Below are 102,967 nucleotides of genomic sequence, written 5' to 3'. Positions count from 1 at the left end.
TAAACCCAATAATCAGAATGACAAGATTGTAATTAGGTACGAGTTCAATTTGTTATGACTTAAGATAAACATTAAGATTAAACTGACAAACAACGTCAAACTCATAGCGGAAAAAATAATCGCCCAAGTAACCAGCCAGTATTAATACCCCTAAATACTGAAAAAGGTAAACAACCTCTAGGAATGCGATATACACAATGTTGTATTACGAATACAATAGAATAGGCACATAAAAAATAACTAATCATACTAATTTAAATAAAAATATTACCCCCATCAAGATATAGCTCAATCGATTCTACTCTCGATTCTGAACAAACGGTTTTCAGGTTTTTAGTGTTAAGTGAAACACGGTGTATATGGTAAGAGTGTTCAGTGGATACATGTAGAACTCAACATCATAGTGTAATAATGGGAAAAATGGACTAGTTACGATTGCACCCCAGTCGAGATTTGGCTCATTGTACCTTATAACATTATACACTGGGAATACATCCTTTTTCTTGAATTGTTCTGGCTCTAAAGTCAAAAGAGCATTTTGAACTTTTCATCTATTTTTATGAATTTAATAATTTAGAGCTATGTTTAACAACTATCTTAACCTCGTAAGGCCCAATGTACATTACAATGTACATGTTGATGCAATCTAATGTGAACCTTTTATGAACTGAATAAAGTAGAATTTCCATTGTTACATTGATTTTTGAAACAAACAAAAATCTTACCAATTTATTTATAGAATAAAGTTCAAATTCAAAATGGGAACTAGCTATGGTGGGCCTTACGAGGTTAACTGCGTTGATAAATTATTTTAAAACTTGTCTTATAGCTTTAATCAATTTAATGGTGCTCCCACACGCCATCGCGCTGTCCCTGTGTGTTATAAAACATAACAGCCCAGTGTGGAAGCACCATAATGATAATGACAAAAGTATCGTGATTCAGCATGTTATGCGATTTTTAGTGTTTATTTATCTAAAAAGTCAGCTTTAGATATATCGACACTCAAATATGAATTGTCAAAATGACAAGCAATTAGCTATTTTTTTTTCAAATGGCCTAAAAATCTTTTAATATCAGTCCCATTATTCCCATAATATCCGATAGCGATTACAAAACATTAATATGAATGTAAACACATACACACTTCTTCTTTTTGTTCAATCAGTTAGGTTAATTAAACATTGTCATGTATTGCATCTACATAATTTGGAATGCTGTATTTCGATAACCCGATATCATTATTTGACTATCACTTACCATGAGACTTACAACTGGCATTTTGACACTTTATAAGATTTAAAATTCATTCCTCATTTCAGAACTTCATTGCCGGCCACACAAAACCAGTATTACCGTAGCAACTCAAGGAAAACACTATAGCACTTAAATACCTATATGATTGCGCTCTAGGCCTGTTAGCATGTGTTGCGTTCCCGTGCGCGCGTCCATACCTAAAGTCGTACTGGTCAAGTCCGAATAAAAATATAGCCTTAAAAACCTCTATAACCTCGCAAGGCACAATGTACACAGTTGTTGCAAACGAATTTGAATCTTTCATGAACCAAATAAAAAAAGAATTTCCCTTGTTACATTGCTTTTTGAAACAAACGAAAATCTTACCAATTTACTTATAACAAGGTTCAAATTCAAAATGGGAAATCTAACTACGGTGAGCCTTATGAGGATAAAGTCGCTAACCGTGAGTCCAGGCAACTACTAGACGGAGCAATCAATCCAACTCAAAGTCGTCACATATGATTTCCCGAAGTAATTTAATACGGTAACGCAAACGTAGTAAACGCAAAATAAAACTATACCATGAGACACTGACATATTAAACATGTAATATCGGGTAACTCATGTAAAATTGTCGATTGCTTGACATGTTTCGCTCCGTAACGAGGAGCATTTTCAATGAGCACGCGCGATGCCGATGGTATCCCGACGCAGACATGTCGAGCGACCTTCGACAATTTTACACGAGTTACCCGATTTTAAATGTTTAATATAGCACTCGTATAATTTAAGAACATTCTTAAAAAGTGTTTTAATGTTGAACTTGGGCTGTTATACTATACAATGGTGTAAGATACTCAATAGCGCTGCTCAAATCGTGGTACTTATATCACCAGTAAATTCTGTCATATGTCTGGTGTCAGTCTATGACGGATCTGTAGTGTAATGATACTTCACGGAAGCTCTTAGGCAGCCCGTTCAGTATTTTAACAAGTTATACACTACTTCGATCAATAACAGTAAAGTCAGTGGTACGTTCGACTCATTGCTACGTAGCATTTTTTAGGGTTGGTACAACTTGACGTACCTTTAACGATACCGCATTATGAAATGATTTTTAACAACCCTAAATAATCGAAAGATTAAATGCACCTAATGCATTCGACCATGAACTACTGTAATACTTTTTAGCATGAAGTTCTGTTCTGTTCTATAGTATTATTTAAATAGTTATTCTGTAGTAAAGTTAATCGCTAACCGTGTCAAACTGTGGTAGTTCAGACGGGCAGTCGTCAATCGATGGGCGGCGGTTGAGCGGTGATGCTGGAGGGCGGAGCAGTTAGATAGCCCGCTGAGGTAGGCGCCGCTGTAAACAAATGTCAAACTGTAAAACACTAATTCATAACAGGGGGCAAACTGTGGACATCGAAATGTTTGCTTCTCTATCGCTTTCATCGATTGTAATAGGCTAGTTTCCTAGTAGTCAAATCAGCATCTTTTTAAGAACTGTCAAAACGATTTGCTATTATGGAATTACTATGAAATACTGAGGAGTGACGTCACGGTCAATTCATTTACTTTATATCTTTCTTTTTGGCTTATTAAATAGAAATTATGTTTATACATAACTATTGTCCATATTTTTCTTCTAATTATGTGGTGCTTTATTTCGTGCACTGCATAAAATATTTTATTTTAAGTATAGGAAACTAGCCTATTATGGCTTCTCAGACCATCTTACCCTCCTGAGGCCCAGCCTTACAAATAAAAAAAAGAATAATTGCAGGGTATAGACTTTATTTTATTTTAAGTACTACAGGTAGGACCTTGCGCCTTAGGAGGTTATGATCTTGAAACTATGGTTAAGGATATTACTTGTAAAATGTATGTTTATATTTACCAATTTAAGTCTGTATATCTGGTGAATTGACGATGCTATGTCTTAATTCTTTAAGCAAGACACCGTCTCATTTCATTCAGCGTTTTGTACAGTCGAGTTCATAAATATGTGTACATTTTTCACCTTATTGCATAGAGTTAAGGTGAAGAAATGTACACATATTTATGATCTCGACTGTACTCACGGCTTGTGGGTTGAGTAGGTACTCGCTGTAGCGTATGTTGTAAGGGCGCAGTGATGAAAAAATCATGCTGATGTTGTGCGTACTACCACAGAATATATAAAAGTACAAGTACAGAAGGCTCACTCGCAATAACCTGTCAACGAACTGCATGCGACATTGAGTTCTATTGCGCAAAGTGAAGGTTGTCAAACTGTATTGGCCGCGAGCTCGCGGCCGTCGTAATGTACTAGAGTGAGCCGCCTCTGGTACTACTCTCTGTGCTACGATCGCTACGGAATAGCGATGTGTAAGTTGCGGAAACTTTCTAAAAAAAATCTTAAATTTCTTGAAAAATTCACGAAGCTTTAACGAAAAATAAAGAGAATTTAAATTTATGAAATGGAAAGTTTCCATGCATACAATTGTCCGTACAAAATATGGAAAGTTTCCGAAGTTTTCCTATGTGAACATTTCAGAATATTGGAAACTTTCCGTCGGCACAATGTACTACGGAAACCGTAACGCACTAAGAAGAAAACCGACCGCGTTGTGCTACTGGTGCTACGCCGCGCTAGAAGAAGTGCTACAAGTGCTACGAAAGTAGAAAATACTGACGCGAGCTACTAGTGCTACGCCGCGCTAAAGGCAGCGCTACGAAAGTAGGAGGGCCTACAGGTGTCTGCTACAGTAGCTCACCTTCTAGCGTATGTTGTGAGGGCGCAGTGATGAAAAAATCATGCTGATGTTGTGCGTACTACTCTGTGCTACGATCGCTACGGCAACCGTAACGCACTAAGAAAGTAACCGGCCGCGTTGTGCTACTAATGCTACGCCGCACTATAAAGCCTCCGCCACACGGGCGCGTTTCGAGAGCGTCGGCGTCGCGTCAGCGGAGCGACACGCCGGCGTGACGCCCGCAGGCGGCCGGCGTGACGCCGGCAGGCGGCCGGCGTGTCGCCCACCGGACGCTGGCGGGAAGCGCGCGATGCGCGCGCAATCCGCTCATGATCTGAGCGATAGGGATAGCGATAGGGATAGCGATAGCGATAGCGACAGCGACAGCGACAGCGACAGCGATAGCGATTGCGATGCTATCGCTATCGCAATCGCTATCGCAATCGCAATCGCAGTCGAATTATATGTAGAGTCGAATTATATGTAGAGTCGAATTATATGTAGAGTCGAATTATATGTAGAGTCGAATTATATGTAGAGTCGAATTATATGTAGAGCCGAATTATATGTAGAGCCGAATTTATGTAGAGCCGAATTTATGTAGAGCCGAATTTATGTAGAGCCGAATTTTATGTAGAGCCGAATTTTATGGAGTTACTCGTGAGTAGAGGATATGCCCTTGTTCAAGTGCTAGAGACACTATTCTAAGACAGTCTGTCATAAGTTTCAGATGGAAGACGACCCAGAGGTGCCGCTATCGCTATCGCTATCACTATCGCTATCGCTATCCCTATCGCTATCCCTATCTCTCTTTTTCAACCCCTTCATCCCTTTTTTTCGAAATAAAAATTAGCCTATGTTCTGTCTCAGGGTCTAAAGATTGTCTGTTCCAAATTTCATCAAAATCGGTAGCGTGGTTTAAGCGGGAAAGTGTAACAGACAGACAGACAGAGAGACAGACAGACAGACAGACAGACAGACAGACAGACAGAGTTACTTTCGCATTTATCTTTCTACGTTCGAATTCATGATGCCGCAAATCCGTCCGATCGCAACGCGCGCTGTGTTATGTGTGACTGCACAAGCGTTCCGAGGGCGGACCGCTCGCGATGCGCCGGCGCGACGCCGGCGGAGCGCTCTGCCAACGCGCAGAAACAGCGCGCGTTCAGCTCGCGTGCCGCTAAGCTGACGCAACGCTCTCGAAACGCGCCCGTGTGGCGGAGGCTTTTGAATTAGTAAAAGTGTGGCCAATGGCCTTGAGAGTGTGCTACTAGTGCTACGTTGCGCTAGAAGAAGTGCTACAAGTGCTACGAAAGTAGAAAGTACTGGCTACGTAGCTATGACAGTGACTCACCTTGTAACGCGTGCTGGGAGGGCGCAGTGATGAACAGATCGTGTCGCTGCTGCGCGTACTGTTCCCACACTCTGCTCTTGGCGAGCACGGCGCGCACGCGCTCGCCGTGCGCGGGCGAGCGCGCCATGGCCTTGAGCGCGTTGACGAGCTGCGCGGCCGCCTGTCCGTCTAGTCGCGTCTCGAGGAGGGATAGCAGTTCGTCTATTAAACCCGTGTCTAGTGCCTGCGGATAAAAATAAATCATTTACGCCATGACACCAAACAACGGACCGCATGTCCGGATTAGGACCGCAACCCATCCAATGCGGACCATGTTTAGTTATGCTGCCGTCCAGAACAAAGATTGTCACCTAATATTTAAAACCCGGATCCTTGAAGGACCAGGAAGGAACCCTGAATACCCTGACTTACTGTTAGGTCTTCAGAATAGTAATTGCTGAGGAAGACTAGCACAAATGGTATGAACGAAAACTCAATTTGTGACACTTGTATCGGTATTCAGCCGAAACTATCAAGAGCCGCCAATTTATCGATTTATGTGATACACACAAAGATATTGTATCATTCCATCCATGTTAGGTGTTATAAAATAACCAAGAAGTCTTGGTAACTTTACAGGCCAACGGAAAATGACGCAACGCTAAAGTGTTACCTGTAAAACGAGGCGGTCTGTGTTCACAGAGCTGTTGAATATGGAAGCAAGCGCTTCGCACGCGCTGCCGATGATCTCCCGACATGACTTCACGGCGGTCTTCAGGCCGGACATCACCTCGGTTTGGTTCATCGCCATTACGCACGACTGTAAACAAAGTGTTTTAAATAGCTACGATAAAGAAAACAGTCTATTCAGTAGCAAAAAACTCGTAAAGATTTGTACCCTGAATCCTCAAAGGCAGAGGCGGTTACTGCCCATTACCAACTTCCGTGCTTTCAGTCACCCCAAGTATGGCCACTCCCGCTCCTCGCTGAAAGTGCCGCTCACCCGCTCTAGGTTACCTTAGAGTTACCGCCTGTCAAAAACGCATGTACCATACAAGCATGATGCGCGTTCACTACACGAGCTTAGATTGTGTGCGTAGGATTGTAGGTTGATTGTATGAAACTTTCCTTTTTTGTTACCGAAAATGTATAGAAATCTGGTAACAAAAAAGGAAGGTTTCATACAAACTACATAGGACATTTTGGGAAACCTAGTGGATCTTGCTGAGCATCATGGACTCTATCAGCCTACCAATTTTTATCAAAATCGGAGACGTAATCCAAATGTACAAACTTAACGGGAATTGCACAGGAAGGCGTCTCTTTCATATATTTGATCGTCATTGTCCGAGGTGTGCCCCAAGCTTGGGCGATAGGCATAGCGTTCAAGCTAACATCGCGAAAGATAGTTTAGCGAGAGTGTACCGATTTTCATAGATATTCCTGTGAGAAATTCTCATACCTGTGTGCGAGCTAACGCCGCGACAATGGGTACGGCGTGTAGCGGACACTGGGGTAGCAGTCTCATCAGTCGAGGCAGTTCGCCCAGCTGCGCACACACTTCGCCCAACGCTGGACGAGTGGACACCAGCACGGCTAACGCTTTGGCACAGGTGTCACCTCTGCTGCCCTAAAAAAAAACAAAGGTTTTTATAAAAATACTACGAGATAATTCATCATCCTCCTTGCGTTATCTCGGCATTTGCCACGGCTCATGGGAGCCTGGGGTCCGCTTTGACAACTAATCCCAAGATTTGGCGTAGGCACTAGTTTTTACGAAAGCTACTGCCATCTGACCTTCCAACCCAATACAATACCCACCCAACCCAATACAACACGAGATAATTAATTCTTAGAACAAATTAAATTATCCTCATAGAAAATAATTTAATTTGTATTTTTAGTAGACACACTACTATTTTAACTACATATAAACTGAAATAAATGTCATATACAAAGAAAGCTTTGGACACTTGGAGGTCTTGGTCATTTTTTCTTTGTATATGACATTTATTTCAGTTTACGAGATAATTAATCAATATTTTTTTATTTATTGCACAAAAGGAAAACTTAATGTACAAAAGGCGAACTTAATGCCATGGGGCATTATCTACCACCATCATCTTTGGGCAAATCAGATTTAGGAACATCAATGCAGGACAGAAGCTTTTTGGCATATATAGCTAGAATACACTCAACAGAACAGAATAGCTTGAGGTGATGCCGCCAATTACACCGCACGTAGCGTTATGATGCACTAGATGCGCTACGAAAACCGTAGCGCACGAAAAGACAAGTGAGTGTGCGTAGCACTCCTTAGTTTCTACACGCCGGGCACGTTGTGCTACTAGTGCTACGCCGCGCTAAGAGAATAGCTACAAGTGCTACGAAAGTGAAAGGGCGTTTGTCACATACCTCGCTAGAGTCCTTGCCGAGAGCAGCGACGCACTCTGTATGCAGTTCCTGTAGGAATCTCTTAGGGCTGCGCAGACTCCAGTGCGGGCTCTGCAGATACAGCGTGAGGTAGGCGCCGCCCAACACCACGCTCGTAGCTTTATGTACTATAAGTGCTACAAAATCTGTAGCGCACTAAAAGGCAGGGTGCATTGCGCTACTAGAGCTAAGGCACAGTAAAAAAAGTGCTACGAAAGTGGAAGGTCCCTCAGGTGTCTCTACTAGGAGTTGCGGTGATGATCATACCTCGCTAGCGTCCTTGCCGAGAGCAGCGACGCACTCTGTAAGCAGTTCCTGTAGGAATCGCTTAGGGCTGCGCAGACTCCAGTGCGGGCTCTGCAGGTACAGCTTGAGGTAGACGCCGCCGACCACCACCTCGCCTGGCGGCGCCCAGGTGTCCTCGCCAGTGGCTCGTTCGAGGGTCTCGCGGTCTTCGAACGTGGAGTTGGGGTCGCGGAGCTGGTTGCATTGATGTCTGGGGAAGAGAGTAATGGTTATTTTATTGAATAAAAAACTGTTTACTATAAATAACCTAGTAGCACTCAGTGCTACATCTTCAGGATGTTCAGATGTTCATGCTTCGAGTCAAACATGTGGGAAGCTCTGGCTGGTCCACTCTCGCGCATGTCTTCACACACTGTGCCACGACTGCTACGTGTGCTAAGATACATGGAGGGCGTAGCATTGTGTTGATGAGCTACGCATTTAGAATAGAATAGAATAGAAAAACGTTTATTGCAGAAACCATCATACAGCACCACATACATTTGAAAGAAGAAAAAAGAGATCTTATGAACTAAATAAATAAATAAAATAAATAAATAAATATTGGGGACACCTTAAACAGATCAACTTAGCCCCAAACTAAGCAAAGCTTTTACTATGGGTGCTAAGCGACGATATACATACATAAATAGATAAATACATACTTATATACATAGAAAATATCCATGACTCAGGAACAAATATCTGTGCTCATCACACAAATAAATGCCCTTACCGGGATTCGAACCCAGGACCGCGGCTTAGCAGGCAGGGTCACTACCGACTGCGCCAGACCGGTCGTCAAAATACTAAAAACTAGATACTTAAAACTATATTGCTTATTATTAGCATGCAACAAAAGGTGCTGATGCTGCAGATAGAGGCCACAAAAGTACTCCACTCAGCATATGCTCCAGCATATAATGCTACAGCGCTGGTCTTCCGTGAAGCCCAGGAACTAAGAAGATAGCTCAGAAAACTAAAGGCAGTGTCAATATAAGGAACAAAAAAGTGATTTGATAAAAATAAGGAAGTGGATAGGAATTATTTCAATAATGTATAAACAGGTCTGTGAATGTATTAAATATGATATAAAGTGAAATATATAAATATTACGTAGTAGACAAGTAGAAAAAAAGTAATCACATTTCAAACAACTAGATACTCGTAGTTATCCTTGTAACGCCGTTGTGACACAAAGAAAGAAAAGAAAATAATTCAAGTAGGTATTAGGTAGGTACGCACAGAGTTACGGCTAATTGCTACTTGAATCCTAAATATGATGTACGGAACGCGAAGAACACGGCAGTTGCAAGCTAAAAAGATATTGCTTGAATTTAAGTTTGAAGGAGAATGATGTTTTGCAGTTGCGTATGGGCACTTGAATCCTAAATATGATGTACGGAACGCGAAGGACACGGCACTTGCTAGCTAAAAAGATTTATTATTATTATTAGCCCACATTGTCCCACTGCTGGGCAAAGGCCTCCCTCTTACTCTTCCACGTATCCCTATCCTCGGAAGTCTCCCACCAGTGTGTCTCAAAGGCCTCGAGTTCGTCCCGCCATCTTTGACGTGGTCTACCCCTTGGCCTTGTAATTTGTGGCAACCAACGGGTGGCTGTTTTTGCCCACAGGTCATCCGGCATCCGGCAAACGTGTCCTGCCCAATTCCATTTGAGCTTGGCGGCAGTGTTAGCTACGTCTGTAATCCCAGTTTTGGAGCGTAGTATTGTATTTTTAATGCGATCGATTAACTTCACGTTCAGAATGCTAAAAAGATATTGCTTGAATTTAAGTTTGAAGGAGAATGATGTTTTGCAGTTGCGTATGGGCATTTGTAACAGATGTGCTGTGTACTACGAAACTCGTACTTATTTATTAGTCCGCTCAGCTAGTGTGCTACACAACCTTGCGCGCGCCTCGTCCGTCCATACAAGCTCGGGGTGTTCATGTCTCGAATCGAACATGTGTGTAGCACGGAAACACATTTATATTTGGCCCGACGTTTCGAACATCACATAAATCACATTATGAGTGCAAATCGTGTTAGTTTAAACCAATATACCTATGTGTAGCACGGGCTACGCAGTCGTAATAGATGCGCTATGTGTGCTACGAAATCTGCTTACACTTCTGCCGCGTAGCACTATGCAAATGCGCTACGCCGCTGCAACAATCTATTACTTGTGCTACGACACTTTTACTTACTTGTCAGCTCGCTCAGCTAGTGTAGTACAGACTCACGCACGCGCCTCATCCGTCCACACAAGCTCTGGATGTTCATGCCGTGAATCGAACACACACATATGTGTAGCACTCGCTGGTCCATTTTCGCGCATCGCTTCACACACAGTGCTACAAGTGCTACGCGGTCGTAATAGTGCGCTATGTATGAAATCAATACAGATGCGCTACGCTATTTTAACAATCTTCTACGTGCTACGAAACTCGTACTTACTTGTCAGCTCGCTCAGCTAGTGTGCTACAGACTCGCGCACGCGCCTCATCCGTCCATACAAGCTCTGGGTGTTCATGCCGCGAGTCGAACATGTGCGTCGCACTGGCGGGTCCACTCTCGCGCATGGCTTCGCAGAATACGCCTGGTACGTAGCGAGACATTGTTAGCCGTACCTGTAGAACAGTGTAATGTACATTAAAGATTTGTCCTACAAAATTAGCGATTTATTTTGATGATTGTTTAACAACAAATTTACCATACACCAACTCAAAAGCCTTTCGGCCGCGTTTACGTAGAAACGCCAGTTCGTAACCAGTTCCGACAGATGATAATTTTATATGAAGCCAGTTACAGTTTTTATCCGTTGCAGGAAACTTGTTACATGCAAGCGGGCAAAGGGCTCAAAAAAATTAAATGGAATTTCAGCGAACTCCATAAATGCTCATTTTTAGGGTTCCGTAGTCAACTAGGAACCCTTATAGTTTCGCCATGTCTGTCTGTCCGTCCGTCCGTCCGTCCGTCCGCGGATAATCTCAGTGACCGTTAGCACTAGAAAGCTGAAATTTGGTACCAATATGTATATCAATCACGCCGACAAAGTGGTAAACTAAAAAGTGAAAAAAAAATGTTTTGTTAGGGTACCCCCCTACATGTAAAGTGGGGACTGTTTTTTTTTTCATTCCAACCCCAACGTGTGATATATTGTTGGATAGGTATTTAAAAATGAATAAGGGTTTACTAAAATCGTTTTTTGATAATATTAATATTTTTGGAAATAATCGCTCCTAAAGGAAAAAAAAGTGTCCCCCCCCCCTCTAACTTTTGAACCATATGTTTAAAAAATATGAAAAAAAATCACAAAAGTAGAACTTTATAAAGACTTTCTAGGAAAATTGTTTTCAACTTGATAGGTTTAGTAGTTTTTGAGAAAAATACGGAAAACTACGGAACCCTACACTGAGCGTGGCCCGACATGCTCTTGGCCGGTTTTTAACAAATAAATGACAATATAAACATTGTGTGTGAACATTACCATATACATACTGTTTTAAATTACCTTAGGCCCATGTAATTTGTCCGCCATCATTCGGGCTAGCAACTCGACCGCGGACTCTCTCATCTCGGGAACCTTACTGTTCGCGAACAAGTCTAACAGGTATATCACAGCTCCTGTAAAATAGAACAAACCTGTGTAAGCCAGCAATACGCGTCGCATGGCTAGTTTCAATGCCGAGAATACAGGTTGGAACCCCTCGCTTCATACCAACGACGGTTTAGTACGTTATGTACGACATAACAATAGAGATTTTGAAGTGATAAGAACATGTACAAAAAGTTGTAGTGAAGACTGACCACCACCATGCACACAAGAGTCTATCCATCAAGGATAGTATGCGTACCTTTGGCTAGCGCCTCCTTCACGAGCGCCGTGTTGGCGAGCAGCGCCGCCAGCGCGGCCACGGCGTCGGGCCGCGGCGGCCGCGCGCCCAGCAGGGCGAGCAGGTGACCTGCCGACATACTATTATTAATGGACGAACGACTCTGCTCCGCTTACGATGTCTGCTCCGAGACCACGGGGACAATGCCGTCCTTGAAACGTCGAAGGTAAGTGTTTGAAACAAAGTAATACGCGATAAAATCCCGTTTGCAATTTTAAATATGTGTAAAAATCGAGAAAGTTTAAAACATGTGTACCTGTCTGGTTATCGTTTCGATAGTGTTTAATAACTACTGTGCCTCTAATTTTTAACAACATTACCATGAGGTGATGCCGAAATTTACGCCGATTGAGTCTCTCCGATATAACACTGACCCGTCGATTTTATACACTCAAAGCCATTTTTTTTTTTTGTGGATCCACAGGCATCCTGACTATTCTACCTAGTACTTTAGACTTACATTGCCCTGGATACTGCTGCAGTTTTCCGTGATCATGATGCTTGCAACTGCGTAGAAATATCGGGAGTTCGACAAAAATCAAAAAGGTAATCAAGGTCTATATCCCGGTCAATATAAGTCTAATGAAAATAACCGTGAATCATTCAAAACTCTGACCTAGTACTTGACTAGCAGCGACATCTTCGACACACTCGCGACTACCGGCGGCGGCGAGGACGCTCCGAAGTGCCGCGTCCTGTAGTGCCGGGTGAGCTCTCGCTGACAGCATGCCGAAGATAAGACCGAATTGGCCTATGCACTGGATCTCGGACCCTGAAACGGATTATAGATTGCAGTATTTTCTTAACAGAAAGTTCTTTGAGTAACGTGTGTAGAAAACCTCCAAAATATCGTACCTGGGTTTTTGATGATGACATTGGCGAGAGCAGACAATGCCATCGTGATATGTTCTACGCGTTCCGGCGTCATGTCTTCTTTGGTCTGTTCCAGGATGAACTTCAGGAGATCCAGGATGAATTGTTGAGGGTTCTGCAGAAAAATAATTGTGTTTCGATTTACTGATTAACACACTCTGCCAGTCAAAACCTGCCGCATTGCTCCAGAAACCGATCATTATCTTGTATAGTACAACCCGCCTAGCGGGCTGACCGGCATCTTAGCGCCCACCAGGCGGTGATCCGGACATTTAGGAGGCTTACCGCAAAGCCAAAGTGAACACATCACAGGTGTTATATTGCATAGCATCGGGTACCTATAGTACAGCCATACTCAAAGTGTGCTCCGCGGAGCCCTAGGGCTCCGCAAAAGCTCTCTGGGGGCTCCGTGTGAATTTTGGTTGACTGATATGCGATTTTAACTCTCTTCCATAAAACCTTGCTATAAACTATTTTTTTTTATTTATTTAATTTAGGGTTTCCGTCAGATATTTTACTTTCCAAAAGGGTTCCATGAGAAAATAAGTTTGATAACCGCTGCTATAGTACAATACCGCCTAAATAACAAAATTGATAAAATTCTAACAATATCACAAAAATCTTTCGAACTTGTGCGACTCTAAAGTCTGAAAAGGCACAATTTTTGTATTTAATATTGACTCACCGGTATAGTAAACGACTGGTCGTTATACATATATGGCCACATCACATACACTTCACCGACGACCAAGCTCTCATGAGCAGAGTACTTAAATGGAGGTAACAATGGACCATCTGGCTCCATTTTGGCACGGAATATGCCTGCAGCTCGGCTCTTGTGCTATTATTCTAGACTAGCGGGGTGTCAGTTAACAATGTAATGAATATGACAACTTACCGGTATAGGGTACTCTGGCTGGTCGTTATATATGGCCACATACACGCCACCGACAACCAACAAGCCCTCGTGCGCAGAGTACTTAAATGGTGGGATAAGCGGACCATCTGGCTCCATTTTAGCTCGCAGTATGTCGCGTAGTTCGGCTCTTGTACTGTTGTCCCAAACGAGTAAGGGTGTCCGCCAGTTGGAGGTTAGAGTTTTCAGTAGCTGAAACAAAAAAAAATAGAAATACAGATTATCATTCCGCATTAGAGATTGTGTTTGCTTATCTTTCAATTTCATTCTATATATATCATTCATTCATTTATAGCGATATATTTTTCATTCTATTTATAGTGTTTGTTTGACAAAGCCTGTTGCGGATTACTTCGTTTGTATGTAGTAGTAGTAGTAGTAACTCTTTATTGTACAAAAACACATTAAAAATAACATATATGCGAAGTACAAAGGCGAACTTATCCCATAGAGGGATTTCTTCCAGTTAACCTTGTATGTAGGTGACAAAGCCTGTAGCTGATTTGTTTTATGTCCACTTGACGAAGCCTGCGCTGCTGATCACGAACTATTTTTGTTGGTATGGTTTTTGGGTTTGGTTATGACTTTGACTTTTTTTTGTATTTTTTTTAACCCTGAACAAATGACTTTTTCATTTCATTCTGAATTCGCCACAAGATATAACTAACTAAATAGTATGACTCTGCGATCCAAAGAGGATCTTGGCTTCCAAAACGAGAGCACGCCACTTATCCCGATCCTGCGCAGCTTCCTGCCAATTATTGGCTTGTACCTAATACAGATCCGCCACCACATATATGTTAGGACAGGTAGGTAGGTTATATCTTTTACGTAAAAAAAAGCAGAGGTATTGACGCTCGCAAAGATGCCAGATTTACGTGAGACTGAGTGCGACACATTGCTTCTAGAATTTAGGGCGATTGGGTAAAGAGCTTTCTTATAACGACCATAATTTGTGAGCGAAAATGACTTAAAAACAGCACGTCGATCTACATATCGTCACTACTTTGAAAAAATTTCGTATCTCATGCTTCTCCTCAAAGTTAAAACGCAGTAAGTCTATATGCATTCCATACATAGTTACTACAATTTTCTTTTCATTGACAGACGAAGATACAAGTTTTTTTAGGGTTCCGTAGTCAACTAAGAACCCTTATAGTTTCGCCATGTCTGTCTGTCCGTCCGTCCGTCCGTCCGTCCGTCCGAGGATAATCTCAGTGACCGTTAGCACTAGAAAGCTGAAATTTGGTACCAACATGTATATCAATCACGCCGACAAAGTGGTAAAATAAAAAGTAGAAAAAAATGTTTTGCTAGGGTACCCCCCCTACATGTAAAGTGGGGACTGATTTTTTTTTCATTCCAACCCCAACGTGTGATATATTGTTGGATAGGTATTTAAAAATTAATAAGGGTTTGCTAAGATCGGTTTTTGATAATATTAATATTTTCGGAAATAATCGCTCCTAAAGGAAAAAAAGTGCGTCCCCCCCCCCCCTCTAACTTTTGAACCATATGTTTAAAAAAATATGAAAAAAAATCACAAAAGTAGAACTCTATAAAGACTTTCTAGGAAAATTGTTTTCAACTTGATAGCTTTAGTAGTTTTTGAGAAAAATACGGAAAACTACGGAACCCTACACTGAGCGTGGCCCGACACGCTCTTGGCCGGTTTTTTTAAAGTAGTGACGATATATCGCAAAAAGCCGTTAATAAAAACAAAGTACGACCCGGTCTTATAAATGTCAATGGGAATCATGAAGGCGACATACGACTATTAGTAGATGTCAAGAAAATCAAATCAACGCTATTAAAAAACATTTTTATTAATAAGCCTACCTCATGTCGGTCTTCGTCCGCTAACCGCAAGCATAGATAAGGTGTCAGCGTGGCTTGAAGCGCCTCCCGTATTTTGTCGTCTAGCGGCCTGGGCTCCATATTCCCCAAACTTATGCTTCTAGTACCACACATAACACTCATAATAGCAGTACAATCTGTCACGACTATATATCTATAGCAACATAAAGGCTCACTACAAAGGCTGTGCATAAGATACACAGAGAGCGACGGAGCGCACCATGCTCGGCATTAACCTTCAAGATCGAGTGACGAATATCGAGATCCGACGCCGCACCAAGGTGCGGGACGTGGGTGACATCATTTCCAAACTCAAATGGAATTGGGCGGGGCATGTTGCCAGGCACAGTGATGGCAGGTCGACCAAAATGTTGACCGAATGGTGGCCGCTATCGGATGTAAGAAACGCCTGGCATCCGTTGGCTCGTTGGGTGGACGACATTCGACAAACTGCAGGGCACTTCTGGATAAGATTAGCCCAGGACCGGGATAAGTGGCGTACACGAAGGGAGGCCTATGGGCGATTAATGGCTGAAATGATGATGATGATAGGAACATAGTGAACTAACCTCATGTCTGTCTTCATCAGCTAACCGCGAGCACAGATAAGGTGTCAGCGTGGCTTGAAGCGCCTCCCGTATTTTGTCGTCTAGCGGCCCGGGCTCCGGGTGAGGCCCGTACATAGCGGCTAGGGCTGCTACGCATAGTTGAGCTAGCTGGTTCGCCACCTCCTGTTTAAAAAAATTAGTCAAACAGATATCGTCACTACTTTGAAAAAATCTCGTATCTCACGCTGTTCCTCAAAGTTAAAACGCAATAAGTCTATATGCATTCCATACATACTTACAAATTTCTTTTCATTGACAGACGAAGATACAAGTTTTTTTCAAAGTAGTGACGATATATTATCAATGTAGAATATATATCTGCAACCATCATATATGTACACCTATGTTCGACGAATAAATAATTTGTATTGTATCAATATACATATATAGAGCGTTACGAAGCTGAGTTGACGGAGATTTTGACAGTCCCATTGTTATTTTAAACGTGAAACTTCTATAAAATTATGGCGTTTAGGTACTGAACCGTTGCACAGACAAGGCTATCCAATTCGTTGCCAACTTAGCTTGGTCTGTTCCTAGTCTATGCAGGCAGCAACCATGTGTGATCACGGGTTAATAATTTCACCACCGTCCTTTTTCCTTCGGTGAATGTCGAAGATTCTTTCAACCCCAAGCCAAGAGTGGCATTGAAACTTAAACAGTTTCATGTGCTCTGCCTCGTTTGCTTGTATTCCAAGCGTGCGTGTATGTACAGCCAACGAATCTGAATCCTAGGCCACTGTAGAACCCTACCACAGTAAAAGTCAATCTGACTTCTATAGCAAATAAAGCACGGTGTGAATACGACAGGGTTCTAGAGGGGCCTAGGATTTTAATTGGTTGACTGTATGTATGTGTGTACCTGTTTGTTGGCCTGCGCGTCAGTTTCCACGCCAGACTCTTTGAGCGTGTAGTCGTATTGCAGCACGTTAGGCAGCAACGCTTGAAGGGCCCCGGCTAGAGCGAGTTGTTCGCGTATGGTCGGTTCCGCTGCCAGCGCCGCTACCGCTTCCGCTCCTGCGCACGCTGTGTCCCCGAGGTGCTGCGAAAGATAAAATGTTTAAGTAAAGCACAAAAATAATAGTTATTTGTTATGCAAGGGGGCAAAATTGTATTTTAACGCCGAGTGTGGAATAACACACGAGAAGTAAAATACATTTGCACCCGAGTGTAACACAAAACTTTTCCCCTCACTATAGCGAGGAAACTACAACTCAAAAAATGCGTTTATCACTGTTTTCAGTAGTTCCACAGGTGGTAAATCATCTTTATTAATAGATTCACCTACTTTTATCAATTTTAAAGCAGTTAATTTGACTTTATTCAAGGTCAAATTACTTTACCCACTAGTGGATAAAATGCAATAGGACAAAACACGTGTTTCCGAGCTAGTGAGAGGAAAAGTTACATATTACCCCTATGCATGTGCTTCGAGTATATTTAGATTTAGATCAGTAACTGTGCTAAAGTAACACATACTATGTACTAGTGGCATTCTACACCTAAAAGGTACTTATGCTTAATATACAATAAAGACTTTTTTATAGAATAACTGTTGGAATTTCAGTAGAAAAATAAAAATAACTGTCAACTTTCTGGACTACTGAGGCCCGGAAGCAATATGTATTGTGTGTAATGTGGCCGCTAATGCGACAGTGTAGTGTGTTACCGGTCTCCTCAGCAGCGGGACCACGTCGCCGCTGAGCGCCGGCAGCGTGGCGACAGGTCGCGACACGCTAGCGACATCTCCGTCACTATAAACTATATGTATTGTGTGTAGTGTGGCCGCTAATGTGAACAGTAATGTGTTACCGGTCTCCTCAGCAGCGGGACGACGTCACCGCTGAGCGCCGGCAGCGTGGCGCACAGGTCGCGACACGCGGGGAACTGCGCCGCGACGGCGAAGCAGCGGGCAGCGTGCGCGCACACCGCGGCTGCCACGTCGCCCGGCTTCGTCGATGTGGAGAGGACAGGCACGCAGCGGGTTAGGGCTTCGTGTAGGACCTGACGGCGAAAAAAAAAATTTCAAGCAAAAGACCCATATAAATGACAAAAAACAAACATCAAAGTAAAATAAAGTGGCAACAGTGTATAAAAGTGTAAAAATACAAAAACAATAATTAAATTAAAATACAATATAAAATAATTAAAAGCCATTACAATTTTACAATTAGGTACATTTTGACGTGTACTAAATTACTTCCGATTCGCATAAATATTAATAATAATATCAGTTTGTATTAGTAGTAGTTAGAAATATTAATTGCAGTTAAGGAAATATGGGATGTTGCGATATCTTGTATCTCTCTCTTACCTGCAGGCCTCCTTCTCTGCGCAGTTCCTCAGCATTGAGAGCGGAACACTTGACGGTGGCATGAGCCAATTCGCACGCCGCAGGCAATAAGCCAGAAGAATCTTTCTCGGCAAACAGTTGCTCTGCTTCGGCTTCGAGACGCGCTGTTCGAAGCAGTTGAGGGTAGCCGGCGTATTTGTATGGTGCCAGTACTAAAAACAACATAAGACAATGAGATATGTTGTAAAATATTGTTCAATCTTTTGAAAGAACAGTTACAATTTGGTGCCGTGACCAGGATTTTGTGCATACGTTCAAGAGTTCGAAACATCGGGGTATTGTACACCATATAATCCGTTTCTATACTTTATTTCATGAGTTACTATCGCGTTAACCGAAGACATAATTTTGTTGTTGCTCACAAACACATATTAGCGTGCTGTCTCACGACATAGGACGATGCTCAATTGTTCACTGGTTCAGAAACAGCTCATTTGTTATAGTTTTAAAGTCCGAATAGTATGGATGCCATATATCTGAAGTATATTGTCGGAAGCGTTATTTAAGCGTGATATTGTTTTTTTAACCGACTTCTTTACTGAAAATAAAGAAGAAGGGAAGATATTCGGGTTCATTTTATGTATGTTACCTGATTACTCCAAGACCCGTGGTTCGATTTCAATAATTCTTTTTATGTTTGAAAGGAGCTACCTCCAAGGTGGTCCCATATTAATCTGGAGCTGTTCTGATGATGGGATCCATGAACGGCGTATGGATGGGATCCGTGAACCTCATGATGATGATTGTTCTTTTTGAAGTCGGTAATATTTTTTTGTAAAAAAGTTTTTATGATTTATTTCTATCAAAGCAATAAGTTATGATCGAACTCAGCCGAATTTAATCTCACCGTCAGAATACCGCTGGAACAGTATAGTCTGCGTGCGCAATATGAGCACGATGTTGTTCGCGTTGGGTCCGTCGCCCGTCCACACGTTGCGGCTGCATAGGAACTCGTAAGCTTGGTTCACTGCCTCGAAGCGGTCCTGAAAGACGATATACAATATAACTAACCGTTTGATCATCAAACACCGATAGGCTAGAGCCTTAAAAGTGCAAATTGATTGTATCGCTGGAGCTGCCTTGTAAATAATGCTTTATACGTTTTCTATTAAAATTTTAAGATTAGGGTTTGGGGTGTTAATTCGAGTCGAGTTCAGTTTTGTCTATAACAGCAAAATATTGAAATGATCAGCAGGGCCACTATGTTCATACTGTCTATCACTTTTCAGCATGTCTGTCACGTTCTAACCATTATGTAAGTGCGAAAGTGACGCATGATATGACAAGTGACAAAAACACAACCAAGATACGGCCGCAGTTCGATGAATTCTATGATAAGTCAACTTTTTTGGACAGTCAGTGTTGTTAGATGAAATAACCAAACTTACCCGGCCCTCCAGATTTTTATCCGGATCGTCGGACGCCAGTCTACAGTACGCTCTACGTACGGCTGCTACATCATGTTGCCCAGTAAGACCTTAATTAAGCCGCATACGCCTCACTCACCGTAACAGGTTTCTAGAAGATTCTTAAGCCACTCACCCGCCCTTCAGGGTTCTTATCCGGATGGTACTGCTGCGCCAGTCTATAGTACGCTTTCCGCACGACCGTTTCATCGTGCTGTCCAGTTCAAACCCAGGGCTGCATACGCTTCGCTCGCCGATATAGGTTCTAGAAGATTCTAAAGCCACTCACCCGCCCTTCTGGGTTCTTATCCGGATGGTACTGCTGCGCCAGTCTATAGTACGCTTTCCGTACGACCGTTTCATCGTGCTGTCCAGTTCAAACCCAGGGCTGCATACGCTTCGCTCGCCGATATAGGTTCTAGAAGATTCTAAAGCCACTCACCCGCCCTTCAGGGTTCTTATCCGGATGGTACTGCTGCGCCAGTCTATAGTACGCTTTCCGCACGACCGTTTCATCGTGCTGTCCAGTTCAAACCCAGGGCTGCATACGCTTCGCTCGCCTTTATAGGTTCTAGAAGATTCTAAAGCCACTCACCCGCCCTTCTGGGTTCTTATCCGGATGGTACTGCTGCGCCAGTCTATAGTACGCTTTCCGCACGACCGTTTCATCGTGCTGTCCAGTTCAAACCCAGGGCTGCATACGCTTCGCTCGCCGATATAGGTTCTAGAAGATTCTAAAGCCACTTACCCGGCCTTCAGGGTTCTTATCCGGATGGTACTGCTGCGCCAGTCTATAGTACGCTTTCCGTACGACCGTTTCATCGTGCTGTCCAGTTCAAACCCAGGGCTGCATACGCTTCGCTCGCCGATATAGTTTCTAGAAGATTCTAAAGCCACTCACCCGGCCTTCAGGGTTCTTATCCGGATGGTACTGCTGCGCCAGTCTATAGTACGCTTTCCGTACGTCCGTTTCATCGTGCTGTCCAGTTCAAACCCAGGGCTGCATACGCTTCGCTCGCCGATATAGTTTCTAGAAGATTCTAAAGCCACTCACCCGGCCTTCAGGGTTCTTATCCGGATGGTACTGCTGCGCCAGTCTATAGTACGCTTTCCGTACGACCGTTTCATCGTGCTGTCCAGTTCAAACCCAGGGCTGCATACGCTTCGCTCGCCGATATAGTTTCTAGAAGATTCTAAAGCCACTCACCCGCCCTTCTGGGTTCTTATCCGGATGGTACTGCTGCGCCAGTCTATAGTACGCCTTGCGTACGGCCGCTTCGTCGTGTTGTCCCGTCAAACCTAGGGCTGCATACGCTTCGCTCGCAGTCATTGAAGGTGGCTTCTTTTCCACTTCGCGCCGCCATGCTTCTAAGACGTCTTTCAGAAGTTGAACCTAATGACAGAAATAATATTGTGCGATATTTCTTTCAACGATAACGACAGACACGAACAATTAAGCAAAATGCAATATTATGTCATGATAACAAGACCATGTCATATAGATGTCGCAGTTATGTTGATCATATTACCGATTTCATGTTGTAATTTAAGTGGCTTACAGCAGGAGCCCATTTCTCAAGACTGAAAGTTACAAGTTACAAGCGGGTCTCTTTCCAACTTGTCATATACATTGTGACTACCACTTTTAAATTGTATCTTCGAGTAATAGGCCTCAGGTATAAAACAAGACTCACCGGCTCAGGTATCGGCCAGTCAGGGAACCTATGGTTGTCACACAGATGTCGCAGGTAGAACATATTGCAGAACAGCTCATGTTGTAGTTGTGGGTAGCACACGGCCGGTATAGCGAGGTATGGATAGCGCGCGGCGATGTGTGCGTGCAGGCGCGGCGTGAACTCGCCTATGTGTGCTGACACTTTCATTATTAACATTCGTCTGTGAACAAAAAAACGTTAAGAAACGACATTTTGTTTATTTTCTCAAAAAGTAACGGTCTAGGGTCAGTCTAAGCATCGAATTGTACAGTCATACAAAGTTAAGTTGACAGCAATTTTGATTTATTACATTTATTACTTAACCTTTGCACTGGAGAGGCTATCTAAATAGTTGCTAACTTAGCTTAGTCTGACTCTAGAACTAACTGTATTAAAGATATAAAGTTACTTCTATAATAAAGATTAGTTTAGTTTGACAAAAGATTATTATTTCTAAATGAAAGCTGTTACAATTTGGTGCCATGACCAGGATTGTTTAAATTTCTGACATTTAGCGAAAAATACGCTAGTTCTATAATCAATATGCAAAGATTTTTGTATATTTACACGTAAAAAAAGCTCGCCTTTCTTATAAAGCACTACTATTAGATCAAGATACAAGATACAAGACATTTATTGATAAAAGTCAATGTTTTACACGTCAAAAAAGTTACAATTCATTTTTATAAATTCAAGGTTACATACCTACATATTTAAACAAATAAATAGTGGTACAGCGTAGTCTAAGTCAACATTAATGTCAATTATATTAGATTATTTATAGTATTTTATGCAACAGGCGTTTAAAGGAGGTCAAAAAAGACGAGTGGCGTGGGTAACAATTTGAGGCGAAGCCGAAAATTGTTATTAAGACGCCACGAGTGTTTTTTGACTCAGTTAAACACCGTCGCATACAATACTTTTTCTACGACCATGCACTTAGTTTTTAATAGTTTTCTTGAATAACTTTCGTGAAATTCACACTGTTTCTTGTATTTTGACGCAAAGGTTTGCACTGTCAGCTCAGCTGCCCAAAGCCTTCCCGCGCACTCGCGCAGTATCGTTATAACAATGCGTTGCCATGGTTACAGAGCCAAACAATGCGTTTTCAGTTTTTTCGATACAGCGCGCATGCGCGGAAAGCCGGCAAACGCTGGCTTTGGGGAATAGACTTTTATGTAGGGTTTTAAAGATCTATGCACGACCCTGTAAATAACGAATAACAGTTCGGGAGTAGAAAAAATTACATAAAGTAAGAACGATTAGTGCACAGTTCAACAAATTCGTCGATGCTGTAGCAAGCTAAGTCGGTTAACATTGATTTAAGACTTCGGTCAAACTTTTTATCGCTTTTTTCTTGTTTTATATTGTCAGGCAGAAAGTTATATAATTTTACGCCTAGGATCGCCGGTGATTTTCGGGCCCTTGCGAGCCTGCAACGATCATAATTGCAAGTATATTATATACCCTATAAATAGTACCTTACCTCATCTCCGAGTTCCATATAGCTTCAGGCGTGTCCCACTCCCCAAGGAAGATCTGCGCGAACTTCTCAGCGCCGTGGTTCTCCAGGTAACACACCATCGCTTCTGGCAGCAGCTGACCGAGGATCGACCGCTGCATTATATCCGAAGTAGTCTGCAACAGAGCAATTATTTATAACTCCAAGATTATTGGTAACTATGATGTTTGACCTTAAAAAAGCGCTGGTGGCCTAGCGGCAAGTGCATGCCACTTTCGAACCGGACGTTGCGGGTTCGAACCCCGGCTCGTACCAATGAGTTTTTCGGAACTTATGTGCGAAATGTCATTTGATATTTGCCAGTCGCTTTTCGGTGAAGGAAAACATCGTGAGGAAACCGGACTGATTCCAATAAGGCCTAGTTACCCTTCGGGTTGGAAGGTCAGATGGCAGTCGCTTTCGTAAAACTAGTGCCTACCCCAAATCTTGGGAATAGTTGTCAAAGCGGACCCCAGGCTCCCATGAGCCGTGGCAAATGCCGGGATAACGCAAGGAGGATGATATGATGTTTGACCTTAGCAGGTGACTGATAAACAATTGCGTAGCCTAACTTCAAATTGTAATTAATTGTAATTGTGTCGCTTAACTTCAAACTTGGGTAAATCCATTCTGTTTTAAGGTTGATTATATAAAAATATATTATGATGTGAAAGATAATCAACCTCATAGCAGAATGGATTTACGCAAGTTTGAAGTTAAGCGACACAATTACACATTGCCTTTTTGAAACTGTTAGAATATGAGGCACGGCCAAAACCAAGAACGAACGAATATTAAAAAAGAATAAGAAGATAGATCATTCGGTCGATTACCAAACTAAAAGTTGATAATTGTCTTGTTATTGAAGGTATTGTCTCTAGTTACTGAAGGTAGGGTAAACTCGCCTCATTCGGTGATACGCCTAATTCGGTGAAACAACCAAAAATCGTCTTTCGGAATAGGGCTTCAAAGCTTGTATCACCGAATTAGGCGTGTCACCGAATGAGGCGAGTTTACCCTAGCTTACCTGATCGGCTCTGAACGCCTGTTTCATATGCGTGAGTCGCAGGAACCTGGCGATGGGTAGCAGGTTCGAACCCGTGTATAACAGCATGAAGTAGAACACGCCTGTCAGGTACAGTTTGGAGATTTCAGGGTTGTCCTGCATCACTTCGTATAGCAGAGTTGCCACCTACAAAAAAGTTGGAGAAAACTTCAGTGTGACTAGTTACAACAAATGACGTAAATAAACATGTCTAAAAGAAGAGACAACACGAAATGTTGTTGATTATTATTAGAATGTTTAGCACTGCCAGCACACAGATACTTCAAAAATAGAAATCCGCATAAATAAACACTACTTAACTACAACTTTAAACCAATGTTCTTTACAAAGTAAGTCATAATGCATCCTTGCTATTATAATTAAATTACGTGGTTATTGCATAAAATTTCAGCCTTTAGCCATCAATGTCATCATACACATTGTCTAATTATGTCTCATTTTTTTCATAACACATGGCGACCCTGCCAGAATTATAACCATGATAAAACCGTGATGGAACACTTACTTTTTCAACAAGCACAGGATCGAAGGTGAGCAGTAGTTGAACGACGTGCGCCAGGCAAGCCGGTTCTGATAGCATTCTCTTCACCTTCGGCAGAGGCCGTATAACAGCGTCCTCCTCGTCTCTGCAAAACATAGGAAACTGAGGTAAAGCCTGACTAGAAATATATGACTGAGCATTTCTTTTTTTTTCGCCACTTTTATGAAATGTGATATTTTTGAGAAAAGTAACAAAAATGTATGAAAATTCTGGGACACTTTTTGTCTCCCAGTGAGATTGAAAGTACTCGTGATTCTGACACTACAATTGACCTTAAATTCCCTAAAAAATCAAAATAAAAAAATAGCAAAAAAAAAAGAAATGCTCGACTACGCGCCATGCTGCGGAACTTCATTAGAACTATTTCCTTTATATTAAACTGAACTGTCACCGCATACATCAGAATTACAACCTTTTGACAACATCTCATATCATATCACTATTCCACATTAAAATACAAATCAGGTACAACTACGTACCTGCTGGGATAATACTGCGCAGCAGCTATTAAGAGATCCAACACAGTAGAAGCTAACGCACTCTCGTCTAAAACTGCAGTGCCTCGCGCTGCCAAAGTCCATTTGAGTTGAGGTACTGCGCCGATGCAACGCCAGCCTTCCATGCTATGCGCCCAGCATTTTGTCTTGTTGTTGATTTCTCCGCTCTTGTACAGTTCTTTGAGCTGTGAACGGGACACAAATATTAGTGATAAGTAGTTACATCATAAAATTACAAGATTGTACAATTTATTCTTACCAGAAAAGGTATAAAAAATACAAATTATAAATGTCCCACGGCATATTTACGTTGTGCTGTTTGTTCGTGTCATCTATACAATCAAGTAACCCTCAGTCAAACTAACATTATCTATTCTTGCAGCAATTAATAAGAACATTAGGTATAGTAGTGTAGGTAGGTATTATGTATATAAGTAGCTGTTTATGTAAGTATATCTTATAGAGTATATGTGTAAGTTCATCCCCTCATTATAGTATTTAATGATAATAGTTTTAATTTGTAAATAGTAGAATAGAAAGTGATATCTGATTATTGTTTCCTGTCACGATGCCTGCACGTACCAAATGTTTCTTTTTAACCCAGTGGTTGACTGGTAGAGAATGCCTTAAGGCATTATGTCCACCATTTGTACTTATTTTTTTATGTGCAATAAAGAATAAATAAATAAATAAACATTCAATAGATGCAATGGCAATGACAGTGTTAATTCAAAAGTTGGCAATGAATGTGTGAAATTAAATAATTTTTGGTTACCTGTTGAAAACTAATAGGTCCTTTCCTCTCAACCTTGCCTCCCTGCTCTATATTGTAATACCACTCTCGGTCGCCACCTTCAGTTCTTGCCGGCCCCTCTATGACATTACTTTGGGCGGGTACTGTCGCGCGAGTTGTGTGTAAATGCGCTAATGTCATTAGGTCTACTAATATTCTGCAACAGAAGATTTTCCAATATACATACAGATTTACAGATAAATGTTGTAAGGCGACATGGTTTTTCGTTATTACGTTATCTTAGATAAAGCGTATTAGAATCGTCAAAATACAGATCTGAAATGCAGTTAGTTATCATTATCACACACTAATTTGTATTTTAGTTCTAATAAAACTTCCAAAAAGACCCAGTAAAAAATAACTTTCTAGTGCTAATTAACTTGTTTTTGTCATTACAACATTTTCTTTGTTCAAATATAAAATGTCTTACCTTATACCATTCCATTCTAATATCTCACTAACGTTTCTTCTATGTAATATCAATTTTGATAAGAATTGAACCAGTCTATCTCTTTCCATTCTATCACATGTCTGAAAAGGCAATCATTACATATACCAAAAAAAAAGATTTTTCAAAATTTACAGGAAAATTCTACAATTTTAGTACATAGTTGATAGGACCGAATCATTAGCTGCGTCCACACATGTCGCAAGGCAATGTGCTCAATATGCCGCCAGTGCAGCGCAAACCCCGTACTGGCAAGGTCGCCATGTAATGTGGGATGTTAATATAAACAACAGGCTCGGAGCATAGATCTGTTATGTCTAAAAAAACATACGTGTACATGTTTATAAATTTAGGCTATGTCACTAGAGAGGTGGGGTGTAGCACACACTACAAAATTTTCAGTGTAGACGTTTTGCTCGGCCGAGCAACCTGTGTGGACGCTACTGCCATATAAAAAATCTATTTTTGCAACATCTTTTACAATGTACTCAACATATTCAATTTAAAAAGTTCAAGCATAAGTTCAAATATATTCAAAATTTTGCTTACCCTATCCAACATCTGTACAATATATTTGGTGTCAGCAAAAGGACCGATGTCTTCGTAATAGCGCCCGTAGACTATGCTCATAGCTTGGAGACACATGCATTTCATCTCGACCTTCGGCGTTGAGAGAAACCGGTGGTATAGGTCGTTGAAGAATTCGTAGCTGAAAGGAAAATTTTCTATTAGCGATTATATGGATAAGTTTTATTACCTACGTAATATAATGAATTATGTCGGTGAGAAGCGCTGAAAGATCCCAATATCACGAAAGTATTAATTTCAAGAAACTCCTAAAAACAATGACGGAAAGAGCAGCAGCTGACGTTAACAAGGTTTCATGATACGTCTTCCTTAACCACTTTACGATGGATGAAGACGCGCAGTTGAAACTTTAATCTTAAAAATCAATTGCTAAATTATATACAGTAACCGTACATGTTGACTTCGCTGTGTAGACATTGGTGGACTTATAAATCTGCGTTTCTTCAAAATACAAAAAAAAAAACTATCGTCCACTTCAGGAGTACCTAACAAAACAACTTGTAGCTCCTTCTTTAGAAAACTCCTGTAGGAAAGAGTTATAAATAAAACTTACGATTTTCTTATAGGACTGTCATCATTGTCTCTCTGTTCTAGTAATATCCTGAGGTAGTAGTCGCCAATTTTGACTTCGTTCTGCAGACACTGGTAGTGCACTTCTAATTCAGCGTGATTCCATGAGGTTAGGGTGTCGCCACACACTTCTCGGTCTGATGTGAACGCTCGTAGCTCGTTTTCCAGGGCGTTCCGGAGTTCTTCGCGAGTCTGCGATAAAATAACCCTAAATTAAGATTCTTATTTTTTAAGTACTAAGAAATCGCTTAGAATTAACAACCAATTACAATATTTTGTAATAACTTTGTAGCAATATCAAGATCAAGTTCCTTTGCTTTTATTTACGCTACTAACCAACTTTTGCCAATAAGAGCACGGATTACCTGTCAAAATTGTTATCACTGTGTAAACTTTTCCCTTTACCGGGATTTACGGTGTGAATTATGTAATATGATATACATATAATCAAAGTATCGACGGTACTGCGAGCATGTCTGTTCGCGACGTCTCCAGCCGGCGTAGCCGAATGGAAATCGTCGTCGAAACAGAAATTCAATCTGGCTCTGTCGCGCCAATACGCAAGAGCAATTGAGATAGCTACGAAACAGATATTATCGTGAGCGTTTTGTGCATTCGGCTACGCTGAGGACGACGGGCGATCGCATGTGGCGTCAGTTCTGGAGGGCTATTATCCCGGATTTGTAAGTTCACATTTTTGACACATTTGTTTTGAAGTATGTTGCGATGTGGCTAAGACATATCGTTTGCCAAATCTAAGGATTAATTTCGAATTGGTTGAATCAATTAGGCACTATGTACAAGGAGGCGCTTAAACAAATATACGATTTCTATTAACTTACTGAAATGTCATTTGAATCGAAATGACAGACTGTGCCGCAGCACTAGTTTAAAAATAAAAATGAATGATAAATGACATAATAAGTAAATCCTGCATGATAAATTAATATCGTAAAATACACACTAACGAAGATCCGCAAAAATGCAACATGTGTTAGATTGTTTAAAGTAAGCGAAATATTGTTTTTGAGTACTTGATTTTTTTTAAATATTATTACAGGATTTTATTTAAAATGTCATTAGGTTGCGCGAGTTTACGTTTCGTGGACGCTGTCATGTGTCAAAAAGAGGTTCTTACAGCTCCGGGACAATAGTTAGTAGACTGGAGTCTCTCGTCGTCTAAAGAAGACGCTCCCAAAGATCGCTACCGGTGTAATTACCGTGTGGTTCCATATGAGGTTGGGCAGCGCGTGGTCGCGATGGAACTGGTAGTAGAAGAGCGGCCAGTTGGCGGTGGACTTGAGTCGCTCCCTCCGTCTCCGCAGCACGACGGGGCGGTCTCGTGTGGCGTCGCGTTGTGCGCGCGCGGGGCCGCCGGCGCGGGCCGCCCAGTGCTGCAGGGCTAGTTGCGCGTAGTGCTAAAAGATAATAGTTGGGTTGAATTTTTGTTCTTTTGTTAGGGAAGTTGGTGGAAATGATGGGAAGCTTAAAATTTGTAGGCATTTTAGATTGTGCGCATTTTCTGCTGACATATTTTTTTTAATGGCTATTGTGTGTGTTTTTTAATATTGATTGAATCTGTATGTTTATTTTATTTCTTCTTTTTTTCTTTTGTATGTTTTGTTTGCATGCCTTCTTTTTGTGTGTACTATGTTGTGACGTTAAATAAACGAATTCTATTCTATTATATTGGTTAATCTTACAAAATAACGAAGAAAGAATATAAAAGATATAATAGACACAAACGTTCTTATAATCAACATGCTGATAAAAAAAATGTGTCATCTAACTAGATGTTACTAGAAGGTAAATAAACAAAAACCAGGAGCATTTATAATAATGATAGGTATATTTAACATTCAAAGAATATTAGTACTATTTATGTGACCATACAAAAACATCCAACCCTGGCAACCTTCAAATCTAGGGTGAACAGGCATCTTCTGGGCGAGCTCACTCCATCGTAGGCCACTTTGTCTTTGAGTAGTCTGTGGCCAAGAGTAAGCCCATTTATAATTTTAAAAAAAATTCACTTACAAGTTCTCAAAAAAAAAACTCAAATTATCTTAGGATTCCTAAAAGGAGTTAAATATAAATACCTATTGAGACGTACTTAGTTCACAAAAATTTGCCCGCACATAGATATGTACATGTAGATCTACGTATAACACTCCCAAAGACCAAAGTATATAACAAATGAGATAAACACACAAAACATGCACTGTCTTACATGGACAGGCGGCTAAGAACAATAAATGCATCGTTATTTATTAAAAAAAAAGTAATATCCTTATAGTCTATACAATTCTCTTTTCATTTCAAATATGTTTTTTTTTACTACTTGGATGATAAGTTGATATAATTTGACTTAAAAAAATAAAGTAAGGTACAGCGGGACAATTTTGACTGGGGAACAAATGGAACTGATCCATTTTTTTTTCATCTGTGACAATGTTTGCATTATTAATTAGAGCGCCCAACCAGTGGAGACTCAGAGTGTGTGGATATACGGCACGCGTGTTTAGTGAATACATGTGGAACTCAACTTAATGGTGTAATAATGGAAAAAATGGATCAGTTACAATGCCCCCCCAGTCGGGATTTGCCCCACTGTACTATACTCAATACTCATATACTGTTTCAATATTTTTTGTCTCATAGATTCGGTCTGCTACGGTCTAATACGAAAAGTGGCGCCCACAGATGTCATATATACCATAGATCAAGCAAACGTATCTACTTAGCGTGTCAAATGAACTCAGTGAAATCCACTGAGTTGTCCGTCTTTAATCGCAGCTTGCAGCTTTCGGGCGTCAATTTTTGTAAGTTGAAGTCAATCAAAACATAAAAAATGCCTCGTTACGTGATATTCAATTGCAACAACACAAAAATTATGAACAATCAAGACCCTGAGACATATTTAAAATTACAGGCAAGAAACAACTTCAGTACAAAATTTGACACGCTCGGCCCCTATACAAATAGATGAACTTGTTTCTTCTATATAAATAAAGTTCTGTGGTGGCGCCACTGTAGCATAGAATATCCACACAGCCAATATTTATACTGTACCTCTAAATGTTTTTCGACGTATTTGACCTGCCGCTCGAGAGCCTCCCAGTGCGCCGCGCGCGGCTTGACCGACGCTTGTGCTAGCTCCAAGTTGTCTCGTTCGTTTATTCTGTCCGCTTCTAACGCCGCGGCAGGTGGCGCCTCTGTCGATTCGAGGAAGGCTAGAAGTCCGGACGGCTAAGGAAAAAGGATACACTCTTAAAATTAAAACAAAAAGGACGTTCTTAATTAACATACTTTTCACCACACCAACTGGTAAAGGCTTTCTTTGCTATTCGAAAACAGGTAGCAAAATTGCATTTTATCCACAAGGGGGTAAAGTAATTTTATACTAATTTCAACTCGATGTTTTAATCTAGCTGCTAGATTTTACCTATAAATGATGATTTTGAATCATAAATATTGAATAAATGGATGGATTATGTAGGAGTGCCTCGATACCCTCGCAACGCTCAAGATTCCACTTTTTGAACCACTCGCTACGCTCGCGGTTCAATTTTGGAATCTTTCGCTTCCTCGGGTCAATATTGGCACGCGCGGTTAAACAACTACTTTGCCTCCTTGTAAAAGAAATAACTATTTAAATTCCTCCTGGGACGTGTGTGTATGGCTAAAATTATTTCCTTCAAAAGGTAAAAGTTAGATTAAAGCTAATATCACTGTTATCAAAACCTTATGGAAATCTTGAAATAAAAATAGTACTGTACTCTTAATCTAAAAACCGGCCAAGAGCGTGTCGGGCGACGCTGTGTAGGGTTCTGTAGTTTTCCGTATTTTTCTCAAAAACTACTAAACCTATCAAGTTGAAAACAAACAAACTAGAAAGTCTTTAGAAAGTTCTACTTTTGTGATTTTTTTCATATTTTTTAAACATATGGTTCAAAAGTTAGAGGGGGGGGGCACACTTTTTTTTCCTTTAGGAGCGATTATTTCCGAAAATATTAATATTATCAAAAAATGATTCTAGTAAACCCTTATTCATTTTTAAATACCTATCGAACAATATATTACACGTTGGGGTTGGAATGAAAAAAAAATCAGTCCCCACTTTACATGTAGGGGGGGGGTACGAACGGACAGACAGACATGGCGAAACTATAAGGGTTCCTAGTTGACTACGGAACCCTAAAAATTAGTACCTAGTGAACTCTTAGTTCAAGGCCCTTACAGTGCAAAAAATACGTACATTGTCTTTCATTTCTGTCATTTCTTTCATATTGTCCTAACGACCAATTTACTCAAGAATACTTTAAATAACCTTGAAAATTGACTTACCATGATCCGTTTAAGTAGGTTATGCGCTGGCGCGTGGTCTACCAACCAAAGTGCCACCAGATGCCGCGCTAGATGTCTGTGGTGCAACCTGGCTCCAGCGTACCTGTGACATAATTATCATTAACCATTTGTATGACTATACTTATACAAAAAAGTGATTATAGTCCAAATTGGCTGTAACGTATACGAGAGAAGGCATTGAAAGGTTAAATGGAAAGGAATCCAGGATCAAAAAGTTATACCAAAAAGAATATACACGTAGCGTACCAACATTGAGGTTAGGGTAGTGATGTGCAAAAAAATTCACGAAACTTTCACGAAAAATAAAGGGAAATCAAATTCATGAAATGGAAAGTTTCCACCCATACAATTGGGCATGCAAAGTATGGAAAGTTTCCGAAGATTTCCTATGTCAATATTTCGGAAACTGTCCGTCGGCACATCAGTGGGTTAGGCTACCAGAAACGCCATCAATTTAAAGAAAATGACTTACAATGCTGTCAACAGATGTCGTGGTAAGGCCGCTTCTGCCAACGCTAGTGCTTGCATTCTCGTGCCCACTCCTGACCCACCTTCTTCGACCAAAGCGCGAAGAACTAGCCCGGCGCCTTTCACTATCGCCATTGATGGATGCTGTAAAAATGTAATTGTAAATATTTTTGTATATTAAACTACAGAATGACTACAATTAAAAGTGTCATTCACGCTGAAGCGCGAATTTGACAAATTTAACCCATAATAACGTGACAATAAGGACCAAGGCGCATGCTTTCGTTAATGACACGATGTATACCAGTCCTTAGAATATTTTTGCAGGGTCATACTGCTGCCATGTAAGGTAAAAACGGAGGGTTTCAACTGCAAGTGCCTTTTCACATTATCCGATCCGATATCGGATGTAGGACCGATATCCCATACATTAAAGCCGCCATCTTTGATTTTTGACATCTGATATCGTATTGGATAATGTGAAAACGCACTAAGGCCAGTTGTGATCAACGAGAAATAGCGCCTTAGCACTTCCAAAAGTCGGTCAAAAACATCTTATAATTTTTAGATACTTACCTCAAACAGTTTGAACAGTACTCGTCTCCTATTTGCGACCATTTCTAGAAGCTTATCAAACTGCTCGCCGTTCGTAGTTTCACTGTACGACACGCACAGAGCGAATGTGAGGAACTTTTTTTTTATAATTATAAACTGGCCAGTGATTGACCTTAGTCGCACCTGATGGAAAGTAACGACAAGGCCGAGGTTGTAGCTCACTGGTTCAGTAACAGCCTATTCACTCTTGACTTGAATACACCCAGATTGTATTCGCCCGGGAATACAGATGAGGGGAGCATGTTCCATTCCTTAGCAGTTCGCATTAGGAAAGAAGAGGCAAACCTCTTCGTGCGAATGAAAGGCAGGTCGACAACGTAAGGGTGACACCGCTCCCCACGCCTGGTTGTCCGGTGAACTACAATATAGCTACATACACTCAGTTCATCCTTACTTGTCCAATCATGTACTTAAACAAACACTGCTGGAAAACATTATCTCACTTTTCTCTGGAATTGCACATTAACCATCACTAAAAATGTTATTGCACACTTAAATAAACTCACAAAGTATTAAAATCAATCAAAAAACCCCTGAAAAATATCATTTTTAAAACGATTTTCATCAATAATTGTAATTACGAACGGATGACATCAAAAACTCCCGACATTACGAGGTCTAGATTGTCTATGAGTCGTAATGTTGGGATGACAACTTATCGTTATGAACGATCGATATTAACGTTTGAGTTTGTATAGCTTGGAAAAAATGCGTTGATATTAATTACAATAATTTATCAGATTTATTAACCGACTTCTTTACATTTTATTTCCTACCTCTTTACAATAAATATTTTACTATCAGTATATTTTTTGTTGTATTAATGTTAATGTTAGGTACTATAAAATGAATACCGTAATAGCCTTTTCCATAGGATTGTTGCAAATGTGACGAAACCTAATTAAATTTTGGTTTTTACATAGATGTTGTGTGACGTAAAATTAAAAATCGTCTGATGACGTTAGCAGCGTTTATTTACAAATTATCGTTAATACATCATTTTATCGACATTTCCAATCACTAGTAATTATCTTTGATCATATTTGACGTTTCGTTTGTTTACATGATAGGACAAGTAAAGATGAACCGACTGTACAAACAGTATAGGATGTAGCTACTTACCTCAAACAGTTTGAACAGCACCCGGCCTCTGTTGGCGACCATTTCTAGAAGCTGGTCGAACTGTTTGCCATCCGTAGTTTCGCTGTACGGCACACATAGGGCGAATGTGAGGAAATCCAGCATGGCTGCCACCACTAGTGCTCCACTTCCGGCAGTCTGAAAAAAAAAGATAAATAAACTGTCTGCTACTGTTTCAAATCTAGCTCCTGGTGCGGCTATATGTATTAAGGGCGCGCACCGCCATATCTAACGCATTATTAAAGTACACAGTTTCTAGCGCTGAGTAGCTAAATGCGCTGAGTCCAAATGAAGTCATATATAAATGAGGACGAAGGCGGCATCTAAAACTTTCTACAACTACTTACAGATTTTCAAGCGCTGAGTTATGAAAGGCGCTGAGTCAATCTAAAGTCTTAGATAATTTACACTTTGATAACCTGTAAAATAGTAATAATACTTACATTTTCTACCCACATAGATAACAATCCTTCTAAGAAGGGTTGAGTACCCAACATGGAAGCCTTATTCAGTTGTTCCTGTCTTAAGTCCGGTTGATGCATAGGCTGCATGAGAACGCAGGCCGCATCTAGAATATTCTACCACTACTTACAGACTTTCAAGTGCTGAGTAAAAGCTAAAGGCGCTGAGTCAATCTAAAGTTTTAAATTGTGTCGTGAACCTTAACAACCTGTAATATAGTATTTACTTACTACGTGTTCTGCCCACATAGACAATAAGCCTTCCAAGAAAGGTTGAGTAGAAAACAAGAGGCCGCATCTAGAATATTCTACCACTACTTACAGATTTTCAAGCGCTGAGAAAGGAGCTGAAGGCGCTGAGTCAATCTAAAGTCTTAGATATTTGCGAACACCTTGATGTTTTTAAATTATTTATCTCGGCCACAGACTATCCAAAGGCAAAGACGTGGCCAACGATGGAGTGAGCTCGCCCAGAAGATGCCAGTAACCAGTAACATAATAATACTTACAACATGCTCCGCCCACATTGACAATAAGCCTTCCAAGAAGGGTTGAGTAGCCAACATGGACGCTTTATTCAGTTGCTCCTGTCGTAAGTCCGGTTCGTGATGCATAGGCTGCATAAGGGCACAGGCCGCGTCTAGTGCCGCGTGCGAACAAGCTGCCGAGCCGCGCCGGAGCGCACCGACTACTGCCGAGCCGATCCATTCGCGGAATCTGAAAAATGTAATGTTTTAAACAAAAAAACACAATTTATGGATGTGAAGCCATACATTGAACACAGACCCTATTTGAGGTATCAAGATGGTCGAAGCTTATGTCAGTTATATCCTACTTGAAAGAGTTGAAATGAAAGTATTGTTTTTCAGCCCGACACGTGTTTACTACTAATGAGACCTGGTAATGCAGTTCCTATGCCTCGATGTTTTTATACCACGTCGGTGGCAAACAGGTATAAGGCCCGCCTGATGGAAAGCGGTCACCGTAACCTATGGACGCCTGCAACTCAAGGGGTGTCACATGCGCTTTGCCGACCCATTAGAAACTTGTACACTCCTTTTTTAGGTTGCAAAAGAAGCGCATGTAACAGCGCCTCTGCCATTGTTACATACCCAGGTAACGGTGTACATGCAGCGAAACCATTAAAGACCTACAGACCGACAATAATGCATATACATACACAGGCAAGGCCGTTTCATATCCTGGTAGTACAGTAAATGCAGTCTCAGCGCGTGAAAGAGCGCTTCTAGCTCTCTCGGAGGCAACTAAGCGCTCGTAACTTTGCTGTTCACTACATAGCTACAGTCAAGTGCACAAATACGTATCGATTTTATCCGCTCAAAAATATGTACCGAGACCTTATTCCGCCGACATAAAGTGCTATGGGACATATTTTTGATAAGTTGTACGCACCCATATTTTTACACTTGACTGTACATTAATTACATAAGTATAAGTACAATTTTACTGATAATAAATTATACTATTAAATCTAAAAAATAAAAATACCTAAAAGTCTAAGCCCTGGCTTCTCGGCAAGGTGCCCATCACGCAGGCAGCATTCCCGCGCTGTATTGCAATAGCAATTCTTTGCGCGAGAAAGCTGCCGGCGCGAGGGTCACCTGTTACCTCCCTTAACCGCTTCCCCAACTCCCTGAAAAGCCCACGCGCTCCTTTACCCCACGGGATAAAAGATTACTGCGTTACTGATAAGATAAAAGATTCGTTGACACTTACCCAGGCAACGCTGTGAAGGCAGCGAATCCAACTTTACTGGCACAGAGCCGTCTCAGCGCATGAAACAGCGCTTCTAGCTCTCTCGGAGGCAAAGTAGCACTAGTAGCTGTACTATTCACGAGGGCGCTCAGCGCTCCTGTTATCAACTTTTCTTTATTCTCCGCGAATAGGCGCTGAAAATGGAAACATTTAGAGCTACGAGAAAAGTCGAGCATTTACCAAGTCAAGAGGTTTTAATGTCAATAAGACAAGTATATCCCCAAATTACCGTGACCCATATGGCATAACCCATGAGTGATCTGATGATATAACTATATTATGAAAAGGATCAGGGGTCCATTTCTCAAAGCTAAAAGTTGCAAGCGGAAGTATTTTTCCGACTTGTCATATTAAACATTGACTACCACTTGTAAATTGTAACTTGTAACTTCGAGAAATGGGCCCCAGCTCTCGAGTCACATTCATTGAATCATATTTCATAGTAAAAGTCTCTGCTACCTTTACATAAGGTTTATGAAATAACTGACTGACATTATGAAAGTTTGAACGAATTTAGTGAGATTTGTAATGAGTTATCACAACTTATATCACAAAGTTTTACATATAATTTGTGCTACCTAAATATCCGGTAGTTAATCGGTCATAAAAAGTTATAAGATGAAACGATTCTGACGCTTTATGCCAGGAACGCAGAATGTCAGATTAGCAGGATGCCAGATTCGCAAAAAGTCAGATTCTCAGAATGTCGGATTCGCAGAACTTATAAAATTCCGTAAGCATTTTTCTATAAAGTGTGTGTATATGAGTATAATATATTTTTATAGTAATGTAATGTATTCCAAAATGAATGAATGTGTTCTAACCATAGAGGCAGAAGTAAGGGAAGAGTTGTAACTCCATACATCAGTAAATACGGGTTATTTTTATAGGCATAGTTAAGTGACATCTAGCGACAATCACGCGTCAAGTAGCGTAAATTATCAGTACTGCTACTTGTCAATAGATGTCGCGACGAACGAAAAGTCGAATGCTCACCAATTTTTAGCTAATATCACAATAGTATTAATCAGTATTCTGTTTTCAATTCCTTCTGCTTGTAATATAAGTTTTAAACTGTTCTAATATTAAATTTTTGGCAGACGAGACACAGTTGCCACCTAGTGTCGAGTAGTGGTACTGATAATTCACGCTATTTGACGCGTGATTGTCGCTAGATGTCACTTAACTTTGCGTATACAAATAACCCGCTCACTTATTTCTTTATGGTTTTAACTAACCGTCCCTGTGTTTCGTGTACCTACACAGCAAGCTATATGACCCAATAGCCAAGTTCAAAATGTGTCAATAACCCAATAATATATATAGGGGACTTACTATATCCCATGTAAGTATCCGCCACAACAGGGAAGGGGCCTACAAGGCACAAACAAATCAACATGGCAAACTGTACACGATGCAAAATAATATGGACAGCTAGTGAAGCATGCAAGTATGGAAAGTTTATATGTATGTACAAACTCAAACATTCATGTAGAAAACGAGCAATGTTTCAAAACCTATCGCAATGAACAACTAGATACTCATTCAGTATGTAAAAAAAATGCAATATGTAGTCATTCACAGTACGGTCGAGGAAAATTCTTTAGCAGTTAACGGTTTACATTTGACAGCTGTCAGCATAATTAGGGCCACTTGCACCAACGAAAATGGAGGGTAAACCCGAGGGTTAGCCCACCATTTTCTATGGAATTTGACAGTTGACAGCCCACTAACCCTGAGTTAAGTGGTTGGTGCAAGTGGGCCTTATGTGTCAAACAAATGTTACCGCAAATTGCTAAAAATAATCAAATTCTTCGACCATACACTACATAGCAAAATCGTTAGTAAAAGCGTCTGATTTAATTTGACATTGAAGTAAAAACGAGCTTTTTTGCATGTGAGTAAAAGCTGTACAGATGCTGACTGTACAGCTTTTACTCACAAATACATAGTAACGATCTCAAAATAGCATTAATTATTGTCCCAGAGCTGTAAGAACCTCTTTTTGACACATGACAGCGTCCACAAAGCGTAAACTCGCGCGACCTAATGAAATTTTAAATAAAATCCTGTAATAATGTTTAAAAAAATCAAGTACTTAAAAACAATATTTCGCTTACTTTAAACATAATCTAACACATGTTACATTTTTTCGGATCTTCGTTAGTGAGTATTTTACGGTATTAATTTATCACGCAGGATTTACTTATTATGTCATTTATCATTCATTTTTATTTTTAAACTAGTGCTGTGGCAGAGTCTTGTCATTTCGATTCAAATGACATTTTAGTAAGTTGATAGAAATCGTATATTTGTTTAAGAGCGCTTTCAAAAAATCTGCTTGCTCGAATTTCGACGCCGGCGGCGCTGGCGTGCGCCTGTGTGCAGACGCACACTATAACCAGAAGCATAACGATTGTAGCCTGCGGTACAGACATAGCGTGCGATCCTCTTCGAACCAACCTTACGTGCGGCTAGAGCGAAAGGGATAGCATTCATGGTCGGTACCGCCACGCCGTCAGTAGCGTTGCGGACTAACCATTATTGATACTTGCGTAAAAACACCACCATATATATATTACATATTTGCATACATGATTTCGTGCATAAATACTTGACCTTTTAGTTTAATTATTAAACTTATCACAGTTTTTAGGGTTCCGTAGTCAACTAGGAACCCTTATAGTTTCGCCATGTCTGTCTGTCCGTCCGTCCGTCCGTCCGTCCGTCCGTCCGTCCGTCCGTCCGTCCGTCCGTCCGCGGATAATCTCAGTAACCGTTAGCACTAGAAAGCTGAAATTTGGTAACAATATGTATATCAATCACGCCAACAAAGTACAAAAATAAAAAATGGAAAAAAATGTTTTATTAGGGTACCCCCCTTACATGTAAAGTGGGGGCTGATATTTTTTTTCATTTCAACCCCAACGTGTGATATATTGTTGGATAGGTATTTAAAAATGAATAAGGGTTTACTAAGATCGTTTTTTCATAATATTAATATTTTCGGAAATAATCGCTCCTAAAGGAAAAAAAAGTGCGTCCCCCCCCCTCTAACTTTTGAACCACATGTTTAAAAAATATGAAAAAATTAACAAAAGTAGTGCTTTATAAAGACTTTCTAGGAAAATTATTTTGAACTTGATAGGTTCAGTAGTTTTTGAGAAAAATACGGAAAACTACGGAACCCTACACTGAGCGTGGCCCGACACGCTCTTGGCCGGTTTTTTTCTATTAAAACGTGTGTAGCCATGGAAGAAATAAATTAAAAAACCTTTTATATTATAATAAATTGTGTATATAATATTGTCTTCTGTCACCGCGATAGTTACTCATGAAATAAATTTATGGAATCAGATTATATCGCGTATAATGAATATAATCCGTTTTCTTAGTTTTATTTCATTTTGTATATGATATATGTTTTCTAGGTTCTTTTCGGTGAAGGAAAACATCGTGAGGAAACCGGACTAATTCCAATAAGGTCTAGTTTACCCTTTGGGTTGAAAGGTCAGATGGCAGTCGCTTTCGTAAAAACTAGTGCCTACGCCAAATCTTGGGATTAGTTGTCAAAGCGGACCGCAGGCTCCCATGAGCCGTGGCAAATGCCGGGATAACGCAAGGAAGATGATGACGTTTTCTAGGTACTGGCCCATTCAAATCGGTCAGTATGGGAAAGTCTGAAACTATAAGACATACGAAGATTTGTTCTTAGGAACCATGTCACCGATTTTGATAAAAAGAAAAACTGCATTCATACAATTAAAAAAAAAAGTGTACCCAGCTGGGGAATCGAACCCGGTTGTTTTGAAAAAATAAACTTACACTATTTCTATTCAGATATCGTTTGTGTAGGTCTTAAGCAGTAAATATCTCTAAGAAACATAATGTCTAAAATGAATAAAATGCATTTTTTTCACATACTTTAATTTATCATAGTAGGTGTTCAAAGTGACCACCGTCTTTTTCAATACAATATTCAACACGTCTAGGTAACGATCTTACTATTGCATTTTGTATCTTCATGTGGTGAATCTGCGTTAAAGTTGACTCTATGGCTACTTTTAGGTCTTCAACGGTGTTATAGCTATTTTTGTACACTGTTGTAAAGATGAACTTGCTGAATATTGTAACGGTGGTCACTTTGAACACCTACTATGATAAATTAAAGTATGTGAAAAAAATGCATTTTATTCATTTTAGACATTATGTTTCTTAGAGATATTTACTGCTTAAGACCTACACAAACGATATCTGAATAGAAATAGTGTAAGTTTATTTTTTCAAAACAACCGGGTTCGATTCCCCAGCTGGGTACACTTTTTTTTTAATTGTATGAATGCAGTTTTTCTTTTTATCAAAATCGGTGACATGGTTTCTAAGAACAAATCTTCGTATGTCTTATAGTTTCAGATTTTCCCATACTGACCGATTTGAATGGGCCCAGGGTGGCCCTGTATAATGGAACTAAGATCGGTTTTCTTTAATTTTAAGTAGTTTTTTTTTATATTTAAAATGTGTTTTTAGGGTTTCGTAGTCAACTAGGAACCCTTATATTTTCGCCATGTCTGTCTGTCTGTCCCTCCGTCCGTCCGTCCGTCCGCGGATAATCTCAGTGACCGTTAGAACTAGAGAGCTGAAATTTGGTACCAATATGTATATCAGTCACGCCGACAAAGTGCAAAAATAAAAAGTGGAAAAAATGTTTTATTAGGGTACCCACCCCCCTACACGTAAAGTAGGGCGTGATTTTTTTTTTCATTTCAACCCTAACGTGTGATTTATTGTTGGATAGGTATTTAAAAATGAATTACTGAAATCGTTTTTTGATACATACATACAATCAGGCCTGTATCCCATAAAGGGGTAGGCAGAGCACATGAACTACTCAAGTTTCAGTGCCACTCTTGGCAAAAAGAGGTTGAAAGAAAACTAAAATTGTGACATTGCAGTGACAGGTTGCCAGCCTCTCGCCTACGCCACAATTTTAACCCATATCCCACAGTCGGCTTCTACGACACCCACGGGAAGAAAGGGGGTGGTGAAATTCTAAACACGGCACCACACGGGCAATAAAAAATAAGCAATAAATAAGGGCGGGTTTTTTGATAATATTAATATTTTCGGGAATAATCGCTCCTAAAGGAAAAAAAGTGTGTCCCCCCCCCTCTAACTTTTTAACAATATATTTAAAAAATATTTAAAAATCACAAAGTAGAACTTTTTATTTTTTTTTATACTACGTCGGTGGCAAACAAGTATACGGCCCGCCTGATGTAAAGCGGTCACCGTAACCTATGGACGCCTGCAACTCAAACAGTGTCACATGCGCGTTGCCACCCCATTAGAAACTTGTACATTCCCTTTTGCTGTGTTAAGTACACAGCAAAAAGGAGTGTACAAGTTCCAAGGAGGGTTCGGGTACTTTATAAACTTTCTAGGAAAACTGTTTTGAACTTGATAGGTTCTGTAGTTTTTGAAAAATATGGAAAACTACGGAAAAGCCGAGCGGCTATCTACCGGCTGAGAGTGTGTCGGGCCACGCTCAGTGCAGGCACTGAGCGTGGCCCGACACACTCTCGGCCGGTTTTTAAATATTATGTTGTTTTAATTGCATGGAGCACAGGAAGGTCCACATCTATGTATTAGTCTTTTGTAAGGAAATACAACTCTACGCTACGCCTACTTGCTTTAGTTGACTGTTGACACACTGAGACAGTGGATGCGCCAGAGTATAAAAGAGTGATTACCATCTCTTGTCAAAGATCTTGTTGAGACGAATCAAACGAACCCAAACACGAAGTGGTTTCAAGACCTGGTCGTGGAATACTCTTGACTACCTTCCAGCTTCATCATCAGATCCTGGGTACCATCTCTTGTCCAAGATCTTGTTGAGACGAATCAAACGAGCCCAAACACAGAAGAGTTTCAAGACCTGGTTGTTGAATACTATTGACTACCTTCCGGCTTCACCATCAGATCCTGGGTATCATCTCTTGTCAAAGATCTTGTTGAGACGAACCAAACGAGCCCAAACACGGAGTGGTTTCAAGACCTGGTTGATGAATTCTCTTGACTACCTTCCAGCTTCATCATCAGATCCTGGGTACCATCTCTTGTCAAAGATCTTGTTGAGACGAACCAAACGAGCCCAAACACGGAGTGGTTTCAAGACCTGGTTGATGAATTCTCTTGACTACCTTCCAGCTTCATCATCAGATCCTGGGTACCATCTCTTGTCAAAGATCTTGTCGAGACGAACCAAACGAGCCCAAACACGGAGTGGTTTCAAGACCTGGTTCATGAATTCTGTTGACTACCTTCCGGCTTCATCATCAGATCCTGGGTACCATCACCTCTTGTCAAAGATCTTGTTGAGGCAAATCAAACGAGCCCAAACACGAAATGGTTTCAAGACCTGGTTGATGAGAACTCATGACTACCATCTGACATCATCATCAGATCCTGAGTACCATCTATTGTCAAAGATTTTGTTGAGACGAGTCAGTAACCTAAAATGATATTCAATAATTAATAATACTTACTAAAAATATTAGTCAAGTTAATTAGTTAGTTGCCAAAGTCGTCAACCCAAGGATCAAAGTTTTCGGTCGCAGTATACATGCAACAGTACAGCCAAACACGCACACAAGTGCGGTTTTGGACATGGCGGGTGCCGCACACAATGACAAAATAACTTCGCGATCGTCGAGCCGCGTGCGGAGCGGACTAACATACGTCCTGCCTCTACAAGCTCTGCCGCGGTACTGACATCGCAAGCGCGCGTAACCGGTAATAAGGAGGCATTTTTAAAAAATCGTCAAAAATATTAAATTGCAATTAATAGAAAACTTTTGCATAAAATCTGTTTGAGTAAGCGTTGCAGATTATTTTTATATTAAAACTACTTCAAAAACACGTAAGTTTTCGAAGAAATTGACACTTATTCTGAGGTGATTTCTGAAACAAATTGAATTCATCATATCCTCATTTACTCTATTCTAAAGCCTTATAACAAAGAAGTAGTCTCAAAAGATTGTAGTACAGGATATACATAATACAAATTTACCACTTGAAGCATTCAAAACTATCCAAATTTTACAAATTAGACGGACTAAGTCAGCACTTTTCGCGGGTTTTCCTAAACATGCACCAGAAAAAAAATCATAATTAATTAAGTGAGTTAGTTTTTAAAAATCCAGTCTCACAACATGTAAGTTAAGAAGATGTCCTAATCGAATCCTGAACTTAATAAGTCTTTTAGATGACGGAAAGTGTAGCATTTTGCCGACTAAAACTATCAATTTTACATTATTACGACGTTTTCGTTGAATGCCCTCTTAAGCGCCTCCTTGTACATAGGGCCTAATCGATTCAACCAATTCGAAATTAATCGTTAGATTTGGCAAACGATACGTCTTAGCCACATCGCAACATACTTCAAAACAAATGTGTCAAAAATGTGAACTTACAAATCCGGGACAATAGTATCAAGTAAGTTAAGTTGCCACTATAGCGGTCACTACATATTAAATGCCGACTGTGCCTCGGGCATATAAATATAATTATGAAATGAAAAGAAGCAAACATTCGTTTTGTACAAAAAGGACAATTGTAGTAGGCAATTAAAAATCTCTGATCATTTCATTTGAAGCGCTTCATACTGTTTTATATATATGCCTATACCGTTTGGATGCAATATCAAGTAACAAAATTAATCTAAATTGAACTCTGAGCAATCCCACGAGAATATCCATCGTAAATACGATTCTTCTAACACTTCTGAAAACGCAAAGTGAGCTCGCCCGCGTGTGCGCTATGCAGCGTCGACTCACACTTGTGTGAGCTGCAATTGTTTAAGTTGCACGCCCAATATGAGCATACACTCAGGGGTTTTGAAAGCGATTTTGTGTCTGACAATATTTCATAACTTTGCTAACGCCAGCCTGTGGTCTTGGCTAACGTTTACAGATTTGATTGAAGTAGCTGTCATGCAACACATAATGAACATTCTCGCGTAATGCACTATCTACTCTACACTTCCGTTATTTGGTGGATTGTAAACTTACATCGGCACTGACGGAATAGTTGAGTCCGCTGTAGCCGACGTTGGCGTTGAATCGCTCGATCACCTCCGCTCGCGTCATGCCTACTGGGTTCTGGAATAATCTGTCGACAAATATATATTGCATTTAGAAGTCCATGTTGGCTGGTAAACTATATCTAAACTATTACTACTAAGACAAACGTTGACACATTACTATATGCCAACTACTCGAAGTTCTCATTTAGCGCCTCAGCTCACATGGCGATCCTGCCAAAACAGCATGGTGCTGTAATGCTGGCTCGTCGCGCCGCTTAGTGAAGGATAAAAACATTTATTTATTTGAAAACATATTTCAATGACATTACAGATAAATCAAATGCGTCATTAAACTTAAATTAAAAAAAAAAGCAGTAAATAAGAACATGAAAAAAAAAAAACTATAAAAGTTTACAACTAAACAATTGATTTGGGCGATGACGTAACAGCATGGCTCCATTGCGTCGTTTGCCCCGGTGTCTCCCACACGACACATCCCAGCCACCATGAATTGGATAAGACAGTGTACGTATAGACAATTTGGAAAACTTAATGGTCTACAGCTGTTTACTATGGAAATACCGGAGGTGGTTGGACTCGGTCTCCTCGTCCACGGGCTGGTGCAGCGGGCCGAGCCGGTAGCCGCGCGGGGTGGCGCCGGAGCGCACGTGCACGTCGCGCTGCCCGGCGGAGCGGACGCCGTCCAGCAGCGACGCTAGTAACGCGTCTCTGTAATAAATATAAAAAAACTCTGTCAAACAAGTCGGTCAGTAAATAAGAACAAAGAAAACTATAGGTATCCTTTTCTCTAGCACCCTACAGAAAAGGATTCATATAGTTATAATGACGTCTGGCAAAGACCTATATAACTTCGTATAGACCGATAAAGTCTAAGAAAAAAACGTACCCCAAACCATACAGAAAAAGGTACTGTGAGCTAGATGGCGATACACCTTTGGGGTACGCTCGGCTAGATGGCGCTAATATGAATATTTGACATTTTAAAACATATCAAGCTAAGAATATGGGCCAAATTGTCAAAACTGAGGTTCAAAAGTTTTGAGCCTGTGTCAAGAGATGGCAGTCTATGCACTATGATTACACATTTTACTTTGACAGTAACTCTCTTTAATACTCGAACCTCTTTGCATCTGGTAAGAGTGGTAATGGACATTCCATTAGCCTAGTATTAGGGTCAGTCTCGGGGCCACCCTATTGGATACGAAGCTTATGAAAACGGTAAAGAATAGTTTATGAAAATAAAACGAAGTACGAGGTTATGACTTGTTTGAAAGAATGACAATGTGACAATGTGGATACCACTGGTCTGTCATAATTTGTAACAATAGGCAAGACGACTAAAAAAAACTAATTAGTCCGTCAGTTACATTATCAAAGAATTTCGGACACATATTTTTTCTTTTTTCTCATAAACGAAAAATGACGACGGTACCACACCTCGGACACTGGCCATCAAATATATGAAAGAGGCGCGTTCCTAGCACACAGTCTAAGCTCGTGTAGGTGAACGCGAACTACGCTTGTATGAGTGACATATGACAGGTCGACTGTTCGCGTTTTTGACAGGCGGTAACTGTGAGGTAACCGAGAGGGGGTGGTCGGCACTTTCAGCGGGGAGCGGGAGTGGCCATACTGTACGATAGTACTCTTTATTATACCATGACGGTACAGTGTGTTGAAGTTTTGCGTGACGTCACACCTAGGTACAATTTTTACTTAGAAGTGACGTCACAAGCCCCCACTCCGGAACTTTAATGTACTACGTGCGGTTTTCAATTCCTAAGCGGCGGGTTACAGTGAACAACATTGTGCGTTCCCATTACTTGTACGAATACGATTTCTTACCTTTCGCCGGCCATGTAAGTGCGAGTCTGTCCATTCATGTACTCGATGGAGAACTTCTGTGGGTGATCCCGGTCTCTGACCAAAGCGAACACGTCGCTCAGTGGACGAAGGCACACGACCTGAAACAAATTCATTTTGTTAGAAAAAATACTTTCGAAAAACACGGCGAAGACCTACCCCATAGATTAACACTGGCAACACAATCTAGTCCAAGACCTTCGAGTTGAGAGACTGAGTTGAGGGCGCTGTTAGGGACTGTCCACACACAGGCGACGCATGTCTTAAGAAGAGGAACGGACGTCAGCTCCACGCCGCCCGAGTGTAATTTAAAAAACGTCTCCTCGGTACATTTTGTATAGGAAGGACGTAAGACGCGCCCCAGGCGACGCGTCGCTTGGGGCGCGTCGCTTGAGGCGCCGAGGTTGCCGCTTATTCTGATGTATACGGTGACAGCTCAGTATAGTATGAAGAAAGTCATATATTTCTGGTCAGGCTTCACATAACTTAGACGTATAGGGTTGTTCATTAACAACGAAACGCGGTCCACATTAAGCCGACCTGCCCGGTTCGGATGTGAACCACGGCCACCATTTGGTGACCTCTGATTTAGTATGTACAGTACTCTCAATCTTGTATGTTCTCTTCTTGTTTAATGTAATTATGTATCCAATTGTTATTCTTATTTTTATATTTTATTATTTCTCATGATTGTACCTATGTAAACATTGACTACAATTATTCTAAATTTTATATTTGTATATATAAACTGTAACTGTTGACGTGTAATGTATCTGTGCATTTAGAAAATAAATGAATATGAATATGTATGTAGGTACTGTCTTCTCTGTGTATGAGTTGTCATTTATACTCACTATGTTGTTTCCCGTATTGACATACGTACATACAATCACGCCTGTATCCCATAAAGGGGTAGGCAGAGCACATGAACTACCCAAGTTTCAGTGCCACTCTAGACAAAAGGGGATGAAAGAAAACGAAATTGTGACATTGCAATGACAGGTTGCCAGCCTCTCGCCTACGCCACAATTAACCCATATCCCACAGTCGACTTCTACGACGGGAAGAAAGGGGGTGGTGGAAATTCTTAACCAGTCACCACACGGGAACCTGTATTGAGGTGTACAATAAAGAGTTATTGTATTGTATTGTATTGTATTACTCACCGAATAGGTCTGCGGATCGCGTTCCAATATACAAGTATCGGAGAGGCAAAGGGTACGCCGCATCGGTTCCATGTGCCGCGCTGGGTTCACTTTGTGAACTATGAACTCGCTTAGTGAGGTCTGGTGTTGGTCGCCACTAGAAAAGAAAAACTCAATCAGTCCGTCTTATAGTATGTTTTTTAATACTACGTCGGTGGCAAACAAGCATATGGTCTGCCTGATGGAAAGCGGTCAATGTAACCTATGAACGCCTGCAACTCAAGGAGTGTCACATGCGCGTTGCCAACCCATTAGAAGCTTGTACACTCCCTTTTGCTGTGTTAAGTATAGTCCATTTCAAATACGAAGGCCCGATGGCACTTGAGACGGTCAATTAGCGTTAACAATAGGATTAGTGATAAATTTTTTTTTTTTTTATATAAGTACACAGAAAAAAGGAGTGTACAAGCTCCAAGGAGGAGGGTTCGGGTTGCCGACGACTCAAAGGACAATAGACGGAACAAATTAGTTCCGTAAGTCCTCCCGTCGCCAGCACACCGCACCCTCGTTGAGCTCTGGCAGCCTTATTCACTGGCAGGAATACAACACTATGAGTAGGGTCTAGTACTATTTGGCTGCGGTCTTCTGTAAGGCGGAGGTACTTCCCCAGTTGGGCTCTGCACTAGATTCGAGCGAGATATTATCCGCTGTGCTGTGCCCTACCAGATACCACACAAAGCGGAATATCATTCGCTATGCCCTACCTCCTACAAACATTACATTGTATTTGGACAAATACAATGACATTAGATTAACAATTGACAAAAGAACTTCATTATACGGCTCTCATGATTAAAACAAACACTAATTATGCAATTATGAAGTCTGCAAAAAGTATGATTCACTTTCATTTCGTTGCTAAGTCATAATTTCTTAGGTTTAATGAGCTGGTGGTTTACAACCGTTCAGAAAATTTCCAAAACGTGGTGAGACTTTAAAGGAAACAGTTGAAAAATAGGACTTTCTAGAGAAAACTTCTTTACAAAATCTGAAACGCAGACTTTCTTTCGATCGGACTAAGTAAGCTCAGAGCCTGACATACATCGTATAGAGGAAGTGACCCAAACCACAGTATAATGAAGAGTACTATCGTACAGTATGGCCACTCCCGCTCCCCGCTGAAAGTGCCGCCCACCCCCGCTCGGTTACCTCACAGTTACCGCCTGTCAAAACCGAGGACAGTCTACCTGTCATATCTCACTCATACAAGCATGGTACGCGTTCACCTACACGAGCTTAGACTGTGTGCTAGGACCGCGCCTCTTTCATATATTTGATCGCTAGTGTCCGAGATGTGCCCAAACGGTTACTTGCAACTTGCAAGAATCAAAAATAATCAGGCCGTAGGCCTGCCGTCGTGAGCTCCTCAAGACACTTTTACTATTGGGTCGTGTTTAAGCTCCAACTTCCCGGTCCGCCGGCGCGCCTCTCAAGGACGCTCCGGGCCTTCGGCCCTACGCGCAGCTCGGCCTTCGGCCTTCGCTGGGTTTCGAAGCTCCGCGTCGGGCCTCTGTATACAATTCCAAGCAATCTTACATACCATTGCCGCGTTTCTATAATACGCACCAACTAACTATGGAGCAAACGCGGCAATGGCATGTAAATTGCTTGGAAATGTGTTTCCCGTGCACAGATAGAAAAGATATTTTAATTTAAGACGGAAAACTCTCTCAAACACTGTTATTTAAAAGGAATAATATAATTCTTCATCTAATAACATGGTCTTAACCTAAAGGGATATTCCTTTTTCAAAGAAGAATCAAAATTGTTCAGTCGTAACTTTATATAAATTTGGTACAAATAGGACAGATTTGAATCAAAGAAGTATTTATTTGCAACAAAATATTACACCGTTTTAGTATGAATATGCTAGTTCTTAAAAAACGTCTTTGGTTCAAGTAACCTTTATCAAAGCAAAAATAAAAACCTGTTAAAAGAAGATTCACCACAATTTAACTACAATAATTCTGCGTTTTTAATAGGAAATCATAATTTCTTAATTTAACTTTTACGTTCTACAGTCAAGACATAAAAGTTTAAATAAAAAAAATACACGGTTTTACGTCAAGATTTAGATCAATCTTGGCTTGATTTTAATAGTTCTTGATTTGATGCTTTGCAACTCCATTCAAAGTTCCAGAATAACTTAAAACAAAAATAAACACAGATTTATGTCAAGATTTATTAAGTTCTTGGCTTTGTGTCACAAATTCTTGATTTAATGTCTACAAGCTCCATTTGAGAATCAACAAGTTCAAATCAAAAAATATCAAGGTTTTACTTCAAGATTTAGAACAATCTTGGCTTGATTATAATAATTCTTGGTTTGATGCTTATAGACTTCATTCATAATTCGAGCAGGTTTTAAATAAAAAATCAACACGGACTTAGGTCAAGATTTATTACATTCTTGGCTTCATATCACAAATTCTTGATTTAATGCCTACAAGTTCCATTTGAGAATCAACACGTTTAGATCGAAAAATAATAAAGTTTTGCTTCAAGATTTAGTTCGCGCGCCGAGCGGCGACACCGGTTTAGTTACCAAAAAACCCGCTAGATGGCGCTGACCCCAGCCCATAGAATTCGTACATCGCGGTGTTAAGATTTTTCCCGATTTGGTTAGGCTCGCCGGTTGGAACTTGATATGTATCGAATCATAGGAATACAAATTCCGACATAATAGCCCCTGCTTCCCTCTGGGAACTACGCGCTATTATTGAGGACTATCCTAAACGTGCTTCCGCTCCAGTTCTCTCTCTCTCTCTAACTGGCTGGGGAACTCGAAATTATATATTTTAAATGAAATAAGATAAATTACATCCAAGAAGTAAGTATATTTGGTTTAAGATACTTACTGTTTCACCCCAAGAAACATTAAATCTAACTTCAAACATGTAAATCTTCATCTAATACCGTCAGAACTTTTAAAATGAAAAATGTATATATTTGGTGTAAGTAACTAATTGTTTCACCCCAAGAAACATTAACTTTTACTTTAATTATGCATAACTCTTAACCGAAAACCGTCATAACTCTTAATACAACAATTTTATTACTTAGAACCAAGAAATATTATACTTGTTTTTAAGAACTTGCTGATTTGCTTCTGAGTAATAATTATCACTGAACAAAACGTTTACGCTCTTGGAATAAATGATTAAGTTTTTAAAAAAAGATCGTTTTGCTAATCATGTTAAGATATAAAATGGTTAGTGCAAGTAATAAACATCGAGACATTTTATGTTTTATATCAAGTAATTAAAATCTTCCTGATATGGGAAACTGGATATCTCTTGGTTCAAATAGGTTTCTTTGGTTGAAGAGATATTTTCTATCTGTGTGTAAAAGCACCGTAAGGCCGTTTTCACATTATCCGATCCGATATCGGATGTCGGAAGGATTTCAATGGAAAAAATCCAAGATGGCCCCTATAATGTATGGGATATCGGTCCGACATCCGATATCGGATCGGATAATGTGAAAACGCACTTACGCTGCTCAGTAATGTATTACCTCGCCTTTGTACAAATGATTGTGTTATTTTTTCCTGAGTTGTGTTCATCATTGTACTGTTTCCTGAGTCATGAATGTTTTCTATGTATAGAAGTATGTATTTATATATTTAAGTATGTACAATACAATACAATACAATACAAATATTGTTTATGTATGTCGTCGCCTAACACCCATAGTACAAGCTTTGCTTAGTTTGGGGCTAAGTTGATCTGTGTAAGGTGTCCCCAATATTTATTTATTTATTTAATTTATTTATTTAGTACTACTAACATTATGAGTAATGAGCATAAAGGTGTGTTCAGATATTTTTGTTCCTGTAAGTGCGTCATATGTAACTGAACGCTCCAATAAAATATATTCAAACGGATGTACCTAATAAAAAATGACATTCATTTTAAACACAGCATATGTAATTGTATACGGAGATAATTCCTGTTTCATAATAAACATCAACAACTGACCATTGAAACTTATTGATATTATAATAAGGTTTAAAATATGCAAATAGATTACAACTAGCAAGGTCAAATGATAAGTGACTCATCAGTAATAAACACGCTAACGGTTTGGTTGTTCCGAATTTGAAGTTCGTTGACATCATACATTGATTATTGTTTTAAATAGAAACAAGTTTGTTTTTAGTGACAAATGAACGAAGATCTTTATCATTAACTAGGGACCCGCCCCGGCTTCGCACGGGGGAGTAAAGCACAAAATATGCCATCGTGGACCTTTTTTAGACATGATTGAGAGACACAATTTTGGATTGGGCAGCGTTTTTATTAATTAAACCTCTTAGCCAGCGGGATTTTGTCTGACTCGATTAGCAAATATCGTCATATTTTAGTCAATCATCATCATTGGCCTTCGAGTCTATAACAGACTATACAAGCAGTGTCAAGTGGGGCGACAACGTTTTTCATGGCTGTGTAAGCCAATACGGGAGCGACAAACACGACCACAACTCTGGCAGGTGTAGTGTACCCGTGGCGAACAGGTATCACGCTGATGACGCTTGGCGCGCTTACTTCAGTGTGTACTTGCACACACCCACGCACGAACTCACGCACGCACGCACGCACGCACATGCACGCATATAAACAAATGATAAGAGATATTGTTGAAACCATAATCTAACAGGAAATGGAAATACTAAGAACTCCATAGTTCATTCTAGTTGGAAACAATTCTGTAAACATTACATTCAAGTACTCTGGTACATATTTAAATGTTATAAGCCGGATCCACACAGAGCGATGAGCGTCGCGAGGCAATGGCCTCGCATGGCTATCGGCCAATGTACCTCTATATGTGCCTCGGCCGAGGCAATGCGCGTTTTCCTCGGCCGAAAAAGCGATCTATTAAATCAATAAGGCAAACAACCAACAGCCAATGTCTCGTAAACGTAATGCTGGAAAAAATAATTGGAGATAATAACGACGCAACGGAGCCACGCTGTTACGTCATCGCCCAAATCAATTGTTTAGTTGTAAACTTTATTGTTTTTTTTTTCATGTGCTTATTTACTGTTTTTTTTTTTTATTTAAGTTTCATGACGCATTGGATTTATCTGTAATGTCATTGAAATATGTTTTTAAATAAATAAATAAATAATAATCCATATTAGCGACCAACTAGAATCTCACTTGGGCGAATTGGGCCAACTTATTAACATACACATATTTCATAAGTTTCATTATGTTTGTATTTGTTTGTTGTTTATAAGGGATAATATTTAGTATCATAACAAAGTATAAACAATAAGAAATTATCTTTTTATCGATTATTAATAAAATTCAATGAACTGGGTGATATTCTTCAATCATCAGATAACTCTTATAGATAACCCACTTCAATATTATTTTATCATTTTATATCATACATATAAAAATAATCAACCATAATCCAATGAAAACGAAAGAAGCAAAACAGGTATGTCAGGTCAGAATTGTAGCAAGAAGCAATCCATAGTCTCTGCCTACCCCTCCAGGAAATGCGTGTCCTGGACCTTCGGATTATCGACATGTCCGACTGAATCTAAATCTGTAAGATGATTTAGTGTCCATTTTACGGTTATGGTAATCCCAAACTGGCTGTTATGCATGTTACTAGTATATAACGTGGTGTGACATCACAGCCCGATGGCGCGATGGCGCGCTGTCCCTGTCACACCACGGTTTTTTTTTACCATGGTATTTGACATTTATAACAGCGCAGTGTGAGAGCACCATTACGCACAATTTTACCCAAAAACCGAGGGCTTTTTGAAATGTCATGGATGTACATATAGATACATATAATCACGCCTGTATCCCATAAAGGGGTAGGCAGAGCACATGAACTACTAAGCTTCAGTGCCACTCTTGGCAAAAAGGGGTTGAAAGAAATCCAAATTGTGACATTGCAGTGACAGGTTGCCAGCCTCTCGCCTATGCCACAATTTAACCCATATCCCACAGTCGACTTCTATGACACCCACGGGAAGAAAGGGGGTGGTGAAATTTTTAACCCATGTGTCATGGATGTGTATGTAAAAATAACAAAATGAGTCATACCTGTACTTCCCAAATCTTTGATTATGGTAGTCCTCCAAGGTAATCATTGTGTTGAGCACTTTAATACTAATGCTCAGCGTTAAGTTAGCCATTTCCAACATCTTGTTGATGATGGCTTGGTGGTCCATGGCGTTGGAGAAGAGGTGGAGGCGACTGTAGCCCCCGACGGCTAGGACGAAGCCTCCGGAGACATCTCTAACTGGAAGGATGCCTAAAACAAAGAAATGCAACACTCTAGAACCCTGTTGTATTGACACCATGTTTTATTTGCTATAGAAGTCTGTTTGACTTTTACTGTGAAAGGGTTCTACAGTGGCCTAGGATTCAAATTGGTTGACTGTACTTGTTTATTTTAAAACAATTTTAGTGCATTATTGCTAGTAACTACTGAGAGAAGTAAAGTAACTAATTAATACTTATAATACAGACACATTTGGAAGCATACATGGCTTGATTTTTAATTTGACGTGTCTGTCTGTCTGTCTGTGCGTCTGTCTGTAGCATCGTAGCTCCCGAACGGATGAACCAATTTATATTTAGTTATTTTTGTCTGAAAGCTGAGTTAGTCGGGAGTATTCTTAGCCATGTTTCATGAAAATCGGTCCACTATGACGCGGTCGGGGATTTTTTCAAAATTTTAATTTTGTGGTTATTATTGTACAGTATAACATGACTTGTTGACTTCTATATTTAAAAAAATAGTAAGGTAAGCTGAAACTTATATTTGGCTTGTTTCATCTTGAGCACACCTTGGACACTGGCGATCAAATATATTGAAAGAGGCGCATTCCTACCACACAGTCTTAGCTCGTGTAGGTGAACGCGTACTTGTGTGCTTGTATGAGTGAAATATGACAGGTCGACTGTTCGTGTTTTTGACAGGCGGTAACTGTAAGGTAACCGAGAGGGGGTGGGCGGCACTTTCAGCGGGAAGCGGGAGTGGCCATACTGCACGATAGTACTCTTTATTATACTGTGTCTTGAGTGTGTTTCAGTAAGTTATCTCAAAGTATCCATAGCGATGAAAAATAAGATCTATACCCCCTGTTTTTATTGAATTCCGTTAACTTTAAGAGAAGGTTCTTTCAACAAAATACAATTAATTTCTCTAAGAAACTAGCGTCTTAACACTTACGGTAATCGAGATATTAAAAAAATAAAGATAATTACTGAACATGTGTGTGACAGCCTTTACCAATTCCTAATGTTATTTGTTTTGACATGTGCCGTCAATCACTTGACACTAACTTGAATGTTATTGTTAAGGGTCTCTCACACCAATAAATTCATTTATTATGTATGAAAATGATGAATGAATTTAACTAATAATGATACTTATACAAGGTGGTTCCTGATAATGAACCTAGCTACGTGTCGAATTTAACGGAAAACAAAAAAAACATGGTGTAGAACAGATGCCAAAGTTCTTTATTTTTTCCTTTATCTGCGATCAGCTATGTTTCGTCATAATCAGATTTTCTTTATTTGATCAACCAATCAATTATTTATTACATATTTAAATGAACAATCTCGCCACTATACCACAGTATAATAAAGAGTACTATCATACAGTATGGCCACTCCCACTCCCCGCTAAAAGTGCTGCCCACCCCCTCTCGGTTACCTCACAGTTACCGCCTGTCAAAAACTCTAACAGTTGGCCTGTCATATTTCACTCATACAAGCGTAGAACGCGTTCACCTACACGAGCTTAGACTGTGTGCTAGGAGCGCGCTTCTTTCATATATTTGATCGCCGGTGTCCGAGGTGTGACTATACCTTGGATATCAGAGTAAGGGTAGCTGGCTAAGAGTGTGTGTGTTGAAGGATCTAGTTGCTCCAAAGCACAGGGACCAACTTCGAGCACTATTGGTAATCTAGTGCCGCTCCAGTGGTGCTTATAGGCTTGAAATCTCTGGAAGAGAAAACATTAATTTTATAGTGCATTGGTATATTCAGAACATTTTTCTAATAAGGGTAGTTATTTTGAAATGACAGAATTTTTTTTAAAGCTACATCTCTAAAAGTCAATTAAAGTACAAAATACTCACAAGAACATCTTTCTTCTCAGCAAACAAATGCCTATACTTGAAAGCCTCTGTAAGAATCAGACACTTATGTTCCGACGAGAACTTCATAGTGTCCACCTTTTTGTCCTTCTTCATGACGAGCATGAAGTCCTGGTTGGCGGTGGAGTTGGAGTGCTTGGCCGAGGCCACGGTCACCACGTCCGCGTACAGCCACTTGTTGGTCACCTCCAGCCGGTCCGGGTTGTACGTCGTGATCCCGTGCGTACCCACGGAGAACACGCGCTTATACTTCCCCTTCCATGAGTGCTTCGTGACCAGAAACGACGCCACATCCTGGTTGTCTTTTAGTGGAATCATTTTAGCATCGCCTGCAACAATGGCACTGATCATATATATCCACTTTGACCTGGTTCAAGGAAGTACGATAAACAAATCTTGTTATGGGATCGCTAACATTATGACAAAGCAGATAGTTATTAAATTAAAGATCTCAATGAACATGCCGTTCACACAGTTTCAAACACTTCCTAAACATTAGTTTCGACATTAGACGCACTTCCTGAAAATAACTTCAGACCGAATCCTCCCCTTTGTAAATATATGAAACAATAATGTTCGATGAAGACGTGTAAACAACGACTCGCTAAACAGATTTTTGCTGGGCTGGAAACGGTTTTAGCGTTCCTGTAATACTCACAAATAAGAGGCGGACAATCGAGCTACAATCGTTCTAGCTAATATCCGATAGGAACCACATAGTATACAAAATTTGTTATAAATTCAACAATAAGGAGATCTAGCTTACGGGCCGACAAATCGCTGAACTTGACAGTTCACCATTGGAATTGCCAACGTGGATAATTGCTAAAGTGATGGAAAAGTTAAGAAAGACAGAAACCTTTTTCATATTGTGAGTAAATGAAAGTCGTCAATGGTGAGTTTCTGTGTAAGAATTTTACGGGAAAATGCTCAATATTAAAATATTGGTCTAAAATAAACTTATAAAAGATATGATGTCGATAGATTATCAGTATATTTTAAGAGCAGTAACACTATCATCTGACAAATGTCAAAAGTACAAGATCGTTTGAAAACCATGTTCTGTTAAAGTATAGTTTTATGCAAAAGTATTTATTTAATTAAATAAAACTATGTGTATGCTATCGTATTCGTAATTAAATTCATTGGTTGTCAATTTTTGTTATTATGTTATTTTTAGTCATAAAATTTTCTAAGAAAGCACCCTAAAACACATCGTATAAAGTTTTAAATTATGACAGATTTGGTATCTGAACGTGCCTTTCACTTTTGCACTCGTCTGCACTCTGCAGTCTCAGCAGTCGCGTGGAGCCGTTGCTGAAGTTTTACTTAAAACTTGCCTGCCACGTCTCAGCAGCACAATGGTTCTCGATCTAGATTTGTTCCGCGTTGAGAAAGACGGTGACCCGAACAAGATCCGGGAGAACCAACAAAAGCGCTTCAAAGATGTGGGTTTGGTGGACACGGTTGTGGAGCAAGACAAACGTTGGAGAGAACTACGGTTTGAAGCTGACAACTTGAATAAGCTGAAGAATGTGTGTAGCAAAGAGATCGGGCTGAAGATGAAGGCCAAGCAGGCGGCGGGGCCGGAGGATCAAGAAGTGCCGGCGGAAATTTCTAGTAACCTCATAAATTTAGTTGCCGATCAGCTTAAACCGCTCACAGTGAATCAAATCAAAAAGGTACCGCATTGCATCATTTTGTTCTGTTTGTTATTAACTTGTTTGTATTATGTTTCCATACTTGAAAATCTTTTAAAAAGTAATGATATGACTCATGTTTCCTTTACCATATGTTTCTACATGAAGAAATACAGTTGCATCATTGTGTAATTAAAATGTATTGTTTGTAACTCTGCAATATGGTTGTCTTTCCAGGTGTTTCGACCAAGTAACACTAAAATAGCATGTTTCTGTGAAAGTTTGATATTATTTATTCATTCAACCTTCATAATTTTTAAATAATATGTAGTAACAAGTATGATACCTAACTCTCATTATTATATATTTGATAGTATGTTAAAGATTAATTTCGTTTTTTACATCAAAACAAGATGTTTTTTTTTTGTGCTTAATGTTCTTGCCAAATAAAACATCTTATTATAGCTTGTTTTTTTTTATATACAAACCTAATAAATAGAGTATAACTATTCATCAATCCTCAGGTCAGAATATTAATAGATGAAGCAACCACAAAGAACGAGCAGAACCTCGTAACAGCAGAGAAGGCTCGCTCAGCAGCATTACGTGAGATCGGCAACCACCTACATGAGTCTGTGCCAGTGCATGATGATGAGGAACACAATAAGGTGGAACGTACGCATGGGGACTGCACGGTCCGGACTAAGTATTCACATGTGGATCTGATCTGTATGATTGATGGTGAGTTTTTATTAAAACAGTAAAAATAATTTTTAGAAGATGATGGAGATTACTTTTTTTTATTATTATTTGTAATTCGAGATCACATTTTTGTGTGTCATTTCATTCTAAAAGTCATCAACATCACGTAAGTCACTAAGAATGTCACAAATCCGTGCAATTTCTGTTTATAATTCAGACAGATCAAGGCAACTGATATAGCCTGTAACTTGGCAGACAAGTAGGGTCCTGCGATAAATGATAAAACATCGGGCCCCATCGAACTTACAAATAGTGCGATAGAGACGGCCTGTTTATATATCATTTATTGCGCGACCATACTTGCCTGCCTGATCTTCTTCTAGGTTTAATTTAAAGAACACATCTTAAGAAAGAATTGTTGGATACAGGCAACTATCAGTTGTTATAACTGCCTGCCTGATTAATAAATAATAATAATTTATCTCATCTTATTATCTGTATCTAATTTGTTCTTAAAACTGTTGATTTTGGGTGGAGAATTAGCATGTTAGTTGCCCTGCTAATTTCTCACAATTTTGTTTATTTATAGGTAGATAACAACACACAGAAATAAAAAGTTTAATAAAAATATTTAATTTACATAGCCGAGATCCTATAAAGTGAAGAGACCAACATTAATCAAACTTAGTCTTGATCATTTGGTGAAAGTGACACAATTCGTGAGGCCTGGACATCATCGCCTCAAAAGCGTTAAGCCTGCCAGTCTTTGGAGTGTTGTAGTGTATTTCTTTGTCTGGTTTTCTATAGATGTAGACTGCATTCTCTGCCTGCTATCCTTTCTGCCATCTCTACTGTTTATTGTTTATGTTTGTCAGGTATGGACGGCGATCGAGGCACAGTAGTGGCCGGCGGACGAGGGTACTACCTAAAGGGACCTGCCGTGTTTCTAGAGCAGGCTTTGGTGCAACTCTCTCTACGGATGCTGCTGAATAAGGGCTACACTCCACTATACACTCCTTTCTTCATGAGGAAAGAGGTACGATGGTCAATATAAATAAGTATTAATATCATTGGATAGCCATTTAATGATGGTCACGCGTTTAAGGATTTCCATTATTACACCATGCCATAGCTACTGTTGAGTTCCGTTCTCGCGCAAACCCATGCTAGCAGGTCAGGGGCCCATTTCTCGAAGGTACAAGTTACAATTTACAAGTGGTTGTCAATGTCTAATATGACAAGTTGGAAAGAGACTTCCGCTTGTAACTTGTAAGTTTCAGTTTTGAGAAAGGGCCCCAGTGGCCCGTTTCTCGAAAGGTACAAGCCTTGTATTACAAGTGTGTTTCCATGACAACCCATATTTGACAGTTCGCGCACTTGTAATACAAGGCTTGTACCTTTCGAGAAACGGGCCCCAGGTCAGGATGCAATTAGAAAATAATTTAAAAAAATACAATTTTGCGTGACGTGATATGTGGACGGCCCCTAGGTCATTTGTTGATTGCGTCATACTGCAGACCTATTGGCTGCCCTGTTCGTGACTTAGACGCCATGACGTGTTTCTCATTATAATATGTATAACACAAGTAGATGAAATTACTAAAGATATGGAAAGAAGAATTCATACAGGGTGTATTTTGATAGATTAAATGAAAAGGTCATTCTCGCACCCTGTACGTTTTTTTCCAAAATCTGTAATCGCCAATTTTCATAAATTAAAAATCGAAGGAAGACCGTTTTCGCGTAGCAGCACGCTATCTGGTAGCTGCTCTCACTGACCCGCTATCAAAATACACCTTGTATAAGAAAACGCGGGATAACACTGCAATGTTACCACTTTTTAATATCTACCTACACTTTTTTGCCTGACTTTATTTTGTTAAACATGTTAAAATTTTCATGATTATTACACGTAATTACTGTCAAATCGGGAATTAATCGCGTTTTTTATTTTGTAAGGAAACATTTCATATCATAATTAACATTAGGGAATCTCAATCGGTTTTTCATTTTCATTTCTTCATACACCAATGCCAAAAACAGTAGCTAAATTAAAACACAATTATTTATTTATTTATTAAAAACAAGAAGTACAACCTAATGACTATGCTATGCTCCGCAAAACTTGGTTAACACTGATTTAAACTTTCACGATTATTACACATAATTATTTTTAAAAACCGGGACCTAATCGCGTATGACTACATATTAAACTGACTAAATAATCAAAACCAAGTGCGGGTAGTTCGAAAAACTCGCGCGGCTGTCAGAAGGTGTTATTGTCATTTCAAGCCAGTATTCTCCGAGACCACGGGGACAACGCCGTCCTTGAAACGTTGGAGGTCAGTTTAATATGAGTCATACGCGATTAAGTCCCGGTTTTTTAAAACTTGGTTAGTTTGACTGTGGAGTCGTTTCAGTCTCTTTTTATACATTTTAAGTAAAAATATACAAATTAAAATATAACTTCTAATAGGTGATGCAAGAAGTGGCCCAACTCGCCCAGTTCGACGAGGAACTGTACAAAGTAATCGGCAAAGGCTCGGAAAACAAAGGGGACTCCGCAGTCGAAGAGAAATACCTCATCGCCACCTCTGAGCAACCCATAGCTGCTTACCATAGAGACGAGTGGCTGGCTGAGGCTTCTCTGCCTATCAAGTATGTACTGAAAACAAAAGAGAGTTGATTAGTTGTCGTTCTAAACACCCCAGGGGCTTCACAAACTTGGAACATGTCTTCATATCTTCCTTCAGTGACCATTCTGCCCTCGAATCAGTAACGTAAGTTGTAGGGCACTCTCGAGAGTCACCAAGAGTAAAGGCAACCTCATAGTCCTTGACGACCGGTCTGGCGCAGTCGGTAGTGACCCTGCCGGCTACGCCGCGGTCCCGGGTTCGAATCCCGGTAAGAGCATTTATTTGTGTGATGAGCACAGATATTTGTTCCTGAGTCATGGATGTTTTCTATGTATATAAGTATTTATATATTATATATACCGTTTGTTACGAAACCGTTCAAAAACCACCCTGGTTTTTGATCCTGTCTTCGTTAGGTTAAGATATTCATTTTTGTAATTAAAAATCAATTTTCAATTTTATAAATTTAATAATAATAATTCATTTTAATTCTAATTCATTATCATGCAACTTTTGACATTTCAATTTGTATATTCTTTCATTAAAATATTCAATATTGTATTCAAGTTGACATTACGCATTGCAAATCATCAGTTTTAATTTATTCAATTTTTATTTAATGTTCATTTATAATTCTATTATTCATTAATACTACTTGCATATTTTTTAACTAAAATATTCATTGGAGTGTATAAAATCATACTTGAAATCACTATTTACAATTGGCAATATTCACATTCAAATCTGACAGCTTTTAGAGCTTTTTAAAAACTTACGGTTGTTCCGCCTCCAACGACATTCACTGTACCACTTTCTTTGTTCTTCTCATATTTCACATTTATACAATTTGGAATCCACATCCATGTAATTTGGATTTTACATGGTCGTTACGAAGCCTCTGGATTGTGAGAGGACAGGACTGTGGCACCGAGTCAGGCTCCACCTATGCAACGGGTCTTCATCATCGAAGCCGTGGGTCGACCAGGTTGGCGCAGGGCGTATTCAGCTGCGTGCAGGTTCCAGGGCTTCCACTCATCGCGTCCCATCCCATCAGCCAGGATCCAGGACGGGTGAAAGTCGCGACGAGCACACGCAGCATCCCATTGCAGTGGGCATCCATCCGTGACCAGCAGTCAGTCGCGGGATCCAGCCAATTCAGCGCCAACTAGACCAGTCCAGGAGTATTCAGTGGAGATCAGCGGGAGCCAGCATTCAAAACCAAGCAGCAGCCAGCACAGGAGGGAAAACGAACAAAGTGAGATCGTTCCATTCCTTTCTTTTTTTATCCACATTCCTTTGTTTTCTTCATTTTCTGTGTAGCTGCAATATTCATTAGGTATTATTCAGCCATACCTATTCAAATACCAAATTCATTGCTTTCCCATTCAGTGCAGAAAGTTAATTCATTGCCATAGTTTGGATTAGAAGCCAGTAGACATTTCGATAGGATTATTCACTAGAGATATTCATTTTAGTAGGTATAACCTCTTGACCCAGTTCACAGTAATAATATTTAAGATTTTAATATAAACTATCACTTTCACATAATTCCTATACAATACGATAACAATAATTCAATAATTTTGTAACTTTATTACGCTAATTTCAATTAAAAACTTCAAAAAAAAAAGGCAAACACGTTCTTAAAACAATCTTGATAACTAACTGCAGTGCAAATAAGTCGTAAACAAGGTTACGTAATACAAGTGCATACCTTTGATTCGCATAGCAAATAGTTTTAGCGCCTGGAGATTTTTTAAGAGCAAAGTTTTTATTTAAGGTCTTAATTACAAGCTTGGACTTATTAAAGGTAAACTTACTGTTTTTCACAATTTTGTGTCGCAACTAGCTGTTGAACCGCAAGTAAACGAGTTACAGCTTGCAGAGCTGCAGCTTCGATTTGACAAAATAGGGCTTTTATACAATGAGTTCGATACATTGCTGCTAGACATAGACATATTGTCAGAATTCACAAGCGGAGAGTATATAGAGGATGAGCGGGCACTCTTCGAAGACATTTACTTCGCTAGCATGTCGAATGCACAAGTGCTGATTCATAAGTATTCAAAACTTAATTCAACAGTGAAAGTGTCCACTCAGGCGATCAAAAATATGTTAGATAGCACGATAAACACACAAGTATCCATATCCGCACATAAAACTCCCTCAAATACAAATATTCAGTTTCCAGTTAGGGAATTAGATTCAAATGTTCCGAGTGACAGTTGTACGATACAATGTCAGTGTCCAAAAGCTGCTCATGATCAGCAATCCACGACATCCATCGCGTTTAAAGAGCGGCCGTCAGGCCAGGGATACTCATTACAGCGAACTTCAGTTGCCTCCCTTTCTATGGAGCGTAGCTTGGAAGCCAAACATGGCAATACAATTCACAGGTGCAGTTACGATCGTGGGGTGGGAAGACCGAGCAACTCCATTCACATTCAGGTTCTTCAACGTTCAGGGTTGCTCAGTTCAAAACATCAGCGTCAATATGTATACATTTTTATATTCAAATATTACCGCCTCACGTTCTTACATGCAGGGCCTCTTTTGAATAACGAAACGATACAGTTCTTGATAGGTAACGTATCAAGAGAGCGTGAGGCGTTTCATTTATACTGTTATCACGTTATTTATTACACACTTTCACATAGGTACATTACACCTACTGATTCAAATTATGGTAATTTTCACCCAAACATATTTCAGTCCTTTCGTTCCTTTCCACTTCCTGATGGGCGATCCACACATTTCGTTCCACATGCACAGATTGCAGCCTCCAAGACATCACCGGTTCGTGGCACTCAGCAGCAGGACAACTTGGAAGGCATCCATGGCAGCGACGGTATCTCACGGTCTGCAACAACGTCTACCCTCCCCTCGGCATACAGTTGAAGTCACAGACTTCAAGGCGGGAGCATGTTACGAAACCGTTCAAAAACCACCCTGGTTTTTGATCCTGTCTTCGTTAGGTTAAGATATTCATTTTTGTAATTAAAAATCAATTTTCAATTTTATAAATTTAATAATAATAATTCATTTTAATTCTAATTCATTATCATGCAACTTTTGACATTTCAATTTGTATATTCTTTCATTAAAATATTCAATATTGTATTCAAGTTGACATTACGCATTGCAAATCATCAGTTTTAATTTATTCAATTTTTATTTAATGTTCATTTATAATTCTATTATTCATTAATACTACTTGCATATTTTTTAACTAAAATATTCATTGGAGTGTATAAAATCATACTTGAAATCACTATTTACAATTGGCAATATTCACATTCAAATCTGACAGCTTTTAGAGCTTTTTAAAAACTTACGGTTGTTCCGCCTCCAACGACATTCACTGTACCACTTTCTTTGTCTTCCACAATTCGGATTAAAACCAGCAACAAACTACAGTCCGCTTATTATTTCTACCACCACTACGAAGACCTGAGACCAGCGAAGATTTTACACCGTTTGAGTACCCACAACACAAGCCTTCTTGAGCTTACCGTGGGCCTCAGTCAATCTGTGTAAGAATGTCCTATAATATTTATTTATTTATATAAAATAAGGGAGATTCTGCTGTTGAAAAGAACTCATTGCTACCTTGGATCAGCCCATAGCTACTTACCATAGGGACGAGTAGCTGGCTGAGGCTTCTCTGCCTATCAGGTATGTACTGAAAACAAAATATATATTATATATATCGTTGTCCGAGTACCCACAACACAAGCCTTCTTGAGCTTACGGTGGGTCTCAGTCAATCTGTGTAAGAATGTCCTATAATATTAAAAAAAAAAAAGCGAATCGACTCGTTGTCGTTCTAAACAACCCATAGGGCCTTCACAAACTTGGAACATATCTTCAGCGACCCTTCTCGCACCAGTAACGATAGAACCAAGAATGTACAACTACTGTTAATCAAATACTCAATAGTTTTCAGACTTTGGCCTTATTTATGCAGAGTGAAGACTTGTATAATAGTTTCGTGTTCTCTTGTATATTTCTACTTGAATATGACAATAATTGCCTTAATTTTTAGATATGCGGGTCTGTCGACGTGTTTCCGGCAAGAGGTTGGATCTCACGGACGCGACACGCGCGGTATATTCAGGGTGCACCAATTTGAAAAGGTAAGTTACATAATCAATAAAGATCGTTATCAAGGTGCACTTTTCGTGGCAAATGGTACGGTTGACAAAAAAAAACAAATACATTTAAATATTCACTTTGTTCTTAACTACAAAATAAATACTTACCTTCTTAGGATTACACCTCTACGGTACAAAGCCTTTTCCGACCAACTTTATATTTTTAGAACAATATAGTCAAATGATATTAATTATGTCATAGGAATACATTACGCGAAGTGTATCATTCTTATTTTAATCCAATTATTCAAATGCACTCTAGATACGACTATCTAGAATTGTTATTCAAGTAGTTGAAGTCAAAAGTACTAGCACGAAGTAAGACGAGCGCATCCCAGTATCTTCATTCATTCACAGTATGGATTTGACACAATACCTCTGGGTATTGTGTCAAATCAATGTATGTAATAAAAAAAAAACTAGAGACATCCGTTGGCTCGCTGGGTCGGTGACATCTGGAAAATTACAAGTCACAACTAGAAGAGAAGCCTAGGCAGTGGGCGATAAAGGGTTGAAATGATGATGATGATCGAATTTAAACCCCCTATTAAAAGTAGTACAACATTTTTGGACAATTTTTCATCCTCCTTTACAACACAGAAATCATTCACGGTCATCTGCAAAATTATGTATTTTTAGTGTTCCCTCCTTTTTAGGGTTCCGTAGTCAACTAGGAACCCTTATAGTTTCGCCGTGTCTGTCTGTCCGTCCGTCCGTCCGCGGATAATCTCAGTAACCGTTAGCACTAGAAAGCTGAAATTTGGTACCAATATGTATATCAATCACGCCAACAAAGTGCAAAAATAAAAAATGGGAAAAAATGTTTTATTGGGGTACCCCCCCTACATGTAAAGTGGGGGCTGATATTTTTTTTCATTCCAACCCTAACGTGTGATATATTGTTGGATAGGTATTTATAAAATGAATAAGGGTTTACTAAGATCGTTTTTTGATAATATTAATATTTTCGGAAATAATCGCTCCTAAAGGAAAAAAAAGTGCGTCCCCCTCTCTAACTGATTGTGATTTATGTGTATTCTTGGTTTTTTTATGTAAATAGTTTTATTTTTTCTGTCTCTTTTCTTCTTTTTCTTTTTATTGTTGTGTGTTTGTTATCTGTCGTGGCATCACCGAATGGGCCCTACGGAAGACCAGCGCTGGCTTCCAGCTAGCATTATGCTGAGTTGGGTCCATTTCGTGATGCGCACTTACTTAATGTTCTGTTCTCTGTTTTTTGTCCTATTCTTGTGTGTACATGTACGTACGTGTTTGTGAGCGTCATGAATAAATGTCTTTTATCTTTTATCTTTATCTTTTATCTTTTATCTTTAACTTTTGAACCATATGTTTAAAAAATATGAAAAAAATCACAAAAGTAGAACTTTATAAAGACTTTCTAGGAAAATTGTTTTGAACTTGATAGATTTAGTAGTTTTTGAGAAAAATACGGAAAACTACGGAACCCTACACTGAGCGTGGCCCGACACGCTCTTGGCCGGTTTTTTCTTTTAATTTTAAGCATCTCCTAAAGAAAGAATTAAATCTCTAGGTAGAACAATTCGTGCTAACCTCCCCCCACGACAACGCGTCCTGGATCATGATGGACGAGATGATCAACAACGCTGAGGAGTTCTGCAAGGTCCTCGGCATACCGTACCGGGTGGTGAACATCGTGTCGGGCGCGCTCAACCACGCCGCCGCCAAGAAGCTGGACCTGGAGGCGTGGTTCCCAGGCTCCGGGGCTTATAGGGAGCTGGTGTCCTGCAGCAACTGTCTGGAGTACCAGGCCAGGAGGCTGTTAGTCAGGTGAGGATCTTTCCAATGGGTTTCTAAAAGAAATTTCGCCCAGGGTGTTAGAAGCAGGTTAAGAGAACACACTCAGAAGAGATCATCCAGGGATTCTAGCATCTGCGACCAAGAAGCTGGACCTGGAGGCGTGGTTCCCAGGGTCCGGGGCTTATAGGGAGCTGGTGTCCTGCAGCAACTGTCTGGAGTACCAGGCCAGGAGGCTGTTAGTCAGGTGAGGATCTTTCCAATGGGTTTCTAAAAGAAATTTCGCCCAGGGTGTTAGAAGCAGGTTAAGAGAACACACTCAGAAGAGATCATCCAGGGATTCTAGCATCTGCGACCAAGAAGCTGGACCTGGAGGCGTGGTTCCCAAGGTCCGGGGTTTATAGGGAGCTGGTGTCCTGCAGCAACTGTCTGGAGTACCAGACCAGGAGGCTGTTAGTCAGGTGAGGATCTTTGTGAAAGAAATGTCGTCCAGGTGTTGGAAGAAATCTAAGCAGTGTCAGGACAGAAAAAGATCATCTAGGGATTCTAGGATCTGCTACCAAGGTGGATCTGGAAGCACAAATCCTCGTTTGAAGGCCGAGCTCCGTGTGAGACTAAAAGTCCGGAGCGTTAAGATACAGTATTCTTCTTCTTCTCGTGTCGATGGTCTCAGACTGTGGTATGACAGGGCCCAAAAGGTAGCGACATTTATCGCCCTGTCTGTCGCATCACGGAGGTCCAGTTGAAAGCAGGCGTACGGGCACGCTGGACAAGACAGCATGTGCTCCATCGTTTGTCGAACCGTCCCACATGAGCATTGGGTATCTGAGCCGTGTAGGGCGCCCCACTTCAGCAAGATACAGTATTTATTGAGACTCTCATGGTCATATGGGGTTCAATCTTACTGTTCAACAACGCGAAAGGATTCTGAAGGCCGAGATTCTCGTGAGACTAATAGTCCGGAGCGTACACAGTATTAATTGACTCATGGGTGGTCCAATCTCAATTACCAACAACGCTGAAGAGTTCTGCAAGATCCTCAATATCCCGTACCGTAATGTTGTTTTTTTTTTTATTGCAGATACGGGCAGACAAAGAAGATGAACGCAGCAACAGAGTATGTGCATATGCTGAATGCTACTATGTGTGCCACTACTAGAGTCATCTGCGCAGTGCTAGAAGTGCACCAGACTGAGGAGGGCATCAAGGTAATATTCCTACTCTTTCTCATCTTAACACTTTTGCCACAAAGAACCCATCTGGTGGGCACTCGTAAACTTTACTCAGATGCTGGAGGACCCGCTAGGCGGGTTCTCGCCATACAAGCGCGCGGTTATAAATTGCGACCGGTTTCTGACGTAGCTCACCATTTTTAGTCTGGTAGTGAAGGTGTTAATGATTTCTCCTAAAAGTGCTTATTTTGGAGGCCATGACTCATTTTGGGTTATCTCACCAACCAAGTAAGATATCTTCTGACCACTATATTTTCTTCATTTTTGACAACAGGTCCCCGAAGCCCTAAAACCCTGGATGCCAGAGCAGTACCAAGACCTGATCCCGTTCGTCAAGCCTGCGCCAATCGACCTGGAAGCCGCGGCCGCCGCTAAGAAAAAAGAAGGAAAGAAGAAGTAGCCTGCACTAAAAAAAAGTAGTCTTTGCTGCGAAGATATTGACAAAGCTTAATGCATTTCTTTATTTTTATGCGAAGCATTTAAATATTTTTTATTATTATTAAATTATTTAAATGAAGTTTTCTGTTTTCTTACCTTAAAATTAGCAATGTTGCCTAGGTGGCTAGCCATCGTGCTAATCGATTACCTACTCTCCGTTGCGAACGAAAAGAAACTGTCACACTAATATATGGAAGTAAGGAAGAATTACTACATAATGGCGCGTAACCAATTGACACTTTGGCTAGGCATCCTGATAATGGCCGCATAAGCCTAAAATGAATTCTTCATATGTGACAGTGAGAACTAAGAAAATTAAACTGCTCTCTGGCTACTTTTGGTATAGTTAATACCGGGATATCAAAATTTAGTCATCTATTTAACTAAACTATTTTAATATCAATAAAACACCATTTGAATATAATTTCAATATTTATTGTGACAATGCAGCCCACGGGCTAAATCCTAGGCAATGCATAACTTACATTTAATCGACATACAAAAATCATTAACAGTGACCTCTGAGACCTTACCATGGCTAGTTATATGTATATTATAATATGTATAACTGTACAAAGGAACAATTAAATCCTCATAAACTAAAAATAACTCAAAAATATACTCGCGAAGCAACAAATAACTTACGTGCGAATTTAGTGCTCACTTTTAACACATTCACTACCAGAAAGCGGCCGTAATCTAAAGCCGCCCGCTTGTATGACAAGAACCCGACCAGCGGGTTCTCCGGCATCTGACCAAAGTTCACGAGTGCCCAACAGGCGGGTTCTTGATTGCGAAAGTGTTGAATGTAAAGTTTTGGGCCTTAGATGCATGAAAATAAATGATATTATTTAAATTGATGTCAATTATAAACATGGCCAAAAATTCGTTGATTTTTCGACATAAGACATTCGCATTTGACACGAAGATGGCGCTGTACGAATCCGAATGTCGTAACAAAATGTTCCAAAATCCAAAAACAAAATGCTTCCAGGACTCTGGAGGCTATACAATGACAACTTTTAGTGCACTACGGCGGGCGCCATCTATTTCATTCAATTTTTTGTTCCGGCTCAATTATTCTTTTCTTTTTCTGATTTTTTATTTTTGTCTACTTTTCATTGATTTGCCTACCTTATAGGTACTAGGCATACCTTCGAATAGTTCAGAAAATTAGGTATTACTAAAATCAGTCCTAGTAGTTTTATTTTAAAGTCCATTTTGTAGAGACCCGAACACAACATAGTTCATTTCTAATTGTGTAACAACTAGACTACTTAAGATAATTACTCAATAAATATGATTATTACATCCACAAAAGTATAATATAATCTACTTCAAATCATGATTTTGTAACATTTTAATTTGCCAAAATTAAAGTTTTGTGATAGGTTAGCCTTTTCCATCATTATCGAAATTATTTTTTAAAAAACAGTGATACTCTTGTCATATAGAACTTAACAAAATACTCCTTGTAATCATATTATGAAGGCTGGCATCCACTAGGCTCGCCGAATTCAATCACAAAACTTCGGATTCTATAGTACATATTCATTAATTATTTACCATGAACGATGAATTCGATTCCATCACACATCGCCAATGGACGCAGTTTCATAGTAAACGTTGAAGGCGAATTATCGAAATTCGATTCGGCGATCCTATTAGCGGACATCGGCCTCAATAGGTTTTCTACCTATTGTCGCATGGCACTCAATATATTTAACTAAAAATTGTAAATTCTTACATTCAAAATTCTCAAGTGCCAGTAGAGATTCTGTTAACCCTTAAATGCATATTGTTGCCATTTGGCTACAATGCATGTATTATTTAATAAACTAGCCAAAATATAAGCTGGACTTTTTTATTTATTTTTCTTAGATCTGTAGGATCATCATCCAGTTTTTTCACACTTTTCCGCCATTTTTTCTTAAAGGGTTGGAATGGAAATAATGTTTTTATTTAAGAAAAAATGGCGGAAAAGTGTGAAAAAACTGGATGATGGTGATTTTTAGTACATGATTCAGGCAAATTTTTTCAGAGTTAGTAACTATTTTATGTTTAATCATTTTATCATAGGGGTTTCTCAAATAGTGTACCTTTTTAATAGTAGTAAAAGTTTTCTTATAAATTTTACTAGTAATTATATATTTATATAAGTAAGATTTATCCTATTTTACTTCTAACACTGATTTAGTATTAAAATCGATGTTAAATATTTTTTTATTATTTTTCCTAGAGTCAGAAAACCATTGTCTATCACATTATTAATTTCTAGTAAAAAGAAAAAAATCATGCATTTAAGGGTTAAAGTCACTCTGGTAAACATGCTCTAGTTCAGTCGTGGGCATTGGGCAAAGTGCTCCCCACGCCCCCCATTTCTTATATAACTTATTTACTGTATCTGGTATGTACCATTAAAAATTAGCGACTCATACTACCCATAGATTGAACACAAAAGTAAAATGGCAGCGCAATCTGACAAGAATAGACTGAATTCCAGGATTTTCATTTATGATCATATTTATAAGTAGAGTCTTATTAGATTGTACTTATAGTATGAGTCTTTTACCATACTGTAAGACTTATAAAACAACTTCTAGCCATTAAGGGAACTAGCTAAAACCACTGAACTATAATAGTCAGGAGTTTCTAGTACATTTGTTACTAAAAATACCTAACTATGATAGTTGTGTATTTTGTGTGGTTGTTTTTGTAAGAACCTTATTTGACTAACGCATATCACAATACAAATAAATATGATTACATAAGAGATTTTAACAGTGATATTTTCAATATAGATTCACGTCTCAAAAATAAATGGGAAAATTTGTTACATTCCAAAAGGATTTCAAATTGTTTGGATTTTTTATTGGCCATATGCGCGAGTAGATCATGTATTGAAGAAATTATACTTTCTTGCACTGTTTAAATATCTCGGGCTGCTAAAACCTTACACTACATATAAATAAGGTATTGTTCAAAAGTCTAGACAATAAAAACATATTGGTTATATATTTTAACTATCATAAAAGGCTAGGTAATAATAGGCTAGATATATTTACTCTTATCTCAGTGACATGAAAAAATTAACTAACATAGTAAATTATTAAAAACATGATCTGCCAAAATGTGTTGAAGTTAACGTAAACGTCCAAATTCTTGATTGCCATATATGCTTTTTTTTTTATACTACGTCGGTGGCAAACAAGCATACGGCCCGCCTGATGTAAAGCGGTCACCGTAACCTATGGACGCCTGCAACTCAAACAGTGTCACATGCGCGTTGCCACCCCATTAGAAACTTGTACATTCCCTTTTGCTGTGTTAAGTACACAGCAAAAAGGAGATTCTTTGTCAAACTCATACAAAGATACAAGTAATTCTTGTCTTTATGGAACCGTCGAGTTTGTAAATGTGTGAACATTTGTTCACCTTAAGCACTAAGGTGAACAAATGTACAGATATTTATGAACTGGACTGTAAGGAACAAAGTGGGAAGTTTTACTAAACTTTAACAGCTAAACTGTGGAATGAATTGTCGCCTGCGGTATTTCCGGACCGATACGACCTTCAAATCTTCAAGAAAAGAGCGTACACCCATCTTAAAGGCCGGCAACGCACCTCCAACACCTCTGGTGTTTCGGGTGTCCATGGGCGGCGGTGATCGCTTACCATCATAAAAAAAAAAAAAACTTTAACACAAATTGTTCATAATACAAATATGTAAAGTATATGTACTGACAACAATTTTCTTATTTGTTTTTGAACTCAAATTTATACACCAAATTAAAATAATTTAGTCTCAGTAAATTAAAGTTGATATTCATATCAGTTGAATGTGATGTATTACAATAATGAATGTGCCATTTACTCACACAAGTGTAGGTTCGATTCATGTCACAGAGATAAGGCCTAAGTAATAGCAAAACATGAAATGGATACATTTTTAAGCTTAAACAAAGGATACTATAGACTAGACAGCCAAATAATAATACCACTACCAAACGAGATGGTCACATACAAATTATAATAAGAGTGACAGAGAGCAAAATGTTATTTTTTGTCTTTGTCATAGTTTCACTTTTCCGCCGTTGCCACAATAAGGACGTGACTTGTCAAGCTTATTATCCGCCCAAATTACGTAGGTTGTTTATGGTAAACTGTCAGCCATTTTTAAAGTGATTCTTAAATTCGCTCCATTATTCTATATCTGTCCCTTACGGGTGTACGCTTGCGTCTAGTCTATAGTATCCTTCGTCTGAGTTTTTAAGGTATTTTCTTTTAAATTTACAAACTAAGATCTTTCATTCTGTTTTTCTTTTACAGATGACAGTGGAACTTATAGAAGTTATGATTGCAAATTGAAAGTCTATAAATAATATAAACAACCTCTTATAAATTCCATGCACTCTTGTAGAAAATAACATTTTTCTTAGAGGGTCATTCTCAAATTATATGACCATCACACTCAATTCAGTCAAACTTTTCATACATATAGTATAATTTGATGAAGCAGACATATGGAGAATAACCCAGATATAATTTACATATAAATTTCGACCTCAATATTTGAGAATGCTTTCTGACCAGAGTATTGCAGGTTTTCGTAAAGAAATCACAACATTTTGAAGCCAGTTCATTAACAGGCCAGTTGGGCTTTTTGCCTGCACTTGTGCATTAGAGCTCTCAGAGTGAACTGACGCCTCGCCAGAGCCCTCACCTGCTTCAAATAAGTGTCCAAGTCAATCACCTCCTTACGTAACGCTTCTCCCATGTAATACATTGCATCTTCTAGAGTTGCTTCTTCAGCAAAAGCGTTCAAGAGCTGATTATATAAAGGAGCAGTGGTCACCACTGCCTCATCCACATCTACTCCTTCCTGTTCTGCTAATCTCTCAACAGCTGCCTGCAGTTCTTTCTCTTTTTCTTGTAAAATTACTACATTCTTGTCCAACTCTGAGCGTTCCCTCTGCAATCTACTTAGGATGTCCTCAAGCCTTGACTTTCCTTCGTGAAGCTCCTGCTGAGTACGTCTCAGTGTCTCCAGCTCTGCTTGTGACTGCTGGGACTGCTCCTTCAGTCTCCTCCTCAGTTTATCTTCAACAGCAGACAATAAGGATGCTTTTATATGTTCTTCTGTTATTGTTCCACTGTTGTTGTCTGGTCCAGTCTGATATGCTGCCTGTTGTGGAGGGTAGGGTGTGCTGCCTGGCAATGGTGGGTATGGCACTCCATTAGTAGCAGCTGGGCCTGCACCAGGGTATGGAGCACCATATCCAGGATAAGGCACATTGGATGTAGTTGGATATGGTGTTGGTTGTGGGTACCCAGTCTGTGGTGTAACTTGGGGATAGCCAGCACCTGGATAGGGCTGGGGCATGAAAGAATTGACAGGATATGGAGGCCTGGCTGCCTCATTGCGCGGTTTAGAGTACACAGGAGGCAACTCCCCAAAAGCAGCTATCATGGCCTGAACAAGGTTCAACAAAGTAGATTTCTGTGGGTTCCATTCATGTAAAAATGGCAGGTAAACTTTCCCGTTGCTATCTACGTATTTAGACACCTTGATAGACATGTCGGGCGTCGGTTTAACGAAACACAGAGGTACATTTGTTGGATGAGTGTCCATCAGCCAAATACATACTGGTATGTTGTAATAAGCACCTTTGTAGTGTACAGGAACAGTCCCTTCTAAGTTGAGCAGATCCTTCCTTGTTCCATTGTTGAAAACAAAGGCCTCCAAACGATAAGTGAGACTTCTGTGTGCTTGTATCAAATTAATTACCTCACGAGCTGTGTAATCACGATGCTGGTATTTGGATAGGTATTGTTTCAAAATAGCTTCGTCGTTAGCCATAATTCTGCTTAATCGTTTAACTACACTGTGAACTGCTTTTATTACAATGCAATTATGCTAAATAAATGCAATCACTTCACAAAATACATCAGTCAATACAAGTCAATAAAGATTTGTGATGAAATTTGTCATCGAATTCGATTGTGGGGTTACCAGTCAAAGGCTCCCCACAGACAGTCTTAAAAATTCATAATCTTAAAAAAAACTTGTATGCAATTTGACAGTTCAGATCTGTCAGTGTCTTGTCAGTGTCAGTTTGAACTGTCAGATTGCATACAAGTTTTTTTTAAGATTATGAATTTTTAAGACTGTCTGTGGGGAGCCAAAACAAACTGCACTGGAAGATTTTGACATAAGGGTATAAACTCACTTGAGAACTAACTACTCCATAATCCAAAGAATATAATACCATAACATAATCTACTCCAAAGAGTAGTATTATATATATGGATCTACTCGCTTAATACCAATTTGTTACTAAGACTGTTACCAAATACTATATACTATAATACGTGCAGCTTCTGACGTTTCCCATACATTGGAACGGCAACAATTTTACTAGCGCCATCTAGCGGTACGAGTTGATCAAAGTAGTTGTTCAGACTTTTATTTTAGTAAATTAAAATAGAAAATGCTATTACTTGATCTACTTTAACATTTTTAGACGGAATAAAACAAAAAAATAAGAATATGTAACTTTTTTTAATTTTATACTGTATGAAACTAAACTATTTCGATCAACTCATGCCGCTAGGAGCGCTAGTGTGCATGTTGCCAACTTTGGCACCAAGCTGCACGTATTAACTCGTAGAGTTTACATAGTATTTGCTGTTACTTATACAGATGATCCAGTTCAATTCAACTGGTAATTAACTTAATCAGGAAAATGTCGGACTTGACAGGCAGACAGGTCTAGCCAGGTCTAGCTAGACAGCTAGACAAACGTAGTGATTCAATACTCTTTGGGCTGGACAGTGCGTAAAAGTTATTTGTATCAGCTTGAGTCGTTTTTTTTTTCGTGTGTTGAACTGGGTTATGGCCCTGATTCGTGACATCTGTAGTAGTTGAAGTCACTCGACTATTTGTAGAACACGATACATTTATTAGTCGCTCCTTCGCTTATGTGCAAGCACCATGGTAGTAGTTCCACTTGTTTGATAATGTATAGCAACCACAAACTACTAAGGGCCTCCACAGACGGGAGACAAAACTGTTTTGTCTCCGTCGTATTTGTATGAAAAGTTGCGTCGCCTAGTGTGCGCACCTTCATACTAGCCCATAGACCGAGCGACGGAGACAAAACAGTTTTGTCTCCCGTCTGTGGGGGCCCTAAGAAGATACTATAGCAACCTTTCAAAAAGTGTTACCCTATTAAATATGAATATTTTCTTGCGCCGTTGGCAACAAATTGCGGCTGTCAGCTGTCATTCTGAAAAGTGTTCTTTTTCGGCGAACTCCCGGAACGTCCGTGGCGCTCGCTATTTAAAATCCAGCTAAATCAGCTTGGAATTTAGTTTATTTCCTAAGATATTATTATAATATCCTAGCAACATGCCGCCTAAGTTCGATCCTAATGAAGTTAAAATCGGTAAGAAGCCATCCACTACAAAAAGTTAACATGTACATGGTGAAGTGTTTCTACAAGTTCGGTGTCTGATTTTTGCAGTTAACTTGAGATGTGTTGGAGGAGAAGTTGGTGCCACATCATCTTTGGCTCCTAAGATCGGTCCCCTCGGTCTGGTGAGTATAAAAACTTTGTTTCGTATATCTTAACCTCATCCCGCATAACCTCAACTTCGGCGTGGCAGTCTAAACATATTTGCTACAGTTCCTGGATATTTCTATGGAACTGGAGCTAACGAAGCTCTTAACTGAGTTTTCGTTATCAGAGGCAATTAAGAACTATGCAATTACGTATTTAATGAAAGTCTTATTGCCTCTGCAAGATGATTGAGTGATCCTGGGGGGTGCCTCCCTACCAGGCGCGTCCTTCCGGTTGGCGGATGGAAGGAACCCGTGACTCAGGATCTGTTCCCTGTCGCGGCTACTCCGAATGGCCAATAAGGAGTCGCGGACCAGGCATGACTGCCATGCCTTGTACTGAGGGAAGTATGTGTCACACATTAGTTCCCTTGCCAGAGATTTTAAACTTTCAGATATATTGTTTTATTCAAGTAATGGTATATTAAAAGTACATCAATGTGTAAAGTTATACTCTGACAATAGGCTAGTTTCCTACTAGTCAAATCAGCTTCTTTTTAAGAACTGTCAAAACGATTTGCTAATATGGAATTACTATGAAATACTGAGGTGTGACGTCACGGTCAATTTATTTACTTTATATCTTTCTCTTTGACTTATTAAATATAAATTATGTTTAAACATAACTACTGTCCATATTTTTCTTCTAATTATGTGGTGCTTTATGTCGTGCATTGCATAAAATATTTTATCTTGAGTATAGGAAACTAGCCTATTTATTTAGACTCTTGTCAAAGAATATTTTTTGAATCTGTCTTAAAAACTCTGTTTAAGGGAACAGAACCTCTTAACCGCCATAACTACTCTAATTATGTTACAATAGTCAGCTCTTTATGTCTTGGTGCAATCTAAAACTTTAATTTTCCATATAAAGAGTTTGATGAACTTTGGAAAACAAGTCAAAGTGAATTTTAAACTCTTAATGGTTGTTGGCAGTTGAAAGGTTGAAACTAATTAATTATTTCACACTTTGTGATTTTATTTTAGCAGCCAACCAATCGGCTGCTTACATTTGTAACCCGGGGAAGGATCCACTAAAACTTAGGATTCCTAACTCCTATTTGTGCATGAGGATTGGTGAGTTACACATTTCATTATTATTTTATAGTTGGGACACCGAATAAATTAGCCAACTCTACAGAAATATCTCTTAGAAAATTAATAATTATGTACAGCAGTTAGTTTCTACCTATAAAATTCCAAATTTGTTTTGATTACTTATCAATTTTTTTCTCCAATATTTATTTAAAAAAAACCACAGGAATTACGTAACCACCAGTCTCAAAAACGTCTAGACAGTTTGTTAACCTATTCTCTCGCCACAGTCCCCCAAAAAGGTTGGTGATGACATCGCCAAGGCTACCAGCGACTGGAAGGGTCTGAAGATCACCGTCCAACTGACGGTGCAGAACAGACAGGCCCAGATCTCCGTCGTGCCCTCTGCTGCTGCCCTCATCATCAGAGCCCTGAAAGAGCCGCCACGTGACCGCAAGAAGCAAAAGAACAGTGAGTACTAAGTAGACAATTATTTCATTTTTGAAAATTAATCTGAGAAAACCAAATTGTTGCTCGGTTTATTTTATTGAGGTAAAAATTTATAGAATTTGTCATATATACTAAAGTGAAACTATGTATTACTTATCATTGATTTATGGAAATAAAGGGGGTGATAAAATTGTTGAATTGACTGGCCACCATAGATTACCCAAAGGTTATCTGGATGAAAGATCGCCTGTTGTTACCTCTGTTTAATTGTTTTTGTTTCTTTTGCATTACTTGTAAACCATGGAGATGTGCAATAAAGAGTGTTGTATAGTTAAAAAAAATTAGGAGAAAATGAAGAAAAAGAGGTTTTTGCCAGGACCACAGAACACCCCACTAGAAGCCTAATGCAAGCGATATTGTTCGAGACGCAAATCACCAATCCTTGCGGGGTGAGGCGGGCGCGCACGGTGCTGCCATTGGTCGTTTCAAATAATGGCGCGCCTTTACGATTAGCAGTAGGGATGGGAATGGGACATGTCTATTATAGACAATGGTACCGGTACCAGTACTGTGGTGAATTTGTTTTGCAACAAATTATAATATTATAATTAAATTATAATAAGGCCTAGTTACCCTTCGGGTTGGAAGATCAGATGGCAGTCGCTTTCATAAAACTAGTGCCTACGCCAAATCTTGGGATTAGTTTTCAAAGCGGACCCCAGGCTCCCATGAGCCGTGGCGAATGCCGATGCCGGGATAACGCAAGGAGGATGATGATTGTGATAGCACCTCAATTAAAATCATTCTAGTAACTAATAACTAAACTGTGCATTTTTACTTACGTTTACTAAGTTAAATTACCAACTAAATATTCTAAACTAGCTAATCAATCAACTAAATAACACTACAGACTCTACAGATTCTAGATAATTATTCACAATTACAAATCTGCTTTCTTTTATATTTCATAAAATGGTAGCACATGGTACGAACGGTAGTACGAAGTTCCCGCAACAGACATAAACTAACATGGCCCCATCCCTAGTCGTTTACGTGAAAGGGATAGCATATCGCGTTGTTAACTAGGCAAAAAGGGATGGACGCGCCTCGGCGCCGCTCAGTACAACCATATTGACCAGTATAAATGAACTCCGCGGATAATAAACAATATTCAACAAAATAATTAATTTGACTTAACTGTGGAATGTTATTCCATCTTTTTTATATGTAGAAGTGTTAGAAGACTTGCCACACCACTTTATGCTGCAAGAGACCATTGTTTGCAACCAAATTTGATTATTTAAGATTTTTTCCCGAGCGGACACGAACACTGTTAGCGGGTCGTATACTTGGGCGCTACTGATCGGTGTCGCACGCGTTCAAACTTTTATAAACCTGATTTGTCGTATGCTTGGTGAACGCGATACGCCCTGTAAGGGCCGTCTTGTTGTAATTCTGCTATAGAATAGAATAGAAAACGTTTATTGCAGAAACCATCATACAGCATCACATACATTTAAAAAAAAAGAGAGAAAAAGAGAGATCTTATGAACTAAATACTTAAAACTATATACAATACAACAAAAGATGCTGATGCTGCAGATAGAGGCCACAAAAGGACTCCACTCAGCATATGCTCCAGCATATAATGCTACAGCGCTGGTCTTCCGTGAGGCCCAGGAACTAAGAAGATAGCTCAGAAAACTAAAGGCAGTGTCAATATAAGGAACAAAAAAAGTAATTTGATTAAAATAAGGAAGTGGATAGCAATTTATTGAATAATATATAAACAGGTCTGTGAATGTATTAAATATAATATAGAGTGAAATATATAAATATTACGTAGTTGATAAATAGACATCATATTTTAAACAACTAAATACTCATAGTTATCGTTGTAACGCCGTTCTGACATATAGAAAATCATTTAAGTAGGTATTAGGTAGGTACGCACAGTGTTACGGCTAAAGGCTACTTGCATTAAATTACCTAAATGTGATGTACGGAACGCGAAGAACACGGCAGTTGCAAGCTAAAAAGATATTGCTTGAATTTAAGTATAAGGTTGATTACCTTTCAGATCAATATTATATTTTTTATATATTCAACCTTAAAGCGGAATCGATTTACCCAAGTTTGAAGTTAAACAACACAGATAATCTAGAGTCTTCAGGCATATTTGTGTGGCAGTGTTAGCTGCAACCCACACTCAGGCGACGCGGCGCGCGCCTCAAGCGACGCGTCTTACGTCCTTCCTATACAAAATGTACTGAGGAGACGTTTTTTTTTATTTACGTTCCGCGTCTTACGACGTGCGTCGCCTGAGTGTGGATAGTGGATAGTCCCTTTATTAGTGCGTTTTATCGAATACCGATATCCCATTTTTTCCGACCCGATTTTTTTTCTTTGAAATCCTCCCTACTCCGTAAATATAACTTACTAACGGTAACCATTACTTTCTCCATTCCAGTCAAGCACAGCGGCAACATCTCCCTCGAAGATGTGATCGGCATCGCCAAGATCATGCGTCCACGCTCCATGGCGCGCGAGCTGTCGGGCAGCGTGAAGGAGATCCTCGGCACGGCGCAGTCCGTGGGCTGCACGGTGGAGGGCCGCGCGCCGCACGACCTCATCACTGACATCAACACGGGCGCGCTCGTCATTGACGAATAAATGACAACTCTAATTTACATGTTGTTTGTTTTATGCCCACTTTCACCAACCACTTAACTCAGGGTTAGTGGGCTGTCATCTGTCAAATTAATCCCTAACGGATGTCCCTGTGTAATTAATGGTGGGTTAATCCTCGGGTTAACCCTTCATTTTTGTTGGTGCAAGTGTCCCTTAGAGATATACATTCTCATATTAGTAAGGCGGCGGAATTGAAAAAAGTCGTCTAGTTTTGAAGTTGATGTGACTGGAGAGTATACTGCTGACAAGTGGTATCGTTGTGATCGGTAGACTTTACTGTGTACGAAATAATGACTTGTCACTTTCTCAGACTGTGGGGGGGTTAACTATGACGTCACAAAGATCGCGGTCCCGGGTTTCAATTTTTTGCCAATTTGTCTAGAACCCCTTATCCAATTTTGAAAAATGAGGTGTCGATTGAAAGCGTATAACATGCTGATTAAGATTTATTATATGTGAAGAGTATAGTTTTGTTAGTTATTTTTTAATTAATAATAATGCAAAAAATACTTTTTTTTTACTCTCTTTTTTGATTTTTGTGACTCAAAAAGGCAATGAAAACGGCCACTTAGCTAAAAAATATGTTATATAAATCATTTAACTACATTATTAAGCTATCTGTTGCTTTTTAAATTTCTACGATCGGATAATAAATAAGCAAACTACAACCACATACCTGTAGGCGGGGAGTACCGCTTGACACGCGTTCCCATACATTCGGCGTCTACCAAATTACACCTCGCGCAAAATTCGTTTCAAGCAGATATACCTCTAATCTTATTCATCGTAACCTATCAATATTGGTATCATTTGAAAGTACAATTAAAGTACTTTAAGAAACAATGTCAATCATTTTCATAAAATCAATAATCGCCAGTCTGTGGTGGTTACAAAGGAAAAAAGTGGGTATGCAATTTGACTGGTTTCCTAGGTTTGATACCCTAGACGAGTTTAAAAGGGGAGGTAAAGGTGACATATGGGTTGTTCTCTGGCCTAAAAGCTATACAGAGGGTCAGGGGAGAAAAAAACTAGGGTTTAAGTTTAGTTTTAAGTTATTTTTTCTTTTATTTGTTGATTTTATTGTGTTTAATTTTTTTGTAATTTTATCAAGGATACACATTGGTTTCTTTTGCTGAAAATTCCCTTTTTTATGAGAAATGTTATGAATTTCATGGCATTTTCCGATAGAGACTAAAATTAACTTTCAAATAAGGCCACATAGTCATACTGATACATAGTCATACCCACAGGTCATACCCTTAATATTATATAAGTAAAAGTATGACTATGTGGCCTTATTTGAAAGTTAATTTTAGTCTCTATCGGAAAAAGCCATAAAATTCATAACATTTCTCATAAAAAAGGCAACTTTTAGCAAAAGAAACCAACGTGTATCCTTGATAAAATTACAAAAAAATTTAACACAATAAAATCAACAAATAAAGGAAAAAATAACTTAAAACTAAACTTAAACCCTAGTTTTTTCTCCCCTGACCCTCTGTGTAGCTTTTAGGCCAGAGAAAAACCCATATGTCACCTTTACCTCCCCTTTTAAACTCGTCTAGGGTATCAAACCTAGGAAACCAGTCAAATTGCATACCCACTTTTTCCTTTGTAACCACCACAGACTGGCGATTATTGATTTTAAAAAATGATTGACATTGTTTTTTAAAGTACTTTAATTGTGCTTTCAAATGATATCAATATTGATAGGTTACGATGAATAAGATTAGAGGTATATCTGCTTGAAACGAATTTTGCGCGAGGTGTAATTTGGTAGACGCCGAATGTATGGGAACGCGTGTCAAGCGGTACTCCCCGCCTACAGGTATGTGGTTGTAGTTTGCTCATTTATTATCCGATCGTAGAAATTCAAAAAGCAACAGATAGCTTAATAATGTAGTTAAATGATTTATATAACATATTTTTTAGCTAAGTGGCCGTTTTCATTGCCTTTTTGAGTCACAAAAATCAAAAAAGAGAGTAAAAAAACGTATTTTTTGCATTATTGTTAATTAAAAAATAACTAACAAAACTATACTTTTCACATATAATAAATCTTAATCAGCATGTTATACGCTTTCAATCGACACCTCATTTTTCAAAATTGGATAAGGGGTTCTAGACAAATTGGCAAAAAAATTAAACCCGGGACCGCGATCTTTGTGACGTCATAGTTAACCCCCCCACAGTCTGAGAAAGTGACAAGTCATTATTTCGTACTCAGTAAAGTGTACCGATCACAACGATACCACTTGTCAGCAGTATACTCTCCAGTCACATCAACTTTTCCCGAGACCCTCTCGCCGCTCTACTATATGTCCTGTCTCTCATTGCCACCGCCATGAAGGCGCAGCCATTTGTGCCAGATGGAGACTCCCTAGACTAGGAATACTTACCCAGTACCCAGTACCTACAACCAAAAACGACATAATATATACCGGACCAGGACTAACAAAGCTCATACAAAAAACTGTACACCTGAAATATGGCCTTTCAGGGATAAAACTAGATTGCGCTGTATCGCAGCCTGGAAGTGGCAAATATCATATTTTTTCCCCAAATATATTTGCGTGTTTTATAAGAACAAATGACAATTTCTTGATGCTACTAAGTGCGTTTTCACATTATCCGATCCGATATCGGATATGTAGGACCGATATCCCATACATTAGAGGCGCCATCTTGGGTTTTTTCTATTGAAATCCTTCCGATATCGGATCGGATAATGTGAAAACTAACTCAAAGAGGCCGCGCGACCTGTTCCGAGTAGTCAAGTGACACTGGTATTTTTAAATATATGTAATTATGTAGATAAAGTTCAAAATTACCTCCGAGTATATTGAATAGTATGGTCAAAGTATGGTTGTTAAAGTACGGTCTTTTCAGTCAAACGAAATAGTAAATCCGATGTACTTAGGATATGTTTAGGAAAGTAAACGATAGAGGGCGTGAAAAACAATTATATGCCGTAGTGCAAGTTGTTCGCTAGATGTCACTGTTACCCTCGCCAACTGGGTAATGAATGACTTGTCGTAAAATGTATAAGTTTTTTTGGTGTCCAGATTTTTCGTTAGATGTCGCTGTATCACCTGCAAACTAGCGAACGGCATTCTATGGTTAATTACATGTCAAACATGTATTTAAATTGTAAATTTTATTACTGTCAACTTTTTTGGCAAATAAGTTGCAACCATAACCATACTATTCAATATACTTTAATAAGAGTTATCAGTCAAGATTTTAAATGCAGCGCCATCTCTTATTAAGTTATGGCAACTTTTCATGTGACTTTCCAAGCCTAAAGGTACCTTATAGAACACACGACTGAAAACACCGTGATTATCTTACCTCTGCAGCGGCCGGCCGGCCGCTGTCACCCGCTGCTCGCTGTTACCGACCGCTGCCATTCCGGTGTGAGCCGACCAAAGAATATAATAGTCACTAGGAGCCTACCCTAACATGCTTGATTTAGGTAGATGTCTTAGGTGCACTTCGACAACATAGTATTTATACATATAGTATCAGTAAATGGGGCCATTGTTAACTGCAATACAATAAATTGTTGTCAAAAACTTGTAACTGAATTAATAACCTTCAATCTGTTAATTACAGTTTAAATTGTCTGGGACAGATCTGGAACAAGGCGTTTGAGGGGTTAACCCTAAAATTATCCTACAATCAATACTGACAATTCTGCTACTCTCCGCTAGATGGCGACTGTGAGTTACACGCTGGTATTGAGGAGGCACACTCAAAGGTTATGACAGATGGCGCCACCTTAGGCACGCCACAGACAGTCTGAAAAATTCATAATCTGAAAAAAAGATTTGTCGCATACAAACCTTTTTTCAGATTATGAATTTTTCAGACTGTCTGTTGTCGGCCTTATTTGTCCATTGCACAGATAAAAAATTTCATATAATTCATATACCGGGTGCCCGGTAATTAATGGACAACCTTTTAACCACCAAGAAGGCACCTCATACTGGTCCAGAAAATCGACTTTAAGGTTTAGTAAAAGTCGCCTGGTTTTCGAGATTTTCACAGTTTTTAAAATTTTAGGTAGTATTAAAATTTTAAAAAGTGAAAGTCGATTTTCTGGACCAGTATAAGATGCCCTCTTGGTGGTTAAAAGGTTGTCTATTAATTACCGGGCACCCTGTATAATAACATAATAATTAAATGAAAATATGGATGCCTCGCTCTGCATTTTCTATCGCATGTATAACGGGGAGTGCTCCGAATTGTTCGGATTAATCCCTGCCGCTCCTTTCCGCCATCGCCCTACGCGACATTTCCATCTCCATCATTTAGATGGCTGGCAGTCCTCAACTGTGCGTTTCTCCAGAAACTTCCTGCCCCGCACAGATACTGTGGAATGAATTGTCACCTACGGTATTTCCGGACCGATACGACCTTCAAGACCAACACTTCTGTTGTTTCGGGTGTCCATGGGTGGCAGTGCAACTTGCGCTTACCATCAGGAGACCTGTATGCTCGTTTGCCTCCTATCCCATAAAAAATGGAAATGAATGTATTTATGGGATACAGACTTAGGGCCGGTTGCTCTGTATGTCTGTCACCGTTAAAGCATTAGTTAAAAAAAATTGTATGGGAAATTCCATAGATGTCTGCTGCCTGATGATAATGTGTCTGTTAAATTTGGTTGATGCAACTGGCCCTTACAGTACAGGCGTGATTGTATGTAATATATTTAATGCAATACGGACAAATAAAATGTACCTCGCAGGGATCAATGGGTTTAGGGACATTAATATAAAAAATATTTCCATTTGTAATTGCCTCATGTCTGATGAATATAAATCTGGAAGACAGTATGATTATAAAAAGTTAAAAAGCAGCACTGACAAAAAAATTATCAACGCCATCTATTGAGCCGAGCTAGAGCTATTTTAACAAGGGCTTTAGGTCACACGCGCACGAGCGATTTTACGGCTTTTACAACGAGCAAAGTGTTCGGGTTTCATTTATTTCTCTATTGCATCAAAGAGCATTGAATCACTACGTTTTGTGTAGGACAAAGAGAAAGATTGTAGATTTGTTTTCCATTATTGCACTTGGTTTGATGTAGAATTAAACATTACTGAACGCAGCCATTAGATTACTACAAATTATTTTTTCTGAAGTCTAGCAACACAGTTCCCTCCAAGCAGAAATGTCAAAATGGCGTCAACGCAGGACGCTTGGTATATATCTTTACTTGGTTTAGCAGAACATTTCCGAACATCTAATCCTCCTGACATAAAAAGTTGTATCCAGTGCCTACAAGCTGTATTTAATTTTAAACCGCCCCAAAGGGTCGAAGCCCGAACTCATTTACAACTTGGAAATATCCTTTTGACACACACTAAAAACATCGACTTGGCGAGGACGCATTTAGAGCAGAGTGTAAGTATATTTAGGGACAATTTGAGTGCTATATCGTGTAAATAGTGAAAGATATTGTGTAGTTTCATGGTGTATAACCTTAATGATATTTCGTCATATTTTTTTATGTGACAAGTTTCTCATAGGATGTAAACAATGGTGTATAAGTGGGTCATTTAAGTGTTTTGGTTGCAGTGGTGCCTCTCTCAGACTATCAATGGGTTCGATGACGTTAAGTTTGAGGCGGCGAGTGTGCTGGCAGAGCTGTTCGAGCAGCAGGGCCAGCCCACTCACTCCAAACCCATTCTTCGCAAGGCAATTGAGTTATCACAACACAGTGTTTACTGGCACTGCAGGCTAATATTCCAACTGGCAGTAAGTATACTGAACTTGTAAATATACCAATATACTTAAAACAAGTGAGTTCTATCATATTATCGGCCTTTCTATGTATGTTGTTGCACATCTCCTATGTTGGTTTGGGAATCTTGTTGATATTACTGAAATTTGTTATAATGTTTTGGATAATATACTTCAATTTCTTGGCAATAATAAACAATTTAAGTCTTATAATTATTGTTTTAAATCTAAAATTCACCTATTGTATGTTTATGTGACAAAAAATGTTTTAAATTATTTATTAATAACACTTAAATAAAAAATCCATACAATAAATATCATAAACCAGGCAATTAAAAAGAAAACTAAAAATCTAAATCTAAAGAGGGCTCCTGAGGTATAGTGCCCATGATGCTGGCAGCATTTCCTCTCTTAATCGCAATACTTATATGTTGAGTGAGTGAGCTGAAAAAAAAAATCAAAATTATAATTTTGAATACACAAATTTTGAATTAGAAATAATAATTTAAAAAATACTTCTATTTGATATTAATGATATATGACATCACTAGATTTATGAGAAACCCCTGTTGGTTTGTTTTACATTTGGTAGGGTTAGGTTGCACCAAATCATCTGTTAATAAAAGTGTTTGATAATTTTTCATTGGAACATTAATTTTTAGTAACAATTTTACTAGAAATAAATCTGTTGTAGCAAATCCACGCAACGGAAAGAGAGTATGAAGTGGCCAGCAGTCTCCTGGGCGTGGGAGTGGACTATGCTCAGATCTCCAATGCGGCATACACAAGGGTACTGTTCCTGCTCAGTAGGGTAATGGTAAGTTCACCTGCTTAATTGTTTTTGGATTCACATATGTCTTGTATTTGATAAGAAAAGACTTGAACCTAACCACAAAATTAAAATTTATTAATTAAATCTAAATCGGTTCATCCGTTCGGCAGCTACAATGCCATAGACAGACACACACACAGACAGACAGCCAAGACTAACAGACAGACAGACACGTCAAACACCCCGTCGTTTTCGCGTCGGGGGTTAAAAATACTCTAAAAATTAGAACCTTTACAAACTTTGCATTATTACCCTATCTTTGGGATTACCACATAATGATGTATTACCCCCAAGTTCAGTAATAATGGCTACATAATTTAGAAACATTTTAATTACAACATTTTAATTTGCTGGCCAAATTCGTTAGTGGCACATTTGTAATTTTTCGAACTTAAGTGCATCTTTATCAAGTCCCATTGTAGTTCTAAAAGTGAGTGGACATCTTGTAGGTTCAGTAAGGCATGTTCTTTAGGACTAAGTATAAATTTTCTTCATATATTTAAAGGACTTCCATAGTAAATATTAATTATTATTATGTTGCCAACCCGGGAGGCCCCTATATGTGTTGAAATACTAAATTTAGATTGTATAAATTTAAATAAAAACCACTCAATTTTTTTTAGTAGCCTATAAAGTGCCAAGGCCTCTCCCATAGATTTCCAATCCTCCTGATTAAGTGCAGCATCCGTCCAGTTGTTAAGAAAGGAGTCCAGGTCATCCCACCATCTCTTTCCGGGCCGACCCTAACTTACTCACTTTGCCCACCACTCTGGATGCATACGCCGTACATGGCCTGCCCAGTCCCACTTCAACCTGGCGGTTTTGACCCCAACGTCAACAATGCCTGTCATCCACTCAATATCAATGTAATTTTCACAATTTGTCTCTTTCAGCTACTGTTAATAGATAAGAAAATCCAAGAAGTTTTACCACTGCTGAACCAGGCGGGCCACTTAGTAGACTCCTGGACAGGGAGTCCACACCAGAAAGAGTACCTTAAAGTCTTCTTCTTGGTCCTACAAGTAAGTATTAAAGCCTGTAGCTGCTTCAATTTGCTATATTATAAGTTGTTGTTATACAAAGAGACTTCACGAGCTCGCGCCATGCCTTCCTATCTTCAGCAACCCATTTTTTTTTTCGTTTTTGCTCCACCTCAATCCGGATGCTTGTAGTGCTTTCTCAACGACGACTTCCATGAGTGTACAGGGCGCCCAGAGCTACAACTTGCACTTTACGGTATCCAGCCGAAAGAGATGGTTTTGACTTAGTTTCCCTCTTCAAATAGTGAACCTATCCATGTCCATGTTTTTTTTGAGCTTGACTTGCTGGACGGGGTTTTCTCTATGACTTTTTTTTTTCCTTTTCTAGTACTTACTTATTATTTGTCCATGTTTGTGTTGCGATTTCCTTATCAATAGGTGTATAATGGTTCCACTTAATTCCGCCTAATATTAATAGGAAATACTTTAACAGTTCTGTTTATAAAGACACTACTTGAGCATCTTAGTGGAGTGGCTTGCACTTTAAACTAACAACGGAATTAGGGTAGCCAGCTAGCCAGTTAAGAAGTGTAACACTTATGGTAGATCTACCAGCCATGACTTCAAGTCTCACAGAATGCAGTATTTTTTCCACTTTATAATTACTCGAAAGCACAGGCGCAACACAACACACCAATGTTGCTTCCTGAGAGTCTAACACGCGCTTTGCGACGCGGATGGAAAAAGCGCGGGCAGCTCTCATCGCGCCCCTCACGCCTCGCTCTGAAAACGCTACTGTGTGGCGTATTCTTTAGTGGTGATAGTTTTTAACTACCCAACATAGTTATTGCCAATAAAGCATTTGATAAACATTAACTTTCTTCCAGGTATGCCACTACTTAATGGCAGGACAAGTGAAGAGCGTGAAACCCTGCTTGAAACAGCTTCAGCAGAGCATTCAGACAATTATGGCCCCTTCATGGCCTGATGATGACAGTGAGTATAAAAGTAGTCTTTATAATTGAAAATGAAAATGAAAAAAGTTTATTATATAAATTAACAATTACAGAAAATCGCGACCCTGTGTCCTGAGCTAGGAAACCCTGTGTTACAGGACGCAGTTTCATCGCACTAGTGCCTTAACCTATATTATAAAACTATACAATTCGTAGAGCGAGTTGCATAAGGAAGTACAAAGAGCTTACAAATAACATTTTTTATTTTTTGTGTAACGTAATATATTTAAATTCAAATAATTTGGTATCAACACTGAGCTGCGTGTACGTACGAGTATTGTCAAAGTTCTTGAAATATTATTTACAAGTTTATTTGTTTATCTAGCTTTAAGTACCTTATAGGATCTACTACTAGAACATATATTATTTATGTATACTATACTAGTTCACTGTAGGATATGAGTTAAATTGTGGCGTAGGCGTGTGAGGCTGGAAACTTGGTAACAATTTCCCCTTAATTGCCAAGAGTGGCACCAAAACTTTAGTAATTTCATATGCTCTGCCTACCCCTTTATGGGATGCGGGCGTGTTTGTATGTATGTTTACTACTAATACCAACGTCAGAAACATCGCTAGTATCAGGGTGCGACAATGAGGAGGCACACTCAAAGGTAATGACAGATGGCGCCACCCTATTAGTCCTTTGCACTTGCATCGCACAGATTAATTTCATACGTATGAGCGAGAAAATAATATGTTTATTCTCTCACGCATATGAATGACAGTGACATGCCTAGATTCTTGCACAGGCGCCGCCTGGCGGGATAAAATGTCAGTGTGCCTCCTCATTCACGCAAGTTTTTGAAGATTGAGTTTCCATTAGTGATTTCCGTAATTTCTAGTCGTAATTTATAATTTTAATTATTATTTAATTTATATACAGGCCTAGTTTTTAACTCGCGACGCAAAAACGACGGGGTTTGACGTGTCTGTCTGTCTGATAAGTGAAAAAGATAAAAAAGTATCTGTGGCATCGTAATTCGTAGCATTCGAAATGAACCGATTTCGATTTTTTTTTTTTTTAAATTGAAATTGTCAGGAGTGTCTTATTCTTAGTCATGTTTGATGAAAATCGGTCCACTATGTCCACTTATTGATATGGGCGTACAACTGTACGTGTTGCCTGAAATAAAACTTTATTTATTTTATTTTTATTTATTTATGCCGGGGTTTTTATTTTCAAAATTTTAATTTTGTGTTTTGGTTTTTCCTACAGCAGATTAATTACCCATATTCAACTTGTTACTTACTCGCTCAATTATTGTTACAGCGGTATGCGGCACAGCGCCGGGCGAATCCTTCGTCTGGCTGTCGCGGCAGCAGCTCTACGTGCTAGTGTACTTAGTGACTGTGATGCACTCAGCGCAGGCCGGGTACATGGACAAGGCCCACAAGTACACCGAGAAGGCTCTGGCGCAGATCGACAAGCTTACTGGTATGTAATACTTGTGTTTTTGATCACTCTTAGGGCCAGTTGCATCAACCACATTTGACAGACAAGCAGCAAACGTCTATGGAACTTCCCATACAATAAAATTTAACAAACGCTTTAACGGTGACAGACAGTTTGATGCAACTGGTCCTTACTCACATCATCTTAATATCATTACATGGAATTAGTGTTTACTAGGCAAATACACATATTATAAAACTCCGCATAGACGGATAAAGTCTAAGAAAAAAACGTACCTCAGTACCATACAGTAAAAGGTACGGTGGGCTAGATGGCGTTACACCTTTCGGGAACGCTCGGCTAGATGGCGCTAATATTAATATTTGACATTTTAACACATATCAAGCCAACAATATGGGCCAAATTGTCAAAACTGAGGTTCTAAAGTTTTAAGCTTGTGTTGAGAGATGGCAGTCTATGCACTGTGATTACACATTTTACTTTGACATTAGCTCTCTATAATACTCGATCCTCTTTGTTACTAGGGAATAGCAATTACCAATTTACCATAGATTCTAGTGATGGGTAGGACATCAATTTCAAATGAGTTTGTATGAGTACCTCATTTCCAAAAATGAGGTGTTACAATGTCTTACTTCAAATGAGGTGAGGTACTGATCTGTATATATATATAATTTCTAGCATCGGCTGTTTGACAAAATCCATCGGCAACAAAAACTAGTATGTGTAGTTGTGTACTAGGTAAATATCCTTTATACATACTAAATTTCATTAGTCATAATGAGTACTTGAACATTTAACAAGAGAAAATAGATAAAATTAAAAAATATTTCAAGGACTGTCATAGAGGCCTGCATAACAACTTAATTTGATGTTTTTATGGAACTGGGTCTAATTTTGCCATTGAATAATATTATTTACAGTTTGTTCCATTTAAATTACTGCTACAAATTACAGTGGTTTCATATTATTAACAGCTTAATAATAACATACTTTGATTAGCATAGTTACCATAAAACTGCATGTTTTAAAACAAACTAAAGTTCGTATTGTTTTATAATTAGTACCACTTTTACATAAAAATAACAAACTTACCACTCCATGTGTTTTAAAAGCAATATGATAGTAATTAAAAACACCATCAACATTCGCGACGCCGGTAAGTCTTTTCAGTTCAGTTTCACTATTTTTTTGCACACAAATGACACTAAGGCAGAATCACAGGTATATTTGATTGTGTAAAAGTTGTCACCATTATTACATTTTGGCTCATTTATTAGTATTATCACTGTAGGACAAAACTAAACTTTATGCAAATGCAAATACACACAAACTAACTTTTCTTCTGTAAACTGTCATTACTGTCAACGTCAACCGGATTCGTGTCGGATTTATTTATCATTCTATTGAATTAAGAAATGAATTATTCTTTCTATTACTGATTAAATACTTAATTAAACTACCATGCTTCACATAATTTATATTATATTTCGGTCAGTAATCTTGTAATTGTTTTTAAGCAAGCTTCGTAAACGCATCTTCTCAGTGGTTGGCCCTCTGTGTTGGTATGCTTGGTATTCCGAATATTCAAAACACTTGAGTTACCATTTCAACGTCCAGTCTAAGAGAGCTCCCTGATTACACATAACAATAGCCATACAAACTCTATTGCTGCGGTAGATCACGTTATACTGGTCAATGTGTTAGCACAATAATAGCTATCAAAAAATTCAAAAATGAAGACCTGCCGCGAAAAACAACATTTTGCATCTCAGCTGCATTTATTCATGACTTCACAAATGCGACAGAGACAAAACATGTGGTTCACGCGAAATCGTCTGATTTTTCGCGCGATTTTTGCGAGCAAGTTAACTATCCTGGGATCAAAAAGGCGTAAAATGTATGAAAACTTGCGGCGCATAAGATTGTTTTCTTTCGAGTCATGTGTAACGTATTTTTGGTGAGGCAAATTTGAAGCCCGCGTGTGTCTGTCTCACTCCCTCTTATGGTAAACGTAACTATCTGTTTCACTTTGAAAGGATTTTTGAAGTGTTGTTGTCACAGTGCCTCTTCTGTCTTTCCGGTACAAAGCGATTTCCGGTACAAACGAGTCAAACGATACATTTTATTTTATCGGTGGACCTTTTGTCCCGGCCATAAGGTCTGTAGTTCGGTAACTGAACGTGTGGTTGATCACTTCATTTGAGGTGTCGACTCTCGCGACGGAGTTTGAGGGCCGCGTCTGCCGCGAGGCGCGCGAGTGGATGATGAGTTTTTGACGTTTTGTGACATTTGAAGTATGTGCATGATCTGTGAGGAATGAGGTGTTTGTGTTGCTACTGTTGCGAGCGAGTATTTGAGGGCCGCGAGGCGCGCGTGTGGATGATGAGTTTTGACGTTTTTGTGACATTTGAAGTACGTGAATGCTTTGTGAGGCGTGAGGTGTTTGTGTTGCGACTGTCACAAGCGAGTAAAATGAGGTGCGGTGAGTTGAAGTGTGATGCAATACATTTTTGCCGTGTGAAGTACTGCGACAAATTAACAATATGAGTGGTACAAATGAGGTGCCTCACGAGTGAGGAACTCAACACTAATAGATTCACAGTTTATGATCACCATGGCAGGGTCGCCATGTGATGTAGGGACTAAATGACAAGTCACTTGTATGTAAATATTTTAAGCGGGTTACTCACGTATTAAGTCGATATAACTCTCGAAATGTTTTAAGTCACGTAGTTAGTGTCGCTTGCAGTCTTACTTATAACAAAAGTAACGTAGTGGGTAGCTCCGAGCTCCGAGGGTGGGAAACATGTCGAGCGTTATATCGACATTTTTTAATTTTACTCAAGTGTTTTTTTTTTTGTTACAGCGGGCGGTTTCTCCGACTCAGTGACGCTAGTTGGCGCAAGGACCGGCGCCGCGCTAGCCTGGCGTCTCCGCATGGCGTTAGTAGAACACGCGGCGCTATGTCGACTCGTTTGCGGCGGCAAAGCACATGCGTTACATGAGATAGCTCGCGCCGCGCACCTGTTGACTATCGCGCCCTCTGGTGAGTTACTCTAGACTATAGATCACAGGTTACTCCCCTGCTAGTGCACGCCAGCGCTGTGCGGGATCGAGTGTACCTGTCACTGTGGAGCCCAAATATCGCTAGTATACCCCTCCCTCGAGTCATCGGTCCTACTTACTATGAGCACTTACCTGCCGATCTGAGAAATGAGCCATGTGACGAAGCATTTAAGCGCAAAGTGAGAAACCTTTTGTTAGATAACCCCATGTACTCTGTAAATGAGTACATGGATTTGAATTTTTAATGACCGATGATATAATTATACCTATATTTCTCTGTTATATAATATTTTCTTGCTTCGTGATAATTTCATGATATTGTAACTTAATTTATTAATTTGATTTAGCTTGGCATGTGTATTTTCTTTCTTTGTAAATGACGATCCTCATTTGGGAGACACAATTATTTTTATTTGGAATTTATTATGTAATTTTTGACGATCATGATGAGAAGATAAACATAATTTTGACATGTAGCAAATTTATAGTGTAATTTTTATCATGAAATAAAGAAATCTAATCTAATCGATAGAATCAGGCGTTACTTTGCGGAAATCCATGTTAATCGTAAACTAGAACTTTCCTTTGCTAATCCGCGAATAGATAACGTGCAAGTCAATCAGTGCTAACCTACGCAAATAATTATAACAGGTAAATACGCAAGTAATTATAACAGGTTAGCACTGATTGACTTGCACGTTATCTATTCGCGGATTAGCAAAGGAAAGTTCTAGTTTACGAAATCTAATCTAATCTATAAAGCCTTCGCCACACATAAAGCGGATAGCGTAGCGTTAGCGGAGCGCAATGATAGCGGTGCGAAGGACGAACGCTGGCGTTCCGCTCGCAATCCGCGCACATTCCGCTCGCAATCCGCTCTCGTTAGTTCCCGCCGGCGTCCGCTGGGCGCAACGCCAGCGTTCGTCCGGCGCACCGCTATCATTGCCCTCCGCTACCGCTCCGCCTACGCTCTCAAAACGCGCATGTGTGGCTGAGCTTTAAGCACTATAGCGACACCAAATGAGATCACAAGAGTGCAAAGACCAGTCTACCACCGTTTCTCCAATGCTTTTTGCTTTTTATGCCCTTAATGATGTAAGTGTAGTCGACATTTGTAGGGTTACAAATGTCGACTAGCAGATGACGTCCAACCCGAGAGCTCTTTATCCAACCTTAATTTCTCACAAACAATATAGATTATGATTATAAGAAAAAAGTCATATTAGTTATTTTCTAGACTCGTAAGTGAAATACAGTTAAGCTGCTTTAATAAGCCTGACGGCGCGCCCACGACATTGGGCGATAGCGGTGAGCGGCGGCCATACATTGGAGCGAGACACAGCGATGGGACTTTTCATTCGCACGTATGGCTGCCGCTCACCACTGTCGCGCTTAGACCATTGTCGTGGCCGCGCCGTTAAGTACTCAGATGAAATCACGGATTATAAAATAAATAAATAAAAATAGTTTATTTGCCAAAAAGTGTTACAAAAGCTTTTTACCTTCGACCACCACACTAGGCTAGGCCTGTCTCGTGGAGTCAGTAGTCAGATTATTTTTTAATTTGTTGCCTAAAATTCCGTTTTCCTCACACAGCGGCCAGCGCGGCAGCGCACACGCCGCAGCTGCACTGCCTGCTCGGCCTCTACGCCATGTCCATGAACTGCATGGAGGCCGCCGAGGCGCAATTCCTCACCGCCATCCATGTAAGTACTAGCATTAGCCTTATCTAGATTTACGCCGTGGTTTGGTGGACGACGGTCGCGCGACAGCGATGCGACACGACGAAATCAAACCTTAACCCGACACGAGTTACGAATTTCCTTTTAGCACGTGTATCGTACGACGTTTTTCAGTACAGATGGCCCTCCGAAGTTTCGACCTGACATATATTTAATGAACCACTTCTCGAACTAGTACGTAAGAAAACACCATCTGTACTGAGATAGTTATTTGTTATACAAGAGTGCAAAGTTGTTTTTCAACACACGAGAAGTAAAATACATTTGCACTCGTGTGTAACACAAAACTTTTCCCCTTACCATAGCGAGGAAAGTACAACGCAAAAAACGCGTTTATCACTGCTTCCATTAGTTTCACAGGTGGTAAAACATCTTCATCACTAGATTAACCCACTTTTATCAATTTTAAAACAGAAAATTTGCCTCTATTCAAGGTCAAATTACTTTATCCACTAGTGGATAAAATGCGTTTTTAACTTTTTACCCGCTGGTATTAAAGAACAAAACACGTGTTTCCGAGCTAGTGAGGGGAAAAAATAATTGTATGCATTTTGGTGTTGCTACATCTATTGCTACCAGTCCCCCTATATGTGGCGTTATCTGGGTAAAGGGACCTTATTGTTACCAAAGACTTATGTAACTCCGAATAGACAGATAAAGTCGAAGAAAAAAACGTACCTCACTACCATACAGAAAAAGGTACAGTGGCCTAGATGGCGTTACACCTTCGGGGGACGCTCGGCTAGATGGCGCTAATACATTTGACATTTTAACACATAACAAGCTAAGAATATGGACCAAGTTGTCAAAACTGAGGTTCAAAAGATTAAGCCTGTGTCGAGAGATGGCAGTCTACTCGATCCCCTTGTTTGTTACTCATTAAATTTAATAAATTGCAAATTAAACCTTATTCCTATGATTACAAAGTTGACTTGGGTTTGTAATTTGTAAAGTAGTAATATTGCTGTTAAATTTCAGATGTCACAAGAGAGAGACTTATGGATGTTCGCGAAACTTAACCTGGCCATTGTATACTTACGGGGGAGGCGGGATAACGACCTGGCGCAGCTAATGGAACAGGTATATACCACCATTTTTCCTCTCATCCCATCAGCTCATCACGGTGCCAAACTTAGACTTACACCTACTGATGTGCCGACGCAAAGTTTCCAAAATTCTGAAATTTTCACATAGGAAAACTTCGGAAACTTTCCGTACTTTGTATGGACAATTGTATGGATGGAAACTTTCCATTTCATAAATTTAAATTCTCTTTATTTTTCGTGAGAGTTTCGTGAATTTTTCAAGAAATTTAAGATTTTTTTGGAAAGTTTCCGCAACTTGCACATCATTACTCACACCACCCACCCTGTATTCAATTTTTTTAACGTACTGGTACTCAATTTGTAGTTATTTTACCACCGACCAGTCGTGCGATGCGATGGCCTAGTCAGTCCATTTTCTTTAAAACATAAAATATGTTTAATAGTGATTATGGTCTCTATAAGATGTTGTTAGGTTAACTATAAACTACGTATTAACTTATGGCAGGTCCTTTAAGTAGGGACTGAATAAATTAACCGACTTGGTTTTGCAGGGATCTCATAACTTTTTACGCCAGAAGAACTGAGATGCGAGACTTGGTTTTTTTACAAGTTTTGTTTTTGATGGGATTTATATTACCTGCTGCTTGCTAACTAGCTCAAAAATATACAGTTCACTTTTAGTAGTCACTGCAATACTCAAGCCAAGAAGCATGCATTGTTTTCTATATAGCGAGCGTTTTTTATGCGTGCTTTCCGTCTAGTAGATCAGAACCGAGAACTGCAACTTGATATTGAACATTCACACCAATAACTAGGAATCTCCTGTACTGCCTTCCGCCAGTTTATTTTCAAAAAATCAGTTGGTACATCTGTATAAAAACAAAAAGAACTTGAACTACTAAACTTAATCTAACACAGAATAAATATATGTACAAAAAAAATACAATATAGGATATTCAGAACTTCTTTTTGTGATCAGGTTCGACCAGAGGCGTTGCCGGCTTACGCGCACGGGCTACGCGCTGCCTCCTACTACGTTCTAGGGCTGCAGGCCTTCTTCCAGGCGCGGTATAACGAGGCCAAGTGAGTATATTGTTTAATTACTAGTAGTATTTATTCGTTTCCGAACAATCAAAGGATCATGGTTAAAATACTTCGACAGGCCTACTCGATTTGTAAGAGAATGTAAAGGAACGGATGTCGAGGTATCAACAAAAATGCATATCGTCACTACTTTTAAAAAATCTCGTATTTCACGCTGTTCCTCAAAGTTAAAACGCAGTAAGTCTGTATGCATTCCATACATACTTACTACAATTTTCTTTTCATTGACAGACGAAGATACAAGTTTTTTTAAAAGTAGGGACGATATGATATGAATACTTGCGTTTACTGTCATGGTTAAAATTAAAATGGAAAAATACAAATGATCTTATGATTAATTACAACTAGGTTAAGTGGAAAATCTTCATGCGTGTGCAAAATCGCATTCTACTTTTGGACAAAGTCCAGAGGCATCAATTGCATATTAAGATGTAGTTTTGGGTCAGATGTACATTGCAGACCATTTGCCCGATAAAAATATTGCTATAAGAACTAAAACACATTTATGACGTTTTATTTTTACAGACGGTACCTCCGGGAAACACTCAAAATGGCGAACGCCGAGGACCTAAACAGGCTAACATCCTGCTCGCTCGTGTTACTCGGGCACATCTTTCTGTCCATCAACAACTCGCGCGAGTCCATGAACATGGTGACGCCGGCCATGCAGCTCGCCAGCAAGATCCCTGACGTGCACGTGCAGCTCTGGGCCTCGGCCATACTCAAGGGTACGCTTATAGTTAACTACTGGCGGTGGAACGTTGTTCAAGCATCTTAACGCGCCGTAGCGAAAACAGCGTCTAAATAACTGAGGTCGTAATATTGACAGGGAAATCGTGTTACTTTCACCTTTCGGTTACACTTTAATTGAAGTTTTTAGCCGTACTCTATAGAACTGGTAATGTTCTATAGTCTCTCCAGTATTGCTTACAGCTAACTACTGGTGGCGAAAAGTTGTTCCAGCATTAAGAGCGCCGTAGCGAAAACAGCGTCTAAATAACTGTCGGAATATTGGCAGGGATCTCGTGTTACTTTCACCAGTCGGTTAGAATTCCATTGAAGTTTGTAGGCCCCGGCCATACTCAAGGGTATGTTGTACATACGTGTAGTCTCTCTAGTAATGCTTATAGTTAACTACTTGCGGCGGAAAGTTGTTCCAGCATTAAGACGCGCCGTAGCGAAATCTGCCTGTAAATGACTGAGGTCGGAATATTGGCAGGGAGCTCGTATTACTTCCACCTTTCTGTTAGACTTCCATTGAAGTTTGTAGCCATACTTCATAGAACTAGTCTATGCTGGAATTGACGTCCTTGCTTGTGCTGCTCTGTCCATTAATAATTTACGCGAGTTGTACATACATATAGCCTCTCTAGGAATGCTTACAGCTGCTGGCGGTGGAAAGTTGTTCCAGCATTACGACGCGACGTAGCGAAATATGCATCTAAATGACTGCGGCTGGAATATTGACTCGTGTTACTTTCACCTTTCGGTTAAACTTCCTTTTGTAGTCCTACTGGTATTATATAATTCTGGTTTCATACCGAAAAATATCAAAAATACAAATCAATAACAATTCGCTAGAACTTCTTTTTTATATTGTTATATTTAAGTGCTTGAAAACTTGCAGTAGGTGATGAAGGTAGGTAGACAGGTAGGTGTGTAGGTAGGTAGGTAAGTAGGCAGCTAGATAGGCAGGTAGGTAGTATAGGTAGGTAGATCATACTCTGCAAAGGAGATATACATTTATGCAAAAACATAATATGGAATATGTCTTGTATTTCACGGTAGCTATCTTCTTATATCGATAATATACTTGTCAATATAATTTTTTTTCAAATTTTATCACGTTCACGGACGGCTAGAGACGTCATCTGTCATAGGCCAAAGGATACAAAAAAAACTACGCATATGCTAGCAGTCGTGTCCGCGAATGTGTTCAAGTTACTTTTGAACTTACTTTTACATAAATTTGAACGTATCTGTATGTGATAGCGCCATTGTAAACGTCATGATTTTACGGATATTCTTTTTATTGGAGACACCTTCAAGACACAGATCAACTTAGCCCCAAACTAAGCAAAGCTTGTACTATGGGTGCTAAGCGACGATATACATACTTAAATAGATAAATACATACTTATAAAACATCCTATGCGATACATAGAAAACATCCATGGCTCGGGAACATCTGTGCTCATCAGTCATCACACAAATAAATGCCCTTACCGGGATTAGAACCCAGGACCGCGGCTCTCAAGCAGGGTCACTACCGACTGAGCCAGACCGGTCGTCAATAGGTAGTACGTTGTGCAACAAGGGGAGGAAGTTGAATATTACTAACGAGAGTAAGTTAAATCGCGACGGCTTGCCGGAGCGATTTAAAGACTCGAGTTAGTAATATTATTCTCCCCGAGTTACACACAATGTTTTTCATCACACTCGCAATGTAAAAAATATGTAAATAGATGTAAAAAAGTTAAGCACGGTACAAGAAATTTCATTATTCCCTTGGGAGAACGTTTTTTCTGTAACTCACGCTCCGCCTGCGTTCAATAGCACATTTAAAGTGCGGGTGTGATGAAATTTTTTTTATGGTTGTTTGGGTGACATTTCTGTCACTATAAATGGACTGCACAATTAAATGAACGTTCCTTTAATATATCCTATTGACGACTGGTCTGGCGCAGTCGGTAATGACCCTGCCTGCTGCGCTGCGGTCCCGAGTTCGAATCCCGGTAAGGGCATTTATTTGTGTGATGAGCACAGATATTTGTTCCTGAGTCATGGATGTTTTCTAAGTATATAAGTATTTATATATTAAATATATCGTTGTCTGAGTACCTACAACACAAGCCTTCTTGAGCTTACCGTGGGCCTCAGTCAATCTGTGTAAGAATGTCCTATAATAATATTTATTTATTTATTTATTTATCCTTTCGTTTCAGACCTATACCGGCTAGCCGGCGACACGGAGCGCGAGAACGAAGCGTACCAAATGCACTGCAACTTCTCCCAGTCCCTGCTGAAGGACCACTTCCAGGCCACGCAGCTGCCGCAGCACGCCCTCGTGCACTGGACGCAGGGGCCCCCGCCGGCGTTACCCCCGCCACCCGCCTCTTCTAACCCCACGTAGGACAGGTAATCACTCAATAACTATACTTGCCCTCAACCAAACCATTGTCTTTCACGGAGCGTGCCACAGCATGCGCTCGTGCACTGGACGCAGGGGCCCCCGCCGGCGTTACCCCCGCCACCCGCCTCTTCTAACCCCACGTAGGACAGGTAATCACTCAATAACTATACTTGCCCTCAACCAAACCATTGTCTTTCACGGAGCGTGCCACAGCATGCGCTCGTGCACTGGACGCAGGGGCCCCCGCCGGCGTTACCCCCGCCACCCGCCTCTTCTAACCCCACGTAGGACAGGTAATCACTCAATAACTATACTTGCCCTCAACCAAACCATTGTCTTTCACGGAGCGTGCCACAGCATGCGCTCGTGCACTGGACGCAGGGGCCCCCGCCGGCGTTACCCCCGCCACCCGCCTCTTCTAACCCCACGTAGGACAGGTAATCACTCAATAACTATACTTGCCCTCAACCAAACCATTGTCTTTCACGGAGCGTGCCACAGCATGCGCTCGTGCACTGGACGCAGGGGCCCCCGCCGGCGTTACCCCCGCCACCCGCCTCTTCTAACCCCACGTAGGACAGGTAATCACTCAATAACTATACTTGCCCTCAACCAAACCATTGTCTTTCACGGAGCGTGCCACAGCATGCGCTCGTGCACTGGACGCAGGGGCCCCCGCCGGCGTTACCCCCGCCACCCGCCTCTTCTAACCCCACGTAGGACAGGTAACCACTCAATAACTATACTTGCCCTCAACCAAACCGAGGCAATAAAACCATTGAACTCGCGTTATCATTTTCCCATTGTCTTTCACGGAGCGTGCCACAGCATGCGCTCGTGCACTGGACGCAGGGGCCCCCGCCGGCATCGCTTCCTCCACCAGCCTCTTCTAACCCCACGTAGGCCAGGTAAATACTAAAGGGTCTTCTAGTCAAACTAAGTTAAGAAGACAACGCCAGAGTTCAAAATCTCGAGTCTCGGATTGCAAATTATTTGATCTTACTACTAAATACTTTTTAACCACCGACGCAAAAATGTTATAAGTTTGACGTGTCTGTCTGTCTGTCTATATGTTTGTCTGTCTGTGTGTGTGTCTGTCTGTGGCATCGTAGCCCCCGAACGAATGAACTAATTTTGATTTCGTTTTTTTTTGTTTGAAAGCTGAGTTAGTCTCCCGAGTGTTCTTAGCCATGTTTCATGAAAATCGGTCCACAATGTCGGGGGTTTTTTCAAAATTTTAATTTTGTGGTTAGGTTATTACTGTCTTCTTTAGATTATTTATTCTATAGCTAAACTTTATACTATTGTCAACAGGTAATGTGGCGGGGCAGCATACCCTGTGGGTAAGCCGGACCACAACATATTTTATCTAGGTAAGGTGCTGAATGCTGAATTATCTCAAGTAAGAAGGATTCGACTGCTATGGACGCCTCTCCACTGCTCGCTATATAACGCCAACGCAGAATTGTAAAACTCGAAAACTCGGAAAACTCTAGCTTCGCTCGAAATTCCCATCAAAAATTCGAAGCAGATGTAGTAACTTTTGCTACGCTTTAGAGCCTGACACTCCAGGCAAGCATGGTCGCGTGATAAACGATATTACGTCAGGCCCTCCTTTCCGCACTATTTGTAAGTGCGATAAGGATGCACCTGTGCGATAAAGTTAATCCAACTAGTGTGCTACGCCCGCAGATCCGCAAGATGACAACCAAAAGCTACTAAAACAATATCAAACCGTATATCTACTGAATAAACAAGAATATAAGTTTGATTTCTGTCTAGCATTTTTTGGTTGCCAATTTGTGTAAGTCCCGTGGGCTATTTCATCATTAGAGAGCGGATTTCAGGTAGCTATTTAAATATTAATATAGATATTACACAAAAAAAATATCGGATCGTAAAAGTAAAACCCTTTTTGGTTGCTTTTGTGCCCACCACATGACACGTATTTAAAAAAATTGCACCAGTCATATCCATATTAACAAAGAGAATCGAGTATTATAGAGAGTTACTGTCGAAGTAAAATGTGTAATCACAGTGCATAGACTGCCATCTTTTGACACATGCTTAAAACTTTTGAACCTCAGTTTTGACAATTTCGTCGATTTTCTTAGCTCGATATGTGTTAAAATGTCAAATATTAATATTAGCGCCATCTAGCTGAGCGTACCCCAAAGGTTTAATGCCATCTAGGCCACCGTACCTTTTTCTGTACGGTACTGAGGTACGTTTTTTTCTTATACTTTATCTGTCTATACGGAGTTATATATGTCTTTGATATTAATATTTAAATTGCTACCTGAAATCCGCTCTCTATTCATCATAGTGACATTGAAACTTGACACTGACAATTCTGTGCCTATATTTGGGTTGATAAGGTAACACTGTTGCTCAGCGTCAATGTTTCCTTGTTGGACCGGTAATGAACGGCAAAGTGTCACTGTTGTGAAGTAGACCACTGATGTCCCGAAGCTATTTAGCGTATTTATTATTGATCTACATAAATGCTGTGCAGTGATGAGAATGCGTCGATATAAAATAGAAAGAGATATATGATTGCAGTGACAAATAAACTCAATTTTCAGTACAGAATCTGTACTACAGATGGTGTTTTTTTACACACTAGTTCGAGAAGTTGTTCATTATATGCCAGGTCGAAACTTCGGAGGCTCATCTGTACTGAAAAACGTCGTACGATACACGTCC

At 39.7% G+C, this 102,967-nt stretch overlaps 5 protein-coding genes across 5 annotated transcripts; 3 read left to right on the top strand and 2 right to left on the bottom strand.

Moving 5' to 3' along the window:
- Window positions 1-335: 335 nt before the first annotated feature.
- Window positions 336-56,593, bottom strand: LOC125234625 (dnaJ homolog subfamily C member 13). The gene is made up of 41 exons (XM_048140950.1): window positions 56,461-56,593; window positions 55,785-56,131; window positions 55,513-55,648; window positions 53,734-53,944; window positions 47,621-47,756; window positions 46,437-46,555; window positions 45,153-45,299; window positions 44,557-44,656; window positions 36,449-36,621; window positions 35,221-35,428; window positions 34,233-34,388; window positions 32,500-32,639; window positions 32,007-32,109; window positions 30,732-30,908; window positions 28,880-29,077; window positions 27,643-27,851; window positions 27,051-27,210; window positions 26,484-26,584; window positions 26,036-26,210; window positions 25,243-25,445; window positions 24,728-24,848; window positions 24,184-24,348; window positions 23,142-23,293; window positions 21,635-21,836; window positions 21,148-21,333; window positions 19,382-19,517; window positions 18,496-18,686; window positions 17,994-18,185; window positions 17,044-17,223; window positions 16,143-16,304; window positions 13,699-13,908; window positions 12,783-12,915; window positions 12,544-12,699; window positions 11,889-11,996; window positions 11,546-11,658; window positions 10,489-10,661; window positions 8,011-8,239; window positions 6,773-6,940; window positions 5,984-6,130; window positions 5,332-5,554; window positions 336-2,605 (listed from the first exon to the last, which is right to left on the bottom strand). Exons 2-41 carry the CDS (start codon window positions 56,118-56,120, stop codon window positions 2,532-2,534), a joined length of 6,609 nt encoding a protein of 2,202 aa, XP_047996907.1. The 5' UTR covers window positions 56,121-56,131; window positions 56,461-56,593; the 3' UTR covers window positions 336-2,531.
- Window positions 56,594-57,075: 482 nt separating this feature from the next.
- Window positions 57,076-68,456, top strand: LOC125234438 (serine--tRNA ligase, cytoplasmic). The gene is made up of 8 exons (XM_048140678.1): window positions 57,076-57,484; window positions 57,967-58,183; window positions 59,020-59,180; window positions 60,621-60,802; window positions 64,826-64,916; window positions 66,484-66,740; window positions 67,789-67,915; window positions 68,214-68,456. Exons 1-8 carry the CDS (start codon window positions 57,164-57,166, stop codon window positions 68,337-68,339), a joined length of 1,482 nt encoding a protein of 493 aa, XP_047996635.1. The 5' UTR covers window positions 57,076-57,163; the 3' UTR covers window positions 68,340-68,456.
- A 4,098-nt stretch (window positions 68,457-72,554) lies between these two features.
- On the bottom strand, window positions 72,555-74,333 carry LOC125234439 (tumor susceptibility gene 101 protein). The gene has a single exon (XM_048140681.1). The coding sequence runs from the start codon at window positions 74,235-74,237 to the stop codon at window positions 73,020-73,022; it is 1,218 nt and encodes a 405-aa protein (XP_047996638.1). The 5' UTR covers window positions 74,238-74,333; the 3' UTR covers window positions 72,555-73,019.
- Window positions 74,334-75,666: 1,333 nt separating this feature from the next.
- LOC125234858 (60S ribosomal protein L12) lies at window positions 75,667-80,173 on the top strand. Its single transcript, XM_048141275.1, has 4 exons — window positions 75,667-75,825; window positions 75,904-75,977; window positions 77,324-77,504; window positions 79,954-80,173. The coding sequence occupies exons 1-4, from the start codon at window positions 75,789-75,791 to the stop codon at window positions 80,154-80,156; spliced, it is 495 nt and encodes a 164-aa protein (XP_047997232.1). The 5' UTR covers window positions 75,667-75,788; the 3' UTR covers window positions 80,157-80,173.
- A 5,176-nt stretch (window positions 80,174-85,349) lies between these two features.
- LOC125234651 (MAU2 chromatid cohesion factor homolog) lies at window positions 85,350-102,291 on the top strand. Its single transcript, XM_048140986.1, has 13 exons — window positions 85,350-85,586; window positions 85,761-85,940; window positions 86,620-86,742; window positions 87,651-87,779; window positions 88,625-88,733; window positions 90,024-90,188; window positions 93,037-93,216; window positions 94,833-94,942; window positions 95,957-96,058; window positions 97,004-97,107; window positions 97,654-97,856; window positions 100,074-100,266; window positions 101,576-102,291. Exons 1-12 carry the CDS (start codon window positions 85,362-85,364, stop codon window positions 100,259-100,261), a joined length of 1,818 nt encoding a protein of 605 aa, XP_047996943.1. The 5' UTR covers window positions 85,350-85,361; the 3' UTR covers window positions 100,262-100,266; window positions 101,576-102,291.
- The last annotated feature ends 676 nt before the right edge of the window (window positions 102,292-102,967 follow it).

This window comes from Leguminivora glycinivorella, chromosome 16, assembly GCF_023078275.1.
Source record: "Leguminivora glycinivorella isolate SPB_JAAS2020 chromosome 16, LegGlyc_1.1, whole genome shotgun sequence".
NCBI lineage: Eukaryota > Metazoa > Arthropoda > Insecta > Lepidoptera > Tortricidae > Leguminivora > Leguminivora glycinivorella.
The sequence above is the reverse complement of the archived record's forward strand: the minus strand, read 5'-3'. Positions and strand labels throughout refer to the sequence as shown.

Coding starts and splice junctions, on each gene's coding strand:
- LOC125234625 (XM_048140950.1), bottom strand. CDS start 56,120: ATGATTCCACTAAAAGACAACCAGGATGTGGCGTCGTTTCTGGTCACG. Junction 17,224..17,993: donor TCCCGCTGCTGAGGAGACCG/GTAACACATTAC, acceptor TATCTTTCGCAG/CACCTCGGGGACACAGCGTG. Junction 8,240..10,488: donor CTAGCTGAGCGAGCTGACAA/GTAAGTACGAGT, acceptor TCTCTTCCCCAG/ACATCAATGCAACCAGCTCC.
- LOC125234438 (XM_048140678.1), top strand. CDS start 57,164: ATGGTTCTCGATCTAGATTTGTTCCGCGTTGAGAAAGACGGTGACCCG. Junction 66,741..67,788: donor GCCAGGAGGCTGTTAGTCAG/GTGAGGATCTTT, acceptor TTTTTATTGCAG/ATACGGGCAGACAAAGAAGA. Junction 67,916..68,213: donor AGACTGAGGAGGGCATCAAG/GTAATATTCCTA, acceptor TTTTGACAACAG/GTCCCCGAAGCCCTAAAACC.
- LOC125234439 (XM_048140681.1), bottom strand. CDS start 74,237: ATGGCTAACGACGAAGCTATTTTGAAACAATACCTATCCAAATACCAG.
- LOC125234858 (XM_048141275.1), top strand. CDS start 75,789: ATGCCGCCTAAGTTCGATCCTAATGAAGTTAAAATCG. Junction 75,826..75,903: donor TCCTAATGAAGTTAAAATCG/GTAAGAAGCCAT, acceptor TGATTTTTGCAG/TTAACTTGAGATGTGTTGGA. Junction 77,505..79,953: donor CCGCAAGAAGCAAAAGAACA/GTGAGTACTAAG, acceptor TCTCCATTCCAG/TCAAGCACAGCGGCAACATC.
- LOC125234651 (XM_048140986.1), top strand. CDS start 85,362: ATGGCGTCAACGCAGGACGCTTGGTATATATCTTTACTTGGTTTAGCA. Junction 88,734..90,023: donor TTCATGGCCTGATGATGACA/GTGAGTATAAAA, acceptor TTATTGTTACAG/CGGTATGCGGCACAGCGCCG. Junction 97,108..97,653: donor GCGCGGTATAACGAGGCCAA/GTGAGTATATTG, acceptor TTATTTTTACAG/ACGGTACCTCCGGGAAACAC.